Source organism: Phyllobates terribilis, unplaced genomic scaffold (genome assembly GCF_046119375.1).
Source record: "Phyllobates terribilis strain yellow unplaced genomic scaffold, ASM4611937v1 Scaffold_4__5_contigs__length_816908805, whole genome shotgun sequence".
Lineage (NCBI taxonomy): Eukaryota > Metazoa > Chordata > Amphibia > Anura > Dendrobatidae > Phyllobates > Phyllobates terribilis.
This window is the reverse complement of record NW_027362764.1, coordinates 268,085,428-268,229,606: the sequence shown is the minus strand read 5'-3', so window position 1 is coordinate 268,229,606 and position 144,179 is coordinate 268,085,428. Positions and strand designations below refer to the sequence as shown.

The 144,179-nt window shown below is 44.7% G+C and overlaps 1 protein-coding gene across 1 annotated transcript; it reads right to left on the bottom strand.

The window, feature by feature from the left end:
• Positions 1 to 36,354: 36,354 nt before the first annotated feature.
• EPDR1 (ependymin related 1) lies at positions 36,355 to 139,626 on the bottom strand. Its single transcript, XM_073678253.1, has 3 exons — positions 139,301 to 139,626; positions 94,744 to 94,952; positions 36,355 to 40,133 (listed from the first exon to the last, which is right to left on the bottom strand). Exons 1-3 carry the CDS (start codon positions 139,564 to 139,566, stop codon positions 39,943 to 39,945), a joined length of 666 nt encoding a protein of 221 aa, XP_073534354.1. The 5' UTR covers positions 139,567 to 139,626; the 3' UTR covers positions 36,355 to 39,942.
• Between the last annotated feature and the right edge of the window lie 4,553 nt (positions 139,627 to 144,179).

The window sequence follows — 144,179 nt, the reverse complement described above, 5'->3', positions numbered from 1 at the left end:
ACACATGATAGCAAGAAGACAAGAGAAGAAAATGTAGTTCCTGATGTTGGAAGTAAAATAAATTTTCCAGGCAAAGCCACAGAACAATATTTGTAGGAGGCTGAAGGATTTTCTTTTCCTGCATCAAGTTACTGGTTTGGAATCATGAAACATAACTATTAACCACATAGAAATATAGATAATCATGTAGGTTAACATTCTTTCAGAACAGCTATGGAAATACAATTTTGACTGCAGTGCATTGGCTGTGTGGACTTTACAGTTCATAATGCTATGAACCTTTCTCACCACAGAAAGATTTAATGAATTAGTATTAATTTTGTAACTGTTAAAACACATTTGTAATCTTTTACTTTTAGATTTTATATCCATGCAATTTATTGTCTCTGAATAGTTACCATAAAGTAATGGAATAGCTGGCTATAGATACAAACATATATGGTACAATATTGTAGTTAAAATTTTATTAGTTCAAATCTACTTTATATAGTAAACTGTTAGCATACTTTTTATGTGCAATTCGTTTTATAAAACGGCTTAACACACAAATACAATCAGCAAAAATATTAAAGGGACCCTCTGGCTCACAATAAAATATCACAATAAATGCATGATACTGTATATACAGTGAAGGAAATAATTAGTAGAGATGAGCGGTGTTCGACTAGAACTGTTCGCCAATCTCAAATTCAAGCTGTTTTGGGTGGTGTTCGAGTTGTTCGACGAACCCGAACGATTTGCAAAAAATTCGGCTGTTCGAGGTTATGTTCGATAACTGTTCGTGCACCAAAAGCGTGTCCTGCATGTCTGGCGCTATTTAGAGCACCAATCATGCAGGGATTGTCTGCCACTCACTGTAATGCCACAGCCATGGTGGTTGTGGCATTACAGTGATTGCCCAATTCGATGGGAACAGTGCTCACAGTGAAACATGAAAAGCCGGCAATTCAGCAGCGGCATACACCGGTACCCGACAATTTAGAACCGAAAGAATAGAGCTTCACACATAGATTAGATAGATAGAAACATGTCAGTCACATATATATGAAGTACAGTGACAGTGTTGGTTACTGTACTTGTCATTTAGTGTAAAGGATTTATTAAAAAAAATATTAGTGTTTTCATGCACCGTCTCTTTAAAAAAGCCGGCCGGCAATTCAGCAGCGGTACCCGACAATTTAGAATAGAAGGAATAGAGAATCACACATAGATAAGATAGATAGAAACATGTCAGTCACATATATAAGAAGCACAGTGACAGTGTTGGTTACTGTACTTGTCATTTAGTGTAAAGATAAGATAAGATAAGATATACTTTATTTATCCTGGAGGAAATTGCGGTATCACAGCAGCAGAACACAGATCTCGAACATGACACATATGATAACATAACATTTGGAATGCTTTAGACATTGCTTTTCAGACATTTGTTAAACACCCCCATAGCTGTTGGAACAAACGATCTCCTGTATTTTTCCTTTTTACACCTTAGTTGTATTAGGCGATTGCTGAATGTGCTCTTCTGTTTCGCAAACAGTTCATAAAGCGGGTGTGTGTTGTTGCCCATTATAGCTCTGCACTTCTTCTTAATCCTATCCTCTACCACCTCTTCAAAAGTCCCAAGCTGTAGGCCCACCGTCGCGCTAGCCTTCTTTGTAAGTTTGTTGAGCTTGTTGGCGTCAGCAACACGCACACTGTTACCCCAGCAAATTATTGCCACAAAGGTGGCACTAGCCACAATGGATTGGTAGAACACCTCAAGCATTTTGCCACACACATTAAAAGACCTTAACTTCCTTAGGAAGTACAATCTACTCATCCCCTTCTTGTAGACCTTCTCCATGTGGCACTTCCAGTCTAGCTTGCTATCCAGGTAAACCCCCAAATATTTGAAACTGTCCACCATCTCCACATCCTGACCGTCAATGGTAACAGGTAGGCATACCTTCTTGCACCTTCCATAGCTCATCACCAACTCCCTGGTTTTCTTAACATTTAGTTCTAGATGGTTAGCCTGGCACCATACTACAAAGTCCGCAACCACCCTTCTATATTCCTCTTCATCCTGGTCCTTCCCAATACCGCCAACTATCACAGAGTCATCCGAGTACTTCTGGAGGTGACAACGGTCTGATTTATACTGAAAGTCAGCTGTGTACAATGTAAAGAGGAATGGCGACAGCACTGTTCCCTGCGGGGCTCCGACACTGCTCAGTACACTATCTGATGTAGCCGTCCCCCACCTAACAAACTGTGGCCTATCCGACAGGTAGTCAATTATCCAATTCACAAGTCCCTCATCCACCGCCATTTTAATCAACTTTCCACGCAGTAAGAGTGGCTGTAATGTGTTGAACGCACTAGAGAAATCAAAGAACAAAGCACGCACTGTGGTTCCATCATTGTCCAAAAAGGAATGTACTGTTTGTAGCAGAGATGCTACAGCATCGTCCACCCCCAGTCCCTGCCGGTACGCAAACTGAAGAGCATCAGTATGCGCCATCACCCTCGGACACAAGTGAGCAAGTACTATTCTCTCCAAGGACTTCATTGCATGCGATGTTAAGGCCACCGGTCTATAGTCCCCCGGGGAAGCCGGGAAGGTAGTCTTGGGAACCGGCACCAGGCAGGAAGTCTTCCATAGCACTGGTACTCTCTTTGATTGTAAGCTCTGGTTAAAGAGATGCTGGAAGACAGTACACAACTCATTTGCACACACTCTGAGGACACGTGTTCTGAGACCGTCAGGCCCTGCTGCTTTGCCAATGGCCAGCTTACTAAACTGGTCCCTCACGTCATGTTTGGAGACCGAGAAATGATCTATTTCACCCCCTGTTAATTTAGCTAGTTGTTCCCCGGCCTCCTCCCCCTTCCCTGCTGCTACCGCACCTTTATTGCTGAATCTATTGAAGAACTCATTCATTTCATTAGCCATTCTAAGTCCACCACCCCCCTGCTCTGACCTTGCCTTAAACCCAGTCACTAGCTTCATTCCAGCATACACCTCTCTGGAGCTTTTTTGTGCAAATTGATTTTCTAATTTAACTCTGAATGCCTCACGGGCAATCTTAATTTTCCCCTTTAGGTCTCGCTGTATAATTTTCAATGCCTCCTTGTCCTTCCTTTTAAAAGCCAGTTTTTTCATGTTTAAAGGATTTATTAAAAAAAATATTAGTGTTTTCATGCACCGTCTCTTTAAAAAAGCCGGCCGGCAATTCAGCAGCGGCACCCGACAATTTAGAATAGAAGGAATAGAGAATCACACAGAGATAAGATAGATAGAAACATGTCAGTCACATATATAAGAAGTACAGTGACAGTGTTGGTTACTGTACTTGTCATTTAAAGAGGTTAAGCAGACAGCTGGGGCAGATGTTTGAAGCCTGGGAAGGGGTAATACCCATGGAGCTTCCCAGGCTACTAATATCAGCCCCCAGCTGAATGCCTAGCCTTTACTAGCTATTAAAATGGGGGACCCCCCAAAAAATTGACGTGGGGTCCCCCCTATTTTAATAGCTAGCAAAGGCTAGGCAGACAGCTGGGGGCTGATATTAATAGCCCAGGAAGGGTGCCATGAATATTGGCCCCCTCCCAGGCTAGAAACACCAGCCGTCAGCCGCCCCAGAAATGGCGCATCCATAGGATGCGCCAATTCTGGCACTTAACCTCGCTCTTCCCACTGCCCTGTAGCGGTGGCAGCCGGGTAATAGGGCTGGGGTTGATGTCAGCTTATAATGCCAGCTGACATCAAGCCCAGGTTAGTAATGGAGAGGCGTCTATAAGACACCCCCATTACTAACCCCATAGTCAAAGTTAAAAAAAACACAAACACCCAGAATAAAGTCCTTTAATTGAAATAAAGACACAATTCTTTATTGTTCTAAATTAAACCATACTTACAATCACGCCCATTCCAGCTGAAGCCAACGATCCCCTGCAATAAAAGAAAAATAATAAAGCAACATAATCCTTACCTTTCCATGGTTCCCATGACAGCTTCAGCTACATCGAGATGACAGGCTGGACCGCAGCAGAACGCTGCCATCCAGTCTGTCATCCCGCAGACACTGAGAAACGCAGGCTTGCTTGCGCTCCTCAGCGTCTCTCTGTGACGGCATCCAGATGAGCCGAGGTCATGTCCAATGCACGTCACTGACAGCGTGGGAAAATTCTCCTGCACTCAGCGCTTCAGCGTGAGAATTCTCCCACGCTGTCAGTGACGTGCATGAGGTGAGCTCATGTCCAATGAACTCAGCTCACCTCATGCACGTCACTGACAGCGTGGGAAAATTCTCACGCTGAAGCGCTGAGTGCAGGAGAATTTTCCCACGCTGTCAGTGACGTGCATGAGGTGAGCCGAGTTCATTGGACATGAACTCGGCTCATCTGGATGCCGTCACAGAGAGACACTGTGGAGCGCAAGCATGCCTGCGCTTCTCAGTGTCTGCGGCATGGCAAGCTGGATGGCAGCGTTCTGCTGCGGTCCAGCCTGTCATCTCGATGTAGCAGAGATGAAGCTGTCGTGGGAACCATGGAAAGGTAAGGATGATGTTGGTTTATTATTTTTCTTTTATTTCCGGAGATCGTTGGCTTCAGCTGGGATGGGCGTGACGGTAAGTATGGTTTAATTTAGAACAATAAAGAATTGTGTGTTTATTTCAATTAAAGGACTTTTTTCTGGGTGTTGTGTTTTTTTTAAATACTTTACTAGAAATTCATGGTGGGCATGTCTAATATTGGCATGACTCCATGAATTTCGGGCTTAGGGCCAGCTGATAATGCCAAGCTGGCCCTAACCCCTTTACCTGGCTGGACACAAATATAGTGCGAAGCCCCACGTCAATTTTTTTTTAATTATTTCATAAAATAATTTTTAAAAAAAAGGGCTTCCCTATATTGTTGTGTCCGGCCAGGTACAAATAGGCAGCTTGTGGTTGGGCGCAGCCCGTTCCTGCCTGCTGTACCTGACTGGACACAAATATAGTGCGAAGCCCCACGTCAATTTTTTTTTAATTATTTCATGAATTTCCTGAAATAATTTAAAAAAATTGAAGTGGGGCTTCGCACTATATTTGTGTCCAGCCAGGTACAGCAGGCAGGAACGGGCTGCCCCCAACCACCAGCTGCCTATTTGTACCTGGCCGGACACAACAATATAGGGAAGGCCTTTTTTTCTTAATTATTTCATGAATTTCATGAAATAATTAAAAAAAAATACGTGGGGCTTCGCCTATTTTTGTGTCCAGCCAGGTACAACTAGGCAGCTGGGGGCTGGAATCTACAGCGCAGGGAGGCCCAAGCTTTCTGGGCCCCCCCCGCTGCAAATTGCAGTCCGCAGCCACCCCGGAAAATGGCGCGTTCATAGAAGCGCCATCTTCTGGCGCTGTACCCAACTCATCCAGGGCCCTGGTGCGGTGGCTCACTGGGTAATAAAGGGGTTAGGGCCAGCTTGGTATTATCAGCTGGCCCTAAGCCCGAAATTCATGGGGTCACGCCAATATTAGACATGACCGCCATGAATTTCTAGTAAAGTATTTTAAAAAAACACAACACCCAGAATAAAGTCCTTTAATTAAAATAAACACACAATTCTTTATTGTTCTAAATTAAACCATACTTACCATCACGCCCATTCCAGCTGAAGCCAACGATCTCCTGCAAAAAAAGAAAAATAATAAACCAACATCATCCTTACCTTTCCATGGTTCCCACGACAGCTTCATCTCTGCTACATCGAGATGACAGGCTGGACCGCAGCAGAACGCTGCCATCCAGCCTGTCATCCCGCGGACACTGAGAAGCGCAGGCATGCTTGCGCTCCTCAGTGTCAGGCTGTGACGGCATCCAGATGAGCCGAGGCCATGTCCAATGAACTCGGCTCACTTCATGTACGTCACTGGCAGCGTGGGAAAATTCTCCTGCACTCAGCGCTTCAGCGTGAGAATTCTCCCAAGCTGTCAGTGACGTGCATGAGGTGAGCCGGGTTCATTGGACATGACCTCGGCTCATCTGGATGCCGTCACAGCCTGACACTGAGGAGCGCAAGCATGCCTGCGCTTCTCAGTGTCTGCGGGATGACAGGCTGGATGGCAGCGTTCTGCTGCGGTCCAGCCTGTCATCTCGATGTAGCAGAGCTGGAGCTGTCCTGGGAACCATCGAAAGGTAAGGATGATGTTGGTTTATTATTTTATTTTTATTGCAGGAGATCGTTGGCTTCAGCTGGAATGGGCGTGACGGTAAGTATGGTTTAATTTAGAACAATAAAGAATTGTGCGTTTATTTCAATTAAAGGATTTTCTTCTGGGTGTTTGTGTTTTTTTTAACTTTGACTATGGGGTTAGTAATGGGGGTGTCTTATAGACGCTCTCCATTACTAACCTGGGCTTGATGTCAGCTGGCATTATAAGCTGACATCAACCCCAACCCTATTACCCCACTGCCACCGCTACAGGGCAGTGGGAAGAGCGAGGCTAAGTGCTAGAATTGGCGCATCCTATGGATGTGCCATTTCTGGGGCGGCTGACGGCTGGTGTTTCTAGCCTGGGAGGGGGCCAATATTCATGGCACCCTTCCTGAGCTATTAATATCAGCCCCCAGCTGTCTGCCTAGCCTTTGCTAGCTATTAAAATAGGGGGGACCCCACGTCATTTTTTTGGGGGGTCCCCCATTTTAATAGCTAGTAAAGGCTAGGTATTCAACTGGGAGCTGATATTAGTAGCCTGGGAAGCTCCGTGGGTATTACCCCCTTCCCAGGCTTCAAACATCTGCCCCAGCCGTCTGCTTAACCTCCGCTAGAGACTAAAATTATAGGGAACCCCACGCCAATTTTTTTTTTAATAAATCCTTTATTTTAACACTAAATGACAAGTACAGTAACCAACACTATCACTGTACTTCATATATATGTGACTGACATGTTTCTATCTATCTAATCTATGTGTGAAGCTCTATTCTTTCTGTTATAAATTGTCGGGTACCGCTGCTGAATTGCCGGCCTGCTTTTTTAAAGAGACGGTGCATGAAAACACTAATATTTTTTTTAATAAATCCTTTACACTAAATGACAAGTACAGTAACCAGCATTGTCACTGTGCTTCTTATATGTGTGACTGACATGTTTCTATCTATCTAATCTATGTGTGATGCTCTATTCCTTCTTGTCTAAATTGTCGGGTACTGGTGTATGCCGCTGCTGAATTTGCCGGCCGGCTTTTTTAAAGAGAGTGTCTTCTGAGCAGTTTGTCAGCTTTTGGACACCTTTGAATGTGTTTCCTATGTGTTTCTATGTGTTTTTGTTTGCCTGCCATTGGTTTTAACGGTGTTCGACGGTGTTCTAAGGTGTTCGACGAACAGTTCGACGAACAGTTCCTCGAACATCCCGGTGTTCGACGAACCAAACCGAACCCGAACACTACGGGGGTGGCTCAACACTAATAATTAGTTGATCCTTTGCTGTTTTTGTAAGTTTGGCCACTGACAAAGACATGAACAGTCTATAATTTTAAGGGTAGGGTAATTTTAACATTGATGAAATATCCCCAAAAATATCAAGAAAATCACATTGTATAAATTAGATAAATTTATTTGCATTTTGCAGTGAGATATAAGTATTTGATCCCCTACAAACCATTATGAGTTATGGCTCATACAGACCAGTTAGACGCTCCTAATCAACTCGTTACCTGCATTAAATACAGCTGTCTTACATAGTCACCGGTATAAAAGACTCCTGTCCACAGACTCACTTAATCAGTCAGACTCTAACCTCTACAGCATAGGCAAGACCAAAGAGCTTTCTAAGGATGTCAGGGACAAGATCATAGACCTGCACAAAGCTGGAATGGGCTACAAAACCATAAGTAAGACGCTGGGTGAGAAGGAGACAACTGTTGGTGCAATTGTAAGAAGATGGAAGAAATACAAAATGACTGTCAATCAACATCTATCTGGGGCACCATGCAAAATCTCACCTCGTGGGGTATCCGTGATCATGAGAAAGGTGAGAGATCAGCCTAAAACTACATGGGGAAACTTGTTAATGATCTCAAGGCAGCTGGGACCACAGTCAACAAGAAAACCATAGGTAACACATTACAACTTAAAGGTTTAAAATCCTGCAGTTACCGCAAGGTCCCCATGCTCAACAAGGCACATGTGCAGGCCCATCTGAAGTTTGGCAATGAACACGTGGATGATTCTGTGAGTTATTGGGAGAAGGTGCTGTGGTCAGATGAGACAAAATTGAGCTCTTTGGCATTAACTCAACTCTATGTGTTTGGAGGAAAAGAAATGCTGCCTATGACCCAGAGAACACCGTCCCCACTATCAAGCATGGAGGTGGAAACATTATGTTTTGGGGGTGTTTTTCTGCTAAGGGCACAGGACTACTTCACCGCATCAATGGGAGAATGGATGGAGCCATGTACCGTAAAATTCTGAGTGACAATCTCCTTCCCTCCGCCAGGACATTAAAAATGGGCCGTGGCTGGGTCTTAAAGCAAGACAATGACAAAAAACATACAGTCAAGGCAACAAAGGAGTGGCTCAAAAAGAAGCACATTAAGGTCATGGAGTGGCCTAGCCAGTCTCCAGACCTTAATCCCATAGATAACTTATGGAGGGAGTTGAAGCTCCGAGTTGCCAAGCGACAGCCTCAAAATCCGAATGATTTAGAGAGGAGTGGACCAAAATTCCTCCCGACAAGTGCGCAAACCTCATCATTAACTACAAAAAACATCTGACTGTTGTGCTTGCCACCAAGTATTAAGTGTTGTTGGCCAGAGGGATCATATACTTATTTCTCACTGCAAAATGCAAATAAATTTAGTTAATTCATATAATGTGATTTTCTTGATTTTTTGGGGATATTCTATCTCTCAATGTTAAAATTAAGCTACCCTTAAAATTATAGACTGTTCATTAGAGATGAGCGTTGTTCTACTCGAACTGTTCGCCAATCTCAAATTCGAGCTGTTTTGGGCGGTGTTCGAGCCGTTCGGCGAACACGAACAATTCGAGAAAAATTCGGCTGTTCGAGGTTATGTTCGATAACTGTTCGTGCACCAAAATCATAACTGGATTTTTTCTCAGTAATGATGAAAATTAATGTTAATACGCAGTTTGAGTGTACAGCGGGGTGGGGGGATTGGCAGGGGATGGATCTCTGCAGGAACAATGAAGATCTCCATTTTTTTTTTCTCTTTCCCGCATTTACAGTGGGGAGGTGCAATCTGTCAGCCTATCAGCAGCGCACACACGGAGCTAAGTGCTTTTTTTCACACAAGCAAGGGCATGTGTCATTGGCAGTGTATGTCACATGTCCTTGCCCTATAAGACCAAGCCATTTTCCCCGTCGCCACCATTTTCTCACTGCTGCAGCTGCGTGTTAGATGGCAACGCTGTTGCTGTGTGCGCTATACCTTGTTAATTTCAAGCCAATTTTCGCACAAATCTATAGATAGCTTGGGAGTAGGGAATAGTTGTGATTGCAGTCCTTTTAAGGACTAGGTTACAGCATTTCCTATGACTTTTATCAGGCAGGTCTGTGCTCTTAAATAGATAGATTGTGGGAGTAAAGACTAATTGTAATTGGAGTCCTTTTCAGGACTAGGTTACATCAGTTCCTATCAGTTTTTGCCAGGCAGGTCTGTGCCAGTGCTGTGCAAGTTTTTTTCACAGCATTTGGCTGAATCTAGCAAAGCTAATCCTTTTTGGCCTATTGCAGGGTGTGTTAGTCAGTGGAGTAGCCTATCTGTGTTGCAAGATATACCACCTGTGTATAGAATACCAATTTTTTTACTGCACCTAGTGAAGTAAAATCTTTTGGGCATAGCATCATTCTATTAGTCCATCTATACTGACCTCCATCAGGTTGCAAATTGAATATAATTTTTTTCTGCATCTAGCTCTGAAAAAATATTGGGCTTCTAGCTGTGTGTGGGACTTGTTGTATTAGTCCATCTATACTGACCCCCATCAGGTTGCAAACTGAATATATTTTTTTCTGCATCTACCTCTGAAAAAATATTGGGCTTCTAGCTGTGTGTGGGACTTGTTCTATTAATCCATCTATACAGACCTCCATCAGGTTGCAAACTGAATATATTTTTTTCTGCATCTACCTCTGAAAAAATATTGGGCTTCTAGCTGTGTGTGGGACTTGTTGTATTAGTCCATCTATACTGACCTCCATCAGGTTGCAAACTGAATATATTTTTTTCTGGTTCTACCTCTGAAAAAATATTGGGCTTCTAGCTGTGTGTGGGACTTGTTCTATTAATCCATCTATACAGACCTCCATCAGGTTTCAAACTGAATATATTTTTTTCTGCATCTACTTCTGAAAAAATATTGGGCTTCTAGCTGTGTGTGGGACTTGTTCTATTAGTCCATCTATACTGACCTCCATCAGGTTGCAAACTGAATATAATTTTTTTCTGCATCTAGCTCTGAAAAAATATTTGGCCTTCTAGCAGTGTGTGGGACTTTCTCTATTAGTCCATCTATACTGACCTCCATCAGGTTGCAAATTAAAAATAATTTTTATCTGCATCTACAGTACCTCTGAAAAAATATTTGGGCTTCTAGCTGTGTGTGGGACTTGTTCTATTAGTCCATCTATACTGACCTCCATCAGGTTGCAAATTGAATATAATTTTTATCTGCATCTAGCTCTGAAAAAATATTTGGCCTTCTAGCAGTGTGTGGGACTTTCTCTATTAGTCCATCTATACTGACCTCCATCAGGTTGCAAATTAAAAATAATTTTTATCTGCATCTACCTCTGAAAAAATATTTGGGCTTCTAGCTGTGTGTGGGACTTGTTCTATTACTCCATCTATACTGACCTCCATCAGGTTGCAAACTGAATATATTTTTTTCTGCATCTACCTCTGAAAAAATATTGGGCTTCTAGCTGTGTGTGGGACTTGTTGTATTAGTCCATCTATACTGACCTCCATCAGGTTGCAAATTAAAAATAATTTTTATCTGCATCTATAGTACCTCTGAAAAAATATTTGGGCTTCTAGCTGTGTGTGGGACTTGTTCTATTAGTCCATCTATACTGACCTCCATCAGGTTGCAAATTGAATATAATTTTTATCGGCATCTAGCTCTGAAAAAATATTTGGCCTTCTAGCAGTGTGTGGGACTTTCTCTATTAGTCCATCTATACTGACCTCCATCAGGTTGCAATTAAAAATAATTTTTATCTGCATCTACCTCTGAAAAAATATTTGGGCTTCTAGCTGTGTGTGGGACTTGTTCTATTAATCCATCTATACAGACCTCCATCAGGTTGCAAACTGAATATAATTTTTTTCTGCATCTAGCTCTGAAAAAATATTTGGCCTTCTAGCAGTGTGTGGGACTTGTTCTATTAGTCCACCTATACTGACCTCCATCAGGTTGCAAATTCAAAATAATTTTTTGTCTGCATCTAGCTCTGAAAAAATATTTGGTCTTCTAGCAGTGTGTGGGACTTTCTCTATTAGTCCATCTATACTGACCTCCATCAGGTTGCAAACTGAATATATTTTTTTTCTGCATCTACCTCTGAAAAAATATTGGGCTTGTAGCTGTGTGTGGGACTTGTTCTATTAATCCATCTATACAGACCTCCATCAGGTTGCAAACTGAATAAAAAATTTTTCTGCATCTACCTCTGAAAACTGAAAACATATTTGGGCTTCTAGCAGTGTGTGGGACTTGTTCTATTAGTCCATCTATACTGACCTCCATCAGGTTGCAAATTGAATATAATTTTTTTCTGCATCTAACCCAGCCAATAGTTTTGGCCTAATACCACAGTTTGGCCACTCAGCTCTGCTCGGTTCCCATCCATTGTTTTTTTGTGCAAACAACTCCAGAGTTGTGAATTAGTTAACCACCAAAATGAGTGGAAAAAGGCCTGCTGCTGGTGGAAAGGGGAATAGGCGTGTTGGGAAGGGGAAAAAAGGTTGTGTCCGTGGGGTAGGTGTTAAAGCAACAGTAACATCTGCAGAAGAAAGACCATCTTCCAGCCAAACTAAAATGTCTACTTCTTTTAGCGGACAATGTGATAAGATCCCTTTCTTACGGCCACGCCAATCGCTACAAATTCCAGATGAGGCACAAAAACAGCAGGTGCTTCAACGGATATCAAGTGCTCCTTTAAGTGGGCTCTCCTCCACATCAACTTCAACATCACAAATACTCCAGTCCTCAAAGGTGTCACCCCAATCGCACTTGCTTCCTCACAGCTCCCAAATCTCCAGCTGCCCATCTGAGTATGAGGTAGAACAGATGGTTGAGTCTGCAGAGCTGTTTACTCATACTATAGCCTGGGAATCAGAGGTCGACTCCAGCGCTTCTGTGAATCCAGACGAGGAAATGATCTGCACTGATGCCCAGAATCTTTATGAGTCGGATCCAGGACCAGACGCAGAAGGTTCTGACCATAATGTAGACCCTCATTCCCAAACTGTAACTCCTGTTGGTGGAGACAATGAGGAAGACGATGATAAGACTCAAATACCTGATTGGAGCGACAACTTTAGTTTTTTGTCAGGCAGGAACAAGTTGGCTCTGAGGACGACGGGTGTGATAACGCACAGGGTGATGATGATGAGGTTGGAGATCCCACTTACTGTCAACCCACAGTCAGCCAAAAGATGAGGTCAGCAGAGGAGGTGGAGGAAGATGCTAGTGACGACGAGGTCAGGTTGTGCCTTCCTGGACAGAGACGTAGTACTGGAAGCACGTCTACAACTGCATCCTCAAACACAACTCTGCCTCTCACCACAAGTCGTGGTGGCTCTTCAAGTCGCATGGGTGCTAAGCCTTGCATAGCCTGGGCATTTTTTCAGATCGATAAAGATGACCCAACTCGTGTTATCTGTAACATTTGTCAGCAAAAGCTAAGTAGAGGCCAAAAAATACATAGTTTGAGTACTTCATGCATGAACCGGCACATGGACATGAAGCATAAGTTGCAGTGGGAAGCTCAGTGTGCTACAATGCGGCCTAGCCGGCCGGGCCAACCACCGTCTGCCATATCTTGTGCATCCGCGGCCTCTTCATCCTCTGTGACTGGGGGGACAGCAGTCACACCTGTTTTGGGGCGCAGACCTGACACCTCTTTACCCGCAACAGCCAGCGTGATTGGCAGGTCATCATTTTCTTTGGAGGTGGTAACACCAGCTGATGTTGAGCGCTGTCCGACATCGATAGCACCACCTTTGGATCAAGGCAACCTAACATGTCTGCCTGCATCTTCCTCACAGACCGGCAGTTTGCCGGGGACACCCTTATCAACCCCGTCTAAGCACAATAGCCAGCCCTCGGTCCCTCAGATGTGGACAAGTAAAAGACCATTTCCTCCTAGCCATGAGAAAGCTAAGAGGTTGAATTTCACCATCTGCAAGCTCTTGGCTACAGAAATGCTGCCTTTCCGCCTGGTGGACACAGAGGATTTTCGAGACCTAATGTCCGTCGCAGTGCCCCAGTACCAGATGCCCAGTCGGCACTACTTCTCAAAGAAAGGTGTGCCTGCGCTCCACCAGCATGTCGCACACAACATCACCGCTTCTTTGAGAAACTCTGTGTGTGACAGGGTGCATTTCACCACAGACACTTGGACGAGTAGGCATGGACAGGGGCGTTACATGTCGCTGACTGGGCACTGGGTAACTTTGTTGACAGCAGGACAAGGGGCTGCTGTCCAAGTCTTGCCGTCCCCACGAGTTGTGCGTCAATCCTCTTTATGTCAAAGTTCCTCCACTGCTTCTGCCTCCTCAACCTCCTCTCGGTCTTCCACCTGCACCCAAAGCCTGTCTGGTCATGCCACAAGCTTTCTAACTGCGCAGAAGGGATCCTGCACACCTCCTTACTATGCTGGCAGTAGGGCTCAACGTCATCAGGCGGTTTTTACATTGAAATGTCTGGGAAATGTGAGTCACACAGCTGAGGAGTTGTGGTCAGCTCTGGAGAACCAATTTCATGAATGGTAGTCTCCAATGGACCTGAAACCAGGGAAGGCCGTGTGCGACAATGCTGCAAACCTGGGTGCGGCCCTTCGCCGGGGCAATGTCACACACGTGCCTTGTATGGCTCACGTGTTGAACCTGGTTGTCCAGCAATTTTTAGCCCACTATCCCAGACTAGATGGCCTTCTGCAAAGGGCCCGGTCGCTGTGTGCTCACTTCCGCCGTTCGCATCCCACAGCTCAGCGACTTACATCTCTACAGAAGTCGTTGGGCCTGCCACTTCACCGGCTAAAATGCGATGTGCCTACCCGGTGGAATTCAACTCTGCACATGTTGCAGTGACTGTGGCAGCACCGACAAGCCCTGGTGCAATACGTTCTGACGTATAGCCTGGGCCAACGAGATCCAGAGGTGGGGCAAATCACGCTGGAGGAGTGGTCTCAGATCAGGGACCTATGCACCCTTCTGCACAGTTTTGAAATGGCGACGAAGATGTTTAGTGCTGACGATGCCATTATCAGCATGACTATTCCGGTGATTTACATGCTGGAGCACATGTTAAACAGAATTCGGAGTCAGGTGGTGGCACAAGGGGAGGTGGAGGAAGTAGAGGAGGAGGAGTTGTATGCGGAAGGGCTAACATCTGCAAGGTCCAGACGGTCGGCAGCACCAAGGCGGCAGGCATGTGAGGGTGGGGGAGATGGTTTTACCAGGGCGCATGGTAGCAGCCAAACTAGTGAGGAAGGTGCAGGAGCCCAGGAAGAAGTGGAGGACGAACTGATGGAAGACTCATCAGATGAGGAAGACCTTGATCACATTTCTGTTGTGCGAGGTTGGGGGGAGAGGACAGAGGAAGGAAGCATGATTGTTACCTCGCCACCAACACAACAGGGACTTGGTGCTCCTGGATGCGCAACACACATGAGTGCCTTCTTGCTGCACTACCTGCAACATGACCCTCGAATTGTGAGAATTAGAAATAATCCTGACTACTGGGTTGCCACACTGTTAGATCCCCGGTACAAAAGTAAATTTGCAGAAATTATTCCTGCCATAGAAAGGGATGCACGCATGCAGGAGTATCAGCAGAGACTGTTGCAGAATCTTACATGTGCTTTTCCACAAAATACCAGTGGTGCACGTAGTGAATCTCACAGTTCCAACTTGCCAACCGTGGGACCGTCAAGTGTTCAGCACTCAAACCGTAACAGAACCACAGTATCTGCTGGTAACATCAATTTTGCGGAATCATTTCACCACTTTTTTAGCCCATCCTTTGCAAGGCCACAGGAGACAAGAAGTCTGACACATAGTCAACGCCTAGAGACGATGGTACAGGAGTATCTCCAAGTAAACATTGAAGCCATGACTGTGTCACTGGACCCTTGCTCTTTTTGGGCTTCCAATCTGGATAAATGGCCGGAGCTAGCCACTTACGCCTTGGAGATCTTGTCATGCCCCGCAGCCAGCGTTCTGTCTGAACGTGTGTTCAGCGCTGCTGGTGGTGTGCTGACAGATAAGCGCACGCGGCTCTCCACTGATAATGTAGACAGACTCACGTTCATAAAGATGAACAAATCATGGATCCGAAACGACTTTTCTACCCCTGTGTCATCCTGGGGAGAGTAAAAGCTTGATGATTGGTTAAAATCACCCTACCAACCGTTTTAAGCTTTCAAATTACTAATCATGTTTATCTGTATCTTGGCTGGAAAATAATTTGGGCTTTATAGCAGTGTGCAGCACTTATTCTATAAGGCCATCTATAATAAGCTCCACCAGATTTAAAATTACTAATCATGTTTATCTGTATCTTGACTGGAAAATAATTTGGGCTTTGTAGCAGTGTGCAGCACTGATCCTATTAGGCCATCTATACTAAAGCTTCACCAGATTTAAAATTAATAATAATTTTTAGCTGCATCTAGCCCGGAAAATAATTTTGGGGCTCCGAGATGCGCAAGACACATAAGTGCCTTCTTGCTGCACTACCTGCAGCATGACCCTCAGATTGTCAGAATTCGAAGTAATCATGACTAGTGGGTTGCCACACTCTTAGATCCCCCAAACTTTTCGATCAACCTTTTCATTTTAATAAAGACCAAAAAAATGGTCATTTTTGAAATTATAAGCATTAGCAGGTTGTTAGAAACTGAAATCAAACAGTTTTCAACTCAAAACTTTATTCTAGGTGATGTTACATTTTCACATAGGACCCCTTGTTCGAAAGGAGCTTCTGAACTCTCTCGTCCATTGAATTTGTCAGGTTTTTGATGGTTTCTGCTTCAATTGTTTTGCATGAGGACAGAATACCCTCCCAGAGCTGTTGCTTAGATGTGAACTGCCTCCCGCCATCATAGACACTCCTTTTAGTGATGCTCCAAAGGTTCTGAATGGGGTAGAGGTTAGGGGAGCATGGGGGTCACACCATAAGTTTGTCCCCTTTTATGCCCATATCAGCCAGAGATGCAGATGTTTTATGTGCAGCATGAGATGGTGCATTATCATGCAAAAAAATGATCTTGCTGTGAAATACACGGTTCTTCTTCTTGAACCATGGCAGGAAGTGCTGTTTGAGAAAATCCACATACATTATGGAGTTCATCTTTAGCGCCTTCAGGGATCCTAAAGGGCCGACAATCTCTCTCCCCATGATTCCAGCCCAAAACATTACTCCACCTCCTCCTTGTTGGCGCTGTAGCCGTGTTTGAAAGGGGTGTCCATCAACCAGCCATCCTCCACTCCATCCATCTGGACCATCGAGCGCTGCACGGCACTCATCCGTGAACAAAACAGTTTTGAAATCAGTCTTCATGTAATGTTTGGCCCACTGGAGCCGTTTCTGCTTGTGTGAAGTGGATAGAGGAGGTCGACAGGATGGCGTATGCACAGCTGCAAACCTCTGAAGGACCCTGCATCTTGTTGTTCGGGGGACGTTGGAGGCACCAGCAGCTTCAAAAACTTGTCTGCTGCTATGACAAGGATTTTTTGCCGCTGCTCTTTCAACCTGACGTAATTGCCTGTAGGAAAGAGTCCTCAATTTGCACTTATCAGCACGCACACGTGTGTACTGTGAATCAGCTACATACTTCTTGATTGCCAAGACACTTCATCCTGATCATCGCACAATGTTGATTGTAGTCATGCCTTGACCTAAACACTCCACAATTTGTTGCTTCTCAGCAGCCGACACATCCTTTTTCTTTCCCATTTTGGCAGAAAATGTAGGCTGCTTAATAATGTGAGACAGCCTTCTTAAGTAGTCTTGCCTTTCATTGGACACACCTGCCAAACTAATTAGCACAGGTGTCTGCAATTGCTTACAGTGATATAAAGAGCCCTGACACACATCACCATCAATGAGTTTAACTGACAAACAAACAAATTCTTCCCTTATCACTCCTAAACACTTTTTGCATAATAATTTGGAACACAGTGTACATGTGCTTTTCCACAAAACACCAGTGGTTCACGTAGTGAATCTTACAGTTCTAACTTGCCAACCATGGTCTGTATGGAGTTGTTCAATAAAGGGCCCAAAATTAAGATAACATAGATGGGAGAGGTCTCTATGAATAGGAATTCCTAAGTATTTGATACCCTGTGAGGGCCAGGCAAAGGGAAAGTTGGACTGGATGGAATCCTATATGGATTTGGGGAGGGAGACATCGAGGGCCTCAGACTTCGCTGCATTGATTTTAAAATTTGACCATGTAACAAAGTGATCTATTTCAGCCATAACAGCATGGATGGATATATGTGATTGAGTGATATATACTAGGACATCATCAGCAAATAGAGAGCACTTGTACTCGGTGCCTCCCACCTCAATCCACCTAATATTGGGGTTATGGCGAATTGATGAGAGCAGGTGCTCCGTCACTAGGATGTATAAGAGAGGGGACAGAGAACATATCTGCCTTGTCCCATTGGTGATTGTGAAAGGTGATGAAAATGTTCTGACGCGCCCCCTGGGCCTTGGGACACCCGGAGCCAGACCCTTTTTGGTGGATGCTGGTGGTTGTAGTCTCCGTGGCGGCGACCCGGTTCCGTGGCTCAGGGCGGTCAAACCAGTGGCGGAACTATTTATGTGGTTTTGATGTTTAAATGTCCGACTACGCCACCCGTGGATTGCGGTCAGAGTGAACCGCCGCTCCAGGGCAGACCGCTGAGGCTGGTGTTGTGGGTGCAGCAGAGCGTAGCATAACTCCCCACGGGAGGAGTATAGCCTCAGGGCAGTGTATGCGGAGGATGGGGGTGATGGTGCAGGGCAGCAGCAGTAACGACACGGAGTCAGTGATGCAGTCCAGGGCCTTTACTCACAGTTCTTATTATCCAGACCACGTCTGCAGGTAACGGCTGCCCACGTCGTACTGTGCTCACCAGGTGAGGGGCTCAGACAACTCCCAGATAACTTTGGAGCGCTTCACAGGACCCCCTTTGTGTGTCCTTTGTCTGGCCTTTCTTACCAACCCTTCTGTCCGGCTGCCTCGGGCCTCCTCTTGGTAAACTTGGCGCCAGTTTCCCTGACCCTATGTGGTGCCTTCCTAGCGGGTGTAGCGAGGGGCTGCGCCACATAAAATGTCACAGCCTCCTGTTTCTAGCTGAGGGTCGTTTCCTGCCTCCACTAGTTTCGGGGACGGGTCTCCCCCTTTGGCCTGACCCCTCCACGCAGGTGGATTCGGGCGTGCGGTGGCGACTCGCCCGTCCGCACCCCTGGGATCCCTTCGTTCCTCATTCCTGGAGCCTTCTCTGCTCCTCTTCCTTCCTTCTCCCTCTCCCAGGCCTGGGCCTCTGTTACTAGGCCCGCCTCCGGAGCAGAGCTCATGCAGAGCCCCTGCTCCCTGCCACTTCTGCTCAGACTTCACTGCACTGAGCTAAGATGGTGCCCACCTTTTATACTCCCTTCTCAATGCACCCAGGAACTGCTTCCTCCCTGCTCCTGCACTACAGGGTTCCCCTTCCTCAGTGTTCCCTCCCCCCACTCCAGCCAGGGACAGGGACTGTCGTGCCCATCTCAGGGGCATATTGGTCGCCCTGCCCCACGGCAATGTGGTGTAATGCATGCAGGTGTCGGGTCCTGATCCACACTACATCCTTACCTGAGAGTGAGATATCACACCTCTGGGTGAGGTGCAATACCTCTGTAGCAACCGAGCACTCAGGGTGCTACAGTTCCATTTATCTTCAGCCTAGGTGACGTATTGCGATACAGGGCCGTGATTTTGGCTATAAAAGGGTCCCCTAGACCCCTACCCCAAGCTTTTTAAGAAAATCATATATGGCGTGCCAGGAGACTCTATGGAATGCTTTCTCAGCATCCAACGAGAGTATCTAATTACAAATTTTTAACTGCATCTAGCCCAGGAAATACTTTGTGCCTAGTAGCAGTGTCTGCTAGTCAGCGGATTATCCCGGCTGTTAAGCAAGCTACACCACCTGTAGTTTGGACACTTAATTTTTTCAAAGGAAATGCTTCGGGACCACGGGATACTCAGTGAAGAGCATAAGGAGGCACCCCAAGGCATAGGGGCTGGGACTGACAGTAGGATGCCTTGCGGTGGACAGCCGAGCTCGATCCTTATAAAAGCTTTTTAACTGCAGCAGCTTTAGTGAACGCTACTGGAGCTGGAATTACGCGGCTGCTGGCATGAGACTTGCCCTTCAATAGATCCTTGTAAATGGATTTAAAGTGTATTCATTCAAATTAGAGAGACAATTTAAATTAAAAAGCTTAGAGCTGCCTCCACCACAGGGGGGCTCGCTCGACCCACCAGCGGACAGGCACCAGTATTGGGAGAGGGGGGCTGGCCGTCAGGGTTCACCGCGGCTCTGGCACAAACCCGGCGACGCGGAGGTGGCACGGGCAGGAGCGGACTGAACGTGTCGGCTTCTCACTTTTTGGATTTTAGAAGGGCATGACATGCCTATATCTGTGTCTCCCCCTCCTTTTACTCCTCCACCTCTTTTCTTTTCGCATGACTATATGTACTTGTCACTTTTCCATGTGTTAGTTGTGTCTTCTGAGCAGTTTGTCAGCTTTTGGACACCTTTGAAGGTGTTTTCTATGTGTTTCTATGTGTTTTTGTTTGCCTGCCATTGGTTTTAACGGTGTTCGAAGGTGTTCGACGAACAGTTCGACGAACAGTTCGGCGAACACACGGGTGTTCGACGAACCGAACCGAACTCGAACACTACGGGGGTGGCTCAACACTACTGTTCATGCCTTTGTCAGTGGGCAAACTTACAAAAACAGCAAGGGATCAAATAATTATTTACTTCACTATATGTGACTGCACAGTGCCCTCCTTTTTGATAGTACTAGCGCAGTTCTTCCAATTCTCAGTCACAATTTTGGTAGTCTTAAGGTACCGTCTCACATAACGACGCACCAGCGATCCCGACAATGATGTGACCTGGCCGGTATCGCTGGTGCGTCGCTAAGTGATCGCTGGTGAGCTGTCAAACAGGTAGGCTCACCAGCGATCAGGGGAGCAGCAACATCGTGGAAAGAATCTTTCCACGATGTCCTGCTCCTGGTTACCAGCCTACTGCTGAAGCAGGAGCAGGCTGGTAACCATGATAAACAGCAGGTTACTAGGGGCACACGCGCACTTAGTAACCCGCTGTTTATCATGGTTACCACTCTGCTACGGTGAGCGGGAGGTTACCCGCTGTTTATCATGGTTACCAGCCTGATCGTTGGTCCCGCTGGTCGCACACAGCGATGTGTGCTGACCAGCGGGAGGGCAAGAACCAAAAAACAGTCCAGGACACTTTGCAGCAATCAGCGACCTCACAGCAGGGGCCTGATCGCTGCAAAATGTCACACATAACGACATCGCTGGTGAGGTCGCTGTTGTGTCACCAAAACCGTGACTCAGCAGCGATCTCACTAGCGAGATGGGGGCTTAAGACTGGAGAAGCATGACTCAGACTGCCAAAACATGCTATGCATAAAGTAGTCTGAAAAGATAAGAGTCATTTTTCAGAAATGAAGGTGAGTCTGAGAACTTGAGAAACTACACCAGAAAGATTGAAAGAAGGGCATCAAAAATTTTACCAATGTATTTTGTGAAATTGTAATTGTGAACCAAATAAATGCTTTAAATGTAAAGAAACATTTAGAAATATAGTGGTGCTATAAAGTTTGTGAATCCTTCAGAATTGTTGATATTTCAGCATAAATTTGACTTAAAACCACATCAGATTTTCACAAGTCCTAAAAGTAGATAGAAATAAACAAATCAAACAAATGAACAGAAAATATTGGATAGTCATGATATTAATTTCAGAAAATGATATATCACATACCTGTGAGTGGAAAAATTATATGAAACTTTGCTTTCAGTATCTGGTATGATGTCCTTGTACTGCAATAACTGCATCCAAACATTTCCGGTAATTGATCATTATTTCTATACATCGGCTTTGTGGAATTTTAACCCATTTATCCCTGAAAAACAGCTTCACCTCTGTTATGTTAGTGGATTTTCTACCATGGTCTGCTCACTTCAGGTCCTTCCGCAACATTTTTTTATAGGACTAAGGTCAGGACTTTGATATGGACATTCCAAAACTTTGAAGGGGTTTTCCAGGTTTAGAAAACCACCGTCCCAAGGCACAGTTTGTTTTAGAAAAAAGCAGAGTTTTTTTCCTTGCAATCTTACTATGCATATTATTATTGTTCAGTGTCTGCTTGATGGCGGACTCATGAACATTAACATTAGATAATATGAGAAAGGTGTTTAGTTGCTTAGATGTTACCTTGGGTTTCTTTGTGACCTATGACTATTAATTAGGCTATCTTCACACTGGGAGCTTTTTCTGCATTTTTTATGCAAATTTTCAGCTGTGTTTTACAGTACCAGCAAAGTCTATGAGATTTCAGAAATCTCATGCACACACATTGGTTTTTGCGTCATCAGTATTTGGTGCTTTGCATGGTTTTTTGCATAGCGGAGCATGTCACTTTTTTCATCGTTTTTTCATCGTTTTTCGCCCATTGAAAGTAATGGGTGGTGAAAAAACACTGAAAAAACTATTAGGTTTTGCTGCGTTTTTAGTGAAAAAAAGCAAGTACAGCAGAATGTGAAACTCATTTATTTTTGTGATTTTACTATCTTGTCTTAGTCACCTGAGATGCCAGTTTGGATTAGAACAGTTTAATTAAATTAGTGATGCGTACAATGAAACATTGGCTGAACCAGGTGTGAAATTGAACAATACCTGTGGCCCACAGAGGTGTGAAATTGAAGGATCTGTGAGCAACTCAGTGGCAGACTATAGTGTGAAAGTAAATAGTGTCTTACAAACTCAATGCACTGCCAGTATCTTGAAAAAACTATTCCTGAACAATTCACCTCCCCCCACTATTACATTTGTAGCTCTGGTTAATATAGTTTCACATATGTCTTGCATTGGTGACCTGTTTTCATGCTTCTGTGGTGGAAGCAAAGCTAAACTTTGGGATCCTGAAAAATGCACCAAAAACACACCAAAACCTGAGTTTTTGATGCAGCTTCTTTCCTGTCAAGAGATCAGGCTTTGCTGCAGAAAAAAAAAAGCTGAAAAAAACGCCTAGTGTGAACATAGCCTTATAGGTCTTCTTCTTGAAGTGATTTTTGTTGGTTGACCACTCCTGGAGAGGGTCTTAACTGTCTTAAATGTCCACAATTTGTGCAAACCTTTTCCAGCATGAAGTGCATTAACAACTTTTCTGAGGTCCTCAGAAATTTCCTTTATTCATTTATCTACTTCTTGGACTTGTCTTAAAACCTGATGTAGTTTAGGTCAAATTCATGCAGAAATATGGAAAGGAAAGGATTCACCAACTTTCAAACACCACTCTACTTATGTAATGCATAACAGCATATGCCATTAATCAGTTTAAGTATCCAAGTCAATGTAATTCACAAGTAAGAATGTAGCACCCTGAGGATTCGGCTGCTACAGGGGTATTGCACCTCAACCCAGAGGTGTGATATTCCACTCCCGGGTAAGGATGGAGTGTGGAACTGAGCTCAGTTAGCTGCATGCACTACACACATCCCATTTCCGAGGAACAGACCGATGGTACTCCCACTAGAGAAATGTGCAGGTACGACAGTGTCTGTTCCTGGCTGGAGTGGGAGGGGGGTGGAACATCCCAGTAGTGTAGGGGCAGATAGGGGGAGCAGCCTGGGTAAAGCTAGGAGCTCATTGGGTGCTGGTCACCTGAGCTCACACATAGAGGGAGTATATAAGGTGGGCACCATCTTAGATCAGGGTCAGTCAGTCTGTCAGTCTTTTGTCAGAGCAGAGCAGAGGAAGAGAGCAGAGGAGAAGAGCAGCTCCAAGGCCAAGAGAGAGAGAGAGGAGAAAGAAAGACCCAGAGGGGGAGAAAGAAGGAACTCCAAGAGCCCAAATTAGACCAGAGGGTGAAGAGTTGGCAACAGGGTACCAGATCCCAAGCTGGCAGAGGCTACAGCACACCTTAGCCAGGAACCGGAGGTCGTGGGCAGGATCGATCTGCCACGATCACCCACTAAATCCACCCAGAAGGCAGACCAGGAATAGGGTCAGGGAACCCAGAGACAAGGGTTTACCACCAAGAGGCCCGAGGGAGCCGGACATAGGTGGATCCCTGGTGGGGAAGGCCAGAGAAGAGGAAAGGACAGAAAGGGAGCTCAGGACCACGCTCCAGAATCACCTGGGGGTTGGCCGAGTCCAGGACCTGGTGGACGCAGCACGGCTCGGGTGGTCACTTAAGGCCGGAGTGACCAGAACAACTGCAGTAAGTAAACAAACCCTGAACTGCACAGCCCGACTCTGAGTCTCATTTCCATCCTCGCTGCACCACCACAACCCCCATCCTCTGCAACTGACCCCCTGAGGCTATACCCCTCCCGTTGGGGGTTATACTACCTGAGCTGCACATACATCACCAGGCTCACCGGACCCTGCTGCAGCGGCGGCCGTATTGACCGCAAATCAACGGGTGGCGTAGTCGACACAAAAGAACATCTAGTAACATCACAAGGACTGCCACACACTGAGCTTGACACCCTGGGCACGGACCGGGTCACAGCCACTCGGAGACTACAACCCCCATCTGATCCGGCTCCGGGTATCCCCAACAACACTGGCCCAGGGGGCGCGTCAAGAACATATATCGATAGTAAGAGAAGGAAATCTCAGAGTGGGGTTAAAAAGTATCCTTAGGTTAAATTTCCAAAGAATCATATGCAACCAAACTCCAGTGATTGTACAAGATAGCATTTTTATAGACATAAGAATTGTGGCAAACAATTTTTTAGTAAAGAACCTGGGCATGCACTTTTGGTATTTATGAATGGATCCCTGACTTCCTGACTAGAGATGAGCATTTTTCGACTCGAACTGTTCGCCAATCTCAAATTCGAGCTGTTTTGGGCGGTGTTCGAGCCGTTGGGCGAACACGAACGATTTGAGAAAAATTCGGCTGTTCGAGGTTATGTTCGATAACTGTTCGTGCACCAAAATCATAACTGGATTTTTTCTCAGTAATGATGAAAATTAATGTTAATACGCAGTTTGAGTGTACAGCGGGGCAGGAGGAGGGGCAGGGGATGGATCTCTGCAGGAATAATGAAGATCTCCATTTTTTTTTCTCTTTCCCGCATTTACAGTGGGGAGGTGCAATCTGTCAGCCTATCAGCAGCGCACACACGGAGCGAAGTGCTTTTTTTCACACAAGCAAGGGCATGTGTTATTGGCAGTGTATGTCACATGTCCTTGCCCTATAAGACCCAGCCATTTTCCCCGTCGCCACCATTTTCTCACTGCTGCAGCTGCGTGTTAGACGGCACCGCTGTTGCTGTGTGCGCTATACCTTGTTAATTTCAAGCCAATTTTCGCACAAATCTACAGATAGCTTGGGAGTAGGGAATAGTTGTGATTGCAGTCCTTTTAAGGACTAGGTTACAGCATTTCCTACGACTTTTATCAGGCTGGTCTGTGCTCTTAAATAGATAGGTTGTGGGAGTAAAGACTAATTGTAATTGCAGTCCTTTTCAGGACTAAGTTACATCAGTTCCTATCAGTTTTTGCCAGGCAGGTCTGTGCCAGTGCTGTGCAAGTTTTTTTCACAGCATTTGGCTGAATCTAGCAAAGCTAATCCTTTTTGGCCTATTGCAGAGTGTGTTAGTCAGTGGAGTAGCCTATTTGTGTTGCAAGATACACCACCTGTGTATAGAATACCAATTTTTTTACTGCACCTAGTGAAGTAAAACCTTTTGGGCATAGCATCATTCTATTAGTCCATCTATACTGACCTCCATAAGGTTGCAAATTGAATATAATTTTTTTCTGCATCTAGCTCTGAAAAAATATTTGTCCTTCTAGCAGTGTGTGGGACTTGTTCTACTAGTCCATCTATACTGACCTCCATCAGGTTGCAAATTCCAAATAATTTTTTGTCTGCATCTAGCTCTGAAAAAATATTTGGGCTTCTAGCAGTGTGTGGGACTTGTTCTATTAGTCCATCTATACTGACCTCCATCAGGTTGTAAATTAAAACTATTTTTTTGTCTGCATCTAGCTCTGAAAAAATATTTGGCCTTCTAGCAGTGTGTGGGAATTGGTCTATTAGTCCATCTATACTGACCTCCATCAGGTTGCAAATTAAAAATATTTTTTTGTCTGCATCTAGCTCTGAAAAAATATTTGGCCTTCTAGCAGTTTGTGGGACTTGTTCTATTAGTCCATCTATACTGACCTCCATCAGGTTGCAAACTGAATATAATTTTTTTCTGCATCTACCTCTGAAAAAATATTTGGGCTTCTAGCAGTGTGTGGGACTTGTTTTATTAGTCCATCTATACTGACCTCCATCAGGTTGCAAATTAAAAATATTTTTTGGTCTGCATCTAGCTCTGAAAAAATATTTGGCCTTCTAGCAGTTTGTGGGACTTGTTCTATTAGTCCATCTATACTGACCTCCATCAGGTTGCAAATTAAAAATAATTTTTTGTCCGCATCTAGCTCTGAAAAAATATTTGGCCTTCTAGCAGTGTGTGGGACTTGTTCTATTAGTCCTTCTATACTGACCTCCATCAGGTTGCATATTGAATATAATTTTTTTCTGCATCTAGCTCTGAAAAAATATTTGTCCTTCTAGCAGTGTGTGGGACTTGTTCTATTAGTCCATCTATACTGACCTCCATCAGGTTGCAAACTGAATATAATTTTTTTCTGCATCTACCTCTGAAAAAATATTTGGGCTTCTAGCAGTGTGTGGGACTTGTTTTATTAGTCCATCTATACTGACCTCCATCAGGTTGCAAATTAAAAATAATTTTTATCTGCATCTAGCTCTGAAAAAATATTTGGCCTTCTAGCAGTGTGTGGGACTTGTTCTATTAGTCCATCTATACTGACCTCCATCAGGTTGCAAATTAAAAATATTTTCTTTTCTGCATCTAGCTCTGAAAAAATATTTGGCCTTCTAGCAGTGTGTGGGACTTGTTCTATTAGTCCATCTATACTGACCTCCATCAGGTTGCAAATTGAATATAATTTTTTTCTGCATCTAGCTCTGAAAAAATATTTGTCCTTCTAGCAGTGTGTGGGACTTGTTCTACTAGTCCATCTATACTGACCTCCATCAGGTTGCAAATTCAAAATATTTTTTTTTCTGCATCTAGCTCTGAAAAAATATTTGTCCTTCTAGCAGTGTGTGGGACTTGCTCTACTAGTCCATCTATATTGACCTCCATCTGGTTGCAAATTAAAAATAATTTTTATCTGCATCTAGATCTGAAAAAATATTTGTCCTTCTAGCAGTGTGTGGGACTTGTTCTATTAGTCCATCTATACTGACCTCCATCAGGATGCAAACTGAATCTAATTTTTTTCTGCATCTACCTCTGAAAAAATATTTGGGCTTCTAGCAGTGTGTGGGACTTGTTCTATTAGTCCATATATACTGACCTCCATCAGGTTGCAAACTGAATCTAATTTTTTTCTGCATCTACCTCTGAAAAAATATTTGGGCTTGTAGCAGTGTGTGGGACTTGTTCTACTAGTCCATCTATACTGACCTCCATCAGGTTGCAAACTGAATATAATTTTTTTCTGCATCTACGTCTGAAAAAATATTTGGGCTTCTAGCAGTGTGTGGGACTTGTTCTATTAGTCCATCTATACTGACCTCCATCAGGTTGCAAATTAAAAATATTTTTTTGTCTGCATCTAGCTCTGAAAAAATATTTGGCCTTCTAGCAGTGTGTGGGACTTGGTCTATTAGTCCATCTATACTGACCTCCATCAGGTTGCAAACTGAATATAATTTTTTTCTGCATCTACCTCTGAAAAAATATTTGGGCTTCTAGCTGTGTGTGGGACTTCTTCTATTAGTCCATCTATACTGACCTCCATCAGGTTGCAAATTGAATATAATTTTTTTCTGCATCTAACCCAGCCAATAGTTTTGGCCTAATACCACAGTTTGGCCACTCAGCTCTGCTCGGTTCCCATCCATTGTTTTTTTGTGCAAACAACTCCAGAGTTGTGAATTAGTTAACCACCAAAATGAGTGGAAAAAGGCCTGCTGCTGGTGGAAAGGGGAATAGGCGTGTTGGGAAGGGGAAAAAAGGTTGAGTCCGTGGGGTAGGTGTTAAAGCAACAGTAACATCTGCAGAAGAAAGACCATCTTCCAGCCAAACTAAAATGTCTACTTCTTTTAGCGGACAATGTGATATGATCCCTTTCTTACGGCCACGCAAATCGCTACAAATTCCAGATGAGGCACAAAAACAGCAGGTGCTTCAACGGATATCAAGTGTTCCTTTAAGTGGGCTCTCCTCCACATCAACTTCAACATCACAAATACTCCAGTCCTCAAAGGTGACACCCGAATCGCACTTGCTTCCTCACAGCTCCCAAATCTCCAGCTGCCCGTCTGAGTATGAGGTAGAACAGATGGTTGAGTCTGCAGAGCTGTTTACTCATACTATAGCCTGGGAATCAGAGGTCGGCTCCAGCTTTTCTGTGAAACCAGACGAGGAAATGATCTGCACTGATGCCCAGAATCTTTATGAGTCGGATCCAGGACCAGACGCTGAAGGTTCTGACCATAATGTAGAGCCTCATTCCCAAACTGTAACTCCTGTTGGTGGAGACAATGAGGAAGACGTTGATGAGACTCAAATACCTGATTGGAGCGACAACTTTAGTTTTTTGCCAGGGCAGGAACAGGTTGGCTCTGAGGACGACAGGTGTGATAACGCACAGGGTGATGATGATGAGGTTGGAGATCCCACTTACTGTCAACCCACAGTCAGCCAAGAGGTGAGGTCAGCAGAGGAGGTGGAGGAGAATGCTAGTGACGACGAGGTCAGGTTGCGCCTTCCTGGACAGAGACGTAGTACTGGAAGCACGTCAACAACTGCATCCTCAAACACAACTCTGCCTCTCACCACAAGTCGTGGTGGCTCTTCAGGTCGCATGGGTGCTAAGCCTTGCATAGCCTGGGCATTTTTTCAGATCGATAAAGATGACCCAACTCGTGTTATCTGTAACATTTGTCAGCAAAAGCTAAGTAGAGGCCAAAAAATACATAGTTTGAGTACTTCATGCATGAACCGGCACATGGACATGAAGCATAAGTTGCAGTGGGAAGCTCACTGTGCTACAATGCGGCCTAGTCGGCCGGGCCAACCACCGTCTGCCATATCTTGTGCATCCGCGGCCTCTTCATCCTCTGTGACTGGGGGGACAGCAGTCACACCTGTTTTGGGGCGCAGACCTGACACCTCTTTACCCGCAACAGCCAGCGTGATTGGCAGGTCATCATTTTCTTTGGAGGTGGTAACACCAGCTGGTGTTGAGCGCTGTCCGACATCGATAGCACCACCTTTGGATCAAGGCAACCTAACATGTCCGCCTGCATCTTCCTCACAGACCGGCAGTTTGCCGGGGACATCCTTATCAACCCCATCTAAGCACAATAGCCAGCCCTCGGTCCCTCAGATGTGGACAAGTAAAAGACCATTTCCTCCTAGCCATGAGAAAGCTAAGAGGTTGAATTTCACCATCTGCAAGCTCTTGGCTACAGAAATGCTGCCTTTCCGCCTGGTGGAATTTTCGAGACCTTATGTCCGTCGCAGTGCCCCAGTACCAGATGCCCAGTTGGCACTACTTCTCAAAGAAAGGTGTGCCTGCGCTCCACCAGCATGTCGCACACAACATCACCGCTTCTTTGAGAAACTCTGTGTGTGACAGGGTGCATTTCACCACAGACACTTGGACGAGTAGGCATGGACAGGGGCGTTACATGTCGCTGACTGGGCACTGGGTAACTATGGTGACAGCAGGACAAGGGGCTGCTGTCCAAGTCTTGCCGTCCCCACGAGTTGTGCGTCAATCCTCTTTATCTCAAAGTTCCTCCACTGCTTCTGCCTCCTCAACCTCCTCTCGGTCCTCCACCTGCACCCAAAGCCTGTCTGGTCATGCCACAAGCTTTCTAACTGCGCAGAAGGGATCCTGCACACCTCCTTACTATGCTGGCAGTAGGGCTCAACGTCATCAGGCGGTTTTTACTTTGAAATGTCTGGGAAATGTGAGTCACACAGCTGAGGAGTTGTGGTCAGCTCTGGAGAACCAATTTCATGAATGGTTGTCTCCACTGGACCTGAAACCAGGGAAGGCCGTGTGCGACAATGCTGCAAACCTGGGTGCGGCCCTTCGCCGGGGCAATGTCACACACGTGCCTTGTATGGCTCACGTGTTGAACCTGGTTGTCCAGCAATTTTTAGCCCACTATCCCGGACTAGATGGCCTTCTGCAGACGGCACGGTCGCTGTGTGCTCACTTCCGCCGTTCGCATCCCGCAGCTCAGCGACTTACATCTCTACAGATGTCGTTGGGCCTGCCACTTCACCGGCTAAAATGCGATGTGCCTACCCGGTGGAATTCAACTCTGCACATGTTGCAGCGACTGTGGCAGCACCGACAAGCCCTGGTGCAATGCGTTCTGACATATAGCCTGGGCCAACGAGATCCAGAGGTGGGGCAAATCACGCTGGAGGAGTGGTCTCAGATCAGGGACCTATGCACCCTTCTGCACAGTTTTGAAATGGCGACGAAGATGTTTAGTGCTGACGATGCTATTATCAGCATGACTATTCCGGTGACTTACATGCTGGAGCACATGTTAAACAGAATTCGGAGTCAGGTGGTGGCACAAGAGGAGGTGGAGGAAGTAGAGGAGGAGGAGTTGTATGCGGAAGGGCTAACATCTGCAAGGTCCAGACGGTCGGCAGCACCAAGGCGGCAGGCATGTGAGGGTGGGGGAGATGGTTTTACCAGGGCGCATGGTAGCAGCCAAACTAGTGAGGAAGGTGCAGGAGCCCAGGAAGAAGTGGATGAACGAACTGATGGAAGACTCATCAGATGAGGGAGACCTTGATCACATTTCTGTTGTGCGAGGTTGGGGGGAGAGGACAGAGGAAGGAAGCATGATTGTTACCTCGCCACCAACACAACAGGGACTTGGTGCTCCTGGATGCGCAACACACATGAGTGCCTTCTTGCTGCACTATCTGCAACATGACCCTCGAATTGTGAGAATTAGAAATAATCCTGACTACTGGGTTGCCACACTGTTAGATCCCCGGTACAAAAGTAAATTTGCAGAAATTATTCCTGCCATAGAAAGGGATGCACGCATGCAGGAGTATCAGCAGAGACTGTTGCAGAATCTTACATGTGCTTTTCCACAAAACACCAGTGGTGCACGTACTGAATCTCACAGTTCCAACTTGCCAACCGTGGGACCGTCGAGTGTTCAGCACTCAAACCATAACAGAAACACAGTATCTGCTGCTAACATCAATTTTGCGGAATCATTTCACCACTTTTTTAGCCCATACTTTGCAAGGCCACAGGAGACAAGAAGTCTGACACATAGTCAACGCCTAGAGACGATGGTACAGGAGTATCTCCAAGTAAACATTGAAGCCATGACTGTGTCACTGGACCCTTGCTCTTTTTGGGCTTCCAATCTGGATAAATGGCCGGAGCTAGCCACTTACGCCTTGGAGATCTTGTCATGCCCCGCAGCCAGCGTTCTGTCTGAACGTGTGTTCAGCGCTGCTGGTGGTGTGCTGACAGATAAGCGCACGCGGCTCTCCACTGATAATGTAGACGGACTCACGTTTATAAAGATGAACATATCATGGATCCGAAACTACTTTTCTACCACTGTGTCATCCTGGGGAGAGTAAAAGCTTGATGATTGGTTAAAATCACCTCACCAACCATTTTAAGCTTTCAAATTACTAATCATGTTTATCTGTATCTTGGCTGGAAAATTATTTGGGCTTTGTAGCAGTGTGCAGTACTGATTCTATTAGGCCATCTATACTAAGCTCCACCAGATTTAAAATTACTAATCATGTTTATCTGTATCTTGGCTGGAAAATAATTTGGGCTTTGTAGCAGTGTGCAGTACTGATTCTATTAGGCCATCTATACTAAGCTCCACCAGATTTAAAATTAATAATAATTTTTAGCTGCATCTAGCCCGGAAAAAAATTATGGGGCTCCAAGATGCGCAAGACACATAAGTGCCTTCTTGCTGCACTACCTGCAACATGACCCTCAGATTGTCAGAATTCGAAGTAATCCTGACTACTGGGTTACCACATTCTTAGATCCCCCACACTCTTCGATCAACCTTTTCATTTTAATAAAGACCAAAAAAATGGTCATTTTTGAAATTATAAGCATTAGCAGGTTATTAGAAACTGAAATCAAACAGTTTTCAACTCAAAACTTTATTCTAGGTGATGTTACATTTGCACATAGGACCCCTTGTTCGAAAGGAGCTTCTGAACTCTCTCGTCCATTGAATTTGTCAGGTTTTGGATGGTTTCTGCTTCAATTGTTTTGCATGAGGACAGAATACCCTCCCAGAGCTGTTGCTTAGATGTGAACTGCTTCCTGCCATCATAGACACTCCTTTTGATGATGCTCCAGAGGTTTTGAATGGGGTAGAGGTCAGGGGAGCATGGGGGTCACACCATAAGTTTGTCCCCTTTTATGCCCATATCAGCCAGAGATGCAGATGTTTTATGTGCAGCATGAGATGGTGCATTATCATGCAGAAAAATGATCTTGCTGTGAAATACACGGTTCTTCTTCTTGAACCATGGCAGGAAGTGCTGTTTGAGAAAATCCACAAACATTATGGAGTTCATCTTTACCCCTTCAGGGAACCTAAAGGGGCCGACAATCTCTCTCCCCATGATTCCAGCCCAAAACATTACTCCACCTCCTCCTTGTTGGCGCTGTGGCCGTGTTTGAAAGGGGTGTCCATCAACCAGCCATCCTCCACTCCATCCATCTGGACCATCGAGCGTTGCACGGCACTCATCCGTGAACAAAACAGTTTTGAAATCAGTCTTCATGTAATGTTTGGCCCACTGGAGCCGTTTCTGCTTGTGTGAAGTGGATAGAGGAGGTCGACAGGATGGCGTATGCACAGCTGCAAACCTCTGAAGGACCCTGCATCTTGTTGTTCGGGGGACGTTGGAGGCAACAGCAGCTTCAAAAACTTGTCTGCTGCTATGACAAGGCTTTTTTGCCGCTGCTCTTTTAACCTGACGTAATTGCCTGTAGGAAAGAGTCCTCAATTTGCCCTTATCCGCACGCACACGTGTGTACTGTGAATCAGCTACATACTTCTTGATTGCCAAGACACTTTATCCTGATCATCGCACAATGTTGATTGTAGTCATGCCTTGACCGAAACACTCCACAATTTGTCGCTTCTCAGCAGCCGACACATCCTTTTTCTTTCCCATTTTGGCAGAAAATGTAGGCTGCTTAATAATGTGGGACAGCCTTCTTAAGTAGTCTTGCCTTTCATTGGACACACCTGCCAAACTAATTAGCACAGGTGTCTGCAATTGCTTACAGTGATATAAAGAGCCCTGACACACATCGCCATCAATGAGTTTAACTGACAAACAAACAAATTCTTCCCTTATCACTCCTAAACACTTTTTGCATAATAATTTGGAACACAGTGTACATGTGCTATTCCACAAAACACCAGTGGTTCACATAGTGAATCTTACAGTTCTAACTTGCCAACCGTGGTCTGTATGGAGTTGTTCAATAAAGGGCACAAAATTAAGATAACATAGATGGGAGCGGTCTCTATGAATAGGAATTCCTAAGTATTTGATACCCTGTGAGGGCCAGGCAAAGGGAAAGTTGGACTGGATGGAATCCTGTATGGATTCGGGGAGGGAGACATCGAGGGCCTCAGACTTCGCTGCATTGATTTTAAAATTTGACCATGTAACAAAGTGATCTATTTCAGCCATAACAGCAGGGATGGATATATGTGATTGAGTGATATATACTAGGACATCATTAGCAAATAGAGAGCACTTGTACTCGGTGCCTCCCACCTCAATCCACCTAATATTGGGGTTATGGCGAATTGATGAGAGCAGGTGCTCCGTCACTAGGATGTATAAGAGAGGGGACAGAGGACATCCCTGCCTTGTCCCATTGGTGATTATGAAAGGTGATGAAAATGTTCTGATGCGCCCCCTGGGCCTTGGGACACCCAGAGCCGGACCCTTTTTGGTGGATGCTGGTGGTTGTAGTCTCCGTGGCGGCGACCCAGTTCCGTGGCTCAGGGCGGTCAAACCAGTGGCGGAACTATTTATGTGGTTTTGATGTTTAAATGTCCGACTACGCCACCCGTGGATTGCGGTCAGAGTGAACCGCCGCTGCAGGACAGACCGCTGAGGCTGGTGTTGTGGGTGCAGCAGAGCGTAGCATAACTCCCCACGGGAGGAGTATAGCCTCAGGGCAGTGTATGCGGAGGATGGGGGTGATGGTGCAGGGCAGCAGCAGTAACGACACGGAGTCAGTGATGCAGTCCAGGGCCTTTACTCACAGTTCTTATTATCCAGACCACGTCTGCAGGTAACGGCTGCCCACGTCGTACTGTGCTCACCAGGTGAGTGGCTCAGACAACTCCCAGATAACTTTGGAGCGCTTCATAGGACCCCCTTTGTGTGTCCTTTTTCTGGCCTTTCTTACCAACCCTTCTGTCCGGCTGCCTCGGGCCTCCTCTTGGTAAACTTGGCGCCAGTTTCCCTGACCCTATGTGGTGCCTTCCTAGCGGGTGTAGCGAGGGGCTGCGCCACATAAAATGTCACAGCCTCCGGTTTCTAGCTGAGGGTCGTTTCCCGCCTCCACTAGTTTCAGGGACCGGTCTCCCCCTTTGGCCTGACCCCTCCACGCAGGTGGATTCGGGCGTGCGGTGGCGACTCGCCCGTCCGCACCCCTGGGATCCCTTCATTCCTCGTTCCTGGAGCCTTCTCCGCTCCTCTTCCTTCCTTCTCCCTCTTCCAGGCCTGGGCCTCTGTTACTAGGCCCGCCTCCGGAGCAGAGCTCATGCAGAGCCCCTGCTCCCTGTCACTTCTGCTCAGACTTCTCTGCACTGAACTAAGATGGTGCCCACCTTTTATACTCCCTTCTCAATGCACCCAGGAACTGCTTCCTCCCTGCTCCTGCACTACAGGGTTCCCCTTCCTCAGTGTTCCCTCCCCCCACTCCAGCCAGGGACAGGGACTGTCGTGCCCATCTCAGGGGCATATTGGTCGCCCTGCCCCACGGCAATGTGGTGTAATGCATGCAGGTGTCGGGTCCTGATCCACACTCCATCCTTACCTGAGAGTGAGATATCACACCTCTGGGTGAGGTGCAATACCTCTGTAGCAACCGAGCCCTCAGGGTGCTACAGTTCCATTTATCTTCAGCCTAGGTGACGTATTGCGATACAGGGCCGTGATTTTGGCTATAAAAGGGTCCCCTAGACCCCTACCCCAAACTTTTTAAGAGAATAATATATGGTGTGCCAGGAGACTCTATGGAATGCTTTCTCAGCATCCAACGAGAGTATCTTATTACAAATTTTTAACTGCATCTAGCCCAGGAAATACTTTGTGCCTAGTAGCAGTGTCTGCTAGTCAGCGGATTATCCCGGCTGTTAAGCAAGCTACACCACCTGTAGTTTGAACACTTAATTTTTTCAAAGAAAATGCTTTGAGACCACGGGATACTCAGTGAAGAGCATCAGGAGGTACCCCACGGCATAGGGGCTGGGACTGGCAGTAGGATGCCTTGCGGTGGACAGCCGAGCTCGATCCTTATAAAACTGCAGCAGCTTTAGTGGACGCTACTGGAGCTGGAATTACGCGGCTTCTGGCATGAGACTTGCCCTCCAATAGATCCTTGTAAATGGATTTAAAGTGTATTCATTCAAATTAGAGAGACAATTTAAATTAAAAAGCTTAGAGCTGCCTCCACCACAGGGGGGCTCGCTCGACCCACCAGCGGACAGGCACCAGTATTGGAAGAGGGGGGCTGGCCGTCAGGGTCCACCGCGGCTCTGGCACAAACCCGGTCACACGGAGGTGGCACGGGCAGGAACGGACTGGCCGTGTCGGCTTCTCACTTTTTGGATTTTAGAAGGGCATGACATGCCTATATCTGTGTCTCCCCCTCCTTTTACTCCTCCACCTCTTTTCTTTTCGCATGACTATATGTACTTGTCACTTTTCCATGTGTTAGTTATGTCTTCTGAGCAGTTTGTCAGCTTTTGGACACCTTTGAAGGTGTTTTCTATGTGTTTCTATGTGTTTTTGTTTGCCTGCCATTGGTTTTAACGGTGTTCGAAGGTGTTCGACGAACAGTTCGACGAACAGTTCGGCGAACACACGGGTGTTCGACGAACCGAACCGAACTCGAACACTACGGGGGTGGCTCAACACTATTCCTGACAATTTATTAGTGACACAAAGGTCTCTTAAGTTGAATTTTACTTGTCTGAACATATCTTGGGACATTGCTAAGCCCACGTGGACCAGTAAACCGATTTTTTATTTGGCCCACCATCATTCCAATATTGCTTTCTATTTTATTTTAAATACACAACATTTTTGGAGTAAGATTGCTTCAACATACTTAAACAGAGATATTTTTGTTATTAATACCATACAGTCTACACGTGACGTGATTTTTCTTATCAAAATGTTTAAGCCTAATTCAGCATTTGTGAATTTTTGTAAATATTTTTTTTTTACGCTGTTTTACTCCAGTACCATAAAAGAGTACAAAATCTATCTAATAGTTTTGTGTATCTGAAGTCTTGTGTGCGACATTTTAAAGGATCGTACAACTTTTTACTTTAAAAGGGCTCTAGAAAGCTCAAAGACAAAAAAAAGAGCATCTTTGATTTTATGCAAAATTCTTCCACCAGCTTTTGACATTTTAAAGAAAAAACAGAAACAAATAACAGAAACAAAAAATAAAAAAATCAGCAAATGATGAATCTCGGTCACAGTGTCAAGTCGGTTTCATACAACCTCCGTTTATTGCACATAGTGCAGAGATAGTAACATTGACAGATACTTGCATACTACATTGCTGAAAATACCCTACTTTGATCATATTACTATGCATTCCCCACGCAGATCCAATCAGTATTAGGAAAGTGGCATATATTATTCATATACAGTGCTTATGTACGTAGTGTCTAACGCGGTTCTGAGATTGTGAATTGCTCAAATAGTACCAAACAATGCCCAGGGAGTGCCTGCTTTTCCTACATACTCGCCACCACCTGTTTATCTGACAGCAGTTTGGGCCTATTACATGGTCTGGCTGACCTGTCAATCATAAAAGTTGATCAAGGGACCAATCAGCAGGCGGGTTGCACTCTTTAAATCTTCTACTCTTTTTTGCCTGTGCCAATCACTATATACACTTTAGTAGACTATCCAAGCTTACTTTTTTGGCTAAAGTTACCCAGCTGTGTTCCTCACTATTTTCCATTTTTAACCCGGAATACCCATACTGATTGACTCTAACACTGCCTGCCACTTCTTCTTGATGCTTCTCATTAACCCTCTGGACTTTGTCCCGACTTCCCATTTCTGGTATAAGTTTCTGACTTGTACTGTATCTATCTTTCTGGAGACATCCTGGTTTGTTTGGTTTAATCCCTTAGCTTTCTCCAGAAGTCAGCAGCTACATCTGAAATGCAACCCAGAGGCCCTTGTGGAGAAGGCCAAATACCTGTATGGTGGTTGAATCAGGAGGTCCCTGGCCAAGTCTTGCTATGAAAGCCCACTTTCGTTAACATAATTGTTGCAGACATAATATGCTGTGTGAGTTGCTTCGGTAAAACTTTGTATAAGCATGCATTGCAGAGACAATGGACAATTCTGTATATAATGGGATTTACAAGGTCTTCAATCACAATAATTATGTGTCTGTAAATTTCCAAGAGAATAAAAACATTTGATGCAGACTTTTCAGATCCATTCTACTGAATACAACATGTTTGTTCAGCTGTAATGGAGAAAGCTAATGGTACGTCCAACAGTTATTCTGTGTGTAGGGTCAGATTAGATTTTTTTTTTCTTTAGCGTATTGTATATTGTTAATGATTACTAATGTAACAGATGTAAATAGTAGAATCTCAATAAACCCTGTAAAATATCTTAAGATCTCATACCTTACGTGTGCTCGTTATATGGATACAGCTGGCAGCATACTGTGCCATCACTGAATGCCATCATTGTCTTGGAAACCCAGAATTTACACGTTATCATTAGTGCAATATTTTGTAGAAGTGCAACTGCATGGATTAAGGCTGTTTTAACTGTTCAAACTATGGTATATTGCTTTATAAATCATACATGTTACAATACAGCTAAGAAATATACATTTAGTAGAGTAAATATGTAACGATAATTGATAATGACCCAGATGGAAAAGTTAATGGTTAAGTTTATTACTTAAAGGGAATATGTCGGTGTGATCCACCCCCCATACTGCTTATTTGGGTATGTGGATCTCTGAAACACAAAGCAATCTGAACCTCTGCTTAATCAATCTATTGTTCCATTAATGAAAAATGGTGGTTCCAAATGCAAATAAGGGTAAAGTGCTTTGGACATGTGAAAGCACTTTTGAGCCTCCACCTCCTTGGCTCTATTCCCCAGTGCCACCTTTTTCCGCTTTACTGTTAGCTTACTAGCTGAGTAGACAGGCTAGTGTTCTGTCTGGCAAACACAAGAAGGTGGCACTAAGCGGGGAAAAGAAGCGGAGACTAAGGAGCAGCTTCAGCACACCCACGGCGATTCAGCTTCATCCACTATTGGAATAACAGATTGTTTTTTAGTAAAGGAGCAACAGATTCCTTAAAAGAAATATGTCAACAGGTTCAACAAGCATCCCCATAAGTGACATCACTGGAATCATGGTCTTTGCCCCTGCATCATGCTGCTCTGAGATTAAATAACAAAAACCTGCTGACAGATTCTCTTTAAGTAAAGGTATAGATTGCCTTATGTTTGGTGGGATGGATCACACTGCCATCAATCAGAACTTTTTAAAGAGAATCTGTCAATGTCAGTTGGAACAGATTAAAGGGAACCTATTGCACTAAAAATGCAGTCCAATCTGCGGACTGCATAATACAGGGCCCAAGAAGATGAGCAGATTTGTATATAGTTTTGTGGGAAAAGATTCGGCATATCATGTATTTTATTCATTTAAAACTTTGATCATTCCTGGATTTCAGTCAAGCGGGCAACCAGTGATTCTTTTCACCTAAAGGGTAGGGTGAAACAACAGTATAAAAAATTGTTCAGCGTTTCATCCAGAAAAGTGGGACGATTTTTTTCTCACTCGTCATCCATGTGCTGTCTGTACACAATCCGTTTTTGTACAGTGGTCAGCCAATAATTATTAATTGCTGCTACAGTAAAGAAACTGAACTGTATATGGACAGTACACATTATAATTTACAAGACTATTTACAGCTTCTGATTTTACAGAACGGCAATGTGTCCGTAAAAATCAGATGCTATACTTTGGCATCTGATTTTTTTCTAACACTTATAGACTTGAATGGGTGAGTTTCATCTGATTTACAGAGGAAAATTGTGCATGCTGCAATTTTTTTTATACACTGATCCGGTCAGTGAAAAAAATCGTTCATCTGCACTGCCCCATTGAATAATATTGGTCCGAGTGTGATCTTTTTTTTAGCAGATAGCACTGGGTAAGACTTCTCATTTGACAGATAAGCCCTGAATGAGCAGTGAATAACATACAATTCATGCTGAGTCTTTTCCCACAAAATTGTAGCTCAATCTGCTCTATAGCATGCTGTCCGCAGACTGGACTGCATTTTCAATGTGACAGGTTCCCTTTAAGAGCTCATGTATAATGTGTTTATCCACCCCATATAGTCCTCATTCACTGGTCAGTATTTTGCTTCAGTGTTTTATGTCAAAAATAGGAGTGTCTCCAAAACACAAAACAGGTGTCAATCTTTCAGTTATAGTTTTTCTCTGTAAGTCCCACTCCTGGTTTTGGCGTACAAAACACGGATGCAGAATACTGACCAAATACTGACATGGGAATGAGGGCTTAAAGGTGTGGACTGTGCATGGTTAACTAGATGAGACATTATTAATAATAGTATTGCTTCAAGAAAATAATATCTTTGCAATGCATCTTTGATAGGACATTAGACAATGCTGCATTTTTTTTTTATGGATTATTAAGAAAAGAAAATTTGGTAAATTTGTCATATAGGCTCTTGACTACTGTGGGTCCTGTTTTAATGGAACATCCTAAATAGATCCATAATTAAATAATGTAGAAGAAAGCGATGATTGTAGCCTTTGACCAATTATTACATGAGAAAATCTACAGTTCATCTAGCAGTTGACACACGGTATCTGCAGAAGGGGCAATGATTTTCCATGAAGTTTAGGCCTTTTTACATACTATAATGTCAACTGTTGCACAAATTGCTATAACACTTTCTAAATATCAGCATTTACTTTACAGCATTTCTGAGCATACTACATAAGTAAGTAAAAAGTAGACATGTAAACTGATGGTTTCAGCAGCCATCAACCATTAACTCTTGCCGTGCAGCCAGACAGCTGCCTGGAGGGTTGAATACAGAAGGATCTTTTATTCCTAGCTGTAAGTCAAAGAATCGTGTGGAGGTGGTCATGCTTTCGTTCTTCGTGTAGGTTTCTTGTACGGGGTAGCAATCCTTATCTGTGTAAACTCCAACCCAGGTTTCATCTGTTTAATATAAAACAAAATGGACATTAAAAATATGAAAATTGTACAATATTAAAATACAATATATATGTAAATGTATACTATCAGTGTACTTCACGTTTACGTCATAAAGTAACTAAGAGTACAGTTATCTAGATTCACATCAGTGTTAGAGGTTCTGTAAAAAAAAAATTGGAAAAACCAGAGCAGGAAGCTGTACTTTTTTCTGGTAAAATAACAGAATCTCTGAGAGAAACCAAATAAACCTAATTGTGATCAATGGGATCCGTGCAATGGTGTTTTCAGCGTTTAATCTAGTGGAAACAAATGAGCTGCATCCTGAGACTATGAAATATGTCTTGAGGGTTCCTCATAGAAGTTATCCTTTCATAACTATCAAAATTAGAACGGCAAACCCGGACCCTCAGGAGAGGAATACATGGCATTACCCAGAATTTGTTACTCCTCTCCTAAAAGGGTTAATTGTTGGGAAAAGAGTTTTCCCGCCAAGTTCTCCCCGCACGTACAAGGGGGAGGAAAAGATGGTGGTTAGCTGGGAAAGTTAACCAGTCAGAGGAAGACTGTGTTTTTACCTCTGCGACGTCCACTGATATTGCAAGATATTTGTAAATACAGGGAGCGTGGGGGGAAAAAAGATGGTGGGGCCGAGGTACCGTGTCAGTCCTCGACACCGCGTTAACTGAAGTGCCGAACCCTGACCCCCTTCTCTTTGAATTGGTATGTCACGACCTCAGGGAAAGTCATTCAAGGAACTGAATGGACAACAGGAATGTTGGCTTAACGGGCTTGAGCTTTGGCTAAGCAGCAGTTTTTGGCTTTAAGAAAGAATAAACTGTTACATGAGTTGCCAGAAAATATCTACTAAGTCAACGTCTTATGTGTATTTATTTATGTTATATATTCAGCTAAGGGTATGCTAAGGGTTTAATTAATATGCTATATAATGTGGCGGCTATGACACAAGTATTAATTCAAGCACAAACACTTCACCAGTGTCATCTATTTCTCAGGTATATTAGAGAAACATTCCCATCAAAGTTTTTATCCTCTTAATATATAGCAATCACAATATTATACAGCACTGTGTACTTACAATTACTCATTTTGCCATTCTACCTAGATAATTTTTTTTTCCTGCTCTATGTAGAAACAGGAAATTTTTTGTCCCTGCAGAAATTGTTCCCCTCTTCAACTCCTGACCCAGCTGATCTGCTCCTCCCACTAGCCATTGACTTTTGAAGTAACTGATAAGTCACACAGGGAAAATTGACCTCCTATTTCTAGAGCTTAGAAAGATTCAGCTAGTCAGTTTTTAGTCATGTGATGTCATAGACTTAATGGAAAAGAAAAGAATTAGCTGGGTAGAAAGGCAAAATGAGCAATTGTAAGTACACAGTACACATATTTGTAAGTATTACAAATATCTTGCCCTATCAGCGGACGTTGCAAAGGTGAAAACACAGTCTTCCCCCGCGATGTACCGCTGACTGTTTAACTCTCCCAGCCAGCCACCATCATTTCCTCCCCCTTGTACGTGTGGGGAGAACTTGACGGGAAAACTCTTTTCCCACCCATTAACCCTTTTAGGAGAGAAGTAACAAATGCAGGGTGATGCTATGTATTCCCCTTCTGAGGGCCCAGGTCTGCCATCCTGCGGAGCCCTCAAAACATATTTAATTATCTCAGGATGCAGCTCATTTGTTTCCACTAGATTACACGCTGAATTACCATAGTAAAAGCGGTTTTTAAGGTGTCAGAGGTAAAAGTTGTGGGCTAATTGTGTTACCACAAAGCAGGATATGGAAGACGTTTTCTCATTATATTGTTCATTAGACATTTGGACCTGGATGGAACATATCTACAATATAGGGACCTGGATGGGGGACATACCTACAATATGGGGACCTGGATGGGGGACATACCTACAATATGGAGACCTGGATGGGGGAAATACCTACAATATGGGGACCTTGATGGGGGACATTACTACAAGATGAGGACAAGGATGGGGCACATTACTACAAGATGAGGACAAGGATGGGGCACATTACTACAAGATGAGGACCAGGATGGGGCACATTACTACAAGATGAGGACCAGGATTGGGCACATTACTACAAGATAGGGACCAGTATGGAGCATTAGTTCAAGATGAGGATCAGGATAGGACATTACCTACAATATGGGGACCTGGATGGGGACATGCCTACAATATGGGGACCTGGATGTGGACATACCTACTTAATCAGCTATGTGTCCCTAACAGCCGCGGGTGGAATCGCAATCCACCCACAGTTGTTAACATGTTAAATGCTGCTGTCAATCTCTGACAGCTGCATTTAACTGGAAGCGTGTCACAAGCCCCGCCCATTGGTGCCCCTGTTACATGATTGCAGGGCGCCGATGAATTGATATGACAGCCGGGGGTCTGCAGAAAACCCCCGTGCCTGTCATTGCAGATATCCTATGATGATATTCTAATTTTGTGAGAAGCACCTGTACATAATATAATAATATATACATCTCAATACTACGATTAATTGTCAAAAAAGTGTAGGAGTCTTTATTAGCCCATGTGGTAATGTTTCAGATCCATAGCAGAATATTTGTCAGGACTGCTACCTCCGCCTTTGTGCAAGGAGGAACAGGAGGAGCACTGCCAGAGCCCTGCAAAATGACCTCCAGCAGGCCACAAATGTGCATGTGTCTGCACAAACGGTTAGAAACTGACTCCGTGAGGGTGGTATGAGGGCACGAAGTCCACAGATGGGGGTTGTGCTCACAGCCCAACACCATGCAGGACGCTTGGCATTTGCCACAGAACACCAGGATTGGCAAAGTCGCCACTGGCGCCCTGTGCTCTTCACAGATGAAAGCCGGTTCACACTGAGCACATGTGACAGACATGACAGAGTTTGGAGATGCCATGGAGAGCTATCTGCTGCCTGCAACATCCTTCAGCATGACCGGTTTGGCAGTGGGTGAGTAATTGTGTGGGGTGGCATTTCTTTGGAGGGCCGCACAGCCCTCCATGTGCTCGCCAGAGGTAGCCTGACTGCCATTAGATACCGAGATGAGATCCTCAGACCCCTTGTGAGACCATATGCTGGTGCAGTTGTCCCGGGGTTCCTCCTAATGCAGGACAATGCCAGACCTCATGTGGCTGGAGTGTGTCAGCAGTTCCTGCAAGATGAAGGCATTGAAGCTATGGACTGGCCCGCCCGTTCCCCAGACCTGAATCCGATTGAGCACATCTGGGATATCATGTCTCGCTCCATCCACCAACGTCACGTTGCACCACAGAATGTCCAGGAGTTGGCGGATGCTTTAGTCCAGGTCTGGGAGGAGATCCCACAGGAGACCATCTGCAACCTCATCAGGAGCATGCCCAGGTATTGTAGGGAGGCCATACAGGCATGTGGAGGTCACACACAATACTGAGCCTCATTTTGACTTATTTTAAGGACATTACATCAAAGTTGGATCAGCCTGTAGTGTGTTTTTCCACTTTAATTTTGGGGGTGACTCCAAATCCAGGCCTCCATTGGTTAATAAATTTGATTTCCATTGATTATTTTTGTGTGATTTTGTTGTCAGCACATTCAACTTTGTACAGAACAAAGTATTCAATGAGAATATTTCATTCATTCAGATCTAGGATGTGTTATTTGAGTGTTCCCTTTATTTTTTGAGCAGTGTACATTTAAAAATATGAAATACTAATAACACAATTACACAGGCAGCAACTTGAAAGCCACTTCGCCAGAAAATGTGCATTTGCAAAATATAAGCTCGAGTCTGAATAACATGGTAGAACTGCATATAAAAATGTGCCCTTGTGTGTTTTGTTGGGCTCCTTTGACACCTATGGAGAGAAATTGGATAAATATTGACTGTGTATTTAAGACTAGGGCTGCAGTGTTGCAATGCTACCTGTGACATCCTGCGACTGCAACACAAATATTTCCAAATGAGTTGGATTTTCTGTTGCAAGTCATAAGCAACTCACTTGCCATAGACTTCAATGCAAGTCGCAGGCGACAAGCAACTTGTCACAACTTAACTGTCCTGGAAAAACAAGTCGACCGCGCAACGCTGAAATTTCAGTACCGCATAGCAACATCGCATCTAATGATTTCTTAAGATGTTGCATTGAGACTTGAGACCTCCTGCCTCCTGCAATATGTAACTTGTTGAAACTTCAGAGCTCTAAAATAGTCTCAGGCTATGTGCCCACGATGCAGAAATGAAGCAGAAAATTTCTGCAGCATTTCTGCATCTCCCTGGCAGAAAAAAACGCATGCAGATTGTGCATGCGTTTTTCCTGCAGAATACATGCGGAATACATGCGGATTCATATGCGTTTCTGCATGCAGATTGACAAGCACTTTCCAGGCGATAGCATCACTTGGAAAGTGCTTGACAACTAGGTCACACTATATAAATCCATGCAAATAGCATGGATTTATATAGCGTGAACCGTAAAAATTAAAACAAATAAAGCTATACTCACCCCCGAGGCCCCGGTGTGTGCAGCAGCGTTCGTTCCTGTCTGGTTCCCGGCTGCCGGCATATCGTGAGACAGAGCGGTGAAGGGCCTGCGGTCACATGACTGTGACGTCACCGAAGGTCCTTCAGCGCTGCTGGCATTCAGAGAGAAGACGCCGGACAGGTGAGTATAAACTTTATTTGTTATTTTATTCTTTTTTTACAGGTACAATGGTACCCAGGTCTGGATGAGAGTCTCCTCTCCTCCAGAACTGGGTACCATCCGCACATAGAGACGCATAGAAGCCGCTTGTAAAAATGTACAGTCGCGGTTTCTGTGCGTCTCAATGCAAGTCAATGGCGGGAGTTCCGCTGCGCTTCCGCAAAATTAAATGACATGCTGCGGATTTTTGTACGCAGCATAAACGCTGCGGAAAAATCCGCAGCATGTGCATAGAACATGCGGAATCCCCTTGGGGACCATGGGGTGCGGATTACCTAGCGTTTCACAAGCGTTTCCGCTGCGGAAATTCCGCAGCATAAACGCTTGAAAAACGCTACGTGGGCACACAGCCTCAAGACGGCAAATCGCAGACCAGTCGCACAATTTTAAAATGCTATGCAGAGGGAAAACAAAAAAAATATTTACAGTATTCAAATTTGGAGAAAAATGTATATATTTAATAATTTAGAATCACGTTGACGCTTGATTTTTTAGGATAATTATTTATATTTTCATTGCCATTTTATTATTATTTAACATTACTTATGTATTAAACAATGACATGGAAAGTTGCAAAGTTAACATATGGCTTAGAATAGAGCAATAGAGGTGATGTGGATGAAAACAGGTGTCTGTCTTCGATGATATTTATTCTTTTTATGACCCATTTTGTTTTCGGGTAAAATCATATGTTCCCACACATTCCACATGGTAAATAGATCAGACACTTTACAGCTGTTTCTCCATTTCTCTCTGTGCACATTTACCAGGGGGAAAAGGCTCTCTGTATAGACATTAAATTAAAACCTGAAAATAAAAAAAGTCTTTGCACAATATGAATTGGATTAGTATCTCAGAGTAGTATGTGAACCTATTCATAGCAAAGGTTTGAAGACTACCCATGGGAACCATACTGTCTACCTTTCAATATACTGAACAAGTTTCCACGACATCCACCAGCAGCCTTTAGGTATGCCCTTGGGATCACTGACATTGGAAGTAAATGAACAGGCAATGTTAATCTTAGCAACGCTTAAATCAGTAAGAGTAACTAAGGAAGTTCCCTTTCTCAAGGATGAAACCATTGAGGATATACTTTCATTTAAGATTCTTTTATATTTAATATATTTTTCAGAATGTTCAAGCTAAACGTGTTCCTGTAGATTAGAAAATCTATTTCACACTACTGCTTAACAAGAACACTATAGAGAAGATGTATTTAGATCCTCAACCACACAAGCAATGTAATTTCTTGTGAATTATCTTCCAAGCAGGTGATATTACTGTGTTTTACATTAAACATGATTCTTGAATGACATGACAGCAGTTGTAAGTTTCTGGGAAGCTAATGCAAACGTGACCAGAAATTTGGCTGCACTTCCTCATGGCCATTAATGATTTTGCCATAAGGCTACACAAGAAAGCCATGTCTAAGGAATTGTGTGCTCCTCATCCAGCAAAAGAGAGTGGTCTTCGCTTAGGGTATGTCCAGGAATATCCCTGGAGTAGTCATAGAAAGAAAAAGAGATGGTTGAGGCTGGTAGAAAAGCAAGTTTAGATATAAAAAACTCACTAGAATAAAAAGGACCTTAATATAAAGGCTAATAGCATAGTGGTAAAGATCTCTAAAATGCTTAGGGCACTTTGACACTGCTTAAGGCAGGAGTAGGCAATTAATTTTCCTAAGAGGCTACATGAGATACTTTGACAGTTGTGGAGGGCGAACCAACAGGCTAAACTTAATTATTAGTGTTGAGCGAGCACTAAAATGCTCGGGTGCTCGAAGCTCGGGCTGAGCTCACTGTGATACTCGGGTGCTCGACCCGAGCAACGGGCCCAATGTTAGTCTATGGGAGACCCGAACATTTTTGCGGCGGCTCCCCCGGCAGTCTGTAGAAAGCCTAAAAAGTGCCCAAAACGATAGTGACAGTGCTCAAATGACATGGGGACAGCATGGGGATCGCCCCTGGAAGCATTTCTGACCCCCAGGTCACTGCTGTCAACAACGTGGTCAGAGGTATTAAGCCACTTTTACAGGCTCACAATAAAACGTTCAAAAACTAAAGTGAAAGTGCTTTCCTGTGAAATATGTTAACCCCTTAACGACCATGGGTCTTTCTGTTTTTGTGTTTTCCTTTTTTGCTCCCCTTCTTCCCAGAGCCAGAACTTTTTTAATTTTCATTCAATATGGCCATGCGAGGGCTTATTTTTTGCGGGACGAGTTGTACTTTTAAACACCATCACTGGTTTTACCATATTGTGTGCTGGAAAATGGGAAAAAAATTCCAAGTGCAGTGAAACTGCAAAAAAAATGCAATTCCACGGTTGTTTTTTGGGTCCTTTTTTTACCACGTTCACAGATTGCTAAAACTGACCTGCCATCATTATTTTCCAGGTCGTTACGAGTTCATAGACACCAAACATGTATAGGTTCTTTTTTATTTAAGTGGTGAAAAAAAAATCCAAAGCTTGCTAAAAAAACAAAAAAAAAAATGACGCCATTTTCCGAGACCCTTAGCTTCTCCATTTTTCGGGATCTGGGGCCAGGTGAGGGCTTATTTTTTGCGTGCCGGGCTGACGTTTTTATTGATACCATTTTGGGGTAGATCCGATGTTTTGATCGCCCGTTATTGCATTTTATTGCAAAGTTGTAGCGTCCAAAAAAACTTAATTCTGGCGTTTAAAATTTTTTTCTCGTTACGCCGTTTACTGATTGTATTAATTCTTCTTTTATGTTGATAGATCGGGCGATTCTGAACGCGGCGATACCAAATATGTGTATGTGTTTTTTTTTTATATATATATATTTTATTTTGAATGGGGCGAAAGGGGGGTGACTTAAACCTTTATATATTTTTTATTTTTTTAATTTTTTTAAAAACTTTTTTTTTACACTTTCTGCTTGCTTCTATAGTCTCCAGAGGAGACTAGAAGCAGCAGTTGTCTGATTGCTTCTACTGCATACAAGCGATGAGCAGATCGCTTGTATGCAGGAGAAATGCTCACTTGCTATGAGCGCTGACCACTAGGTGGCGCTCATAGCAATTGAGACATGACAACCACAGGCGTCTGCTGCAGACCCTGAGTTGTCATGTCCACCCATTGGTGACCCGCGATCACGTGACGGGGTCACTGATGGGCGGGGCTCAGGACTCCCGGAAGCGCGAGTTAAATGCCACTGTCAGAGATTTAACATGTTAACAGCCGCTGGTGGATTGCGATTCCAATAATCAGCTGACATGTGCTCGCTTCAGTGCGGCCTCACTGCCGGAGCCCCCGCTGAACCGGCCTTCCCGACCTGGTGCGTACTATTACTGACCAGGTCGGAAAGGGGTTAAGGAACATCCTTTCCAGGGTAAAGACTTGTGTATAAGGTAAAATAAATAACCAAAAACAAAAATACTCCTCCACACCTTGGGCTATGTTCACAAGAAGCATTTTTTATGCGTTTTTGCACGTTTGTATTGCTTTCAACCGTGACAAATGCATTCACCGGGAAATGTCATTTTAACATTTTACAACCTTATCTGGCCATGTGCTGTGTGACACATGCATACAATGCTAAAAAGACATGGGAACAGCATGGGGAAGACCCCTGGAAGCATCTCTGACACCCAGGTCACTGCCTAAAAGTGTGCCCATCAGAAGTGATCCTTGCCGCATCAGAAGATGCAGACTTGCAACTATCCCCGTGCAAGTCCTTGTCCCAGGGCAGTGTTCAATTGTACCTCCCCCATAACTTGCAATACAAGTGCAAGTATGCAGCCTGCCACCCACCCACCCCCAGGCTGCAATACCATACTGCTAGCTTGCTGGCACTTGAAATTGGGACTTTTAGGCATGTGGAGGTGGAATCTGGCCACCACGTCATGGCTGCGTCGGTAGCCTGGTATTCATACTCAGTCCCCAGCCGCCCGGCGGCCGGGTGTCCACGCTTGGTCCCCAGCCGCCAGGGGGCGGCCGGGTGTCCATACTCAGTCCCCAGCCGCCCCGTGGCCGGGTGCCCACACACAGTCCCCAGCTGCGTGGGGGTGGCCGGGTGTCCATAAACGGTCCCCAGCCGCCCCTACTTGTCCCGGTGCGCCTTATACACAAGCGTGCATACCAAAACATTACCTGTGCCCTCCCCAGTGCATTTAGTGGGAAGGACAGCCTAACCACAAACATGTGGACAAGTGAATGTGGCCAGGAATGGTCCATCTCACTGACGCCTTCACACTGGGTTAATATTGTGGAAGCCAGGACACAGTTGGACACTGGGATGCAACACGTCCTCCAGACATAGAGGATTGCGGGTCCTGGGTCAATCAGGCTTCAACACAAAGTTCAGAAGGTAGACAGCAGCAGTGGTCGGCCTCCTACACAACGAGTAAATTATTCATGATCATGAGGCCATCCACCTCCTTAGCTTTCTGTTCCTTGGAATGCAAGCGCATGTATGTAGTAGCAGCTAGGCCTGAGGTGGTCAGCGTTTTGGCGCATATTCTACCTCCTTCGAGGATTGCTGGATATTTTCCTGCTACTATCCCAGTTCTATGACTCCCGTTAAAACAAAGCTTCAGGTGATGAATGATGGATGAGGTGGTGGCAAAGGAGAAAGAGCAGGAGAAACAGGGACCATTCACATCAATATCAGGCCAGCCAACCACACATGTCTTGTAGGATATGTTTCTGTACCAAAACGAGCGGTTCAGCTACACAGTTATAAGGCATACAGTGAATGCAATGCCTACCAAAAATTTCGAGGCACTCCAATGCCCCTTGGAAGTGACATGGAGGTCAGAGGGCCTTAACTAAACCGTTTTTTCCATTTATAGCAACTGGGTCTCCTGTACACTGTTGGCCTAAGCAGGGAATGGAAGGCTTTCCAAAAATTATTAGGCACTGCAATGCCCCTTGAAACAGACGTGGATTACAGCGTATTAAAAACCTTCTACCCATTATTGGGGAGTGGGTCTCCCTTAGTGTTCGCCTATGCATTGAAAAGCAAAAGCTGACAAAAATTATGAGGAAATGCAATGCCCGTTGCAAGAGTTGTGGAGGTTAGAGGTAATTAAAAACAACATGTCAATGCCCCTTGGAAGAGCTGTGGAGTTGAGAGTGGTTTAACAAGACGGTTTTAATGCCCCTTAGAAGAGATGTGGAGGTCACAGTAGCTTAACAAGATGGTTTTAATGCCCCTTGGAAGAGACGTGGAGTTCAGAGTGGTTTAACAAGACAGTTTTAATGCCCCTTGGAAGAGTGGTGGAGGTTACAGTGGAATAAAAAGACAATATCAATGCCCCGTGGAAGAGACGTGGAGGTCACAGTAGCTTAAAAAGACGGTTTTAATGCCCCTTGGAAAAGTGGTGGAGGTCGCAGTGGAATAAAAAGACAATATCAATGCCCTTTGGAAGAGTGGTGGAGGTCGCAGTGGAATTAAAAGACAATATTAACGACCCTTGGAAGAGACGTGGAGGTCACAGTAGCTTAACAAGACGATTTTAATGCCCCTTACAAGAGCCATGCAGTACAGCATATTAAAAACATTATTCCCATTATTGGGGAGTGGGTCTCCCATAGTCTTTGCCTATGCCTTCCAAGCAAAAGCTGCCAAAAATTAGGAAGGGGGAAATTGCAATGTCCCTTACAAGAGCCATGCAGTACAGCATATTAAAAACATTATTCCCATTATTGGGGAGTGGGTCTCCCATAGTCTTTGCCTATGCCTTCCAAGCAAAAGCTGCCAAAAATTAGGACAGAGGAACTTGCAATGCTGGCAACATGGACCACGGTCACCCTGGTGGTATAGTGGTCGTGGAGGCTGAGGATAAGGAGAAGAGCAAAAAACAGCCGAAATGAGGAAGCGTATACCCATGTGTGGGTGTGAAGCGATGCATGGGAATACACCTCCCGAAATAACACAGTGGATTTGACTTTATGTTACTCTGCTGTCATTTGGTGGTGATGAGAAGTCTGGCCCAATCCAGCCCTTGTTCATTTTGATAAGGGTCAGCTTGTCAGCATTGTCAGTTGACAGGCGAGTGCGCTTATCAGTTATAATTCCCCCAGCGGCACTACAAACACGCTCCGATAACACGCTAGCGGCAGGGCAGGCCAGGACCTCCAAGGCATACAGAGTGAGTTCATTCCAAGTGTCCAGCTTGGATACCCAATAATTAAAAGGCACAGAGGAATCACGGAGGACGCTGATACTCCCTCACCATCTTTTGAAACTTTCCACTCCTTGTGAGAGTACCCTGCGCCTCAGGGCCTGTAAGCTGGGCAGGTCTCAGAAAACTGTCCTAGAACATTTACAGTGTTCCCCTGCCTCTGCTGGATTGGAGTTGCATCTCTCTCGCCTGTATGCCTTAGTTGGGCAGCGAACTGTGACCTCTGCCGCTACCGTGTTCAGATGGGAATTTTTTTAATAGTTCTGCAGCAAGGGTCTTCTGGTACTGCCCCATTTTTGTAGACCTCTCCAACTCAGGAATAAGAGAGTGAAAGTTCTCCTTGTAGAGGGGGTCTAAAAGTGTCATCAACCAGTAATGATTGTCACCCAACATTTTGACAATGCGAGGGTCACGGTTAAGGCAGCGTAACATAAAGTCAGCCATGGGTGCCAGACTGGTAACGGGCAAGACTTCCGTGTCCTCACCAAGATGATGACTGATAGTGTTGAGCGATCACTAAAATGCTCGGGTGCTCGAAGCTCGGGCCAAGCTTACTGTGATACTCGGGTGCTCGACCCGAGCAACGAGCCCAATGTTAGTCTATGAGAGACCAGAGCATTTTTGCGGCAGCACCCCCGGCAGTCTGTAGAAAGCCTAAAAAGTGCCCAAAACGATAGTGACAGTGCTCAAAAGACATGGGGGCAGCATGGGGATCGCCCCTGGAAGCATTTCTGACCCCCAGGTCACTGCTGTCAACAACGTGGTCAGAGGTAGAGATGAGCGTTGTTCTACTCGAACTGTTCGCCAATCTCAAATTCGAGCTGTTTTGGGCGGTGTTCGAGCCGGTCGGTGAACACGAACAATTTGAGAAAAATTCAGCTGTTCGAGGTTATGTTCGATAACTGTTCGTGCACCAAAATCATAACTGGATTTTTTCTCAGTAATGATGAAAATTAATGTTAATACGCAGTTTGAGTGTACAGCGGGGCGGGGGGAGGGGCAGGGGATGGATCTCTGCAGGAACAATGAAGATCTCCATTTTTTTTTCTCTTTCCCACATTTGCAGTGGGGAGGTGCAATCTGTCAGCCTATCAGCAGCGCACACACGGAGCGAAGTGCTTTTTTTCACACAAGCAAGGGCATGTGTGATTGGCAGTGTATGTCACATGTCCTTGCCCTATAAGACCAAGCCATTTTCCCCGTCGCCACCATTTTCTCACTGCTGCAGCTGCGTGTTAGACGGCACCGCTGTTGCTGTGTGCGCTATACCTTGTTAATTTCAAGCCAATTTTCGCACAAATATACAGATAGCTTGGGAGTAGGGAATAGTTGTGATTGCAGTCCTTTTAAGGACTAGGTTACAGCATTTCCTACGACTTTTATCAGGCAGGTCTGTGCTCTTAAATAGATAGATTGTGGGAGTAAAGACTAATTGTAATTGGAGTCCTTTTCAGGACTAGGTTACATCAGTTCCTATCAGTTTTTGCCAGGCAGGTCTGTGCCAGTGCTGTGCAAGTTTTTTTCACAGCATTTGGCTGAATCTAGCAAAGCTAATCCTTTTTGGCCTATTGCAGAGTGTGTTAGTCAGTGGAGTAGCCTATCTTTGTTGCAAGATATACCACCTGTGTATAGAATACCAATTTTTTTACTGCACCTAGTGAAGTAAAATCTTTTGGGCATAGCATCATTCTATTAGTCCATCTATACTGACCTCCATCAGGTTGCAAACTGAATATAATTTTTTTCTGCATCTAGCTCTGAAAAAATATTTGGGCTTCTAGCAGTGTGTGGGACTTGGTCTATTAGTCCATCTATACTGACCTCCATCAGGTTGCAAATTAAAAATAATTTTTTTCTTCATTTAGCTCTGAAAAAATATTTGGGCTTCTAGCAGTGTGTGGGACTTGTTCTATTAGTCCTTCTATACTGACCTCCAGCAGGTTGCAAATTGAATATAATTTTTTTCTGCATCTAGCTCTGAAAAAATATTTGGGCTTCTAGCAGTGTGTGGGACTTGGTCTATTAGTCCATCTATACTGACCTCCATCAGGTTGCAAATTAAAAATAATTTTTTTCTTCATTTATCTCTGAAAAAATATTTGGGCTTCTAGCAGCGTGTGGGACTTGTTCTATTAGTCCATTTATACTGACCTCCATCAGGTTGCAAATTAAAAATAATTTTTTTCTGCATCTAGCTCTGAAAAAATATTTGGGCTTCTAGCAGTGTGTGGGACTTGGTCTATTAGTCCATCTATACTGACCTCCATCAGGTTGCAAATTAAAAATAATTTTTTTCTGCATCTAGCTCTGAAAAAATATTTGGGCTTCTAGCAGTGTGTGGGACTTAGTCTATTAGTCCATCTATACTGACCTCCATCAGGTTGCAAATTGAATAAAAAAATTTTCTGCATCTAGCTCTGAAAAAATATTTGGGCTTCTAGCGGTGTGTGGGACTTGGTCTATTAGTCCATCTATACTGACCTCCATCAGGTTGCAAATTAAAAATAATTTTTTTCTGCATCTAGCTCTGAAAAAATATTTGGGCTTCTAGCAGTGTGTGGGACTTGGTCTATTAGTCCATCTATACTGACCTCCATCAGGTTGCAAATTAAAAATAATTTTTTTCTTCATTTAGCTCTGAAAAAATATTTGGGCTTCTAGCAGTGTGTGGGACTTGTTCTATTAGTCCTTCTATACTGACCTCCAGCAGGTTGCAAATTGAATATAATTTTTTTCTGCATCTAGCTCTGAAAAAATATTTGGGCTTCTAGCGGTGTGTGGGACTTGGTCTATTAGTCCATCTATATTGACCTCCATCAGGTTGCAAATTAAAAATAATTTTTTTCTGTATCTAGCTCTGAAAAAATATTTGGGCTTCTAGCGGTGTGTGGGACTTGGTCTATTAGTCCATCTATACTGACCTCCATCAGGTTGCAAATTAAAAATAATTTTTTTCTGCATCTAGCTCTGAAAAAATATTTGGGCTTCTAGCAGTGTGTGGGACTTGGTCTATTAGTCCATCTATACTGACCTCCATCAGGTTGCAAATTGAATAAAAAAATTTTCTGCATCTAGCTCTGAAAAAATATTTGGGCTTCTAGCGGTGTGTGGGACTTGGTCTATTAGTCCATCTATACTGACCTCCATCAGGTTGCAAATTAAAAATAATTTTTTTCTGCATCTAGCTCTGAAAAAATATTTGGGCTTCTAGCAGTGTGTGGGACTTGGTCTATTAGTCCATCTATACTGACCTCCATCAGGTTGCAAATTAAAAATAATTTTTTTCTTCATTTAGCTCTGAAAAAATATTTGGGCTTCTAGCAGTGTGTGGGACTTGTTCTATTAGTCCTTCTATACTGACCTCCAGCAGGTTGCAAATTGAATATAATTTTTTTCTGCATCTAGCTCTGAAAAAATATTTGGGCTTCTAGCGGTGTGTGGGACTTGGTCTATTAGTCCATCTATACTGACCTCCATCAGGTTGCAAATTAAAAATAATTTTTTTCTGCATCTAACCCAGCCAATAGTTTTGGCCTAATACCACAGTTTGGCCACTCAGCTCTGCTCGGTTACCATCCATTGTTTTTTTGTGCAAACAACTCCAGAGTTGTGAATTAGTTAACCACCAAAATGAGTGGAAAAAGGCCTGCTGCTGGTGGAAAGGGGAATAGGCGTGTTGGGAAGGGGAAAAAAGGTTGTGTCCGTGGGGTAGGTGCAGAAGAAAGACCATCTTCCAGCCAAACTAAAATGTCTACTTCTTTTAGCGGACAATGTGATAAGATCCCTTTCTTACGGCCACGCCAATCGCTACAAATTCCAGATGAGGCACAAAAACAGCAGGTGCTTCAACGGATATCAAGTGCTCCTTTAAGTGGGCTCTCCTCCACATCAACTTCAACATCACAAATACTCCAGTCCTCAAAGGTGTCACCCAAATCGCACTTGCTTCCTCACAGCTCCCAAATCTCCAGCTGCCCGTCTGAGTATGAGGTAGAACAGATGGTTGAGTCTGCAGAGCTGTTTACTCATACTATAGCCTGGGAATCAGAGGTCGACTCCAGCGCTTCTGTGAATCCACACGAGGAAATGATCTGCACTGATGCCCAGAATCTTTATGAGTCGGATCCAGGACCAGACGCAGAAGGTTCTGACCATAATGTAGACCCTCATTCCCAAACTGTAACTCCTGTTGGTGGAGACAATGAGGAAGACGATGATAAGACTCAAATACCTGATTGGAGCGACAACTTTAGTTTTTTGTCAGGGCAGGAACAGGTTGGCTCTGAGGACGACGGGTGTGATAACGCACAGGGTGATGATGATGAGGTCGGAGATCCCACTTACTGTCAACCCACAGTCAGCCAAGAGATGAGGTCAGCAGAGGAGGTGGAGGAAGATGCTAGTGACGACGAGGTCAGGTTGCGCCTTCCTGGACAGAGACGTAGTACTGGAAGCACGTCAACAACTGCATCCTCAAACACAACTCTGCCTCTCACCACAAGTCGTGGTGGCTCTTCAGGTCGCATGGGTGCTAAGCCTTGCATAGCCTGGGCATTTTTTCAGATCGATAAAGATGACCCAACTCGTGTTATCTGTAACATTTGTCAGCAAAAGCTAAGTAGAGGCCAAAAAATACATAGTTTGAGTACTTCATGCATGAACCGGCACATGGACATGAAGCATAAGTTGCAGTGGGAAGCTCAGTGTGCTACAATGCGGTCTAGCCGGCCGGGCCAACCACCGTCTGCCATATCTTGTGCATCCGCGGCCTCTTCATCCTCTGTGACTGGGGGGACAGCAGTCACACCTGTTTTGGGGCGCAGACCTGCCACCTCTTTACCCGCAACAGCCAGCGTGATTGGCAGGTCATCATTTTCTTTGGAGGTGGTAACACCAGCTGGTCTTGAGCGCTGTCCGACATCGATAGCACCACCTTTGGATCAAGGCAACCTAACATGTCCGCCTGCATCTTCCTCACAGACCGGCAGTTTGCCGGGGACACCCTTATCAACCCCGTCTAAGCACAATAGCCAGCCCTCGGTCCCTCAGATGTGGACAAGTAAAAGACCATTTCCTCCTAGCCATGAGAAAGCTAAGAGGTTGAATTTCACCATCTGCAAGCTCTTGGCTACAGAAATGCTGCCTTTCCGCCTGGTGGACACAGAGGATTTTCGAGACCTTATGTCCGTCGCAGTGCCCCAGTACCAGATGCCCAGTCGGCACTACTTCTCAAAGAAAGGTGTGCCTGCGCTCCACCAGCATGTCGCACACAACATCACCACTTCTTTGAGAAACTCTGTGTGTGACAGGGTGCATTTCACCACAGACACTTGGACGAGTAGGCATGGACAGGGGCGTTACATGTCGCTGACTGGGCACTGGGTAACTATGATGACAGCAGGACAAGGGGCTGCTGTCCAAGTCTTGCCGTCCCCACGAGTTGTGCGTCAATCCTCTTTATGTCATTTTTCCTCCACTGCTTCTGCCTCCTCAACCTCCTCTCGGTCTTCCACCTGCACCCAAAGCCTGTCTGGTCATGCCACAAGCTTTCTAACTGCGCAGAAGGGATCCTGCACACCTCCTTACTATGCTGGCAGTAGGGCTCAACGTCATCAGGCGGTTTTTACATTGAAATGTCTGGGAAATGTGAGTCACACAGCTGAGGAGTTGTGGTCAGCTCTGGAGAACCAATTTCATGAATGGTTGTCTCCACTGGACCTGAAACCAGGGAAGGCCGTGTGCGACAATGCTGCAAACCTGGGTGCGGCCCTTCGCCGGGGCAATGTCACACACGTGCCTTGTATGGCTCACGTGTTGAACCTGGTTGTCCAGCAATTTTTAGCCCACTATCCCAGACTAGATGGCCTTCTGCAGAGGGCACGGTCGCTGTGTGCTCACTTCCGCCGTTCGCATCCCGCAGCTCAGCGACTTACATCTCTACAGAAGTCGTTGGGCCTGCCACTTCACCGGCTAAAATGCGATGTGCCTACCCGGTGGAATTCAACTCTGCACATGTTGCAGCGACTGTGGCAGCACCGACAAGCCCTGGTGCAATACGTTCTGACGTATAGCCTGGGCCAACGAGATTCAGAGGTGGGGCAAATCACGCTGGAGGAGTGGTCTCAGATCAGGGACCTATGCACCCTTCTGCACAGTTTTGAAATGGCGACGAAGATGTTTAGTGCTGAAGATGCCATTATCAGCATGACTATTCCGGTGATTTACATGCTGGAGCACATGTTAAACAGAATTCGGAGTCAGGTGGTGGCACAAGAGGAGGTGGAGGAAGTAGAGGAGGAGGAGTTGTATGCGGAAGGGCTAACATCTGCAAGGTCCAGACGGTCGGCAGCACCAGGGCGGCAGGCATGTGAGGGTGGGGGAGATGATTTTACCAGGGCGCATGGTAGCAGCCAAACTAGTGAGGAAGGTGCAGGAGCTCAGGAAGAAGTGGAGGACGAACTGATGGAAGACTCATCAGATGAGGGAGACCTTGATCACATTTCTGTTGTGCGAGGTTGGGGGGAGAGGACAGAGGAAGGAAGCATGATTGTTACCTCGCCACCAACACAACAGGGACTTGGTGCTCCTGGATGCGCAACACACATGAGTGCCTTCTTGCTGCACTACCTGCAACATGACCCTCGAATTGTGAGAATTAGAAATAATCCTGACTACTGGGTTGCCACACTGTTAGATCCCCGGTACAAAAGTAAATTTGCAGAAATTATTCCTGCCATAGAAAGGGATGCACGCATGCAGGAGTATCAGCAGAGACTGTTGCAGAATCTTACATGTGCTTTTCCACAAAATACCAGTGGTGCACGTAGTGAATCTCACAGTTCCAACTTGCCAACCGTGGTCTGTATGGAATTGTTCAATAAAGGGCCCAAAATTAAGATAACATAGATGGGAGAGGTCTCTATGAATAGGAATTCCTAAGTATTTGATACCCTGTGAGGGCCAGGCAAAGGGAAAGTTGGACTGGATGGAATCCTATATGGATTTAGGGAGGGAGACATCGAGGGCCTCAGACTTCGCTGCATTGATTTTAAAATTTTACCATGTAACAAAGTGATCTATTTCAGCCATAACAGCAGGGATGGATATATGTGATTGAGTGATATATACTAGGACATCATCAGCAAATAGAGAGCACTTGTACTCGGTGCCTCCCACCTCAATCCACCTAATATTGGGGTTATGGCGAATTGATGAGAGCAGGTGCTCCGTCACTAGGATGTATAAGAGAGGGGACAGAGGACATCCCTGCCTTGTCCCATTGGTGATTGTGAAAGGTGATGAAAATGTTCTGACGCAACCCCTGGGCCTTGGGACACCCGGAGCTGGACCCTTTTTGGTGGATGCTGGTGGTTGTAGTCTTCGTGGCGGCGATCCGGTTCCGTGGCTCAGGGCGGTCAAACCAGTGGCGGAACTATTTATGTGGTTTTGATGTTTAAATGTCCGACTACGCCACCCGTGGATTGCGGTCAGAGTGAACCGCCGCTACAGGGCAGACCGCTAAGGCTGGTGTTGTGGGTGCAGCAGAGCGTAGCATAACTCCCCACGGGAGGAGTATAGCCTCAGGGCAGTGTATGCGGAGGATGGGGGTGATGGTGCAGGGCAGCAGCAGTAACAACACGGAGTCAGTGATGCAGTTCAGGGCCTTTACTCACAGTTCTTATTATCCAGACCACGTCTGCAGGTAACGGCTGCCCACGTCGTACTGTGCTCACCAGGTGAGGGGCTCAGACAACTCCCAGATAACTTTGGAGCGCTTCCCAGGACCCCCTTTGTGTGTCCTTTGTCTGGCCTTTCTTACCAACACTTCTGTCCGGCTGCCTCGGGCCTCCTCTTGGTAAACTTGGCGCCAGTTTCCCTGACCCTATGTGGTGCCTTCCTAGCGGGTGGAGCAAGGGGCTGCGCCACATAAAATGTCAGAGCCTCCGGTTTCTAGCTGAGGGTCATTTCCTGCCTCCACTAGTTCGGGGACCGGTCTCCCCCTTTGGCCTGACCCCTCCACGCAGGTGGATTCGGGCGTGCGGTGGCGACTCGCCCGTCCGCACCCCTGGGATCCCTTCATTCCTCGTTCCTGGAGCCTTCTCCGCTCCTCTTCCTTCCTTCTCCCTCTTGCAGGCCTGGGCCTCTGTTACTAGGCCCGCCTCCGGAGCAGAGCTCATGCAGAGCCCCTGCTCCCTGCCACTTCTGCTCAGACTTCTCTGCACTGAACTAAGATGGTGCCCACCTTTTATACTCCCTTCTCAATGCACCCAGGAACTGCTTCCTCCCTGCTCCTGCACTGCAGGGTTCCCCTTCCTCAGTGTTCCCTCCCCCCACTCCAGCCAGGGACAGGGACTGTCGTGCCCATCTCAGGGGCATATTGGTCGCCCTGCCCCACGGCAATGTGGTGTAATGCATGCAGGTGTCGGGTCCTGATCCACACTCCATCCTTTTCTGAGAGTGAGATATCACACCTCTGGGTGAGGTGCAATACGTCTGTAGCAACCGAGCCCTCGGTGCTACAGTTCCATTTATCTTCAGCCTAGGTGACGGATTGTGATACAGGGCCGTGATTTTGGCTATAAAAGGGTCCCCTAGACCCCTACCCCAAGCTTTTTAAGAGAATCATATATGGCGTGCCAGGAGACTCTATGGAATGCTTTCTCAGCATCCAACGAGAGTATCTACTTACAAATTTTTAACTGCATCTAGCCCAGGAAATACTTTGTGCCTAGTAGCAGTGTCTGCTAGTCAGCGGATTATCCCGGCTGTTAAGCAAGCTACACCACCTGTAGTTTGGACACTTAATTTTTTCAAAGGAAATGCTTCGGGACCACGGGATACTTAGTGAAGAGCATCAGGAGGCACCCCAAGGCATAGGGGCTGGGACTGGCAGTAGGATGCCTTGCGGTGGACAGCCGAGCTCGATCCTTATAAAAGCTTTTTAACTGCAGCAGCTTTAGTGGACGCTACTGGAGCTGGAATTACGCGGCTGCTGGCATGAGACTTGCCCTCCAATAGATCCTTGTAAATGGATTTAAAGTGTATTCATTCAAATTAGAGGGACAATTTAAATTAAAAAGCTTAGAGCTGCCTCCACCACAGGGGGGCTCTCTCGACCCACCAGCGGACAGGCACCAGTATTGGGAGAGGGGGGCTGGCCGTCAGGGTTCACCGCGGCTCTGGCACAAACCCGGCGACACGGAGGTGGCACGGGCAGGAGCGGACTGGCCGTCTCGGCTTCTCACTTTTTGGATTTTAGAAGGGCATGACATGCCTATATCTGTGTCTCCCCCTCCTTTTACTCCTCCACCTCTTTTCTTTTCGCATGACTATATGTACTTGTCACTTTTCCATGTGTTAGTTGTGTCTTCTGAGCAGTTTGTCAGCTTTTGGACACCTTTGAAGGTGTTTTCTATGTGTTTCTATGTGTTTTTGTTTGCCTGCCATTGGTTTTAACGGTGTTCGAAGGTGTTCGACGAACAGTTCGACGAACAGTTCGGCGAACACACGGGTGTTCGACGAACCGAACTGAACTCGAACACTACGGGGGTGGCTCAACACTAGTCAGAGGTATTAAGCCACTTTTGCGGGCTCACAATAAAACGTTCAAAAACGAAACTGAAACGGTTTTCCTGTGAAATATGTTAAGGAATTTCCTTTCCAGGGTAAAAACTTGTGTATAAGGTAAAATAAATAACCAAAAACAAAAATACTCCTCCACACCTTGGGCTATGTTCACAAGTAGCATTTTTCATGCGTTTTTGCACTTTTGTATTGCTTTCAACCGTGACAAATGCGTTCACCGGGAAATGTCATTTTAACATTTTCCAACCTTATCTGGCCATGTGCTGTGTGACACATGCATACAGTGCTGAAATGACAAGGGATCAGCATGGGGAAGACCCCTGGAAGCATCTCTGACCACAATGTCACTGTCTAAAAGTGTGCCCATCAGAAGTGATCCTTGCCGCATCAGAAGATGCAGACTTGCAACTATACCCGTGCAAGTCCTTGTCCCAGGGCAGTGTTCAATTGTACCTCCCCCATTCCTTGCAATGCAAGCGAAAATATGCAGCCAACCACCCACCCACCCGCAGGCTGCAATACCATACTGCTAGCTTTCAGTTGAAATGGGGCCTTTTAGTTTGGAGGAGGCCGAAGCTGGCCACTACCTCATGGCCACTTCGGCAGCGAGGTATCCATACTCTGTCCCCAGCCGCCCGGCGGCCGGGTGTCCACGCTCGGTCCCCAGCCGCCAGGTGGCAGCCAGGTGTCCATACTCGGTCCCCAGCCGCCCTGATTTCTCCTGTCACCTTCCCCCACACTTTTCTTAGCCTGGCCTGCTTTAGGGCAGCATTGGACGAGCCCACCAGAGAACCAGACTCCTCCGGTGGGCCCTGGCTTCTCCATCAGGGGAGTTGAGAGTGCCTAGGTGAGGAGCATGATGATGATGATGATAGAAGTTAGCATCTGCTTTGATTTCTTGGAATGCAAGCGCATGTATGTAGTAGCGGCTAGGCCTGAGGTGGTCTGCGTTTTGGCGCATATCCTACCTCCTCCGAGGATTGCTGGATGTTTTCCTGCTACTATCCCAGTTCTATGACTCCCGTTAAAACAAAGCTTCATGTGATAAATGATGGATGAGGTGGTGGCAAAGGAGAAAGAGCAGGAGGAACAGGGACCATTCACATCAATATCAGGCCAGTCAACCAGATATGTCTTGTAGGATATGTTTCTGTAACAAAAGGAGCGGTTCGGCTACACAGTTATAGGGCATACAGTGAGTGCAATGCCTACCAAAAATTTCGAGCCACTCCAATGCCCCTTGGAAATGACATGGAGGTCAGAGGGCGTTAACTAACCCTTTTTTTCGATTTATAGCAACTGGGTCTCCCGTGCACTGTTGGCCTAAGCAGTGAATGGAAGGCTTTCCAAAAATTATGAGGAACTGCAATGCCCCTTACAAGAGCCATGTGTGGCACACCAGGGGTCTGGTCTCCACAGTAATAGAGATATTACGTCGGAGAGCAAGTGGGAGGTTTCCTGGTCAGGATCCCTTAAACATGCAACATCCTCCTGCCCCAGTCCTGGGAGGGGAGAATTCTGCCCTTATAAACTGGATCTGGGGCAGGGTTGAGTGAGTCAGAGAACAGTCAGAGTCAGAGTGAGACAAGGGAAAGTAACAGCAAGGAGCTCTGTAGGAGCTAGGAGCTAAAGACCAGGGGCTGGAAGCTGAGCAGAGCTCGCCCTGGCAGAAGACAATAGGAACCGGACACAGGAGTCCGAAGCTGTGAGGATTTATATATCCAGCAGCAGAAACCAGCCGGCTGGGGATTTCAGGTCCTCTGGCCATAGAAGCCCGGAGGCTCAGTTACAAGCAAGGGACCAGCACCGCCGTCGTGGAGCGGAGGCTAACAGAAGGCCCCAAGTCACCAGCCATACGGGTGAGCACTACACGGTACACTCAGGGACGTGGGCTACTTCTACCCGCTTACAGCAAGGTAGCCAGGAAGAGTGCAGACAGACGGGGAGGCCTACAACTCCACCTGGCCAGGGGAACTCCTGCTTGCTCACAGACTGACCAGGCCTCTTATGCTAGCCAGTACTCCCGGGAGCATCTACCTTATAATCATCAGTAAAGACCCTGAACTGCACTGCAAAGACTCTGAGTCGTTCCTGCTGCGCTCGTGCACCATCGCCCCCATCATCCACACTCACTGCCCTGAGGCTATACTCCTCCCGAGGGGAGTTATCCCATTCTATGCTGCGCACACAACACCAGCCTCAGCGGTCTGCCTCGCAGCGGTGGTACTCCCTGACCGCAATCCATGGGTGGCGCAGTCGGACAATTAACCTCAAAACCTAAGAAAGACTGCCACTGGTTTGACCAGCCTGAGCCACGGGACTGGGTCACCGCCACGGAGACTACAGACCCCATAGACCCGGCACCAGGTATCCCACACACGTGTACACATGGCCCAGGGGCCGCGTCACATGCAGTACAGCATATTACAAACATAAGTCCCATTATTGGGGAGTGGGCGTCCCATAGTATTGGCTTATGCCTTGCAAGCAAAAGCTGCCAAAAATTAGGACGGAGCAACTTGCAATGCCCCTTACAAGAGCCATGCAGTACAGCATATTACAAACATAAGTCCCATTATTGGGGAGTGGGTCTCCTATTGTATTTCCTTATGCTTTCCCAGCAAAAGCTGCCAAAAATTAGGACGGAGCAACTTGCAATGCCCCTTACAAGAGCCATGCAGTACAGCATATTACAAACATAAGTCCCATTATTGGGGAGTGGGTGTCCCATGGTATTTGCTTATGCTTTCCCAGCAAAAGCTGCCAAAAATTTGGACGGAGGAACTTGCAATGCTGGCACCCTGGTGGTATAGTGGTGGTGGAGGCTGAGGATAAGGAGAAGAAGATTAAACAACCGAAACGAGGAAGCGTATACCCATGTGTGGGTGTGAAGCGGTGCATGTGAATACACCTCCCGAAATAACACAGTGGATTTGACTTTATGTTACTCTGCTGTCATTTGGTGGTGATGAGAAGTCTGGCCCAATCCAGCCATTGTTCATTTTGATAAGGGTCAGCTTGTCAGCATTGTCAGTTGACAGGCGAGTGCGCTTATCAGTTATAATTCCCCCAGCGGCACTAAAAACACGCTCCGATAACATGCTAGCGGCAGGGCAGGCCAGGACCTCCAAGGCGTACAGAGCGAGTTCATTCCAAGTGTCCAGCTTGGATACCCAATAATTAAAAGGCACAGAGGAATCACGGAGGACGCTGGTACGATCGGCAAGGTACTCCCTCACCATCTTTTGAAACTTTCCACTCCTTGTGAGAGTACCCCGCGCCTCAGGGCCTGTAAGCTGGGCGGGTGTCAGAAAACTGTCCCAGAACGTTGACAGTGTTCCCCTGCCTCTGCTGGATTGGAGTTGCATCTCTCTCGCCTGTACGCCTTGGTTGGGCAACGAACTGTGACCTCTGCCGCTAGCGTGTTCAGATGGGAATTTTTTTAAGAGTTCTGCAGCAAGGGCCTTCTGGTATTGCCCCATTTTTGTAGCCCTCTCCACCTCAGGAATAAGAGAGTGAAAGTTCTCCTTGTAGCAGGGGTCTACAAGTGTCACCAACCAGTAATGACTGTCACCCAACATTTTGACAACGCGAGGGTCACGGTTAAGGCAGCGTAACATAAAGTCAGCCATGCGTGCCAAACTGGTAACGGGCAAGATTTCCGTGTCCTCACCAAGATGACGACTGACCATGCTTTCCTCCTCCTCCTCCTCTTCCTCCTCCCCCCTGTCCTCAGGCCACCCACGCTGAACCGACGGTATGACACTTGTACAGGTACTACCGTCTACAACGCATGATAGCAGCTCCTGTTCTTCCTCCTCCTCCTCCTCTCCCTCATTGTCCCCCAATGCACGTTGGGATGAGATGAGGCTGGGCTGTGTGTAATCGCCCGCTACGGCTTCTTGATCCATCTCATCATACTCTGGCTGCAATGCCTTCTCTTTAATTCTCTGCAGAGAGCGTTGCAAAAGACAGACAAGTGGTGGGATGCTGACACTAATGATGGCGTCATCGCCACTCACCATCTTGGTGGCCTCCTCAAAGTTTGTCAGGATGGTACATATGTCAGACATCCAGGTCCACTCCTGAGGTCTTATGTGTGGAGTCTGACCTGAATATCGATGGCCTTGTTGCAGCTGGTACTCCACAACTGCTCTCTTCTGCTCACAAATCCATTGCAACATGTGGAGGGTAGAGTTCCAACGTGTGGGGACATCACACACCAGTCGGTGTGCCGGAAGCTGCAAACGCTGCTGCAACACAGCAAGGGCGGCGGAAGATGTAGCCGACTTGTGAAAATGAGCTGACAGGTGGCGTACTTTCACGAGCAGATCTGGCAAATCGGGGTACGATTTAAGAAACCGCTGAACCACGAGGTTAAGCACATGAGCCAGGCATGGTACGTGTGTGATCTCACCTCGCCTCAGAGCCGCCACCAGGTTACGGCCATTGTCACACACGACCATGCCGGGATGTAGGTTCAGCGGTCTCAGCCACAGATCTGCCTGCTCTTTCACAGCTGTCCACAACTCACAAGCAGTGTGAGGTTTATCACCTAAGCTTATTAGTTTCAGCACAGCCTGTTGCCGCTTGGCGGAGGCAGTACTGCAATGCTTCCAGCTTGTAACTGATGTGGTGATATCTGAGATGGAGGCTGAACATGAGGAGGAGGAGGAGGAGGAGGATGCGCAGGAGCTGTACACTGTGGGGGCAACTCTGACTGACGTAGGGCCCGCAATCCTCGGTGTGGGGAGGATGTGTTCCGTCCCAAGGTCCGACTGGGTCCCTGCTTCCACTATGTTTACCCAGTGTGCCGTCAGAGAAATGTACCGTCCCTGGCCACAAGCACTTGTCCACGTGTCCGTTGTCAGGTGGACTCTCCCAGTAACTGCGTTGTTGAGGGCACGGCAGATGCTTTGGGACACGTGCTTGTGTAGTGCGGGGATGGCACACCGGGCAAAATAGTGTCGGCTGGGGGCCGAGTACCGAGGGACGGCCACCGCCATAAGATTGCGGAAGGATTCCGTCTCCACCAGCCTAAAAGGCAGCATTTCCAATGCAAGCAGTCGTGAAATGTGCGAATTTAGGACTGTGGCCTGTGGGGCGTTAGCTGCGAATTTCCGCTTTCGTTCAAAGGTCTGGGATATGGACAATTGAACGCTGCGGTGGGACGTGGACGTGGACGTTGATGCTGTTTCTTGAGAAACTGCCATAACAAGTGAAGACTGAGAGGAGGGGGCATCTTTACATGCAGTATGGACAGGGGATTGCCTTGCACACACAACAGGGGGTTCTATTGCACGCACAACAGTGGAAGAAGCAGTGGTGACACCCGCTGACACTGGTCGTGGACCCTGGGTTTCGCCCCACAAAGTCGGGTGCTTTGCTGCCATGTGCCTGATCATGCTGGTGGTGGTCAGGCTGGTAGTTTTGTCACCCCTGCTGATGCTGGCATGGCAGGTGGAACATATGGCCTTTTTGGGGTTATCAGCAGAGTCTTTAAAAAAGTTCCAGACTCTGGAAGACCTACCGCTTGTACTGGCAACGTCCCTCGTGTTGGTGTTACGGGGAACGGTTGCCTGCCTTCTGTCTGCGGCCACCACACTGCTTCTTCCTGCCTGTTGGGGTACTCTGCCTCCCTCCCCCTGTGTGCTGCTGGCCTCACTCTGCATGTCCTCCTTCCACGTTGGGTCAGTTACTAGATCATCCACCACCTCCTCCTCTTCCACTTGCGCACCACGATCCTCCTCCTCACTTCCTGGCAATTGTGTCTCATCATCGTCCACCTCTTGTGACAGATTGCCATCGTCGACTTCCTGTGGCCGTGGCTGTTCAAATATTTGGGCATCGCAACATGGGATCTCCTCTTCCACCACTTCAAGCGTATCAGGCGAGGGGCCCAAATATGGAAATGGACCAGTGAACAGCTCTTCAGAGTGTCCAAGTGTGGGATCACTTGCTGTCTGACGACACTCGGCATGGTGGGAGGAAGGAGCATCAGGGTGAGGAGGAGTATGCGGTCGAGACTCACGGCTACTAAGAGTTGACCGTGTGGAAGACAGACCGGAGGTGGTGGTGCCCAGGTAACTGGAAGTATTGTCTGCTATCCAATTAATAACCTGTTCACACTGATCAGTTCTCAATGCTGGTGTTGTTCTGTGCTTCCCTAGTAATTCGGTCAAGAAGTGGGAGCGAGAAGATGTGGCTGTTGGTTGTGGCACATTTTCACCTTGGTCACGGCCCCGTCCTCTGCACGAACCATCACCAGAACGTCCACTTCCACGTCCCTTGCCACGCGCCTTGCCCATTGTAAATGAAGTAAAATAGCTTACACTTGCACTATCAATGGAAAAAGGGTAATAAAGAGTAGATTAGAACCGTGGAAGAGGAAAACCACAGTTATTGTTTACTGGGGTATACCACACTTTTTTAAATAGAGATATTTGCGGCTGAACAGTGAGCGACACACTCAAACTGCTTTTTTTTTAGATACCAAAGGCCCAAAACTGGATAGTACAGCGATTTGACCCGTGGAATTGCGAAACCACACTGGGATGTCGGGCCTACACAAGACTATTTTCAACAGATATATTTTTGTGTCACAACAGTCAAGAGACACTACTGTTTTTCTTTACGGAAAAAACTACCAAAACCTGAATAATAGAGATTTTTTACCGTGGAACAGCAAAACCACAGTTATAATTTACTGGTGTATACCAGGCTTTTTAAAATATATATATATATTTGAGGCTGAACAGTGAGCGACACACTCAAACTGTTTTTTTAGATACAAATGGCCCAAAAGTGGATAATACAGAGGTTTGTACCGTGGAACTGCAAAACCACACTTGTATTTCTCGGGCCTACACCAGACTATTTTCAACAGATATATTTGTGTCTGAAAAATCAGGGAGACACTATTTTTTTTTTTCACAGCAAAAAATGCAAAAAGCAGGATAATAGAGATTTTTTACCGTGGAACAGCAAAAGCACACTTCTGTCTCTCTGGCCTACACCAGACTATTTTCAACAGATATATTTGTGTCTGAAAAATCAGGGAGACACTATTAATATTTTTATACAGCAAAAAATGCCAAAAACACGATAATAGAGATGTTTTACCGTGGAACATCAAAACCACAGTAATAATTTACTGGTGTATACCAGGCTTTTTAAAATATATATATATTTGCGGCTGAACAGTGAGCGACACACTCAAACTGTTTTTTTTAGATACAAATGGCCCAAGAGTGGATAATACAGAGGTTTGTACCGTAGAACTGCAAAACCACACGTGTATTTCTCGGGCCTGCACCAGACTATTTTCAACAGATATATTTGTGTCTGAAAAATCAGGGAGACACTATTTTTTTTTTTTACAGCAAAAAATGCAAAAAGCAGGATAATAGAGATTTTTTACCGTGGAACAGCAAAAGCACACTTCTGTCTCTCTGGCCTACACCAGACTATTTTCAACAGATATATTTGTGTCTGAAAAATCAGGGAGACACTTATTATTTTTATACAGCAAAAAATGCCAAAAACAGGATAATAGAGATGTTTTACCGTGGAACATCAAAACCACAGTAATAATTTACTGGTGTATACCAGGCTTTTTAAAATATATATATATTTGCGGCTGAACAGTGAGCGACACACTCAAACTGTTTTTTTTTAGATACAAATGGCCCATAGAACTGCAAAACCACACTTCTATTTCTCTGGCCTACACCAGACTATTTTCAACAGATATATTTGTGTCTGAAAAATCAGAGGCACACTTTTTTTTGGGGGGGGGAGGGGCACCAAAAGGTTAATAAGATGGGTATTTGTACATTGTGAAGGAGGAAAAAAAAAAGAGGATTTGGATAAAAAAAAAGGATTTTTCCTGGCCCCCGGGACCTGGAGCTAAGTCCAGCAATTTAAGCAACAGGAGCAGCACACAGGACTGTAATGCAGCGTTTGCTGGTATAACCACTGCGTCTCCTATACAGCCTGCCTGCCTGCCTGCCTGATATACCTGGGATGGATATTAGTCCTGAGAAGGACTGTTTGTTTGATCTGGCAGCCTTTACAGACCCTACACTAACTATTTTGCAGGATATATCTCTCCCTAAATCAGCAGCGCTGTCCCTACACTGTCTGAACCGGAGCGACTGTGTCCAAGATGGCGGCGCCCGGTTTTAAATACTCGAGGTGACGCTGTGCGGCCAGCCAATCACTGTAATGCCCACAAACAACATGGCTGCGGCATTACAGTGACTGGCTGGCAATCACTGCATGTTCATTGGCTCTGTAAAGAGCGCCAAACATGCAGGGCAGAGACCCGAGCTCCCGCCCGAGTAACCCGGAAATGCTCGGTGCTCGCCGAACATCCCGAGTAGCGTGATGCTCGGGCGAGTACCGAGCAGTGTCGAGCATGTTCGCTCAACACTATTAATTATGCTTATTATTATTGTTTTATATTCATTTTTATCACTTAATATTTAGCAGAATGAGGTCTGTTGACTAGTTAGTACTGCTAATACATGTTACGATAGGGCTTAAAGTAACATGCATTCTTAACTGTAGCAGCTAATCAAACCCATATAATGTACTGCTTTTTATAAAGATTATAATTCACTCTGCCCCTGTTATTCAGCCCTTGTACCATGACCAACAGCTTCTAACACAACATAGTGTGCCCACAGTCCCAACACGGAGTATGATGTCCCAACATAGTATGATATCACCATGCAGCCCCTCAAACAGTATGATGTCCCCACATAGTCCACTTACATAGTATGCTGTCCCCCACACAGCCTCCCACTCAGAATGATACCCCCCACAGCCACCTTATACAGTATTATGTCCCCTCACAGCCCCCCACTCAGAATTATGTCCTTACACAGCCCTGTTACACAGTTCCCACACAGGGATAACCCCACACAGTCCCCTTACACAGTGTGAGGGCGTCACACATGGATAGCAGCATTAATGTTCTCTATAAGTTCCCTAGATTTCTCTTCCAGCCAAATTTCTTCCAATAAATGAGACAGAACAAACTATCTCTGAATTCCTTAAAGGGAATCGGTCAGCATAATTTCACCCCCAAACTATTTATATGCACATGTAGGTTTTTCAAAGACAAGTCCAGCATTACCTTTACATGGCCAGTCTGTTCCTCAGTTACTGAGAGAGCAATCAGAATTTCAATTGATTTGCAAATGAAGCTGAAGAGCTACTGTAGATCTGAAGCCCCTGTAACTCTAACTCTGATCCACTCTTAACACAGTCTCCTCGTGTTTGTCTGATAACTCCTTTACCTAAAGTTACACAGCATAAAGGCTGTCAGTCATGCAGAATGAGGTGGTGCTGGGAGGGGAATAGAGCTGGAGTGGCAGAGGCTTAAGATCTACAAATAGATCTTCAGCTACATTTGCATATCAATACAATCCTCAAGAGCTAAGTTGATGGCAAACATTTCAGTCACCTATGCAGAAAACAATGTGCAACAAGAGTAAAATTTTTCCTTAGAAAGTTATTTTCATCATTACCCTGCCTCCCGCCTTTCTGTTGGGGGCAGAGTGCTCCTTCTTGATTAACAGACAAAAGGCATCATTACATTGCTGTCCTGAACTGTGCAGTCTCCAATGCTGCAAGCAAAGGAAACTTTGCTTCATTAGCATTGGAGGAGCATAGATAAAGCTGATTGGGATCAGAAAGTAACATAAGGTTCCAAAGATCCCATACAGTTGCAGGACAGAACTTGCAAGTATACAGAAACTGCAGCATGGAATTGGAGCAGATTCTTTCTGAAAAGGTAAAATATGTTTTAAAATAAGCAGCAAATGCTCTACCTCACAGAAAAAAAATAACTTCGATACCGTGCTGTCCTATCTGTATACTCTCTTTTCCTTCTTCCCCTGCACAGTTGTGGTATGTTTAGACCATGTTTCTGCACAGTAACTGTGAGGCAGTGACCGGGATCGTATACGAGGAACGTTATATATCCCCCAGAATGAGTACAGAGACCTATTAAATCCATTGGCGTGCATTGCAGTCACAAACTCACCTGCGGCTGCAATGCAGGAATGAAGGTGAGCATTGACCTGGTCAGGCTATCTGGCTAAGGCAGATTAGTAAAACCTGGCTGGGCCTTCATTTCTTGGAGGAGGCTACAGGAAGGCAGTGGGGCGGCCTCCTCCCTCCAACCCAGGTTTTCCAGTGGCTCTTGCCACAGGTCCTTTAAAAACCCTGCATTAAGGAGTAGTGTTGTTCAGTATTGGGACCTGCTAGAAACATAGCAGGAAAGCTCGGCGGGCCTGTGTGTAGCTGAACCCACGCCTGGGAAGGCTCTGCACCCGTCAGACTCGGAGCGGCCCGGCGCGGCCGTTTCCCACGGCAACCGTTGTTTAAGGGCTCATGTTAACCTGGCTGCGAACCGGAGGACTTTTCTGTTTACCCGTGAGTTGCTGAATAAAGCTGTTTATGTTGGACTTGCTTGGGTCACTGCCTCAGTTACTGCACGGTCTGAACACCGCCGCCTTACAGCTTGGTGGAGAATGCGGGCATTGTGACTGAGGCATACCCCACCGGCAGCTGCATGACCACAATCCGGCCTGCCACCTTTCAGCCCAACCCCGTGGACAAAATGGAGGAGCTGTTAACACAATTGGTCCTCATGCAGCGGCAGCAGCAGGAACAGTTCAAGTAGCAGCAGCACACCAATGAGCTGAGAGTGCAGCAGCTCACAGCCCTGCGGGAGATGCCGACGGCACCAGCCCCGGAACGTCGAGAGGCCCGGGACAAGGTTCGCTCAGCGTTGAGGAAGATGGGACCGGAGGATTACGTAGAAGCCTACCTGACCATTTATGAGCGCACTGCAGAGTGGGAAAACCTACCAGCCAGCCAGTGGGCAGAAGTGGTGGCTCCGTTTCTGGTCTGTGATGCCCAAAAGGCTTACTTCGACCTCAGTCGGGAGGACGCCCAGGACTACCAAAGGATCAAAGGTGAGAATCTTGCCCGACTGGGGGTCAATACATACGTGAAGGCTCAGCGCGTATTTTCATGGGCCTATGTAGAGACCCAACCTGCGCGGTCTGAGGCTCCTGCCTGAGTCTTTGACTCCAGCCCAGATGGTGGAGAGGGTGGTGGTTGACCGGCTGGTGAGGACTCTGCCGGCCGCTATCCAACGTTGGGTGGGGCAAGGGGACCCCGGCACCCTCGACCAGGTGGTCAGCCTGATCGAGCACTACTCGGCCACTCAGGACTTTATCCGAGACTCTGCCCCCTCGCGGCTGTCACGCCGATCCCTGCCAACCCAGGAACCGGGAAAGGGGTCGCGTCCCTCTGCTGAGGACAGTCAGCACCGTACCCGTGGTGAAGGAGTACCCCGGAGTGAGAGTGGCAGGAGACCAGTTCCCTCCCAAACGGTCATAAGACCTAACAGTACCTCCACCATTAGGTGCTGGCAGTGTCAGGGGCCAAGACATGTGGTTGATAACTGCCCCCTGACTACGGAACCCATGGACTGCGGGTATAACCGCCGGATCTCAATGTATGCCCAGATCGTCTGCACTGCGAGTGCCGACCCCTCGGACAGTGAACCCCAACTGTGCCAGGTACTGGTTAATGGGTACCCCACGGAGGCCCTCCTAGACTCGGGGAGCCTAGTGACTTTGGTACATGGGTTGCTGGTGGCAGGAGACAACCCCAGTGGATGGACAGTCGGGGTTGTGTGTATCCATGGGTACCTCTGAGAGTACCCAACCGCGGAGGTAGTTTTGTCCACGCCATGAGGAGACATAAAACATGCGGTGGGGGTGGTAAAAACTCTTCCCTATGGGACTGTGTTGGGAAGAGACTTGCCCCTGTTCTGGACTATGTTGAAAAACAAAATCCACTTTCCCCCGGTAAAATTTGTTACAGGCGCTGTACCTGACGAACCCAAGTGAGGGGTACCTGCTGTAGGGGTGTCCAACCTAGGGACAGAGTGTGACCCCGATAGGTCTCTCCCCTAGAGGTGCTGGCAGAAGAGTTCGAGGAGATCCCATCGATCCCCGAGCTGGAAGTGTCCCGGGGCACGTTTGGGACAGCTCAGCTACAGGATCCCACTCTGACTCGGGCGCAGGAAAGGGTGTTAGAGGTAAATGGAGTAGCTCAACAGCCCGGTGCAGATACTGTATTTCCACGCATGTTAGTCAATGGTCAGTTGCTCTATAGGGTAGACAAAATGAGGGACGAGGTCGTGGAACAGTTAGTGGTACCTCAGTCGTACCGTCGGTTGGTTCTGGAGTTGGCACACACACACCTGCTGGGTGGACACTTAGGGGTTAAAAAGATGCAAGAGGGTATCTTACAGCGGTTCTTTTGGCCGGGGATTTACGCGGATGTCCAAAAGTACTGCAAATCTTGCCTCGAATGTGAGCTGACCACACCCACCGCAAGTTTCCATAGCCCATTGGTACCCCTGCCAGTGATAGCGGTACTTTTTGAACGGATTGCAATGGACTTGGTAGATCCCATTGTAAAATCTGCTCGTGGCCACCAACATATACTGGTGGTCGTTGACTATGCCACCCGGTACCCAGAGGCTATACCGCTATGCCACACCTCGGCGAAACTGATTGCACGGGAGCTGTTTGCCATGTTCTGTCGCCTTGGACTACCTAAGGAGATCCTGACGGATCAAGGGACCCCTTTTATGTCCAAGGTGACAAGGGAGCTATGCAAACTGCTTAAAATTAAACAATTTTGCACCTCTGTGTACCACCCTCAGACCGACGGGCTAGTAGAACGGTTCACTAAAACACTCAAGTCCATGTTTAAAAAGGTGGTTTCTAAGTCAGAAGGGATTGGGACATGTTGCTACCCTATTTGATGTTCGCCGTCCGTGGGGTACCCCAGGGTTCTACAGGGTTCTCTCCCTTTGAGTTATTGTACGGTAGACACCCTAGGGGTCTCTTGGACGTAGCCAAAGAGACGTGGGAACAAGAGCCGACTCCACATAGGAGTATAATTGAACATGTGACTAGTATGCAGAACCGGATTGTGGCGGTCATGCCCACCGTGAAAGAACATCTGTTAGATGCCCAGGCAGCCCAGAGGTGCACATATAATAAAAGCCACGGTCAGGTCTTTTAACAAGGGTGATCAGGTGTTAGTACTGGTACCCACAGCCGAGAGTAAGCTCATGGCCAAGTGGCAAGGGCCATATGAGGTTCGAGAAAAGGTGGGGGAGGTAAATTACCGGGTGTATCAGCCCGGAAGGAGGAAACCTGAGCAGCTTTATCATGTAAACCTGCTAAAACCTTTGAAAGATCGAGAGTGTTTAGTTACAGACGTCACTCCGGGCATATCGCCAGAGAGTTCTATACCTTCAGCTTGGGATGCTTCCGGGGGAAGAGATCAGGATAAGTGATGCTCTCACTAAACAGCAGCAACGGGAGGCTCACTCGCTGGTGCAGCAGAATACTGACGTGTTCTCAATGCTACCAGGTAGGACTACAGTTCTCCAACATGACATTGTCACCGAACCTGGGGTAAGGGTGCGAATGAGACCGTACCGGGTACCCGAAGCCCGGAGGCAAGCCATCATGGCTGAGGTAAAACAAATGCTCCAGTTAGGCGTCATCGAGGTCGAATTTACTCGGGCGTCAGTTACGTTTGGTGACGGACCACTCACCCTTGGTATGGATGAGGAATGCCAAGGAGAGGAATGCGTGAGTCGCCAGGTGGTTACTGTCACTGCAAAATTTCAGTTTCTCTATAGAACATCGCCCTGGGAAGTTGCAGGCAAACGCAGATGCCCTGCCCCGGGCACTCTGTATGGTGTCAAATGTTCAACCCCACAAGTTTGAACAGGGGGGGAATATGTGAAGCAGTGACCGGGATCGTATACGAGGGACATTATATATCCCCCAGAATGTGTACAGAGACCTATTAAATCCATTGGAGTGCATTGCAGTGACAAACTCACCTGCGGCTGCAATGCAGGAATGAAGGTGAGCATTGGCCTGGGCAGGCTATATGGCTAAGGCAGATTAGTAAAACCCGGCAGGGCCATCATTTCTTGGAGGAGGCTACAGGAAGACAGTGGGGCGGCCTCCTCCCTCCAACCCGTATTTTCCAGTGGCTCTTGTCACAGGTCCTTTAAAAACCCTGCATTAAGGAGTAGTGTTGTTCAGTATTGGGACCTGCTAGAAACATAGCAGGAAAGCTTGGCGGGCCTGTGTGCAGCTGAACCCACGCCTGGGAAGGCTCTGCACCGTTGTTTAAGGACTCATGTTAACCTGGCTGCGAACCGGAGAACTTTTCTGTTTACCCGTGAGTTGCTGAATAAAGCTATTTATGTTGGACTTGTTTGGGTCACTGTCTCAGTTACTGCATGGTCTGAACACTGCCGCCTTACATAACCCACAGCCATTAGACAGTACGTACCAGGGGCATATTTATAAGATTATCTCAGCACAGGAACATTTTTTTCTTTAACTGTCCTTTCCTCAACCCTTAATCTACTAAAATGCTACTGCATGCCCTCATCATCTCCTGCCTCGACTACTGCAATATCCTCTTTTGTGGTCTCCCTGCTAACACTCTCTCAATTCTCCAGTTCGTCCTTAACCCTGCTGCATGACTAATCCATCCCTCTCCTCGCTACTCCTCTGCTTCTCCCTTCTACAAATCGCTTAATTGGCTCCCAGTTCCAAAATGTATCCAGTTCAAACTGCTAACGCTGACCTACAAAGCTGTCCATAATCTGTGTCCTGCGTATATCTCCGAACTAATCTCCTGATAACTTCCAACCTCCGGTCCTCCCAAGATCTCCTTCTCTCCTCCACACTCATACGTTCCTCACCCAATCACCTCCAAGATGTCTCCCAAGTGTCCACCATCCCCTGGAATTCTGTGCCGCAACACGTCCAATTATCAGCCACATTCAAACTTTCAGACAGAACTTGAAAACTTCAAGAAAGCTTACAGCCTGCAATGACCAACCTGTCACCTCACTACAACATGGAATCAATGGTGCTATAAAATAAATAATAACAACACATCCAATTGTGGAAATAATTTTTATTAAAAAATCTATTGAAATGTACTTTGTTCGAGACTGCAGAAGCTGGAGATACATCCTAGATATTAGACCAGACGTGCAGCTGCTAATGCCTCAAGAACATAGCAATAACAAACTGAGTCTGGAACGCATGTCTCAATTGTAAGTATTAGAAGAAGGATGGATGAAAAAGCCCATACTCCTGTTGGAGTTTATTGAAACTTTTGAGTGTTCCACTATCTAGTATATTATCCACAGTCTGTATTCCTCTCAGTTCCCACCCCCCGAACTCCTTTAATTTACCAAAACTTTGCCAATTTATGATTATGTCAGAGTGGAGTAAACCAGGAAAGCCCAGTAAATCCCAACAATCTATCCCATACCTTATACATTACCTTATACTTTAGTGCCAAAGTTGGTCTATCTCCATCTAGACAACCGGCATCCCCCTCCAATATATGAAGAGGTGAGGAGCAAGACTAAGGCTATGTGCCCACGATGCAGAAATGCTCAGGATTTTTTCCTGAGCGTTTCAGCATCTTCCTGGCAGAAAAAATGCATGCGGATTGTACATGCATTTTCCTGCCAGGGACATGCGGAAGTGAAGCGTTCTTCACATGCATTTCCGCATGCGGGTTGACAAGCGCTTTCCAAGAGATTTTAGCATCACTTGGAAAGTGCTTGTCAATGTGGTCACATGATATAAATCCATGCAAACGGCATGGATTTATATACTGTGACCCGAGAGAATGTAAAAAAATAAATGTATACTTACCCTCCGATGGCCCCCGCAGTCTTGATTTCCTCCGTTCCGGCTGCCGGCAGCGGTAGAGTGAAGGACCTGCCGACGTCAGCGACGCGTGACCCGTCACATGACTCTGACGTCAGCGCAGGTCCTTCATTCCATCACAAACTGCTGCCAAGCAAGGAGGAGCGCACCGCGGGCCGCCAGAAGGTAAGTATATATTTTTTTTCTTATTTTATTCTTTTTTTTTACAGTTTTCAATGGTACCCAGGTCCGGAGGAGAGTCTCCTGTCCTCTACACCCGGGTACCATCTGCACATTAGAATGCATGAAGTGCGCATCTACTTATTCAGTGATGCGCAATCCATGCAGTCTAATGCAAGTCAATGGCGGCGAAAACGCAACACTTCCGCAAAATAATTGGTAGTGCTGCGTTTTTTTCCGCAATGATAATCCGCAGCGGAAATTTCCGCAGCATGTACACAGCACATGCGGATTACCAAGCGTTTTTTAAGCGTTTCTGCAGCGTTTTTGCCACTGCGGAAACACTTAAAAAACGCATCGTGGGCACACAGCCTAACAGCTTTACCCATACCTTCTTTTGTCTCCCAACCATGAAAATGTTGCATCTGTGAAGCCACAAAGCAGATCCACGGATCCGCTATCGCCAATCCACCCCCCATTTTTTCCCCCTGAAGAGTTAGCAACTTAATCTTGCTTTACTCTTACACCAAATTAGTTCTCTAAACATTGTCTGCACCTTACGGAAGTAGGATCCAATATGGGGAATTGGGTAACAAATATAGCAATTATGACATTAAGATCATTTTGATAAGTTTACCCCTTCCTTACTTATTAGGCTATGTGCCCACAATGCAGAAATGCTGCATATTTTTTACGCTTCTCCCTGGCAGGAAAAACGCATGCGGTTTTCACATGCGGTTTTCCCGCCAGGTAGAAGCGTTTGTGAAGCGTTTTTGCATGCATTTCAGCATGCGGGTTATCAAGCGCTTTTCCAAGCGATTTTAGCATCACTTGGAAAAGTGCTTGACAACTTGTTCTTACTATATAAATCCATGCAACCGGCATGGATTTATAGTAGTGTGACCAAGTTAGTTAAAAAAAAAGAATAAGAATGGTAAAAAATAAAAAAATAAAGTTTATACTCACCTTCCAATGTCTTCCCGGTGTTTTGTCTGCTCCCTCCGGTGTCTTGCAATGCTCGCGGTGGTGTGAAGGACCTGCGGTGACGTCATTGAGCCATGTTAAGGGTTACATGACTCAGTGATGTCATGGCAGGTCCTTCACAACAAAGCGACCCATACAGCAGACCAGACGGAGGGGAGAAAACACCGGGAGGACATCGGAAGGTAAGTATAAACTTTATTTTTTATTTTACATTCTTTTTTTACAGTTTCTGTGGTATCCAGGTCTTGATGAGAGTCTCCTCTCCTCCAGACTTGGGTACCATCCGCACATAGAGACGCATAATATCCGCGTGTACAAATGTACTGACACGGATATTATGCGTTTCAATGCAAGTCAATGGCGGCGATTACGCTGCGTGTCCGCAAAATTAATGGACATGCTGCGGATTTTTGAGCGCAGCATAAACGCTGCAGAAAAATCCGCAGCATGGGCATTGACATTGCGGCTTCTCATTGGGGACCATGGGGGGCGGATTACCAAGCGTTTCCCAAGCGTTTATCCTGTGGAAATTCCGCAGCATAAACGCTTGTAAAACGCTACGTGGGCACATACCCTAAAGTTAGTCTGCACCATGCATTTATTTTGGATCTAAATTTGTCTAATAAAGGGTTAATATTTAGGGTTATATAATCTTTTATATGTAAACCAATATTTAGCATTGTATAATCTTTTATATGTAAACCAATCACTACACAAAGGTATTTCAACTTTTCTACCACCTGAATTTGTGTTGCTAAAAATTACAGTTAGGTCCATATATATTTGGACAGAGACAACATTTTTCTAATTTTGGTTCTAGACATTACCACAATGAATTTTAAACAAAACAATTCAGATGCAGTTGAAGTTCAGACTTTCAGCTTTCATTTGAGGGTATCCACATTAAAATTGGATGAAGGGTTTAGGAGTTTCAGCTCCTTAACATGTCCCACCCTGTTTTTAAAGGGACCAAGTCTGAACTTCAACTGCATCTGAATTGTTTTGTTTCAAATTCATTGTGGTAATGTCTAGAACCAAAATTAGAAAAGCGTTGTCTCTGTCCAAATATATATGGACCTAACTGTATATCCATGGGTGAGAAGGGATCCACTGGTAACAATGACGATTTTTCCCACTTAATCGTCAGGTCAGACCAACTCCTTTATTTCTGACATTATTGGGCCCAATGACATATCCAAATTTCCCAAACAGGAGGGGTGAGAGCGGGCGTCCCTGATGCATGCCCCTACCTAATACAAATGGACTTGACAGGAGCCCATTAATTCTCAACCTTGCCAATGGTGACCTTGCCGATGGTGGTCCCGAATGCGCAGGGACTCTGAGCGCCTGTTCTATGGCGAAGAAGGGAGAAACAGCCTCCCTGCCAAACATGTCCACCAGCCAAGAGTCAAAATAGATGACAGTGTCATGGCCCTCCACCCTTTCTGGCACCCCACAATGCGCAGATTATTTTATTGTGACCTGTTTTCAAGGTCATCCACCTTATTAAGAATCATATTAACCCTTTCACGACATGTTCCGTACATATATGTCTCCCCCTTTGATGCGGGCTTCGGCGATCAGCCTGCACCTTTCCAAGAACAAGTCAGCTAATCTGATCAGCTGTCATGTCCTCCTAACAGCCGTGGGTGGAATCACGATACACCCACCGCTGTTAACATGCTAAATGCCGCTGTCAATCACCGACAGCAGCATTTAACAAGGCCGCGCCGGAAGCGCATCACTAATCCCGCCAATCGGTCGCCCATGTCACATGACCGTGGGTCACCAATGGGTTAGCATGACAACCCATGGTCTACAGGAGACCCCTGAGGTTGTCATTGCTGGGAGGCTATGAGCGCCGCCCAGTGGTTGGCGCTCATAGCAAGGGAGCAATTCTGCTACACACAGCAGGACTGATTCCCTAGCACAGGCGATCGGATGATGGCAGCTTCTAGTCTCCCATGGAGACTATTGAAGCATGTGAAAAGTAAAAAAAAATGTTTTTAAAAATATTAAAAATAAAAAAAGTTCAAATCACCCCCCTTTCGCCCCATTCAATATAAAAAAAATCAAATATTCACATATTTGGTATAGTCACATTCAGAATCACCCGATCTATGAATATATAAAAAGAATTAATCCGATCGGTAAACGGCGTAACGAGGAAAATATCAAAACGCCAGAATTACGTTCTTTTGGTCGAGGCAACATAGAAATGAAATGCAATAACGGGCGATCAAAATATCGTATCTACCCCAAAATGATGTAAATAAAAATGTCAGCTTGGCACGCAAAAAATAAGCCCTCACCTGGCCCCAGACCATGAAAAATGAAGACGCTATGGGTCTCAGAAAATGGCACCATTTTTTTTTTAACAAACTTTGTATTTTTTTTCACCACTTAAATAAAAAAGTACCTATACATGTTTGGTATCTACAAACTCGTAATGATCTGGAGAATCATAATGGCAGGTCAGGTTTAGCATTTAGTGAACATGATTAAAAAAACAACAACTGTGGAATTGCACTTTTTTTGCAATTTCACTGCACTTGGAATTTTTTTCCCATTTTCCAGTACATGATATGGTAAAACCAATGGAGTCGTTCAAAAGTACAACTCGTTCCACAAAAAAAAGCCCTCAAATGGCCATATTGGCCTAAAAATAAAAAAGATATGGCTCTGGGAAGAAGAGGAGTAAAAAACGAAAGTGCAAAAATGGAAAAGGGCCGCTGCATGAAGGGGTTAATATTCTGCTTGTTTGTTTTGACCTCCTTCTGCATACCAGGAACAATGTCCTCCTCCACACAAACTCTTTTTTCCACATCCCCCATCCTTTCATTAAATTTCTTCATGTCTTGTCTGAAGTAAATCATTTCTTTAATTTCACCAACTTGCAATCTGAGACCGTCTATAGTGGATCTGCAGCCATTTATGGCTATGTAAATTTCTCTGAGAAAGACCTCCTTGTCTCCCTCTCCCGTCATGTCCATATCTGAGGACACACGTCCTCTCCCGGGACCAGGCTTTCCATCCCTCAAGAGCCACCGCTGGAGCAGCACCGTCATCTCCCACCGCGCCTCCACATTGACTTTCTCCTTCTCATCCGACCCCCCCGGTTACTGAGACATTGTGCGCTGTGCAGAATGAGCAGTTAAGTCGTTCACTAGCCTGGCGAATCTCCCCAACTTAGCTACCACGTTCTCCGCCATCTGGACACTGTCAGGGCTGTTGTGAGCAGGCGTCATCTTGGACGTCGCACTCTCCCAGTCCCTCTCCTTCTGTGCTTTGCTGCATGTCATCCTCACCACCGATTTGCACAGGATTTGGCTCCTTCTGCTCCAGAAACCTTCCCCCAGGTCTGAGTCTGCTTAGGCAAGTCGTACGCAGGGCTGATGGTGGTATATTACCAGGATATTGAGCGGTAAATCAGCTCCACACATTCTTTTTACATGGCCGCTAGGACACGCCCTCCACCCATCTTTATTTTTAAAAGAAATTTTGGAGGAAGCTTCTTAAATCACTTTTTAAGGTACTGTTCTGTACCATTGCCTCAATTTCTGGAAGAGTCAAAGGGTAGACTCAGCAGAAGAAGAAGATATACATGTGTAGGATAAGATAGATATAGCAGATGAATACTATAGACCGGGGGCCTGTTCGATAATAATAATAATAATATTATTGTTATTCCATGGTGCTGAACATGAGAAAGGGTTACATACAAAATATGAATATAGATTACAATAAACAAACTAACAATGACAGACTGGTACAGACGGGAGAGGGCCCTGCCCTTGCCAGCTTACAGTCAACAGGATAATAATGTTAAGGATTATTCCCAAAATCACAATGTGGTTTTATAATTACGAACGTAATTGAGATGTATATATTATTATATTATGTACAGGTGCTTCTCACTAAATTAGAATGTCATCAAAAAGTTAATTTATTTCAGTTCTTCAATACAAAAAGTGAAACTCATATATTATATAGAGTCATTACAAACAGAGTGATCTATTTCAAGTGTTTATTTCTGTTAATGTTGATGATTATGGCTTACAGCCAATGAAATCACGAAAGTCATTATCTCAGTAAATTAAAATAAATAACAAAAAACACCTGCAAAGGCTTACTAAGCGTTTAAAAAGGTACCTTAATCTGTTTCAGTAGGCTCCACAATCATGGGGAAGACTGCTGACTTGACAGATGTTCAGAAGGTAGTCATTGACACACTCCACAAGGTCCCAGAGTTCCAATTTTTATTTGGAAATCAAGGTCCCAGAGTCTGGAGGAAGAGTGGAGAGGCACACAATCCAAGCTGCTTGAGGTCTACTGTGACATTTCCACAATCAGTGATGGTTTGGAGAGCCATGTCATCTGCTGGTGTAGGCCCACTGTGTTTTATCAAGACCAAAGTCGACGCCGCCGTCTACCAGGAAATTTTAGAGCACTTCATGCTTCCCTCTGCCGACAAGCTTTTTGAAGATGGAAATTTCATTCTCCAGCAGAACTTGGCACCTGTCCACGCTGTCAAAAGTACCAATACCTAGTTTAAAAACAACAGTATCACTGTGCTTGATTGTCCAGCAAACTCATCTGACCTTAACCCCATGGAGAATCTATGGGGTACTGTCAAGAGGAAGATGAGAGACACCATACCCAACAATGCAGACGAGCTGAAGGCTGCTATCAAAGCAACCTGGGCTTCCATAACTCCTCAGCAGTGCCACAGGCTGATCGCCTCCATGCCACACCGCATTAATGCAGCAATTGATGCATAAGGAGCCCGACCAAGTATTGAGTGCATTTACTGAGCATACATTTCAGTAGGCCAATATTTCAGATTTTAAAAACATTTTTCAAGCTGTTATAAAGTATTCTAATTTACTGAGATAATGGCTTTTGTGTTTTCATTGGCTGTAAGCCATAATCATCAACATTAACAGAAATAAACACTTGAAATAGATCACTCTGTTTGTAATGACTCTATATAATATATGAGTTTCACTTTTTGCATTGAAGAATTGAAATAAATTAACGTTTTGATGATATTCTAATTTAGTGAGATGCACCTGTATTTTGCATTCTGCTCTGCTGTGTCCCAGCAACATAGCTTGATATAACTATTGTGAACGCTGAGCAGTGGTTCATACCTACTTCTGACAGATCAATGATGTAAAACTGCAAATGCCCCTATGTTAATGCACATGACATCATTTGCAGTTTTGCATCATTGATTGGTCTGCAGCATACATTGAATACTTCTAACCTCTGGTCTCAGCTTTACTGTGCTTCCACAATGGTTATTTCAAGCTCCATTATGAAGGCACATCAGAGCAGAGTGCAGAACAATTGAGCTCTGCTGGAAACCAACTGGCAGATCAATGTATAAACATGCATGCAGATATCATGATGTATTTGCCAGAGCATACCATACAGTGTGCAGAAAAGAGAGTGTATTTTATACATAGATTAGCCTGATGATTTTCAAAATATTTGTGGTGGAAGTACAGCATAGCAGAGCTGTAGAGGTGTAATTGAAGCTGAAGCTTTTGTATACAGTCATCAGGCAGCTAACATTCAGCACATCACGTATTTATAAGCCAAAACTAGGAGTGGAGCAATCAGAGAAAAGGTATAAAAGAAACACGTCACCACTTCTGCATTTTTCACCCACTGCTGATTTTGGCTTACAAACACAGATGTAAAATACTGACCAAATACTGAATGTGTGAATGTGGACCAAGTCATCAACTCAGAAAGCGGAAACTACCCAGGAGCTCACAAGAGAGCAGAGGGAGGAAAGAGGAGGAAGCAGGGTGATGCCGGGAAGTATATTTTTACCAGATATGAATTGAACCAGCCGTTTAAATGAAGATGGATACACAAATTGGCAAATAAAGGTGAAAAGAAAACAAGATGTAATATTCATGTTTGGCTTAGTCTGTTTATTAACAATACATATGCATTTACCGTGCATTGTGAAAAATAATGTTATTATGGGAAAATCTCTTTATACCCTCAGCCTAACTCATTCTGAATACCTTACAGAAGTCCAAATAAACTTTAGAAAGATTGGAAATCAAGAGAAATGATTGCACAGTACAGTAAAGCTCTAGGTAAAGCAAGGAAAATTGAAGGGTTATTTTACAAGAGGAGGAAATTTGCCCTAGGCAGTGACATACGGCGAACAGGGGCAAAGCGTTGCTGGGTCATATATACGACAACACTGACCGCGTCTCCCTGGCTGAGTCCATGCTACGTCAGCTTCAGCAGGGAGACCGGCCAGCAGAGGAGTATTACTCCGAGTTTCGGAGGTGGTCCACTGACACTAAGTGGAATGACCCTGCACTCTGTAACCAGTTTTGTCAAGGGCTATCTGCAAGGGTGAAGGATGAAGGATGCCTTTGCATTGTATAACACTCCAGTTTCTCTTGAAGCGGCCATGTCTCTAGCTATTCGGGTGGATCGCTGTCTTCACCAGAGACATAAAGAGACACCGCAATATGCGGGAGGTCCAGGGACAAGGGAACCCTGGTCTGAGACAGCTAAGGAACCCATGCAGTTGGGTGGGGCAACTCGTTCTGGGGATAAAACTTGGCGTTCGACGTAAAGGGGAGTATGTTTTTACTGTTGGAGGAAAGGTCATTATGTAGGTGCTTGTCCTTCCTTACCTCACCGTAAACAGCTGCCAGAACACTAAGGAGCCCGGGTTGTGGGGAGGTTAGCAACCCGGGTGTACATATCTCCTCCGTGGGTAGGTCACAATTTTTCCTACCGGCTGAAATCCATCTGGGCAAAAATAAGGTGACCATTTCTGCCTTTCTGGACAATGGGACCAGGTTCATCTAGGTCCAGGGCCTCAAACCACAAACACTGTCCAGAAACATACCTATAATTGCCATCGACTCCACACCCTTGAGCCAGGGGTATCTTTCTCAAGTCATCCAAGAGTTACAACTACACGTAAGGGCGATACACTCAAAATGTATTGACTGTTATGTGCTAGAGGGCCTGCCCTCTCCTGTGGTTCTGGGACTCCCTTGGCTCATGCTGAACAACCCTGTGGTAGATTGGCAGATACGGGAGGTGGCTAAATGGAGCAAGTATTTTCAAGGACACTGTTTGGGAATTCGGCTGGCTAGGTTGGACACCCAGTCTGTGCCTAAATACCTGTCTTGACTTTGGGGATGTGTTCTTGGAGCAGGGGAGTGATGAACTCCCTCCCCATCATCCTTATGACTGCATTGTTAATCTTGTTCCTGGGGCCAAGCTGCCTAAGAGCAGACTTTATAATATCTCTGGTCTGAAGGACTATATCTCAGAAAGATTGGCAGAGGGTCATATCAGACCATCCTCATCCCCCTTTGCTTCAGGGTTTTGTTTCGTAAGGAAGAAAAACAGAGGGTTGTGCCCCTGCCTAGATTTCCGCGCACTCAATCAGATCACGGTCCGGGTTTCATATCTCCTCCCTCTAATTCCGGACCTATTTAATCAGATTGTGGGAGCAAAATGGTTTTCAAAACTGGATCTCAGGGGGGAACGTATAATCTCATTCATATTAAAGAGGGTGATGAGTGGAAAACAGCCTTCAATACTCCTGAGGGACACTATGAAAACCTTGTGATGCCATTTGGGTTGACTAATGCTCCTGCCATTTTTCAGCATTTTGTAAATTACATCTTTAGTCACCTGGCAGGTAGATTTGTGGTGATCTATCTTGATGACATATTCATTTATTCGCCTGACCTTGAGTCACATCAGGTACATGTTAGGCAGGTCTTACAGATACTCAGAGACAATAAATTATTTGTCAAACCAGAGAAGTGCATGTTCTCAGTTGAGGAGATCCTTTTTCTGGGCTATATTTTATCATCCGCCAGTTTTTGCATGGATCCGGCGAAAGTCCGGGTGGAAATGGATTGGGATCGTCCTGAGGATTTAAGGGCATTACAAAGGTTTGTGGGTTTCGCCAACTACTACCGCAAGTTCATAAAAAACTTTTCGGTAGTGGCCAAACCTCTGACGGATATGACCAGGAAAGGGACGGACTTTTCCAAATGGTCCATTCCGACAAGGGAGGCATTTAATACCTTGAAGGAGTGTTTTGCATCTTCGCCGATTCTCATACAGCCTGACGTCACTCAGCCATTCATTTTAGAAGTTGACGCATCTGAAGTGGGGGTGGGGGCTGTTTTGTCGCAGTGTGCGTCTCCTGGTAAATGGAGTCCGTGTGCATACTTTTCTAAAAAAAACTGTCAACCGCTGAGAGAAATTACGAAATTTGTAACAGGGAACTCTTGGCAATCAAGTGGGCTTCTGAAGAGTGGCATCATTTTCTGGAGTGGGCAGTTTATCCGGTTATGGTAATCAAGGATCATAAGAATCTGGTATATCTAGAGTCTGCAAAACGTCTAAAGCCTAGATAGGCAACATGGGCGTTTAATTTTTTCATTACATATAGGCTGGGGAACAAGAACATTAAGGCAGATGCCTTATCTCGTTGTTTTCCTGGAAGAGGAGATAATTGTGAACCAGTTCCAATACTTCAAAAAGGGGTGGTTATTGCATCCATATGCTCCGATATTGAGAAGGAGGTTGTTGAGGCTCAGTGGGACGCCCCTGCTGCCTGTCAATTAGGTAAACTGTTTCTACCAGTGATTCTCCGTCTTATAGTTCTTAGTGAACATCATGATTCGGTCTTGGCCGGACATCCCGGTAATAAAGCCACCACAGATCTTCTTACTCTGAGTTTTTGGTGGTCATTGAAGGGTTCATCAGGACGTTCGGGAGAATGTAGCCGCCTGCAATGTCTGTGCGCATACTAAGACCTCTCAAACTTGTCAGTCTGGGTCTCTCCGACATAGGCGGATTATAATGAGGGCAATCCGGGCCACCGCCCGGGGCCTCGGGCCTCCAAGGGGCCCGGGGCTCCGGGGTGTCTATGGCCAGATTGCCCTCATTATATGTGTGGCGCTGCGGCACATACTGGCAGACAGTCGCGGGGGGCCCCCAGGACCGCTCCCCCAGCAGCGGCGCACGGGCGCTGCTTCTTCTCCGGCCGGGCCAGCACTGCAGCTGTTGACTTCCCTGTGCTGGCCCGGCCGCGTCACTGCTAGGAGACACGGCCCTGTGCGCGGCCGTGTCTCCTAGCTGTGACGTCACGCAGAGCGCGCCCGGTCTGCACTGCTACTTACCACCGGAGAGGAGCAGTAGCCAGGAGGACTGGAGCCGAGCCGGGGGATGGTGAGTCTGTGTGTGTCTGTGTGTGAGAGTGTGTGTATGAGAGAGAGTGTGTGTGTGAGAGAGTGTGTGTGTTAGAGAGTGTGTATGTGTGAGAGAGTGTGTATGTGTGAGAGTGAGTGTGTGTGTGCAGGCAGATATCATTGTGTGATGTCTGTTTATATGTATTTTTGTGTTTCAAATGTGTTTATGCGTGTATGTACAGTACAGACCAAAAGTTTGGACACACCTTCTCATTTAAAGATTTTTCTGTATTTTCATGACTATGAAAATTGTACATTCACACTGAAGGCATCACAAAAAAGTGTTTAACAACTGAAAATATGTCTTATATTCTTGGTTCTTCAAAGTAGCCACCTTTTGCTTTGATGACTGCTTTGCACACTCTTGGCATTCTCTTGATGAGCTTCAAGAGGTAGTCACCGGAAATGGTTTTCACTTCACAGGTGTGCCCTGTCAGGTTTAATAAGTGGGATTTCTTGCTTTATAAATGGGGTTGGGACCATCTGTTGTGTTGTGCAGAAGTCTGGTGGATACTCAGCTGATAGTCCTACTGAATAGACAATTAGAATTTGTATTATGGCAAGAAAAAAGCAGCTAAAGTAAAGAAAAACGAGTAGCCATCATTACTTTAAGAAATTAAGGTCAGTCAGTCCGAAAAATTGGGAAAACTTTGAAAGTGTCCCCAAGCGCAGTTGCAAAAACCATCAAGCGCTACAAAGAAACTGGCTCACATGAGGACCGCCCCAGGAAAGGAAGACCAAGAGTCACCTCTGCTTCTGAGGATAAGTTTATTCGAGTCACCAGCCTCAGAAATCGCAGGTTAACAGCAGCTCAGATTAGTGACCAGGTCAATGCCACACAGAGTTCTAGCAGCAGACACATCTCTTCAACAACTGTTAAGAGGAGACTTTGTGCAGCCAGCCTTCATGGTAAAATAGCTGCTAGGAAACCACTGCTAAGGACACGCAACAAGCAGAAGGGACTTGTTTGGGCTAAAGAACACAAGGAATGGACATTAGACCAGTGGAAATCTGTGCTTTGGTCTGATGAGTCCAAATTTGAGATCTTTGGTTCCAACCACCGTGTCTTTGTGCGACGCAGAAAAGGTGAACGGATGGACTCTACATGCCTGGTTCCCACCATGAAGCATGGAGGAGGAGGTGTGATAGTGTGGGGGTGCTTTGCGGGTGACACTGTTTATTCAAAATTGAAGGCATACTGAACCATCATGGCTACCACAGCATCTTGCAGCGGCATGCTATTCCATCCGGTTTGCATTTAGTTGGACCATCATTTATTTTTTAACAGGACAATGACCCCAAACACACCTCCAGGATGTGTAAGGGCTATTTGACCAAGTGAGTGATGGGGTGCTATGCCAGATGACCTGGCCTCCACAGTCACCAGACCTGAACCCAATCGAGATGGTTTGAGATGAGCTGGACCGCAGAGTGAAGGCAAAAGGGCCAACAAGTGCTAAGCATCTCTGGGAACTCCTTCAATATTGTTGGAAGACCATTTCCGGTGACTACCTCTTGAAGCTCATCAAGAGAATGCCAAGAGTGTGCAAAGCAGTCATCAAAGTAAAAGGTGGCCACTTTGAAGAACCTCAAATATAAGACATATTTTCAGTTGTTTCACACTTTTTAGTTAAGTATATAATTCCACATGTGTTAATTCATAGTTTTGATGCCTTCAGTGTGAATGTACAATTTTCAAAGTCATGAAAATACAGAGAAATCTTTAAATGAGAAGGTGTGTCCAAACTTTTGGTCTGTACTTTATATGTCTGTATATGTTTGATTGTGCGTGACTGCATGCGGCCTCCCGCTGTGTATAGATGGCTATTTGCGGCCTCCCGCTGTGTATAGATGGCTACGTGCAGCCTTCCGCTGTGTATAGATGGCACCGTGCGGCCTCCTGCTGTCTATAGATGGCTACGTGCGGCCTCCTGCTGTGTATAGATGGCACTGTGTGGCCTCCTGCTGTGTATAGATGGCTACGTGCGGCCTCCCGCTGTGTATAGATGGCTACGTGCAGCCTTCCGCTGTGTATAGATGGCACCGTGCGGCCTCCTGCTGTCTATAGATGGCTACGTGCGGCCTCCTGCTGTGTATAGATGGCACTGTGTGGCCTCCTGCTGTGTATAGATGGCTACGTGCGGCCTTCCGCTGTGTATAGATGCCGCCGTGTGGCCTCCCGCTATGTATAGATGGCGCCGTGTGGCCTCCCTCTGTGTATAGATGGCTACGTGCGGCCTCCCGCTGTGTATAGATGGCGCCGTGCGGCCTCCTGCTGTGTATAGATGGCGCCGTGCGGCCTCCCGCTGTGAATAGATGGCGCCGTGCGGCCTCCCACCGTGTATAGATGGCATACGTGTGCTCAATATTGAGTCATACAATTAATGTAAGGCTATGTGCCCACGATGCAGAAATGCTCCGGATTTTTTTTGAGCGTTTCTGCATCTCCCTGGCAGAAAAAACGCATGCGGATTTTACATGCGTTTTTCCTGCCAGGGACAAGCGGAAGTGAAGCGTTCTTCACATGCATTTCTGCATGCGGGTTATCAAGCACTTTTCCAAGCGATTTTAGCATCACTTGGAAAGTGCTTGACAACTTGGTCACACTATATAAATCCATGCAACCGGCATGGATTTATATAGTGTGACCATAAAAGAATGGTAAAAAATAAAAAATATATAATTACCTTCTGATGGCCTGCCAAAGTCAGCGGTCGCGTGACCCGTCACATGACTAAATGACGTCACGGCAGGTCCTTTTCAGACCATCGTGAGCTGCCGGCAAGCCAGGACGCATCAGATAAAGACACCGGGGGCCATCAGAAGGTAAGTATAATATTTATTTTTTATGTTATTCTTTTTTTTTACAGGTTCTATGGTACCCGGGTCCGGAGGAGAGTCTCCTCTTCCCCAAACCCGGGTACCATCCGCACATGGAATCCGCATGTACAGATGCAGTGATGCGGATTCCATGCGTTCCAATGCAAGTCAATGGCGTCAAAAACGCCGAGCTTCCGCAAAACAATTGGTAATGCTGCGGATTTTTCCACAATGATAATCTGCAGCGGAAATTTCTGCAGCATGTGCACAGCACATGCGGATTATCATTGGGGAACATGGCAGACCTTCTACCAAGCGTTTTTTAAGCGTTTCTACAGCGGAATTGTTTAAAAAACACATAGTGGGCACACAGCCTAAAAAAAATTATTACAATTAATATTGTGCCAAATTAATTTCACGTGAACTATCACATGATCTATCACAGGGGATCATGTAACATGTGATACATCAGGTGTGTGGGGGGGGGCATGCCTTCTAAACTGCCCGGGGCCCTTGCTACTCTTAATCCACCCCTGCTCTCCAACCAACCATTGGCGATTCCCAGTAGACCATGGACTCATTTATCTGTTGATTTTAACACTGATCTACACGTGTCGGCAGGTAATGCTGTAATTTTAGTGGTGGTGGGGTGGACAGATTCAGTAAGATGTCACATTTCATCACGTTATGTGCATTACCCAAAGCCAAGACTTTGGTGCAGATTTTGATCAGAGAGATTGTAAAATTACATGGAATCCCTACTGATATTGTTTCTGATCGGGGGTGCAATTTATTTCCAAATTTTGGAGGGAGTTTTGCACTCGGTTGGGGATCCATCTGTCATTCTCTTCGGCATTTCACCCGCAGTCTAATGGGCAAACTGAACGTGTTAACCAGAATCTTGAAACTAATCTTAGGTGTTTTGTGTCTGAGAATCAGGAGAATTGGGTTACTTACGTAACTCTAGCTGAATTTGCGATGAATAATCGTTGTCATGAATCTACTGGTAATTCCCTGTTCTTCATGGGGCATACGGATTTCATCCTCAGTTCAGTTTATCCTAGGTCATATTGCACGACTCGTTAAAGGGTTGATTGTGACTTGTAGGATTGCTACTTCCAATAGGTGGCGCTATAGAGTACAAGTCCTTTTTTTCTCTGAAGAGGCAATTTGCATATTAAATTTCCCAGAGGAGCATTGCATGGCGAATAAGCCTCCTTACCTTGACGTGCCAGAGCTGGTGTGTCACTCTCCATAAGGAGAAATGCTACCCCTTAGACCTCAGTCCAGAGCCTCTCACCTAGCCAAATCAGTTCTCATACTTTGCACTGACGAGGGCCAACAGCCCGAAACACCGTGTCTGCAAATTGAGATTCTGATTTGGATTTTATCCTAGGTCATATTGCACGACTCGTTAAAGGGTTGATTGTGACTTGTAGGATTGCTACTTCCAATAGGTGGCGCTGTAGAGTACAAGTCCTCTTTTTCTATGAAGAGGCAATTTGCATATCGTCATTTAATAGAAATCGTTCTTCAAAGATATACCTGAAAAACGTTTTTCATTTTCTATTATGTCTGCGTGGCAAGGGGTTCTTAACAGATTGAGGAAGATGGGATCTAAATACAAGAGTGTGGCTGATCGGAGATGTGTGGTGGGTCCGGACATGTGTATTGGTGACTTGGTGTGGTTGTTCTCAAGGAACATTAAGTTGAAGGCTCCCTCTTGGAAACTGGGTCCCAGGTTTATGTATTATATTGTGGAGTTGTGCTTCACCACATGCAGAAGTACCATATAGGTAGGAGGAACTATTTACTAATTGTGCTTAGTTTCACTTTCTCATTCACACTTAAACCTTCATTATGCTTACATACGCCCTTACTGTCCTTGATCCAATAATCCTTACTTTCCTTCGGTATCCACAAACCCCAGCACCCTCTAACCAAATCATCATCTCTCCTTCTCTCTTACCTCCCCACTTGACCTCATCTGCAGACCAGCTCCTTAACCTCAGATCGATCCTACCAAAACATAAAACAAGCTGGACACTCTCCTTCTTCCATCTGCTCTCCCTCTCTCTGCTTCTCCTCATTGCTGGCAACATATCTCCCAACCCTGGACCCCCACAACTCACATCTCCCACCAATTCCTCCTCCTATCGCTTCCAACACTGCCTTCCCTGCCGCGCTGTGTTACGGTGGCCTCCACTTCTCCCACACTCCTCGCCCTGGTAACAGACATGGTGGAGGAGTGGGCCTTCTCCTTTCTACCAACTACACCATTAGCCCTATCTCACCTCTACCCTCCCTTACGCTCCCTTCTTTTGAAGTCCACTCTGCCCGCATCTACTCTCCCTCCAACCTCCAAGTGGCTGTCATATACAGAACTCCGGGCCCGGTCACTGCCTTTATTGACCAATTCTCCTATTGGCTTCTTTACTTTCTCTCTACTGACATTCTCACAATGATCATGGGCGATTTCAACATTCCCACTGACATTCGCCAGTCAACAGCATCCAAACTCCTGTCGCTTACTTCATCCTTTGGACTTACTCAGTGGTCCTCATCAGCCACCCACACAGACGGACACACTCTAGACCTAATCTTCACCCAACACTGCTCCCTATCTAATCTCACAACCTTGCCCTTACCCTTATCTGACCACCATCTACTCACTTTCTCATCCCTGTCCTCCTCACCTGTCACCCATGTCCAGCAACTAGCACACCCCCACAGAAACCTTGCACATCTAGACACTCACACACTCTCGGAATCTATTCTACCACTGACATCCATATCCTCACTCCATGACACAGACAGTGCCACTGCTTTCTACAATGCTACTCTCACATCAGCTATTGACTCGGTCGCCCCTCTTATGCATGGCAGAGCGCGACGAGTTAATAGGCAACCCTTGTACAACAACCTCACTAAACAGCTTCGGCAAGTGTCCAGGGTTGTGGCGCAGCGTTGGAAGAAAACACATTCGCAAGATGACTTCATTGCATTCAAACAAGCAACATTCGCAATCAAATCAGCCCTCACCTCTGTTAAACAGGCCTACTTCACAACCCCCAGGTCTTCCTTATTCTACAACCCCAAACAGTTATTCAACACTTTCAACTCTCACCTCTGCACTCCACTGCCCCCTCCGACATCTATGTTGAGGAGTTTGCCACACACTTCAAAAACAAGATTGACCAAACACGGCAAGTCTTTACTGTCCGACCACCACAACCCCTTCGTTTCCCAGACCATTGCCTTTCCCCCATAACCTCCCTTTCCAACATCATGGAAGGAGACCTCACTCATCTCCTCTCCAAATCACACATCACCACTTGTGCACTCGACCCCATCCCATCCCACCTCCTCCCGAACCTCACCCCCACACTCATCCCATCCCTAACCCATCTCTTCAAACTATCACAAACTTCTGGTACCTTCACCGCTGCCTTCAAACATGCCACAATCACACCCATCCTCAAAAAGCCATCCCTCAACCAAACTGCCTTGTCCAGCTACCGCCCCATATCGCTGCTCCCATTTGCCTCCAAACTCCTTGAGCAACATGTTCATGATGAACTTTCCTCTCACTTCTCATCTAACTCTCTCTTTGACAACCGACAATCTGGCTTCTGCCCCTACCATTCCACCGAAACTGCCCTTACCAAAATTACTAATGACTTACTTACAGCCAAAGCTAACAGACAATTCTCTGTACTCCTTCTTCTTGACCTGTTCTCTGCCTTTGACACAGTTGACCACTGCCTACTACTACAGATCCTGTCTTCCTTTGGTGTCAAAGACCTTGCCCTATCTTGGATCTCCTCATACCTTTCCAACAGCACATTTAGCGTCTACCACTCCAACGCTACCTCCTCATCCCGCCCCCTCTCTGTTGGAGTCCCTCAAGTCTCTGTCCTAGGACCTTCTCAATCTATACCCTTGGCCTGGGACAGCTCATAAAACCCCACAGCTTCCAATACTATCTGTACGCTGATGACACCCAGATCTACCTCTCTGGCCCAGATGTCACCTCTCTGCTTTCCACAATTCCAGCATGTCTATCAGCCATATCCTCCTTCTTCTTGCGTATCTTCCCCACTTGATCTTTCTGATCTTTCTATCACAATAAATGACACCACACTTTCCCCAGTAGCGGCAATCCGCTGCCTCGGAGTAACCCTTGACTCCGCCCTGTCCTTCAAACCCCACATCCAAGCTCTCGCCACCTCCTGTCACCTCCAACTCAAAAATAGTTCCAGAATCCGTCCTTTCCTCAACCCTCAATCTACTAAACTGCTTGTGCATGCCCTCATCATCTCCCGCCTCGACTACTGCAACATCCTCCTTTGTGGCCTACCGGCTAACACTCTCGCACCCCTCCAGTCCATCCTTAACTCTGCTGCGCGACTGGTTCATCTCTCGCCTCGCTACTCCTCTGCTACCCCCTTTTGCAAATGGCTCCCAATTGCCCAGCGTATCCAGTTCAAACTACTAACATTGACCTACAAAGCCATCCATAACCTTTCCCCTCCGTACATCTCTGAACTAATCTCCCTATATATTCCATCACGTAATCTCCGGTCCTCCCAAGACCTCCTTCTCTCCTCCACACTTATTCGTTCCTCACCCAATTGCCTCCAAGACTTCTCCCGAAAATCCCCCATCCTATGGAATTCTGTGCCTCAACATGTCCGATTATCTGCCACATTTGGATCCTTCAGACAGAACCTGAAAACACATCTCTTTAAACAAGTCTACAGCCTGCCATGACCTTGCTTGCTGCCACCTCAACACTGGAGCTACTGCAACCCCTCAACCTACTGTCTCCTTCCCGTTCCTGTAGAATGTAAGCCTGCAAGGGCAGGGTCCTCTTCCCACTGTATCAGTCTATCATTGTTAGTTTTGTTTACTGTAAGTGATGTCTGTATCTGGTATGTAACCCCTTGTTATGCACTGCACCATGGAATTAATGGCGCAATATAAATAAATAATAATAATAGTGTAGGATATTGGGTACACGCTTCCTCTTAATAATTGTTGCATCTAGAATATGTAAATAATTAGATTTTTTCTAATCAATAACACAATTTAAAAAAAACTTACATTTTCTGGCTGGCTTCCTGTCAGACCATTCCTGGACAGTAATCTGATCGCCAGGCCCTCCAATGTAATACTGGTCTTCATAAGTTGAATTGTCTGGAATATCATATGGATCCCACGGGTCAGTCAAAGATTTTTTCACACAAATTTTTGTAACTTGCTCAATCTGGAACATTACTGCATCTTTATATAGATAGATGTATTCAAAGAACCTAAGTTGATAAAAGGAAACATTTGCTTTATTACTGGATCCCAGTTCATGGTAAACATAAAATCAATGATCATGTAGCTCCACGTTAAAAGTACATTTGATTAAAATGTAAATCACAAAAAACAAAACTGTTTTCAGTATTCAAATTGTAATATATGTCAGACAACTAATTTCCTGGTACCTTGTAAAGAATCCCCATATACACAGAAGCCAAAAAAGATTGTTGCATAGATCCAAAGAAAGTTTCAAAGGAAAATTCACCAGCATCCAATTACATATACTATTCCATTTATCAATAGGACATATGAGTTGTTTTGTGGTTTACCATATGTTTCAGTGTTAATAAAGGACGCATTATTTTTTGATGCTTGCAAAATTTCCTGTCGTCTGGACATTGTATAAAGCCCAAAGAGAATACTGTGTTACTTTGTACTTAAGAAGGACCTTTATACTCCAACCCTGGATACTAGCACATGAGATTCTCCTTGTTGGGGGAAACAACATTTCATAAGCTTTATTTTCCTATGGACCAATTTAGTGTATTTAGATATCTGCAGTCAATTAAAATCATTGCACAAAATTTCCTAGTTTGTTACCTGTTTTTTTCTACCACTTTTCCTGCCCTACATTAAATTATTATAGTGGAGGTTGAACAACAAGGTGATGATTTACTCAGCACAGCAGTATTGAGCAGTATAGCTGTGAATTCAGCACTGGGATAAACCAAAACACTTACTGAAAATCTGCAGTATATACTAAATTTCATGCGCCTCACTATGCGTATCCCTCCTTCAGCCCCTTTCTTCAAAGGCTTTAATGGGATATGGCTGTCAGTCTTGTCTACAGCATGATGGTTCAGCTGTTTTGCAGAATGTATTATCAGGCAGGAGGAAGTGTGAGACATTGCTCATACAAGGACAAAGAAGTATAGTAGTTCCTTATATTTGTTTTTAATTTATGTAAAGTTTGCTGAAAGATCAGTGCCATTTTAAATCTTGCACTGACCCAATGGTTGAATGGTGTTTGTAAATTTGTTTTTAGTCTATAGTTAGAGTAATAGGGTGCAGAAATAAATGAAACATAGTTTATATTACACTTTTGATGTATTTTGAGGTATTTTGTGTTATTTTATTTATTTTATCACTGAAAACTGAATAGGTTCATGTTCGCACAACACTTAAACCTTATTTCAGAGATTATATATATATATATATATATATATATATATGTATATATATATACACACACATACACACACACACAGTGGGGAAAAAAGTATTTAGTCAGCTACGAATTGTGCAAGTTCTCCCACTTAAAAAGTTGAGCGAGGCCTGTAATTGACATCATAGGTAGACCTCAACTATGAGAGACAAAATGAGAAAACAAATCAGGAAAATCACATTATCTAATTTGGAAAGAATTTTTTTTCAAATTTTGGTGGAAAATAAGTATTTGGTCAATTACAAACAAGTTGAAGTTGAAGTTGAAACAAGAAGTTTCCATACACTATATAAAAAGACACATATGCAGGTTTTTCTCAATATCTGACATGAAATCAGAATAAACCTTTCCCGTTTTAGGTCAATTAGGATTACCATAATTTTTAACATTAGCCAAATGCCAGAATAATGAGATAGAGAGAAAGAATGTTTTAAGGCATTTCTATTACTACTCCAGGTTTGTAGGTCACCTTGCTCGCACCTGCCTTTTCAGCTTTGCCCATAAATTTTAAATAGGATTGAGATCAGGGCTTTGTGATGGCCACTCCAAAACATTGGACTTTGTTATCCTTAAGCCACTTTGTTACCATTTTGGCAGTATGCTTTGGGTCATTGTCCATTTGGAAGACCTATTTCCGCCCAAGCTTTAACTTAATGTCAAGCAGGGTAAGGGAAAGACTAAGTGCAACACGAAGGGAAGAGTTTAAGGAAGCCCAAACACTAGGGAAAGTGGGAGTGGAGACCAGATCTAATATCACCCTGCCTACCCTACCGTCCCTATATAGGTTCCACACCTATCGTCGAGCAGGACCCTAAGTCCTGAATGTCCCTAGAGCTTGACCTAAATAGGGAGGAGGCAGGGTGAGCACTAGTCTAGCCCCACTACAAACTAAAGACAACAAGGTAGACAAACAAAGGGGATACACTTAGCTTGAGCAGACACCACAGAGATAACACCAACTGTCCTCCAAGGCCACCAGAGAAGAAACTAGCCAACTGCTAGCACTCAAAGCCAACACAGAGGTACATAGAACTATCACCAGTGCCTCTCTGGAGAAACTGAGAGTTTTTAACAACCAAGCAAGGGTGTGTCAATCAGCAGCAGAAGGTGGAGGTACCTGCTGGGTCCTAAAGGAAAAAGGATATAATAATACTAAAGAGATAAGAGGATCAAGAAGGTGTCTGCAATGCCAAGCACAGTGACCTTCTGCAGCCGGCTCCAGAGCGACTGTCTGTCACACCTGACCCACACGTGACACTTCCTGGCTGATGTCTTGAGACGTTGCTTCAGTATTGCCACTTAATCTTCTTTTCTCATGAAGCCATCTATTTTGTGAAGTGCACTAGTCCCTCCTGCAGCAAAACAACACCACAACATGACGTTGCCACCTCCGTTTTTCACAGTTGGAATGGTGTTCTTAGGCTTCCAAGCTTCTCCCTTTATCCTCCAAAAGTAAAAATGGTCATTATGCCCAAAAAGTTCAATTTTAGTTTCCTCAGACCACAGGACATGTCTCCAAAAACTAAGATCTTTGTTCCTGTGTGCATTTGCAAACATTAATCTGTCTTTTTTATGTTTCTTTTGAAGTAATTGCTTCTTCCTGGCAGAGCGGCCCTTCAGCCCACATTGATACAGTACTCGTGTCACTGTAGATATTGACACAATCTTATCAGCTTCCGCCATCATCTTCACAGGGTCTTTTGCTTTTGTTCTTGGGTTGATATGCTCATGTCGGAAAAAAGCACTTTCATCTCTGGGACACAGAACCCATCTCATTCCTGAGCGGTATGATAGCTGGACATTCCTATCTTGTTTGTACTTGCATATAATTGTTTGTACAAATGAACAAGGCATCTGCAGGTATCTTGAAATTGTACCCAAGGATGAGCCAGACTTGTGCAAGTCCACAATTATCTTCCTGATATCTTGGCTGATTTCTTTAGACTTTACCATGATGCTACACAAAGAAGCAGTGTGTTTCAGGTGTGCATTAAAATACATCCACAGGTGAGTCTCTAATTAACTCAGATGTTGCCAAAAAAATCTATCAGAAGCTTCCAAACACATGACATCATCACATGGGCAGTCCAGAATTGTTTAAAGGCATAGTAATCTTAGTGTATGTAAACTTTGCAGTAAGTAATAAAAATGCTTTAAAACATTCTCTCTCTTTCATTATTCTGGCATTTTGCAAATATTAAAAATTATAGTACTCCTAATTGACCTAAAACGAGAAAGGTTTATTCTGATTTCATGTCATAAATTGAGAAACACAAGCATATGTGTATTTTTATGTAGTCTATGTAACCTTCTGGTTTCAACTGTACATACGTATATCATATATATATTTATACACACACACCATATTTTTCGGACTATAGGACGCACTTTTTTCCTCCAAAATTTTGGAGGAAATTGGGGTGTGTGTCTTATAGTCCGATATACAGTACAGACCAAAGGTTTGGACACACCATCTCATTTAAAGATTTTTCTGCATTTTCATGACTTTGAAAATTGTACATTCACACTGAAGGCATCAAAACTATGAATTAAAACATGTGGAATTATATACTTAACAAAAAAGTGTGAAACAACTGAAAATATGTCTTATATTCTAGGTTCTTCAAAGTAGCCACCTTTTGCTTTGATGACTGCTTTGCACACTCTTGGCATTCTCTTGATGAGCTTCAAGAGGTAGTCACCGGAAATGGTCTTCCAACAATCTTGAAGGAGTTCCCAGAGATGCTTAGCACTTATTGGCCCCTTTGCCTTCACTCTGCGGTCCAGCTCACCCCAAACAATCTCCATTGGGTTCAGGTCTGGTAACTGTGGAGGCCAGGTCATCTGGCGTAGCACCCCATCACTCTCCTTCTTGGTCAAATAGCCCTTACACAGCCTGGAGGTGTGTTTGGGGTCATTGTCCTGTTGAAAAATAAATGATGGTCCAAATAAATGCAAACCGGATGGAATAGCATGCTGCTGCAAGATGCTGTGGTAGCCATGCTGGTTCAGTATGCCTTCAATTTTGATTAAATCCCCAACAGTGTCACCAGCAAAGCACCCCCACACCATCACACCTCCTCCTCCATGCTTCACGGTGGGAACCAGGCATGTGGAGTCCATCCGTTCACCTTTTCTGCGTCGCACAAAGACACGGTGGTTGGAACTAAAGATCTCAAATTTGGACTCATCAGACCAAAGCACAGATTTCCACTGGTCTAATGTCCATTCCTTGTGTTCTTTAGCCCAAACAAGTCTCTTCTGCTTGTTGCCTGTCCTTAGCAGTGGTTTCCTAGCAGCTATTTTACCATGAAGGCCTGCTGCACAAAGTCTCCTCCTAACAGTTGTTGTAGAGATGTGTCTGCTGCTAGAACTCTGTGTGGCATTGACCTGGTCTCTAATCTGAGCTGCTGTTAACCTGCGATTTCTGAGGCTGGTGACTCGGATAAACTTATCCTCAGAAGCAGAGGTGACTCTTGGTCTTCGTTTCCTGGGGCGGTCCTCATGTGAGCCAGTTTCTTTGCAGCGCTTGATGGTTTTTGCAACTGCACTTGGGGACACTTTCAAAGTTTGCCCAATTTTTCGGACTGACTGACCTTCATTTCTTAAAGTAATGATGGCCACTCGTTTTTCTTTACTTAGCTGCTTTTTTCTTGCCATAAGACAAATTCTAACAGTCTATTCAGTAGGACTATCAGCTGTGTATCCACCTGACTTCTGCACAACACAACTGATGGTCCCAACCCCATTTATAAGGCAAGAAATCCCACTTATTAAACCAGAGAGGGCACACCTGTGAAGTGAAAACCATTTCCGGTGACTACCTCTTGAAGCTCATCAAGAGAATGCCAAGAGTGTGCAAAGCAGTCATCAAAGAAAAAAGGTGGCTACCTTGAAGAACCTAGAACATAAGACATATTTTCAGTTGTGTCACACTCTTTTGTTAAGTATATAATTCCACATGTGTCAATTCATAGTTTTGATGCCTTCAGTGTGAATGTACAATTTTCATAGTCATGAAAATACAGAAAAATCTTTAAATGAGAAGGTGTGTCCAAACTTTTGGTCTGTAATGTACATAAATACTGTGGCTGTGGGCGGTGGGGGAACCGACAGTGGTGGAGTAGCGGTGCACAGGAGGCAGCAGCCGCCTGCTGCAGCCTACACTGTGCCTGCTACTAAAGAAAAGTCATAAGTTACTTACCGGTAACAGGATTTTTCTGAGACCATAACAACACCACGAGATTGGGGATCCACCCACCAAGGACGGGAAACCTACAGGCTTAAAAGAAAGGGGCAGCCCTCTCTCTTGCCTCAGTTTGGATTACAGAGCATTGAGAAGACCACCAGGTTAGTAAACATAGCAAACAATCACAATACCACTATATCAAACACTACCTAATAAGTGTGAAATCTTTAATTTAATAAACAAGGAGTGCTCCCACAAACGTGAAGGGAGGGAATATAAGGGTGCTGTCATGATCTCTGAAAAATCCTGTTACCGGTAAGTAGCTTATGACTTTCTCGGTCGACCATGACAGCACCACGAGAGAATTGTAGAGATGAAGAAGTCTAGGGAGGGACCACAATCTGGAGCACCCTTCTCCCAAAGGTGAGGTCAGATGAAACACTCATATCCAGTCTATAGTGTCTATACAAAGTAGACGAAGAAGACCAGGTAGCAGCCTTACCTATGTCTTCTATCGAGACACCCGTTTTCTCCACCCAGGAGGTCGCCACTGCCTGAGTGGAGTGAGCCTTCAACCCTCGTGGTACTTCCTCACCACTGGATGCATAAACTAGAGAAATAGCCTCCCTAATCCATCTAGCTATGATGGACTTTGTAACCTTAAAACCTTTCCTAACTCCTTGGTAGGATATAAATAAAGAACTGTCTCTCCTAAAATCTTTGGTGAACAAGAGGTACCTAATCACACATCTCACATCTAACATATGAAACTCCACTTCTTTCTGGTTACTCGGATCAGGACAGAAAGAGGGCAGGATTACTTCTTGGAGTCTGTGGAAATGGGAAGCTACTTTAGGGAGATAAGCGGGATCAGGCTTAAGAATTATTCTATCATCCAGGATCTGAGTAAAAGGCAAGGCCAAAGACAGAGCCTGAATATCACTAATCCTCTTAGCAGATGTTAAAGCAATCAGAAGCGCTGTTTTAAGGGAGAGGTGTGGTGCCTCTGAGGGTTCAGTCGCCACAGAGGAACAGCATCTCACCCAGAGGTGTGGTATCCCACTCTCAGGTAAGGATAGAGTGCTGCCCGGGACCCTAACACCTGCATCCAGCACATCCACTTCAGTAGGGCAGGGCGAGATTGATCCAAAGGGAGAGCACAGTCCCTGGTCCCTGGCTGGAGTGGAGGGGAACCAAGTGAGGGGGAACCATGTAGTGGGTGTGGGTGGAGGAAGCAGATCAGGGGAGCACTTGTGAAGGAGCTGTATAAAAGAGGGAACCATCTTGTTAGTTCAGTTCAGTCTGAGAGGAGAAGCAGTGGGAGCAGGAGCTCAGCTCAGGAGGCGGGCCTAGCCAGAGAGGCCCAAGACTGAGAAGGAGAGGAGGAAGGAGAGAGGAGGAGGAAAGGCTCCAGGAGGAACGAGGGGATCCTAGGGGTACGGGCAGTGCTGGAGGCCACCCGTACGCCCAAATCTACCAGGACATGGAAGGATCAAGCCGCAGAGGGGACCGGCCCCTAAACTAGTGGAGAACTACAAGGCTCAGCTAGAAACCGGAGGCTTCTGTACTTTTAGGGTGCAGTTGCCACAGCCACAATTACATCACCGAAAAGGTGGTCACAGAGGGTCCGGGGAACTGCAGGTCGCCCGACAAGACCCGAGGCTACCGGCTTGGGACACTGATTGGGGGGCGCATAGCAGGAGGGTGAGAGCCAGCGCAGGAAGACGACTGAGAAAGGTACACAGAAGGGGGTCCCGTTAAGTGCTCTTGAATTACCTGAGGGATTGCTGAACCCCTGCCTGGTGAACGCAGCGCGACGTGGGAAGTTACACCGGTACCTGTAACTTGGATTGCAACAACTGTGAGTAAACTCTGAAGACTACATCCCACCGTCTCTGTGAATTACTGCTGCGCCATTACCCCCTGCACTACACGGCACTACAACTCCCAGCAACATCTACAACATCTACACTGCCCTGGAGCTAAGCTCTACCTGTGGAGAGCTAAACCAACTCTGCTGCATTTACACCAGCTCCAGAGGATCTGCACCGCAGCGGCGGCTCCCTTTAGCCGCATACCACAGGTGGCGTCACGAACTGTATATAAAAACTATAAATCCCCTGTAAATATTCCCCTTTTGATTGACCGCCCTGGGTCACAGACCGGGTCACCGCCACTGTGACATCTCCCCTAGAAACGACCGGCTCGGCACCGAGTACCCCACGGCCCAGGAGGCGCGTCAGAGGGATTTAAGAGTAGATAAATCTATCGGCTCAAAAGGTGAACTGGTTAAGGCCTTTAGTACCAAATTTAGATCCCAGGGTACCAATTTGCTTTTGATGATGGGCCTGGATCTAAACGCGGCTTTAATAAAACAAAAAATCCAATAATTTTTCACCAAATCACAAGAATATAAAGCGCCTAAGGCAGAAACCTGAACTTTTAGGGTATTAATGGCTAACCCTAGCTCAAGACCTTTTTGTAAAAATTCTAAAATTTTACCCATTGGTGCCCCCTCACCAACCCTGGAACAGGAAAAGGACAAGAATTTCTTCCAAGTTCTAGCATAAATTCTAGTTGAAATAGGTTTTCTGCTATGCATTAGGGTAGCTACTAGGCCTTGGGAGAATCCTTTGGCTATGTGCCCATGATGCAGAAATGCTCCGGATTTTTCCTGAGCATTTATGCATCTCCCTGGAAGAAAAAATGCATGCAGATTTTACATGTGCTTTTCCTGCCAGGGACAAGCGGAAGTGAAGCATTTTTCACATGCATTTCTGCATGCGGTAGGATAAAAATAAAGAACTGTCTTTCCTAAAATCTTTGGTGAACAAGAGGTACCTAATCACACATCTCCTCACATCTAAGATATGAAACTCCGCTTCATTCTTGTTACTCGGATCAGGACAGAAAGAGGGCAGGATTACTTCTTGGAGTCTGTGAAAACGGGAAGATACTTTAGGGAGATAAGCGGGATCAGGCTTAAGAATTATTCTATCATCCAGGATCTGAGTAAAAGGCAAGGCAGAAGACAGAGCCCGAATATCACTAATCCTCCTAGCAGATGTTAAAGCTATCAGAAGCGCTGTTTTAAGGGAGAGGGACTTAAGAGTAGCTAACTCTGTCGGCTCAAAATTTGAACTGGTTAAGGCCTTTAGTACCAAACTTAGATCCCAGGGTACCAATTTGCTTTTGATGATGGGCCTGGATCTAAACGCGGCTTTAATAAAACAAAAAATCCAATAATTTTTCGCTAAATCACGAGAATATAAGGCGCCTAAGGCAGAAACCTGAACTTTTAGGGTATTAGTGGCTAATCCTAGCTCAAAACCTTTTTGTAAAAATTCTAAAATTTTGCCTATTGGTGCCCCCTCACCAACCCTGGAACAGGAAAAGGACAAGAATTTCTTCCAAGTTCTAGCATAAATTCTAGTTGTAATAGGTATTCTGCTACGCATTAGGGTAGCTACTAGACCTTGAGAGAACCCTTTGGCTATGTGCCCATGATGCAGAAATGCTCCGGATTTTTCCTGAGCGTTTCTGCATCTCCCTGGCAGAAAAAAATGCATGCAGATTTTACGTGCGTTTTTCCTGCCAGGGACAAGCGGAAGTGAAGCGTTTTTCACATGCATTTCCGCATGCGGGTTGTCAATCGATTTCCAAGTGATTTTAGCATCACTTGGAAAGTGCTTGACAACTTGGTCACACTATATAAATCCATGCAAACGGCATGGATTTATATAGTGTGACTGTAAAAGAATGGTAAAAAATAAAAAATAAATATTATACTTACCTTCTGATGGCCTCCGGTGTCCTTATCCGATCCGTCCTGGCTTGCCGGCAGCTCGCTGTGGTCTAAAAGGACCTGCCATGATGTCATTTAGTCATGCGACCATGCATATTAGGATGGGGATGAGCGCCACATATAACAGGAAGGAGGGGGGAATATATATCAGGATGGGGGATATTACCCCTATAACAGTGTCAGCAGCAGACCCCCTCCCCCTTAACAGGGCATCATGACCACATTTTTTGCTTACATTTTTTTTTCTATCTTCCTCCTCTAAAATCTAGAGGCGTCTTATGGTCTGGTGCGTCTTATAGTCCAAAAAATACGGTATATTATATATATACACACACACGTATGTGGACTCCTGATGTAAACCTTTGACTAAAGTCTGTGATATATTCCACTGTATAGTTCACAGCTATACAGTGGTATAGGTCATCATACTCCCATTCACCTCTTCAAAATTCCAGACACTAGAGCTTAGGGTGCTTTGTTGGTGGTGAAGGATGTACAGAGGTCACTTGGCAGATGAAAAAGGAGAAGGCAATGGTGGATGTCACTTACTGAATCTGTGACGCTACTCTAACCTTTTAATAGTCCTAAAAACAGTTTTCAACTTTTCCCATGAACACAGTTAATTTTAATCAAAAGATCTTAGAATAAAAAAAGTTTCACAACTAGATGTGTTGAAAAAAAAGTTCCTGTGATGATAACATGACCCACACTTCCTAACTCTCTTCACCCACATTCTCCAGCCCAATCTCAAGTGATGAAACTGTCCATATATGAACATTTACCTTATTGGAGCCTTACTGTAGAAATATGAGCTTGGTGACAGTGGCATTGAGTTTAAAGAAGTTGTCCAGTACTTTTTATTATCTCCCCAATGTATTCACCCTGTGCCTATAAGTGTTTTTGTAAATACCTTTGGTTGTCCTTCTTGCCTGTGAGCAGCGCTATTGCTGACCACTCACAGGCATCACGTGACCCCCGGCTCAAGTGAGGCGTGACATCAGTGACGCGGACCCCGCGGTGGATGCTAAGCTGTGGGTGGGGTTACCCCGCGTGTCAAACCCAGCATCCACTGCGCGATTTCCCAATGAATGAGGAGAAGGAAAGCGCGCGGTGGATGCCGGGTGTGACACGTGGGGTAACCCTGCCCACAGCCCATCACTGACCGAGGAGCACAGCACTGAGTCACGCCCGGGGGTCACGTGATGCCTGTGAGCGGCCAGCTATAGTGTTGCTCACAGGCAAGAAGAACAACCAAAGGTATTTACAAAAACACTTATGGGCACAGGTTGAATACATTGGGGAGATAATAAAAAGTACTGGACAACTCCTTTAAGTGGCAAGATGGCAGCAGCAACACGAGCTATATTCAGCACGTGGTAGCAAGTAGTAGAAGAAACAGGGAACACTCAGTGGTTTAAGGCAGGAAAGAAGCTGCTGGGACCCTGCATCCCACACTAAAGATTATTGCTGGAGACTGACAAAAGTTCAGAGGGAGCAGCTGTGGTTCCAAGATTGCACCATGTTGATCAAGCAAACATCAGAATAGATATTAAAGTCAAACATCAGCCTCAGACTGACATTATTCGGATATTAGCTTTTGATATCTGATCATGTCCTAAAATGGACACTGCACTGTACTACAGTATGTACAGGAGGAGCTCTGTCAGAATTCTGTCTCAGACTAAGCCAAACAGCTGGCCCATATGCCATGTGCCACATTTCATTAGGCTATTCCCCACCCCCACACTAGACACTTTAAAAAATTCTAGAAAAGAGTGTGCAATGCTAGGTGGTTCATAAAATGTGTCACAGTTATTACTATTGTACAAGAAATTACTAAATACAAACCAGTAGCATAAACTAAATTACCCAAGAGATGTAGTAAAGAAACTACAGAGCTTACCCCTCGGTGTTCATTTTTGGTGCTTCTACAGCCTATCTAGGTTTACACTGTCTGTGCTTTCGACAGTATTAATAAATATGCCCCATTGTCTATAGATACAAGAAAAACAACTGCAGTGCAGCTGAACATGCTCTTTCAATTATCTTAACAGCTACTTTGTGTCATCCATCAAGATCAATTACCAAAACACTCAACCATAGCTATTAATGCATACTCTGAAACCTGAAGTGGAAAAAGCCCATATTGTGCCATGGAAGGATATGGCCACACATTGCTGTGGTTTCTGAACATAATAGCAGCTCTTCCTAAGGCTAATGCAGCACGGAGCAAGCTTTAACTTCACTCAGTCAAATATTAAATATATCAGTTTAAGGGTAGTGTCCTTCGATTGAACTAAGCAATTTTGTGATTTTCTTGTGCCTTTCTTCTTGTCTTATTTATTTCATAATTCCTACAGTTTCTTTTTATTCTTCAAAACGTTTTTCCGAAATTAGTCCAGGAATTCAGACAGTCTAGCCTCTCCCTCCACTCTGCCTGACAGCTTTCTTTTTCCCACACTATGGATGGTTTGAAATAAATCTATATGCTGCCTTAGGAATACAGATTGGTTCAAACTATATTGCAATATGTCAGATACCAGGAAGATAGAAAAAAACAAGATAACAAAATATAATAAAATGTATTTTTGCATTTATGACTAGATTCTATTTAACCCGCACTCCTCAACATTCAAAGTGCAACACCAAGAAGGAAAGGTTGTCCAATTATGCAACTCACAGGATCGATAGACATCTTATAACGATATGCAAATGATGAAAAAAATGGAATCAAAATTTTCAAAACATCTCAATTTATTCAGAATCGAGTATGAGTGTCACAAGCAGAAATACACACACTTAAACGACTTTGCATGTCGCCTGGTCTAGCTGATCGCAGGGAGACCAGCCGACAATGATGACGGTTGTAGTTAGAACTATACACAGACGGCGGCCCCTGACTACAACTGTCATCAGACTCACCTTTTCTCATTGATGACAGGGAGATCAGGCAGCAATGATGACAGTAGGATTCAGCACCCGGCGCCTGGGAACAGCGCAAAAACGGCTTTTCCCAGGCACTGGTACGTGCAACACTGATGTGGCACACAGACTGCACACGAATGCCACACTGATTTTGCACACGGACAGCTCCGTTACTGGTTTTTCCAGTACCAGAAATATCAGGACCTGTGAAGGAGGTCTACATGTGCAAGTGTCTCCAGTACATGTGAAAACTGTCACCACAAGTACTGAAGACACTGAGGTGTGAAGGGGGCCTTATGAATATGAATTGATATGAGACTTCACTACAGGATCTGGTGAGACTGTTTCAATGTGTATATTACAGTCAGATATCTGCAAGTTAAAGTGAATTTTGTCTTGACCCTATTTCTACTTTGGGGTTTAAATCTCTATTAGTTGTGCATTTTGTATGTGAGTCTTCTGGAATTTATGCATTTTTACCTGTGTGCTATTGGGGTCACTGATTGTGTATTCATCAATCTACTTGCCTTACGACTATTATATGTGGATTCACTCGGATGTTGCATATTGGTGTATCCACATAGTAAGGACTAACTGATTGGGCATTTAGACATATGTGAGCCTTTTTGACATCTATGCATAAGGATTTGTGCTAGAACTTGGGTCTCTAATTTTGAATGTAACAAACCGCGTGCCTTTAAATATATACAGTAGGTCTTTATGACTAAGATCTACCTGATTAGGCATAGTATTTTACACCCAGAGACCACTTCCATTGTACTACAATACATGTGTGTTTATCTGTCCTCATGCTATTTTTACTGTAAGGTTTGTCTGTTTGGACCTTTTGGATTCATGACCGGTAATGCTGGTCTTTTAATAATTTTTGCAGATTACGGTTTGCCTTTTTAGTAGTTAAGTTAAAAGTTATATTTTATCTAACCCACTGCTTTCTAACGTTATAGACACATTTTCTTTGTATTTTAGACAAAAAAATATATATTTTCATCTTTTACATTTTAAAAATTACAAAAAGAAAAATAGGTCAATGCAAAAGTTTAGGCACCCTGCATGGTTAGTACCCAGTAGCATCCCCCTTTGAAAGTATCACAGCTTGTAAACGCTTTTTGTAGCCAGCCAAGTGTCTTCCAATTCTTGTTTGAGGGATTTTCAGCCATTCTTCCTTGGCCACAGAGTTCTATTATAACCTCATCGGTCCACAGGACTTGTTTCCAAAATGCATCAGGCTTGTTTACATGTTCTTTTGCATACTTCTGATGCTGACTTTTATGGTGAAGATGCAGGAAAGGTTTTCTTCTGATAACTCTTCCATGAAGGCCATATTTGTACAAGTGTCTCTGAACAGTAGAACAATGTACCACAACTCTAGAGTCTGCTAAATTTTTCTGAAGGTCTTGTGCAGTCAAGCGGGGGTTCTGATTTGCCTCTCTAGCAATCCTATGAGCAGCTCTTACTGAAATTTTGCTTAGTCTTCCAGACCTTATCTTGACCTCCACTGTTAATGGCCATTTTTAATTATATTTTGAACAGAGGAAAGGGCAACTTGAAAACGCTTTGCTATCTTCTTATAGCCTTATCCTGCTTTGTGAGCCTCCACCATTTTCATTTTCAGAGCGCTAGGCAGCTGCTTAGAAGATTTTTGGCACAAGGTTAGAGGAAGCTGGGTTTTTATAAAGCTGGGAAATTTGCATCACCTGGCCTTTCTTAACGATGATCGTGAACAAGCCATAACCCTAACAGTCTAATTAAGGTCTGAAACCTTAGTCAGTTATCTGAGCACACAAATCTCCAAGAGTGAAATGAAAAAAAAGACTATATATATATATATATATATATATATATATATATATATATATGTGTTTTTTTTCCCCAAAATACAAATGGAATGTGTCATCTTTAACTCTAGGCCTTTTAGAGATCATTTCATCTTCAACTTGCTTAACTGTTCACAATAACATTAATTTTGTTCATGGGTGCCCAAACTTTTACATGCCACTGTATAATAGAAAGATGGGAAATGTCTACTGTACTATTAACTTTTTTTCTGTGATATGACTAGCTGTTTAAAGGGCAGACACATTAATGGTTTTAAAAAAGTGCATATTTTTTACATTTTAATATAGTTTAGTAAGTTGTTTTTTTTAAAGAAATTCCAAACGTCATTCTAAATTTACTATTAACGTAAAGTACAATGTGTTTTAAAAAAATATGTACATTTTTTCTTTTACATATTACATTTATCATACTCTGAGTTCTGGGGAGACTTCTGGGAAATTCAATTAGTTGAGAAAAAAAAACGCAAATTCAAATTTTGCATGATCCACTCATCTTTAATTATTATATAAAGTAACAGATACCAGGAATGAATTTTCCAACTGTTATTTTGAAGGGGTATGAGGTTATCTATTTTTTTTGCTTTGGTTTTGGCAACTGTCAATTTTTACACGTTTTTAAAAAACATTTCACTTGAACGTAAAATTACATGAATGTGCCTACGAGAATAATATTTTGAGTGGCATTTTGACAATGTGCCAGGAGTCTATTTTCAGAAAAATATCTTTTATTTTACAATTTAGATTTATTTGTACATGTCAAAAGTGCAAAAATTGTCCTGGCTACCAAACGTGCAAAGTGTCAAAAAGTACCTGGCAGTGAAAGAATAGGGCACCATTTATGCTGGTAGGTCTGCTGACCTTCTACTAGTGCTTGGTCCTGCCAACTGGCTCAAGTAAGCCTCTGCATCTCTTGGGATTTGATCTTTTGAGCCAGTATGATGTTTACCCTGGCAAGAATTTACAGTATCTTACCAGTGAATAATTATTCACTCTATTCTTCAGATATATAGTAAGACAGTAGCTATTCCTTAGTATTTATTGTTTTGTTACACCTCAGCTCTCTTTAACTTGGTCATATTTCTAAATACCACTGTTTCCAACATGGAAGTTATGCTCCAAGGGAAACACTAGGTGGTTGAAAATTGACGGGAGATTGCACTTTTTGGCATTTCATCAGTTTTTCTTTAAGGATCTGACCTGAAAAATATAGTTCATATTTTTAAAACAAGGGATTGATTAGGTCGCCTATTCCGCTAAATTCTCCATTATGAATGTTGCTTGACGTCACATAAACACTGTGCAAATTACAAGTAAAATACATGTCACCACTAAATTAAACAAACTCAATTTCCATGATGTGCAAGTGGTTATTATAAAAAAAAAATTGCTTGGGAATACTGTTTTACAGATATTCAGATGGAAGTTCCCAACAGATTCCTGAAGGGCCAGTCAAATGCAATGTGAACCCAACCTGAGATCTTATTAACAGGTCTGATATTCATTTGTGAAATCAGCCTTAGGCTATCTGCTCACGATGCAGAAATGCTCCGGATTTTTCCTGAGCGTTTCTGCATCTCCCTGGCAGAAAAAACGCATGCGGATTGTACATGTGGATTGTACATGCGTTTTTCCTGCCAGGGACAAGCGGATGTGAAGCGTTCCTCACATGCATTTCCGCATGCGGGTTGACAAGCGCTTTCCAAGCGATTTTAGCATCACTTGGAAAGTGCTTGACAACTTGGTCACAATATATAAATCCATGCAAACGGCATGGATTTATATAGTGTGACCCTAAAGAATGTTAAAAAATAAAAAATAAATCTATACTCACCTTCTGATGGCCCCCGCAGTCTTGCTTCGCTCCATCCTGGCTTGCCGGCAGCTCGTGGTAGACTGAAGGACCTGCGATCACATGACTAAATGACATCAGCGCAGGTCCTTCAGTCCACCGCGAGCTGCCGGCAAGTGAAGACAAGGAGACCGGGGGCCGTCAGAAGGTAAATATAATATTTCGTTTTTATTTTATTCTTTTTTTCACAGGTTCAATGGTACCCGGGTCCGGAGGAGAGTCTCCTGTCCTCTAGACCCGGGTACCATCCACACATTGAAACGCATGGAATGAGCATCTACATATGCAGTGATGCGTAATCCATGCGTTCCAATGCAAGTCAATGGCGGCGAAAACGCAGCACTTCGGCAAAATAATTGGTAGTGCTGTGTTTTTTTCCGCAATGATAACCTGCAGCGGAAATTTCCGCAGCATGTGCACAGCACATGCGGATTATCATTGGGGAACATGGCAGGCCCTCTACCATGCGTTTTTTAAGTGTTTCTGCAGCGTTTTTGCCACTGTGGAAACGCTTAAAAAGCGCATCGTGGGCACACAGCCTTACATTTATTTTTTGATTCATTCCTCATACAGCTTAGGGTTTTTTCCCCCCCAATGATTTAATGACTATTGCACCTGAGGACTGCAGAGAGTAAAGACACGTGCTGCCATGCAAAAACTCAACTGGATGAGGTTATCAACCTGTGGACCAGCAGCAGTTCAAACAATCCAAGTTTCTGGCTCTGCTTTCTACCACAAATTGCAGAGCAAATATATATTCTATATGAACATATGTAATACTAAAAGGAGTTCACTTATTTGTACCTCCAGACATGTATTATACTTTGCTAAATTGTTAATATTGGTCACTTTTTGTTGTTTTATTGTAAAGTTTGAAACAAGGATGTGCTGCCTCTTTACTATTGTGAAGAGTGAGTACGATGACCCTCTAAGCACAACTGTGAAATCACCAAACACCAAGAACACCATACAGATTTCATACCTTCTTATCCCCTTCACACTGCATGCATTCTGGGTCTTGCTGACCAAATTAGAAATTTTGCTAGCCTTCATTTAGCAGGTTATAGCTTTGTAGAAATTTTAATTATCTTCTTTAATTTAATATTGTAATATTTTAAAGGGAATTTGTCGGAAGGCTCAACTCTCGTAAGCTGTCAATATGGGCATATAGGTCATAGGAAGTAGAATAAAATGATACCTTAATGAAACTAATTACGTTTCTCCTTGAGAAAGCGAAACATACGTTGGAGTGGGTGCTGCTCTATTTGGAAGGTTCAATCATGTTTCTGATATCTTGTCACCAATAATATTTTTCTTTTATGGTGTAATCATTGGATTCTTCACTTGTTACATTTGGGATGTATTATTTAACACTGTTCTCTTTAAGTAAATACCCTGGTTACACTTTACTATGTGCTGAGAAACTTTTCTGTTATATTTATCACATTATCATATGTTGTTGACCTGCTTATTCATTTTGTGAGGTAAAACATTTCACTGCCTGTTTTTAAACAATATTTTACCTCACAAAATGACTCCTCTGTGATCCCCTGCTGTAATGTCTGTATTGTCTTTTGCTTCCTCCCCTGTCCAGGAGATGTGGTATGTTCCGTACACGGTCAGACACAGACAAACAATTTTTACAATGAACTTTCGTCCGTGGGAAAACCCCTTTAATAAAATTATGTTTATATTCATCGGTAGTGGTTATACTTTATTTACAGGGTCATATTCAGATGCAGTGGGTACGGAAAGTATTCAGACCCCTTTAAATTTTTCACTCTTTGTTTCATTGCAGCCATTTGGTAAATTCTAAAAAGTTCATTTTTTTCTCATTAATGTACACTCTGCACTCCATCTTGACTGAAAAAAAAACAGAAATGTAGAATTTTTTCCAAATTTATTCAAAAAGAAAAACTGAAATGTCACATTGTCATAAGTATTCAGACCCTTTGCTCAGACACTCATATTTAAGTCACATGCAGTTCATTTCCTTGTGATCCTCCTTGAGATGGTTCTACTCCTTCATTGGAGTCCAGCTGTGTTTAATTAAACTGACAGGACTTATTTGGAAAGGCACACACCTGTCTATATAAGACCTCACAGCTCAGAGTGCATGTCAGACCAAATGAGAATCATGAGCTCAAAGGAACTGCCCAAGGAGCTCAGAGACAGAATTGTGGCAAGGCACAGATCTGGCCAAGGTTACAAAAGAATTTCTACAGTACTCAAGGTTCCTAAGAGCACAGTGGCCCCCATAATCCTTAAATGGGACCACCATTTAAGGATTGCAATTGATTGGGACCACCAGAAGTCTTCCTTGACCTGGCCGTCCAGCCAAACTGAGCATACCAAACTGAACGTGGGAGAAGAGCCTTGGTGAGAGAGGTAAAGAAGAACCCCAAGATCACTGTGCCTGAGCTTCAGAGATGCAGTAGGGAGATGGATATTGGCCAGTGTGCTGTCGGTATGCAACCAGTTTTGCATACGATTATATGTTCATTTGAATGAGCCTTTGAGATGACTCTGTTTGCAAAGCTGATTTCCATGCTCCATATTTTCTTTTGGTGAGGGCAGGTGGTTAAAAATCATAAAAATATCCCCAAAATCACTGTCTAGAAAAGTTTGCTCTTAGGATTTGCTGTGCAGCAAATTTATAGATCTTCAGATGGGTTTAATTAATGTAAGGTTTAAAAAATGTCTGGATGTCTATAATAAAGTAAAGATATAAATCACTGCACTCCCTATGAGTGTGCACGAGTAGGAGCCGAACCCTGGTATATCAGATCAAAGAGCCTCGGCACTCAATCGTCCTTTTGCAAGAGAAAATTTATTGACTTTGAGAAATAAATCTGCACACAGAAATAACACCACAACGTTTCGGTCTTAGCGACCTTCTTCAGTTGACGGGTAATTCTGCGAGAAATGTGAGCAACAAGTGGGTCCCAATAGGGCTGCCTGCTGAGAAGCGCGTGGGGGCATGGACATCACAACGCGGTCTCCACCGCTATTTCTGTGTGCAGATTTATTTCACAAAGTCAATAAATTTTCTCTTGCAAAAGGACGATTGAGTGCCGAGGCTCTTTGATCTGGATGTCTATAATGTCACAAGTGGTATTAGATTTTTTGAGATTGGTCATTGATGCAGGGATTTATTCTGATTACTGTACCTGATGTTGGGAAGCAATTTACCCTCTACAATAAGGCAATTTCATATGCGTTTGTTTACCTTCCTTTGGATTAACACTGTTACATAAGACTTAACTTAATTAGGCATGGGTGGACAGGTTTTTTTTACAATGCCCATGTTCCACACAAGCCTATTTTTTTTTTATCTCTCACATATTTGTGGGAAGCCAAAATCTTGCATGCTGCATACTTCCCACATGTATGCAGTTGCCTCGTAAGGAATTAAAAAAGATGTTGCTGGACTCCAAAATAATATTTCGAAACACAAATTGACAGCTGCTTTCTGTATTTGTGCCCGCAACTTCTGTAACTGTGGATTCTGCCATAGCACAAAACTCCATAAGGTTGCTCTACAATGTAAGTTTTTCATTACAATGAAACATATATAACATGATTGGCATGGCTTGGTTTGGTGATTCGCTCTGGTGACCTGTTGCTTCATGGTCGGTTCTTCTGTCTGCTGGGCTATTGCCCTTTTCTTCCCTGTCCAAGTTCTGATTGTTCTTGTTGTCTTTATTCTCCCTTCTAGGTTTACTTCTCTCCGGATGTTTTCCATTTTTGCCATTTTAGTTTGGCCAATTGGCGCCGGATTTAAAATAAGTACGCCACCGTCGGGAGATAGCAGGGCTGACTCCGCCCATGTGGTCATGTGACTCACCAACTGCCCATGACGTACTGAACATGTTTTGTCAGTCACAGTGTCTGATGTACTTCTGTCACGTTTAATGAATACGTTCTGTCAGTCACAGTGCGACATAGTTCAGTCAAGTTTACTAAACACAATAATTTCGCTCAGTTGTATTAAGTTCTATAAGCAATAATATTTAATGATAAAGTATTATTTTACCCAGAAAATCCTGTGTATTCATTGCATTATTCTTAAATCTTCATAGCGGCATCTGCAGCACCTGGTACTAAAGTGAATGCAGATTTGTGCCTCTCCACGCACTTAGTCCCGGCGTGGAGAGGAGCGAATCTACAGACAGCAGTAACTCAGGGCAGTATCTGAGAGCGCGTGCTGTGCCTCCGATCCTGCCAGGAGCTGCTGTAGACAGGACAGACAGCGCTGGAGCAGAGGTAAGGAAAGAAGGTGAGTATTAGTGTTTATTTTTTTAACTGTGCTGTGGGGATGGGGGAATGAGGAGGTCATACAAAACCAGGATGAGGGGGCCATACAAGCCAGGATGAGGGGGCCGTACAAGCCAAGATAAGGGTGCCATACAAACCATAATTAGGGGAATGATGGAGCCTTACAAACCACAATTAGGGGATGAGGGAGCCATACATACCAGGATATGGAAATTTAACAGTAGCTGCTGCATTTCCCACCCTAGGCTTATACTCAAGTCAATAAATTTTCCCAGTTTTTTGTTGTAAAATTAGGGGTCTCGGCTTATACTCGGGTCACCGCGCACAGGCAGCATGTGACCCCCGGCTGCAGCCGGCTCTTGCTTCCGCTTATGTCACGACTATTTGCGGCTGCAGCCAAAGGGTCTAATGTTCCGCGTTCCACGGTGAGTGATGGGCTGTGGGCGGGGTTATCCCCCATCCCGTCACGCGCATTCATTGACAGAGCGCGCGGTGGATGCTGGGTGTGACACGATGGGGGATAACCCCGCCCACAGCCCGTCATTCACCGTGGTACGCGGTACAGGAGACCCCTGGCTGCAGCCGCAAATAGTCGTGATGTAAGCGGAAGCAAGAGGCAGCTGCAGCCGGGGGAATTACGAGCTGGCTGTGCGTGGTCAGCGATGTTGTTACAAGCAGTATTGACAACATGACGTAATTAAAAAATTCATTAGGGGCCCCGGGGGGATACATTGGGGGGTTAATTTAAAGTAGTGCACAACCCATTTAAACACTGCTTCGCGGATTAGTCGCGCCCGGTCGGCCGCATACATATTCTAGAATACCCTATGCGTTAGAATCGGGCCACCATCTAGTATATATATATACTGTATATATATGTACATATGTATATATATATATATATGTGTATATATATATATGTATAGGATCATGGATAACTTGCTGATCACTGGGCATCCCACCACTGGGCCCCCACAGATTCTGAGGACAGTGCTCTGCAGTCCCGTCCTGAATGGAGCAGAGTTGTGCATACTTGGCCTCTGATCTATTCATTATCTATAAAGCTGTCGGCTATTTCCATCAGTTCCATAGACATTGAATAGAGCAGAAGTCGATAATGCACCCCTCAAATCCATTCATTGCTGAGCTGCAGAGTCCTATTGTCAGGATTGTTGGAGTCCCAGTAGTCAGTCCCCCAACAATTAGTAACTCATCCTTTATCGGGATATGGCCTCTGTTCAGCATATTCACTATGATGCATATGTTGAACAGTTGTCTCCTATGGATGTCATTCAGTGGTTTCAACATCCACTGTAAAAAAAAAAGTAAATGTTTTAAAGTACGTGTTTTACAGGATCCCTTTGTATGGAATAGTGCAGTCTGCTACACTGTTCCATACTTTTATTTGTAGAATTCTACCAGATACCAGACAGTATAGATATCAGATATACAATGTAATATAATATATATTTCGGCTCTGCCGGTTCCAGCAGTTATCACACAACCACGAGGATGTGCTGTGCACACTTGCTGTCATGTGCCAACTAGAGAGTCAGCCACGTCTGCAATGTTCTATTCACCGACAGAGCTGACAATTTAGCTGTCACTTGACTGCAAGTCTGACTGCTGGAACCAGCAGAACCAAATCCTAGTGGAGATAAATATATATCTATCTCCATCTCATTAAAAAATAATATATATATATTTTTAGAGGTTTATAGGGCCCAAACAGAACTTTTGCTATGTGGCCCTGTGATTTTGATGTATGCCCCTGCTTGCAGGACAGTAATTATGAGGACAATCTGGCGCCCTATCGCCAGATTGTCCTCATCATAAGCGGCGTGCCGGACAGGAAGTCTGACAGTGTACGCCCCTGGTACAACCCCTATAACTATGAAGTCTGTGTTGTTTTGCTGTGGCAGCTGTGAAAAGAAAGATGAAGTGTGTCATTTGGAAATATGTGATAGGAGTAAAAAATGGAACAGGAACATAGTTCTCAAAGAAATATCAATATTTGTTTTGGATCTAACAACTAAGATGGGTGATTAAAAGATAATTTTGAAATCAATGTTAATATGAAGTTCCCAGGAATCAATATTACATTTTCCTTACTCAAGCGGCCAGATTTCTAGAGTAAGCATAGATAGAACTTGAGTTTTGAAATACCGAGCTCTTTTATAATGGTAAACCAAACTTCAAGCAGCCCAAGGGACATAGTTGTTTTACACACTAAATATTTAGGCAGCTAGCGTATATTGTGCAGATCTCAACTAAACACTTGTGTAGATCTCAACTAAACACTTGTGTTTTCAGAGTTGCTAGGTTTTATGCTGAACTATTTCTTCCCGATGTCCTGCTATGGTGAAAAAATGACTTGAAATTAAAGTGTTTTAAAATGAATCTCTGGTTTGGAACCATGCTTAACCCCTTAGTGACCAATAGACATCTTTTTATTGACCTGAGATATAAGAGACTAGCATTCCCCGACAGGTGACTGTCCTGTAACTGTCACCTGTACACTATAGTTGGCAACTTGCTGCAGTCACGATCAGCGTTGGCACCGACCATGGGCATTTAACCCCTTAGATTCTGCTGTCAATAGTGACTACAGAATCTAGCATAGTTAACAGAGTGTGGGGGCTCCCTCTTTAACCTCATTGGCACCCTGTGATCTTGATCGTGTGTTCCTGATGTTTGCCATGGCAGTTCATGGCCAAATAACGGCTTTAGGGTCTTCCGGCTATAGCATCCTTGTGCTGTTAGCTATTCATTTGCAGAGACTTTCAGCCATTGCAGGAACATTTTCCTAATGTTGTATGTTTAATTGTATTGTTGTACTTTGCTGCCATCTACAGCCCGTTATTATGTATTACCACCACTGTGTTACCCACAATCCTTCATGTCTAACTCCTCCTATCTCCTGCTCCTCACTTCCTTCTTCTTGCTCAGTACCATCTTGTCTACACATGCTGCAGGACTGGAGAAAGGATTCTCTTGTTACCTCTACCTGGTGCTTCTAATAACCTACAATTCCTACCTTTACCTCATCCTTCATCTTCCCTCACCTCATCTCATCAAGGTTCTGTAAGTAAACCTGTTGAATTCTTCACTGCATCATCATTCCGTATTACGAATTGCAGTTCATGAGGAATAGAAGCACAGGTCAGTGAGTTAACGCTATCTACCATCGCTTATACAGAGATCCGTGTCCACTCTCCTCAGACATATCTCACCCCACGTACATCGGTGGCAGAATAGTAACAATAGTAACAAGACCTAAGTCTACAGTGTCTGTGTGGATATGCATGTCTGCTAGCAAGTCTATAACCGTTCACCTTCTTAGCTAAAGCATGTCCACAAAGGGCACAGTGGATCCCTCTGTGGGAGAAGCACATCATGTTCTTGACACCACAGATGCTCCAGGAGGAGAGTCCACACTTACTGCAGTGCAGGACGTATGAACCAAACGTATAACCAAGCCAACACAAAAGGTCAGAGAGAACCTGGAGACAACCAGAGATGAGTTCCATGATAACATAGATCGTTTATGGGGCAGAGTTTATCACTATTTAGCAGCTTTTTCACGTGCTAACAGTGATGCAGCTGATTTAACCACAGCCTATGATCGCTACCAGAGACTGTCTGTTAAGTACATCACATTCTTGAGTAACTGTGATATGGATGATGCCCCAGCAGAGCTGGCTGAAAGGGAGGCTCTTCTCCAAGAAAAGACCGCATTAGTGTGAGATGCCCAGGATAAGGCAGAACTCCGCATCGCACACCTCCAAGAGGTTAGGTCTTCCAGATTATCTCACTCCAGGAAGTCAACATTGTATGACAAGCTACTGGAAATCCGTGCATCTGCAGAGGAAGCTAGAGTAAGAAGTTCCTTTGCTAGGCAGGAGGCTGAAGTAGAAGCCCAAAGAAACAAGATGGAGGTCCAATTAAAAATACTCCAAGCAGAAAGGGAAGAAGCAGCAGCCCTTGCTAAACTGAAGATCCTTGAACAAGCACTAGGTGAAGATGCGGATATGGATTGAATTATTCCAGGAGAAATGGAGGACCCAGCTGATCGCGCTGCAAACTATGTGTTAAAACATTTACCATCTGTACCAGCCGCCACCTCCAATCCACCACACGGATGCACCCGCAAGCCAAGAGATGTCGCCACCTACTGCCGATAAGGTAACTTCCAGCGCTAATCCACAATTTAGGCCACAGCCAGCAGACATTACAGAGACTAAACCACAACTTAACCCTCATGCCACATCATTTCGTCCTGATCCGTCTCAGTCATATAAGCCAGAGAAATTACATTTCCCAGGGATACCACAAGTTAATCCTGCAACTATGACCGGGAGATCAGACATGTCTGAATTTGCCAGATACATGATTCGCAGAGAGTTAATAAACATCAGTCTCTCAAAGTTTGATGATCGTGCCAAAAATTATAGAGCCTGGAAGTCGACCTTTCAAGCAGTAACCCAAGACCTCAACCTCACCGGTAAGGAACAATTAGATTTGCTTGTTAGGCCCTGAATCAGCGGAGCGCATCAAGACAATAAGGGCAGTTCATGTGGACTATTCAGATGCAGGTCTTATTGCAGCATGGGAGAGACTGGAGCAAACCTACGGCAGCTCAGAAGCCATAGAGTCAGCCTTATTTAAGAGACTGCAAACCTTTCCAAAAAGGACTAACAAGGACAATCCAAAGACCTGAGCGACCTGCTAAAGGAAATAGAATTGGCAAAATTAGACTCACGTCTTTCAGAACTGAGCTACCTTGATACTGCTCATGGCGTGACTCCAGTAGTTCTCAAGTTGCCACACGGCATGCAGGATAAATAGGCAAACCAAGGATCACAATATAAAAGACAGCATAATGTGTCTTTTCCTCCCATTTCATATTTTTCCAGGTTTGTCAGTGACCAAGCTTGGAAGAAGAATGATCCTAGCTTCGACTTCACTGAACCTGCTCCACCAGCTTCATCATCTTCATTTACAAGGAATGATAACAATATCACCAAACGTACAGCGTTAAGGAGCACAGTATCAGTGAGAAAGACTGACATTCCACTTACTGCACCCTCCTTTACTAAAACATATGCTGTTGCTCCTAAAGATATAGACAGTAACCGTATGGGCCCTATCCACAAAAGACCTCACCCACTTAAGGAATGTCATGGACTCAGGGCAAAGACTTTGCAGGAACGCAGAGATAATCTCAAGGAGCTAGGTATATGTTATAAGTGTTGCGCCTCCTCAAACCACCTTGCTAAGGACTGTAAGGCCGTCATTAAGTGCACTGAATGCAGTAGTGACAAACACGTTACATCCATGCATCCCACACCAGCTACACATAATTCCCAATCTTCTACAGCATCTAATCCTGCTCAAAAGCATGGCGGGGAGTCAGAAGTTCCTGATCCAGTTGCGACTGCTGTTTCCTCCTCATGTATTGAAGTATGTGGAGAAGGGACTGGTCCTAAATGCTGTGCCAAAGTAGGTCTGGTCAAAGTCTATCCAGAAGGACAACCCGACAAGGCCTCCAAAATATAATAGATGAGTAAAGTAACAGGTCTCTAGTAAAGCCCAAACTGTTTAAGATCTTCAATATAAAGGGACAAATATCTCCATACACCCTCAATACCTGTTCTGGTCATATTGAGACCTCTGGTAGTAGAGCCTCTGAGTACATTATCTCTTCAATCAAGGGGAAAGTGCACATACCTTTGCCAACTTTAATTGAATGTGACCAGATACCCGATAACAGAGAAGAAATTCCCACTCCGGAAGCCGTGCTTCATCATCCTCACTTGAGGCATCTAACTAATGAAATTCCTCCTCTGGACATTAATGTTAATATCTAATCCTACTAGGGAGGGACATTCTAAGGGCCCACAAGGTGCGCCAACAATGCAATGGCCCAGATGATGCTCCATACGCCCAAAGACTCGATTTGGCTGGGTAATCTTGGGCAATGTATGTCTGGATAAGAGTCACAAGTAGAGATGAGCGGTGTTCGACTAGAACTGTTCGCCAATCTCAAATTCGAGCTGTTTTGGGCGGTGTTCGAGTCGTTTGACGAAAGCGAACAATTTTAAAAAAATTCGGCTGTTCAAGGTTATGTACGATAACTTTTCGTGCACCAAAAGCGTGTCCTGCATGTCTGGCGCTATTTAGAGCACCAATCATGCAGGGATTGTCTGCCACTCACTGTAATGCCACAGCCATGGTGGTTGTGGCATTACAGTGGTTGCCCAAATCGATGGGAACAGTGCTCACAGTGAAACATGAAAAGCCGGCAATTCAGCGGCATACACGGGTACCCGACAATTTAGAACCGAAAGAATAGAGTATCACACATAGATAAGATGGATAGAAACATGTCAGTCACATATATAAGAAGTACAGTGGCAGTGTTGGTTACTGTACTTGTCATTTAGTGTAAAGGATTTATTAAAAAAATATTAGTGTTTTCATGCACCGTCTCTTTAAAAAAGCCGGCCGGCAATTCAGCAGCGGTACCCGACAATTTAGAATAGAAAGAATAGAGCATCACCCATAGATTAGATAGATAGAAACATGTCAGTCACATATATAAGAAGTACAGTGATAGTGTTGATTACTGTACTTGTCATTTAGTGTTAAAATAAAGGATTTATTAAAAAAAAAATTGGCGTGGGGTTCCCCGTAATTTTAGTCTCTAGCGGAGGTTAAGCACACAGCTGGGGCAGATGTTTGAAGCCTGGGAAGAGGGTAATACCCACGGAGCTTCCCAGGCTACTAATATCAGCCCCCAGCTGAATACCTAGCCTTTACTAGCTATTAAAATGGGGGACCCCAAAAAAATGACGTGGGGTCCCCCCTATTTTAATAGCTAGCAAAGGCTAGGCAGACAGCTGGGGGCTGATATTAATAGCCCAGGAAGGGTGCCATGAATATTGGCCCCCTCCCAGGCTAGAAACACCAGCCGTCACCCGCCCCAGAAATGGCGCATCCATAGGATGCGCCAATTCTGGCACTTAGCCTCGCTCTTCCCACTGCCCTGTAGCGGTGGCAGTGGGGTAATAGGGTTGGGGTTGATGTCAGCTTATAATGCCAGCTGACATCAAGCCCAGGTTAGTAATGGAGAGGCGTCTATAAGACACTCCCATTACTAACCCCATAGTCAAAGTTACAAAAAAACACAAACACCCAGAATAAAGTCCTTTCATTGAAATAAAGACACAATTCTTTATTGTTCTAAATTAAACCATACTTACCATCACGCCCATTCCAGCTGAAGCCAACGATATCCTGCAATAAAAGTAAAATAATAAAGCAACATCATCCTTACCTTTCCATGGTTCCCACGACAGCTTCAGCTCTGCTACATTCACATGACAGGCTGGACCACAGCAGAACGCTGCCATCCAGCTTGCCATGCGGGAGACACTGAGAAGCGCAGGCATGCTTGCGCTCCTCAGTGTCTGGCTTTGGACGGCATCCAGATGAGCCGAGTTCATGTCCATTGAACACAGCTCACCTCATGCACATCACTGACAGCGTGGGAAAATTCTCCTGCGCTCAGCGCTTGAGCAGGAGAATTCTCCCACGCTGGGATGGCATTGAGATGACAGGCTGGATCACAGCTGAGCGCTGCCATCCAGCATGCCATCATTCATAGACACTTGTGGTGCAGCGGCATTGCTATAATGATCTAGTATGTCTGTTTGTGCTATTTCTTCCCCTCAGCTGACTGGTCACATGACTGTGACATCACACAGGTCCTTTTGCTCACAGAAGGTATGGACACGTGACTGTGAGATAAGCACAGGTCCTGTGGCTGTTTCTACAGGATATAAAACCCTGGTGAGTGGTGCAGGTGTGCAGTGTTCCTGTGAGAGAGGCATGAGGCCTGTTCCCCGGGTGGGTGGGACACTGTTTGTCTGAAGCCTAGTGAGGCCGGGTGAAGCTTGGATCCTGTGTGGATGTCAGTAAGCCTTGAAGGGCCAGAGGCTAGAGACCCCATCTGGGAAACAAATGGACCAAAGCCGCTAAAGCCCGACGTAGGTAATACTATTTGTGTTATGGACATTTTCATGGACATTGTTTTATTATTACCTTGCGGGAGGCTGTAACTAGAGCCAGGTGGGCCGGTCTGCCACTTGGGCTCGTGGACTTTATATGTGTGTCGGTGGGCCACGGAGATGGACCCGGAAATCAGCAGTTTATGGAGTTAATAAACTGCTGAGTTGAGAAATACCGGAAAATATGGCTGGTGTGTTTTAAATTGACGCAGCGAAGCGAGTATCCCCCAGGATAATGACAAGCGCTGCCTTACATGTGGCGAGAGAATGCGGGCAGCTGCAGTCTGGTTGCTAGGGGCAACTGCAGTCTGGTTGCTGGGAGCATCTGCAGTCTGGTTGCTGGGAGCATCTGTAGTCTGGTTGCTGGGAGCATCTGCAGTCTGGTTGCTGGGAGCATCTGCAGTCTGGTTGCTGGGAGCATCTGCAGTCTGGTTGCTGGGAGCAACTGTACAGGTCGACGAGTGTGGTAAAGCATCTGGCTGCAACTCGGCGGGGTTGTGAAGGTCGTCGTCGCACTCAAACCTGGTTTGCTGTGGCTCGGCGGGGCTCACGAAGTCAAAGCATCTTGCTGCAACTCGGCGGGGTTGCGAAGATTGACATCGCTCTCAAATCCTGTTTTGCGGTCGCTCGGTGGGGCCACGAAAATTTTTTCGGGGAGAGCGGTGAAGTTCAAGTGTGAACAGTGTACCGTGATGGCTGTGAGCAAAGCAGCAGAGGTGTCTGGAGCTAATGAGCGTTTGAAGGGACGGTTGGGTCCGGAGCAGGTATTTGAGAAACTTTTACTGGACATGGTGCAGGAACCACAGGAGCTGTGGGCACCATATGGAATGGCGGCAGTGGACCATCCTATGGACTCTCCGGGGGCGCCAGTGTTGTCCCAGAGTGCCCGGGGAGGTGGTAAGAGGTCTTGTGAACTGAGTCCTAAGACTGTCGCTGATGTTTTTTGTAAAAATTCCCTTACAGGTGTGGTTGTACAAAAGGGGGCGGAGTCTCAAAAGGGGGCGGATTTTCACAAGAGCATAGAGGGTAGAAAACTTAAAATTGCTGCTGATGATGGGTTGGTACCTCCTAAAAATGACAATTTGACCGTTGAGAACGGGGTGACTCCAGTGGAGGGGGTTGACGTCAAAGTGGGAGGTGACCTGGTAGTCCACAACATCATGGGGAGTGACACAGACCCCGTAGCTGATGGTGACACTACGGAAGTAGAAGGAGAGGTCAGTCAGGAGGGGATAGATGAGGTGAGAAAGTCAACCTCGCGTAGACGGCGCAAGGGCCACAAAAAGGTTGCTCCTGTAGTCTTGACTAAAAGTGAAAATAAAGAAAATGTAATGGTGTGTGCCGTTGTTACAAGGGTGGATCCTCCTTCAGAGGCAGAAGAGGAGGTGACCGACCTGGAGAACGTGTCCTCAGACCAGCGGAGCCTGGAGTCTGAACGGCAGAGGGTATACCAGGTTGTGAAGGACTTACAGCGAGGACTAAAGGAAAGCAACGAGGAAGTTGTCCAGTGGAAGGAGATGTTCCACACAATTAAGGAGGACCGCCGCAAAATCAAGGAAGAGGTTTTGCAGTTGAAGCTTGAGAAGGAGACGCGGCAGGATGGAGTTTCTGGACGTCATCAGGAACTAGAACGACAGCGTGAACAGTTCAACCAGGAGCTGTGTAAATCTAAAAAGGAGTATGATGAACTCATGAGGGAGCTGCAGCAGTTCCAGGACCAAGTAAAGCCTCTAATGTAGGAGAAGGAGCGGCTGGAGGACTCTCTGTACCAGCGAGACCAGGAGCTATCCGCCCTGAAAGAAGCAATAAAAGTTGAAGTGTCTGCTCACGACCATAAGGCAGAAAAGAGGCATGAAAGGTTCAGTGAGGAACTGAAACAGATTAGGAGAGATTATGAGGACCTCCTCAAGGTTAAAGAAAAACTAGAGGAGAGTAAGGCGGATGCAGAGCAAGAGCGCCAAGTGGTTGAGACCACTCTGCAAGATATCCGTGAGGAGAATGATGATCTCCAGGGAAAGACCCTAGATCTGGAAGCTCAGGTTAAGGAGCTACAGATGTCCTGTGATACTCTCCAGAAGGCGGAGACGTACTTTAAGGAAACAGTCAGCAAGATGGAAGCTGAGCGAGAGAAGATGGAGGAGTCCATCGGAAAAGCCACAGACCAGAGCCAGGAGTTGACCGCTGGTGATGGGAGGTATGAAGCAGATACCTCCTCGAGTGATGTGAGCTCGGATGATTCGGTGGATGTCGGAGCCGAGATCAAGCAGCTCAAGGAGTTGCTACAAGCCCAGTGGACGCAAGAGAAGCTTGAGAGACTGGCTATTGAGAACCGAGTGAGCGCATTGGAGACCGAGAGGTCTGAGGGAACTCTACTGTTGAAAGAGCAGTTGAAGCAGGAAAAGCTTCAGAGACGGGCTGCTGAGAGGAGAGTGGCGGAACTAGAGGAAGAAGTTTCCGGGCTCAAAGGTCGCCTGATAGAGTGTCACTCAGTGAACGAGGCCTCCTGGGAGAAGGGAAAAGGCAAACAAGGGACACTCACTCCCTTAGACCAGGAGAAGGTGGACCTGAGGAGAGCTAAGAGAGTGTCCACAAATGATCGTTTGGAGACCACTGGTGAGACCGAAACGGCTTGGTACAAATGCCTCATAGATGTACCTGAGGATTTGAGGGAGGAATGCACCAGTGAGTCCGTGCATGACCAGTTTAAGAAGGCCGTGGGAGCCCGTAAGGTGTACTCGACCTCAGAAGCTAAACAGCTGGTGGTCCTGTCCACAACCGAAGTCACAGTGAAGAGGGTGGCGATCCTAAGTGACATGCATTGGCGATGTGTTCGCATGAAGTGGTTTCTCCGGTTGAAGACAGAACAAGCCGCCAGACAACTGGAGCTGATGAGAAAGGCTCACAGTCTGCGGGAAGAGGTCATCCGGGTGCCTCGTGTTCTGGTGAGAGAGCTCATTGGGAGAAATGGCCGAGCCACGCAGATGATGGTGAAGAAGTCTGGTGTGGTGAAAGTAAGCAGTCCACGTGATCGTCAGGACTGGATACCAGATGAAGACGGCATGGTGTCATTCTATGCTATAGGAACGGAAGAAAGTCTTGCATATATGAGCATGCTGGTAGAGTACCGAGTGACCTACCTGCGAGAGGTGAAACAATTGAATCTCGCTAGACTGCGAGTAGATGGACAGCATCATCTGAGCAGTAGAGGATGGCAGCCGTCTGGAAATGGTGGGACCCAACAGAGAAAGGGGCCCCTAGATAACAGAACACCTGAAGTTAGGGACCCTTCAAGATGTCCTGAGAGTAGTGGGCGTGGGTTTAGAGGTACTGAGACCTCCAGTAACTCAGGTTTGGGTGGCCCATACAAACGACCCAATAGAGGACTGGACAATATGGAGTCGAACCGGACCTTAGGTACAAGGACATGTGAGTCGCACTGCCGTATTGACCGTTGGGAGCGGGGGAGACCTGACAGGGTTTCGACTGACCGCTGGGAGCGGGGGAGACCTGACAGGGTTTCGACTGACCACTGGGAGCGGGGGAGGTCGGACAAGTTTACGACCCGGAAATGTGACCTGATGAAGTCAATGACAATGACAGATGGTAGGTCCCTAGGGGATGGGCTGATGTCATTGACTGATGTTCCAGGGGCTGAGCAGCGCAATTGTCCAGTAGATGGTCTCTGTGTGAACTGTGGGTTATAAACTGTTGGGTATATTATGTGTTCAACCCCACAGGTTTGAACAGAGGGGGGGAATATGTGGTGCAGCGGCATTGCTATAATGATCTAGTATGTCTGTTTGTGCTATTTCCTCCCCCTCAGCTGACTGGTCACATGACTGTGACATCACACAGGTCCTTTTGCTCACAGAAGGTATGGACACGTGACTGTGAGATAAGCACAGGTCCTGTGGCTGTTTCTACAGGATATAAAACCCTGGTGAGTGGTGCAGGTGTGCAGTGTTCCTGTGAGAGAGGCATGAGGCCTGTTCCCCGGGTGGGTGGGACACTGTTTGTCTGAAGCCTAGTGAGGCCGGGTGAAGCTTGGATCCTGTGTGGATGTCAGTAAGCCTTGAAGGGCCAGAGGCTAGAGACCCCATCTGGGAAACAAATGGACCAAAGCAGCTAAAGCCCGACGTAGGTAATACTATTTGTGTTATGGACATTTTCATGGACATTGTTTTATTATTACCTTGCGGGAGGCTGTAACTAGAGCCAAGTGGGCCGGTCTGCCACTTGGGCTCGTGGACTTTATATGTGTGTCGGTGGGCCACGGAGTTGGACCCGGAAATCAGCAGTTTATGGAGTTAATAAACTGCTGAGTTGAGAAATACCGGAAAATATGGCTGGTGTGTTTTAAATTGACGCAGCGAAGCGAGTATCCCCCAGGATAATGACAAGCGCTGCCTTACACACTGCAGAGCTCAGGCATGCTTGCGTTCTGCAGTGTCTCTGAAGGATGACAAGCTGGATGGCAGCGCTCAGCTGTGATCCAGCCTGTCATCTCAATGCCATCCCAGCGTGTGAGAATTCTCCTGCTCAAGCGCTGAGCACTGAGAATTTTCCCACGCTGTCAGTGACGTACATGAGGTGAGCCGAGTTCATTGGACACGAGCTCACCTCATGCACGTCACTGACAGCGTGGGAAAATTCTCCTGCACTCAGCGCATGCGCAGGAGAATTTTCCCACGCTGTCAGTGACGTGCATGAGGTGAGCTGAGTTCATTGGACATGAACTCGGCTCATCTGGATGTCGTCACAGCCAGACACTGAGGAGAGCAAGCATGCCTGCGCTTCTCAGTGTCTGCGGCATGGCAAGCTGGAAGGCAGCGTTCTGCTGTGGTCCAGCCTGTCATGTGAATGTAGCAGAGCTGAAGCTGTCGTGGGAACCATGGAAAGGTAAGGATGATGTTGCTTTATTATTTTACTTTTATTGCAGGAGATCGTTAGCTTCAGCTGGAATGGGCGTGATGGTAAGTATGGTTTAATTTAGAACAATAAAGAATTGTGTCTTTATTTCAATTAAAGGACTTTATTCTTGGTGTTTGTGTTTTTTTGTAACTTTGACTATGGGGTTAGTAATGGGGGTGTCTTATAGACGCCTCTCCATTACTAACCTGGGCTTGATGTCAGCTGGCATTATAAGCTGACATCAACCCCAACCCTATTACCCCACTGCCACCGCTACAGGGCAGTGGGAAGAGCGAGGCTAAGTGCCAGAATTGGCGCATCCTATGGATGCGCCATTTCTGGGGCGGCTGACGGCTGGTGTTTCTAGCCTGGGAGGGGGCCAATATTCATGGCACCCTTCCTTGGCTATTAATATCAGCCCCCAGCTGTCTGCCTAGCCTTTGCTAGCTATTAAAATAGGGGGGACCCCACGTCATTTTTTTGGGGTCCCCCATTTTAATAGCTAGTAAAGGCTAGGTATTCAGCTGGGGGCTGATATTAGTAGCCTTGGAAGCTCCGTGGGTATTACCCCCTTCCCAGGCTTCAAACATCTGCCCCAGCCGTCTGCTTAACCTCCGCTAGAGACTAAAATTACGGGGAACCCCACGCCAATTTTTTTTTAATAAATCCTTTATTTTAACACTAAATGACAAGTACAGTAATCAACACTATCACTGTACTTCTTATAAATGTGACTGACATGTTTCTATCTATCTAATCTATGGGTGATGCTCTATTCTTTCTGTTATAAATTGTCGGGTACCGCTGCTGAATTGCCGGCCTGCTTTTTTAAAGAGACAGTGCATGAAAACACTAATATTTTTTTTAATAAATCCTTTACACTAAATGACAAGTACAGTAACAAACACTGTCACTGTACTTCTTATATATGTGACTGACATGTTTCTATCTATCTAATCTATGTGTGATGCTCTATTCCTTCTTGTCTAAATTGTCGGGTACCGGTGTATGCCGCTGCTGAATTGCTGGCCGGCTTTTTTAAAGAGAGTGTCTTCTGAGCAGTTTGTCAGCTTTTGGACACCTTTGAAGGTGTTTTCTATGTGTTTCTATGTGTTTTTGTTTGCCTGCCATTGGTTTTAACGGTGTTCGACGGTGTTCTAAGGTGTTCGACGAACAGTTCCTCGAACATCCCGGTGTTCGACGAACCGAACCCGAACACTATGGGGGTGGCTCAACACTAGTCACAAGGCATCTGAAGTCAACTCCTTTAAAACTTATGTACTTCAAAATGGTCACACAACTCACTTCAAACCATGCTCTTATCACTACGAAGTGAAAGAAAGGTTCTTTGACTTCATACAAGAGCCTGACCTCATTCCCACTCCCTATGGTGGTAACTTAGGGAGAACAGTGTTTCGCACAACACAAGATAACAACAAGGTCGCCTTATCCATAGAAAACAATGAGTTTATTAAAATAATGGACAGTGGATTCTTCAAGAACAAATCTGACCGTTGGGTGGCTCCCTTACCTTTTAAAGCTACAAGGGCCAAGCTTCCTAACAACCGAGAACAGGCCTTATCCAGGTTCATCTCACTGCAGAGAACATTGAGAAACAAGCCTGAAATGAAAGACCATTTTGTAGCCTTAATGGACAAGATATTTTGCAATGACCACGCAGAGCCAGCTTTACCCTTGCAAGCCTACCTTCCTTTGGAGTATATCATCCAAGAAAGCCTAAACAAATCAGAGTGGTGTTCGATTCAAACGCCAAACATGATGGTGTATCTCTGAACAATGTTCTCCTCACTGGTCCCAACCTGACTAATAACCTGGTGGGAGTGCTCATGAGATTCAGAAAAGAGCCAGTCACCATTACTGCTGACATCGAACAAATGTTTCATTGTTTCATCGTGCGACAAGATGACAGAAATTATCTCCGCTTTCTATGGCACTGAGACAACAACACCAACAAGGAAATGGTTGAATACCGTATGAAGGTGCACATGTTCGGAAACAGTCCTTCTGCTGCAGTTGCTACATACGGCCTGCGTAGGACTGCCTCTGATGGCGAAGCAGAGTTTGGGAAGGACGCCCAACAGTTCGTGGAAAAGGACTACTACATGGATGACGGTCTCAAATCCCTGCCCACAGCGGAAGAAGCCATAGATCTGCTCAAATGGACACAAGGTATGCTTTCTAAAGCTCATTTAAGATTGCATAAAATTGCCTCTAATAGCGCTGTTGCCATGAAGGCCTTTCACTCTAATGATCATGCTGCAGAATTCAGAGACTTGAATCTAGGTTCAGACAACCCACCAGTACAGAGAAGTCTGGGCTTGAGATGGAACTTGTTAAAGGACTCCTTCAGCTTTCAGGTTAGTGGTGCGGAAAAACCATTTACTAAGCATGGGGTTCTGTCAGTCGTGAACAGTCTATACGATCCACTCGGGTTTGTTGCACCCCTGACTATACAAGGCAAGCTTCTGTTAAGCCAACTCTCAGTGTCTATTAAGGACTGGGACGTACCACTTCCTGAAGACAAACAACTAAAGTGGAAGTCATGGAGGGAATCTCTTTGTGCTTTGGATAAAACAAACATCAAGGCAGACACTTCACTGAAGGTGCCTTAAGAGTTGCAGGCCTCTGGACTGTGGGAGAAAAGAGACAGGTTTCCCATTTAATTCATCATTGTGTTCAGTGTTGCAAGACAAGAGGAAAACTGCAATAACAACAGATGTCTGATTTGCCTGCTGATAGGACAAGCACAGAGCCACCATTTACCCATGTTGGTTTAAAAGTTTTTGGCCCATGGGAAGTCACTGCACGTAGGACCAGAGGCAGACATGCAGAGAGTAAACATTGGGTAGTGTTGTTCACATGCATGAGTGTACAAGCAATACACATAGAAGTGATAGAATCAATGGATTCCTCCAGTTATATCAATGCCTTAAGACGATTCCTCGCCATACGAGGACCAGTCAAGCAAATAAGGTCTGATTGTGGAACAAACTTTGTAGGTGCTTGTCGAGAACTACAATTAAATTCAACATCAGTCCAGGACTTCTTGGCAAACAATGGCTGTTCGTGGGTCTTCAACCCTCCTCACGCTTCCCATATGGGTGGATCATGGGAAAGAATGATAGACATGACTCATTGGATACAGGAGTCTAGCTTGATGGACTCAAACCTCTCGAGGCTCACTCACGAGACCTTAACCACTGTCTTAGCAGAAGTGTCTGCTATTGTAAACTCAAGACCACTTGTTCCCATATCTACAGATTCAGAATCTCCTGCTATTCTTACACCAGCAACTCTCCTCACTCAGAAACTTGGACCATCCCTAGCCCACCTGAAGACGATGTGGCCGGTAACAAACATTAGAGACGTTGGAAACATGTACAACATCTGCTAACTGTTTCTGGAGTAGATGGAAGAGGGAGTACCTTACTCTTCTTCAAGGATGAAGAAAATGGCAACAAGTTAAACCTAGCTTACAAGTAGGAGATTTTGTCCTCATGAAAGACCAGAAAGCAGAAAGAAATGCATGGCCTGTGGGACTTATATTAAAAACCTTTCCAAGTGAAGATGGCAAGGTGCGCAAAGTGGAAGTGACAGTCACGAAGCAAGGTGACCCCAAATCTTTCATTAGGCCTGTTTCAGAGTTTATCTTACTCATGTCAGTTGAGAATTAACAACTATCCATTCAACCACAAGGAACTTTCCAGGAACTGTAACCTTTGGATTACAATTGGGTTGGAGGCAGTTTGGCCTAGTGTGGCTTCTCCAATCCAAAGATGGGCTATCCATTGGATTGCTTCAGGAACTGTTATATACATTCGTCTACCTCGTTGTTATTGTTAAATGTTATTGTTGCATTATTGTCCGACGTTGCAGAACAGCCGCACCACTTTTGCCCTCATGCAAATGAGCGGCCACAATTTTTCTTTTTCATATGCGGACTTTCCTCATTGATGTAAGTCTATGGGGAAAATCCACATTCGTACCCGCAAGAGAAATTGACATGTTGCGAGTCTGAAAGATGCGCTGCATGTCAGATTCCGCAGGTGATCCGCAGGTGCACAGAGACGCAAAGTGGACATTTTCTAGATTTTCTAGAAATCCATCCACTATGTCATAACATCTGGACGCTGTGGTTTTGACACTGCATAAATACACAGGGTCAAAACTGCAGCAAATCCTGAATGTGGGCACGTACCCTGAAGCAGCAAACTGTGTGAAAACCAAAATTTGTGGCAGTGTCAAACGTTTGGCTTTTACTGTAATTATGAGCTCAGTCAGACATTCGTATAAATCGGCCAGAGATCGGACAGCAATGAATGGTCTGGCCGATGGCTCTCCCCAACCGAGTGTGACAGCTCCAAGTATTTCTATGCAGATGTCACGCCCTGGGTCGAGAGGGCAGCCGGACAGTCCATGCATTGCATTCTAATCTCCATACGATTTATTCAGCCATCTGACTATGCCCCAGGGCTGTGGAGTCGGTAAGCCAAACCTCCGACTCCTTAATTTCCATGACACAGACTCTGACTCCCTCATACATGGCTCATGTTTAACCCCTTTATCCCTGATGGTTTTTTGCACGTTAATGACCAGGCCAATTTTTACAACTCTGACCAGTGTCACTTTATGAGGTAATTACTCTGGAACGCTTGAATGGATCCCCCTGATTCTGAGATTGTTTTTTCGTGACATATTGTACTTCATGATAGTGGTAAAATTTCTTCAATATCACTTGCGTTTGTTTGTGAAAAAAAAATGGAAATTTGGCGAAAATTTTGAAAATTTTGCAATTTTCAAACTTTGAATTTCCATGCCCTTAAATCAGAGAGATATGTCACACAAAATAATTAATAAATAACATTTCCCACATGTCTACTTTAGCACAATTTTGGAACTAAATTGTTTTTTGTTAAGAAGTTATAAGGGTTAAAAGTTGACCAGCGATTTCTAATTTTTCCAACAAAATTTACAAAAACATTTTTTTAATGACCACATCACATTTGAAGCGACTTTGAGGGGACTTTATGACAGAAAATACCCCAAAGTGACACCATTTTAAAAACTGCACCCCTCAAGGTGCTCAAAACCACATTCAAGAAGTTTATTAACCCTTCAGGTGCTTCACAGGAATTTTTGGAATGTGGAAGAAAAAAATGAACATTTCAATTTTTTCACAAAAATTTTACTTTAGACACCAATTTTTTTATTTTTGCAAGGGTATCAGGAAAAAATTGACCACAAAATGTGTTGTGCAATTCCTCCTGAGCACACTGATACCCCATATGTTGGGGAAAACCACTGTTTGGGCGCACAGCAGGGTTCGGAAGGGAAGGAGTGCCATTTGACTTTTTGAATGTAAAATTTGCTTGAATAATTAGCGGACGCCATATTGCATTTGGAGAGCCACTGATGTGCCTAATCAGTAGAAACCCCCAACAAGTGACACCATTTCTGAAACTAGACCCCTCAGGGAACTTATCTAGATGTCTGGTGAGCACCTAAAACCCCCAGGTGCTTCACAGAAGTTTATAACATGGAGCTGTGAAAATAAAAAAATCAAACTTTTTCCATAAAAATTATGTTTTAGCTCTAAATTATTTATTTTCACAACGGTTAGATGAGAAAATGGACCCCAAAAACTTTTCTGCGATTTCTTCTGAGTACGCCGATACCCCATATGTAGGGAAAATAAACTGTTTGGGCGCAAGGCAGGGTTCAAAAGGGAAGGAGCACTGTATGACTTTTTGAACGCAAAACTGGCTGGAATTGAGAGTGGATGCCATGCCTCGTTTGGAGAGCCCCTGGTGTGCCTAAATAGTCGACCACAAGTGACCCCATTTTGGAAACTAGACCCATCAAGGATTTTATCAAGGGGTATAGTGAACATTTTGAACCCATAGATACGACACAGAAATTGATAACATTAGGTCATCATATTGAATAAGTTGTCATTAGTCTTGAGAACAAGTGCTCACTAGTTGAGTTTGCATCGGGCACTCGGGTATGCACCATGTATTGCGGGTGCTCAAGTGACATGCTCGAGTCCCCTCCCCGCATGTTTCATGGTTGTTAGACACCCAAAACAAAACATGCGGGGATTACTTGTGCATGGCAGGCAATCCCAGCAAGGTTTTTTTGGTCGCGAAGCATATGGGGCGGAGACTCGAGCATGTCACTCCAGCACCCACGATACTTGCACCCAATGCAAACTCAAGTAGCGAGCACTTGCGCTCAACACTAATCCCCATATCGTCATCATTTTTTTTCTTTACAAAAAAACCCCAACACAACCCTAGCACAACCCTAACCCTAACCCTAGCACAACCCTAACCCTAGCACAACCCTAACCCTAGCACAACCCTAATCCTAGCACGACCCTAACCCTAGCACAACCCTAACCCTAATCCTAGCACAACCCTAACCCTAGAGTTTATTTTTTACGCCGTTACTCGTATAAGTGATTAGACAATTTTATTCTTTGGGTCGGTGCGATTACAGATATACCATATTCATAGCGGGTTTTTATTATTGACAGCTGTCACACACTAAAAGACTTTTTTTTGCAAAGACTAGTTTTTGCTTCTCCATATTTTGAGAGCTATAATTTTTCCATATTTTGGCCGACAAAGTCTTGTGATGGCTTGTTTTTTGCAGGACAAGTTGACGTTTTTATTGGTACCATTTTCAGGCACGTGACATTTTTTGATCGCTTTCTATTCCGATTTTTGGGAGGCAGAATAATCAAAAACCAGCAATTCAGGAATTGTTTTTTTTTATGCCGTTCCGCATGTGGTAAAATTGATAAGGCAGCTTTATTCTTCGGGGCAGTACGTTTAAAGCGGTACTACATTTATATAGTTTTTCTATGTTTTTGCGCTTTTACACAATAAAAACTATTTTATAGAAAAAATAATATTTTTTGCATTGCTTTATTCTGAGAGCTGTAACTTTTTTATTTTTCGGCTGATGGAGCTGTATGGTGGCTTGTTGGACAAGACTACATTTTCAGCAGTACCATTTTTATTTATATTCGTCTTTTTGATCACATTTTATTCCATTTTTTGTTTGGCGGTATGATAATAAAGCATAGTTTTTGCTTCGTTTTTTTTTTTTCTTTTTACCGTGTTCACTAAAGGGGTTAACTAGTGGGACAGTTTTATAGGTCATGTCGTTTTGGACGCGGCGATACCAAATATGTATACTTTTATTGTTTTTTTTTTGTTTGTTTTTTTCATAATAATATTTATTGATGGGTACATTGTATTTTTATTTCTGGGGGATTATTTTTTTGATTTTTTTTTAAATATTTTTACAAATTTTTTTTATTTTTTTCATTTTCTAACACTTTTTTTACTTTTATACTTTGTCCCACTATGGGACTTTCACTTTTTTTTACTCTGATCGTCTGTATAGCATAGGGATGGAGCACCATCCCTGTGCTATACAGGCTGTCAATGCTGCAGAGGCAGAAGATACTTTAATCGTGCACTGCACATGATCAAAGTATCTTCCGGCCGTCTGGTGACCCGGATATTGTCATGACAACATCCGGGTCACCATGACAACCACAGAACCCGGCCTCAGACAGCGCAGTAAGCCAGGGAAGAGGTGAGTACCGGCGCTTACCTCCAGAATGCTGCGATCGACTTCAATCACAGCATTCCGGGGGTTAATGTGCCGGAAGCGGTGTGGCTCTGCTCCCAGCACATAGTACCGGGTGTCAGCTGTGACAATCAGCTGACACCTGGTGGCGATCTCGCCCGCACAGCCTGTGCGGATTAATACGTACCTGGCTCTTAAAGCCCAGGGCGCAGGTACATATCAGTACGCCCTGGGCTGTAAAGGGGTTAAGTGATACATTTACTGTAGCACACATTCATCTCATCTAAAAGTCTAGACCCTTAGATCAGTAATAGGACAGACATTTATAGGACATTTCATAACTTTCCTAAATTCTTATGAAAAAAATATTCCCACAAACTGCATTGAACTACTGAACCCAATTTATTATATATTTTAGGAGTTGGAGTTGGTCTATTTTATACCGACTCCACCAAAATGGAAACCGACTCTGACACCATGACTCTGACTCCACAGCCCTGCTACGCCCTAAAGATGTTGTCCAGTCTCAGAAAAAAGCCTGCAGACAGTCTATTATATGACTGCAGATTTTTGAATCTTTATAGTGTATGATGCGAACACTATCACGATTCTCCTGTACTACCTGTGCAAGTGGACAGTCACATGACCATATGTATGTGTTTTGCATGCTTGCTGTTATGTACCTTCTAGACTCTCCACTAGAACATTGAAAAGCTGAGGAGAGTCTGGCTGACATTTAACTGCAAGTATGAAAATTTCATAAATGTAGTCACATGACTGCCCTCCTGCTCAAAGCATACAGTGGAATCGTAACAGTGTAAGCATCGCACACTGTCTCAATTCAGCAGTTGGCAGTTAGATTGAGAGATTGCAGTGTTTTCTCATGAGACCAGACAACCCCTTTATGTTTACATGTATTGTATCAATATGGGCCATTTTCTGTTATTGCGCTTTTGTTTTTTGCTCCCCTTCTTCCCAGGGCCATAAATATTTTTTATTGCTCAGTCAATATGTCCGTGTGAATGCTTATTTTTTGCAGGACAAGTTGTAATTTTGAAAGACATCATTGCTTTTACCATATCGTGTACTGGAAAATGGAAAAAAAAAATTCCAAGTGCGGTGAAATTGCAAAAAAAAGTGCAATTCCACAGTTGTTGTTTGGGAATATTTTTTTCCCATGTTCTTATTCTGAAGGTCATTATGAGTTCGTAGATGCCAAACATGTATAGGTTCTTTTTTATTTAAGTGGTGAAAAAAATCCAAAGTTTGTTAAAAAAAAAAAAGGTTGCCGTTTTCCCGAAACCCGTAACATCCCCATTTTTCGGGATCTTGGGCCGGTTGAAGGCTTATTTTTGCGTGCCGAGCTGACATTTTTATTCATACCATTTTGGGGTAGATACGATGTTTTGATCGCCCGTTATTGTGTTTTATTGCAATACCAAATATGTGTATATTTGATTTTTTTTATTGTTTTATTTTGAATGGCGCGAAAGGGGGGTGATTTAAAATTTTATATATATATATATATATTTTTATATTTTTAAAAACACTTTTTTTTTACATGCTTTGATAGTCTTGATGGAAGACTAGAAGCTGCAATCATGTGATCGCCTGTGCTACACATTGGCGATCATCAGAAATGCTCATTTGCAATGATAACCACAGGGGTCTCCTGCAGACCCCGGGTTGTTATGCCAACCTATCGACGACTCGCAGTCATGTGACATGGGCACCGATGGGCGGGACTAGGGATGTCCTTCCGCTGCGGCCATGTTAAATGCTGCTGTCAGAGATTGACAGGGGCATTTAACATGTTAACAGCCGTAGGTGGATCGTGATTCCACCCGCGGCTGTTAGGGGCACATGACAGCTGATCAGATCAGGCTCATCGCTGGAGCCCGCACCAAACTGGAGACATGCCATGTGCCGTACATGTACGGCACATGTCGTGAAGGGATTAAATAGAGCCATAATTTTTTTAGTTAACATTCTTAAGATAAAAACTTTCCCATATTTGAAATATTTTTGTGGTTTTACGTTAAACGGATAGTCCACTACGTTTATATTGATAACATAGGTATAGTGTAGGTGATGTATATCGGATCGGAGGGGATTTGACATCCGGCACCTTCACCGATCAGCTGTTATCTCCTGCAGTAGACGGATGTAATCCAAGTGTGGATCAGGACACCGCAGCTCCATACACTATTACGTGTCTACGGCAAGGTACTGGATAATAGCTCCTATAAGCTGCCATAGGCGCTGACTCCAGTCATCCCGTTGAGGTACTCCTCTCTGTACTCTGTTTACATCCCGTTGTGGTACTCCTCTCTGTACTCTGTTTACATCTGGCTGCTCCTGGAGGTCATCAATGTCAAAGTAATGGACAACCCCTTTAAGTTGATGTAAGATTAAAATTTGGCAACAAGTGTTATGTGGGTACAGGCACAATAACAAAGATGTAAAAATAACAATTTTGTAGCCTCCTAGACCAAGTGTAAGGCCCTATGAACACAACTGTATGGCACTATCAATTAAAAAGCGTCATAGCATTCTGTAGACTACTTCTGGGTGCCTCTTATTTTTAACCAAGAGAAATATAGCATGATTTAAAGGGAATCTGTCACCAGATATTTGTAACCTAGTCTGAGAGCAGCATGATGTAGGGACAAAGATCCTAATTCCAGCAATGTGGCACTTACTGGGCTGCTTGCTGTAATTTTGATAACCTCCTGCTGATAAAACTGTGATTTTAACTCTAGAGGACACATAAACCTGCTGCCATGTAGTCCTCCATATTCATGAGATATGTATAACCCCAAATTCATCACCGATTAGCAGTTTTCTGCCTATATGCTGTGTAGGCGGGTTTTAATTTTATCAAAACTGCAGCAAGCAGCCCAATAAGTGATACATTGCAGGAATCAGGGTCTCTGCCCCTACATCATGCTAATCTCAGATGGGGTAGCAAAAACCTGGTGACAGATTACCTTTAGCACAGGAAAGACTATACTATTTCCTAAGACCCCATATGGTGGCACAAGGAGGACCATTATGTGAGATGGACCTTTAGCCAATACATACACCATTTAATTTATTTGGCTGCAGCACAGTAAACAAAGACCATAGAGTAGCTCTCAACACTAGATGATTTTATAGGTAATTAAAGCTTTTTTTTATTAGTATACGGCAGTGTCATCATCGGCCCATTTTTTCTTGATCCTAGAAACCCCATTTGTTCTCTGTCAGTTGAGCATTTCATGCCAGGGCTATAGACACAGACAGAAGAGCGCCCTGTGCCAGAACAGTATATGGGCTCTCTGCAATTCAACAGCTCATCATAATGCATAATTCCACCTGCTTTGGAGGTTGTAGTGGTCCCCTTACTTCATGGGTCCTTGTGCGGCTGGATGCACCAATGATAATTCCACCCCTGATATTTATCGTCAAAATGTATAATGAAAAGTAAGTTATAAGTACGTTACTATTTTATATGCAAATAGAAAAATGTAACAACTCATTATAATGCATAATAAACTACTAACTAAGTCATGAGATAACATTAGCTGCAGTACAACAACGGCTGCTGTGGGTTGTTCTGGTCTGATAAGACTTACCTTTTGCAGGGCACCAGGCTCTTTCTCTCCTCCAAGATCCGGATACGTTGCATTTTGGCATCATAACTGACAATGGCCCTGGTGTTTCTGCCAGTGTTGTGATCATACACCACTGTCCTGCCATCCCACTGCAAGGGTGCCTGGCATGGAGTAGTGGGTACGGATACAGATGTGCCTTTAGCATTTACATGGATGATTGCTGTGATCAGCAAAAGGGCCTGCATTATGAAGCTGCATAAGCCTTGCACTTGTCCTATCTCCATCATTACCTCTTCCAGTCAGCTGATTTACCCTCCCCCTCCCTTCTTGGGCTTTACTGACTATCTGCAGGAGGAGGGGCACAGAGTGAATACAGTGATGTATTATGCTCTGATAGAAGAGAACAGAACAACAATTGTATCAATTCAGGAGCAGATGATAAAAGTTATCTTACTGGAAACATGCTCTCAAGGCACAGACTATGTCTATGTCATTTTGTAACTGAGTAAAATGAAGTTATTCTTTTATCTGCACATTGTGGAATATACATTAACACTCTATATATTTTTTGAATACATAAAAAGTTTTCTGACAGTTGTGCAATCCCTCCTAGGGCCTTAGTGTGATATGATGTATCACCTATATTGGTGCCTCCTTCTCTCATATATATATATATATATATATATATATATATATATATATATATATATATATGTATGTATATATATATATATATATATATATATATATATATTTATACATACACACAGCTTCAGACTGGCCAATGGGGGGAACAGGTGAGTCCCCTGGTGGGCCCCTGTGCATGAGTGGCCCCCCATCCTCCTATATGTCAGTGGAACAATTCACTTTATTCACTACAAACAGACAAAGACAGTATCTCATATTTAGTGTATTATTATATAAATTTGTGAATGAGGGTAATGTAATATTTGCGTGTAACTAAATAGTGGGCCCCTCAGAGTCAATGTTGCTGGTGAGAACTTGGCACACCAATCTGACCTGACACTGTATACAGTGGAGAAAATAAGTAATTGACACATTGCCAATTTTGCAAGTTTTCCCACCTACAAAGAATGGAGAGGTCTGTAATTTTTATCGTAGGTACACTCCAACTGTGAGAGACAGAATCTAAAAATAAAAACCAGAAAATTATATTGTATGATTTTTATATCATTAAATTGCATTTTATTGCATGAAATAAGTATTTGATCACCTACCAATCAGCAAGAATTCTGGCTCTCACAGACCTGTTAGTTTTTATGTAAGAGCCCTCCTACCCTGCACTTATTACCTTTATTAATTGCGACTGTTTGAACTCGTTACCTGTATAAAAGATACCTATCCACACACTCAATCACACTCCAACCTCTCCACCATGGCCAAGACCAAAGAGCTGTCTAAGAACACCAGGGACAAAATCGTAGACCTGTACAAGGCTAGGATGGGATGCAGGACAATAGGTCAGCAGCTTTGTGAGAAGGCAACAACTGTTGGCACAATTATTAGAAAATGGAAGAAACACAAGATGACTGTCAGTCTTCCTCGTTCTGGGGCTCCATGCAAGATCTCGCCTCGTGGGGTAAGTATGATTCCAAGAAAGGTCAGGAATCAGCTCAGAACTACATAGGCAGACCTCATCAATGACTTGAAGAGAGCTGGGACCACAATCTCAAACGTTACCGTTAGTAACACACTATGCCGTCATGGATTAAAATCCTGCAGGGCACGCAAGGTCCCCCTGCTCACGCCAGCACATGTCCAGACCTGTTTGAAGTTTGCCAATGACGATCTGGATGATCTAGAGGAGGCATGGGAGAACGTCATGTGGTCAGATGAGATCAAAATAGAACTTTTTGGTATCAACCCCACTCGCCGTGTTTGGAGGAAGAAGAAGGATGAGTACAACCCCAAGAACACTGTCTCAACCATGAAGCATGGTGGGGGGAAACATCATACTTTGGGGTGCTTTTCGGCAAAAGGGACAGGACGACTGCACCATATTAAAGGGAGGATGGATGGGGTCATGTATCGCAAGATTTCGGCTAACAAACTCCTTCGCTCAGTAAGAGCATTGAAGATGGGTTGTGGCTGATAGCATGACAATGACCTGAAACACACAGCCAGGGCAACTAAGGAGTGGCACCGTAAGAAGCATTTCACTGTCCTGGAGTGGCCTAGCCAATCTCCAGACCTGAACCTAATAGAAAATCTTTGAAGGAGCTGAAACTCAATGTTGTCCATCGACAGCCCTGAAACCTGAAAGATCTGGAGAAGATCTGTATGGAGGAGTGAACCAAAATCCCAGCTGCAGTGTCTAAAAACATGGTCAAGAACTACAGGAAACGTCTTTGTAATTGCAAACAAAGTTTTCTGTATCAAATATTAAGTTCTGTTTTTCTATTGTATCAAACACTTATTTCATAAAATTCTAATTAATTATGTAAAAATTATGCAATGTGATTTTCTGGATTTTTTTAAGATTCAGTCTCTCGCAGTTGAAGTGTACCTATGATAATAATTACAGATCTCTCCATTCTTTGTAGGTGGGAAAACTTGCAAAATCAGCAATATATCAAGTACTTCTTTTCCCCACTGTAAAAAGTATTTAGTCAGCCACCAATTGTGCAAGTTCTCCCACTTAAAAAGATGAGAGAGGCCTGTAATTGACATCATAGGTAAAACTCAACTATGAGAGACAAAATGAGAAAACAAATCCTGAAAATCACATTGTCTGATTTGGAAAGATTTTTTTTTCAAATTTTGGTGGAAAATAAGTATTTGGTCAATTACAAAAGTTCATCTTAATACTTTGTTAGAGATCCTTTGTTGGCAATGACAGAGGTCAAACGTTTTTTTGTAAGTCTTCACAAGGTTGGCACACACTGTTGCTGGTATGTTGGCCCATTCCTCCATGCAGATCTCCTCTATAACAGTGATGTTTTGGGGCTGTCGCTGGGCAGCAGGGACTTTCAGCTCCCTCCAAAGGTTTTCTATAGGGTTTAGATCTGGAGACCAGCTAGGCCACTCCAGGACCTTGAAATGCTTCCTATGAAGCCACTCCTTCGTTTCCCTGGTGGTGTGCTTGGGATCAATGTCATGCTAAAAAACCCAGCTACATTTCATCTTCAATTCCCTAGCTGATGGAAGGAGGTTTGCGCTCAAAATCTCACGATACATTGCCCCATTCATTCTTTCATGTACACGGATCAGTCGTCCTGGTCCCTTGGCAGAGAAACAGCCCCAAAGCATGATGTTGCCACCCCCATGCTTCACAGTAGGTATGGTGTTCTTTGGATGCAACTTTCCAACTTTCCCCACTGTGTAAATATATATATATATATATATATATATATATATATATATATATTCACAAAGTTTAACTAACCTCACTTTTCACTTTTCTCTATTGAAAAATAAAGGTATTAAGAAAATGAAAAAAATAGTATTATCATGTCCATTAATATATGATCTATCTAATCATAGCAGTTATAATCGATAACATTCAAACTGACAAAATGATTTTAAGCCAAAACCGATTGGCCATAAGTAAATAAGTAAAGCCTGCAGGAATACTTTACCAACAAATATAAATCCTATAGAAAAAAATTGGAGTAAAAATCCACCATAAGTTAGTGAACAATAAAGTTTTAAGATGCAAATATAAAATGTATAAAGGTCTTATAAAATTGAGATACAAACAAAATTTTTTACAAGGGTCTGAATTTTTGAATTTTTTTTTAAACACTGGAATATTTTAAAAAAAATATTTGCTATCTCCTTAATCATGCTGACCTGCAAATATGATTTTGTAAAAACAAAACTCAAAACAATGAGTTATACTTTTTCATCATTTCATCCCGGTTGAATTTTTTTTCTCCATTATTTAGTAAAATAAAATAAAATGAATAGAGTCATTCAGAACAACTGATCTTGCAAAAAAAAAAAAAGTTCTAATATTGCTTTGTCGGTAGGTAGAAAATGAAAAAATTTAAAAAGTTATGGCTCTCAGAAGAGGGGGAGAAAAAAACAAAAGCACAAAGGTGAAAAATGTTTGTGTACTTAAAGGGTTTATTCCCATTCAGTATGTATAAATGTACTTTAGAGAAATCTATGCACATGCTACAGAAAATCTGTTATATGAAATCATCACGACTAAACAGAACAAAAAGCACAATACTAACCCTTGCCTTCACTGTAGTGATCATTGTTAATTTTGTTTCCCTTTGAAGTTTTGCTGTGTGACCCTGTAGTTACTTGTTGCACAACCTTAAGTTTGAAGAACATGATAAACTATACTTACCTCTTCTTCCCTGATGATCCAGTTCAGAAATTCTGGTCCGATTTTTGGTTTTCAAGCAGCGAGCATGTGACTAGGCATAAGTGGACCCGTCAATGTCCCGGTTTGGTGAGTTCGGCCGGACTTTTTTTTAAAGTCCGGATCGGGACCCGAACTTGACCCAAGATGACCCCGAACTCTATATAAGTCGGTGGGGACTCGAACTTCAGGGCTGTAAAACGGTCGAACTCTGGGCTAGGGCTCCGCTAAAGGAAGCAAAGTGGGGATCAGAGCAGGACAATTGCACTGCAATCAAACGTGGATAGGTAAATGACTTAAAGAGGTTCTTTAACCATAACAATCATGGTAAAATAGGAAGTAAATGAATAACATAAACATTTTAACAGTGCCCCCACAGAGACTGAGGCTTGTTACTGCCATTTCAGTTAAAAATTTCACCCACAGAGCATTGGGCACAGCACCCCTACAGAATCTGATAAAAATTTCACCCACTGAGCATGTTTTCACATTTCCCCCACAGCGCCAAAATTTCAGCTCCAGTAGTGTACATTACAGCAGCCGCCGATGAAAAGCTGGTATAAT

Coding starts and splice junctions, on each gene's coding strand:
- EPDR1 (XM_073678253.1), bottom strand. CDS start 139,566: ATGATGGAGATAGGACAAGTGCAAGGCTTATGCAGCTTCATAATGCAG. Junction 94,953..139,300: donor AGCCTGGTGCCCTGCAAAAG/GTAAGTCTTATC, acceptor TTATCAACTTAG/GTTCTTTGAATACATCTATC. Junction 40,134..94,743: donor CAGGAAGCCAGCCAGAAAAT/GTAAGTTTTTTT, acceptor TATATTAAACAG/ATGAAACCTGGGTTGGAGTT.